This window comes from Trachemys scripta, chromosome 1, assembly GCF_013100865.1.
Source record: "Trachemys scripta elegans isolate TJP31775 chromosome 1, CAS_Tse_1.0, whole genome shotgun sequence".
Lineage (NCBI taxonomy): Eukaryota > Metazoa > Chordata > Testudines > Emydidae > Trachemys > Trachemys scripta.
In genome coordinates this window covers 153,247,151-153,384,896 of record NC_048298.1, presented here as the reverse complement: position 1 = coordinate 153,384,896, position 137,746 = coordinate 153,247,151, and the positions used below count along the sequence as shown (strand labels likewise).

Genomic DNA, 137,746 nt, shown 5'->3' with positions numbered 1-137,746 from the left:
AAACTCATCTGAAACTCTGACTGCAACTGACACTGAACACTTTTTGAAAATTTCGCCTTGTGAGAGAATTATAAAAGAGAACCACAGTGTGAGAACATTTAAGAGCCACCATCCTATTGTGTCGTCCTCACCATCCATTTCTTGTTGAAGTGACATTGTAAACAAGCACTTCTTTCTCCCCCCCCAAAAGCATTTTTATTATTAATTTCCACACATCCAGTTTTTTCCCCTGTAATAAGCATATTCAGCTTACAGTATGAAACCACACCAGAATAAACTGAGGGAAGCATTAACATTTGTTTTGTTGACAGTGCAGCACAACTTTGGAACACACTCTGACTGAACTGCAACGCCCTTAATAAAGTTAAACCAAAAAAAAAAAAAAGAGAGAGACAATAGAGAATAGAGATCACATTTTGAAAAGAAGAGTTGGCAAGATGTAGCAATACCAGGAAGCTGATGCAGAAAAGAAAGCTCTCACACCAACAATGAGGAAATGTGGAATGGGGCATAGAACAGGATATACATGTTGATTTAATCTGAAAAGAGGTTTATTTTTGTTCTCTATTTTAAAATCTAATTATTATTATATAGCAATGGAGTTGTACATAGAACTTTACACAAAATTAAAGATCCTTATTGTTATGTTTAAATCTTGTTAGATTCTCTTTAGGTTTGGTGTTAGATATTTAGCTAAGAGAGTTTAGGGGAAGATTTGACATGGATTTCACAGCAGATGAGGTGAGGAAGGATAAATCAGGGATGGGGCTAATGTGATAAGTCATCGACGATTCAACATGGAGAGACACGAAGGATCAATATTAAGCATCTTTCAAGCTGTGGCAGCTTTTGTAAGTTGTTTTACCCATTCAGCCTTTGGATACTAGACTGCCACTGTCAGAAGACTGGATACTGAGCTAGATGGACCTCTTGTTTGACCCAGTATGGCCATTCTTATGTTCTTATGACTTATTAAAGTCTATTATAACACTAAAGCACAATGCTTGCTATCACTATTACATCTTACTACCCAAATATCATTCCTGTAGCATTTATCAATTTATTCTAAACTGTCTACAATATTGGATTTATAGGAATGTATTTTTATATGTTTTTCCCCAAAAAATGTACATATAAAGAGTCTGTCTTGATGCCTAGTGAGGACGTAAGGTTAGAGAGCACAAACCTGTAACTATTATTCATGCAACTAGTCACTAGATTGTGAACATGTTAGGACAAGGCCTGTATTTTATGTATTTGTACAGATATGCTCAACAGAGCCTTGATCATAATTAGGGCTTTTTGATGCTACCTCATTACAAATAAATAAGTAATTGGGACAACTCATGTATGTAAGGATGCATGTTAACCTCCCCACCTCACACACATGTACACACTCTCCTATCTTTCCTTGCACAGATCCTGGCTTTGTGCAGGGTACCAATGGAAGTACTGACTCCCTTTCCCTGCACGCTATTTCATGAACAGAGGCTGATCCATGTAAAGGGAGCATATGATAGCAGGCTTGGCTTACCGCTGGTGTCCATTCCAGGGTGCAGTTCTGATTTTTTTTAAGTACAGGTTTTCCTGCCCCTGACAGCTTGCCCCCACACCTGCTGGCATGACCGTGCAAGTATGGGGCACACAGAGTCCTGCTTTGCCATTTTTCTCTACAAAGTGTTATCCTTCATGCAGCATGACCTGACACACACCTTACTTGTGAGGTAATGCCATGTGAAGGAAGCCATGTTGTTTCTATATAAGTGCTGAAATGGCAGTCCACCACATTCAGACCCCACTTCACCAGGTGCCTCTCTTCAGCAACTTCTCTGATAATGTGACAGCCAGCCTTTGGGTGGATGATGAATCAGCCCTCAGGCCAGATCACCAATTTGGTTCACCTCCTTCCAGGATAACAAAGTCCAAAGTGATAGGAAGAATCCCACATCCTCACAAGAGGAAGGGTCTGCAGCCCACCTCTGGACCCTGATGGGTGGCTCACCGTCAGGCTGGGGCTCTTGGTGTCTCTATCCTTTCCTCATTCCTCAGAGGAAGGGTGGAAAAGAGGGCCATTGTTCAGGAGCTCTTAGGAGATGTCTATCCTCCTATCCTGCCTCCACCTGGAGCACACTCGGGGGGGGGGGGGAGAAGAGCCACACGCTCTTCAGAAGTTAATATGCAGCTCCTTATATAGGCACCAACTCCGGGGCTGGAGCTACAGGTGCCAGCTTTCCAATGTGCCAGGGGGTGCTCACTGCCCAACTTCTGACTCTGCCACAGGCCCTGCCCCCACTCAACCCCCTTCCCACCCACTCCCCTGAGCCTGCTGTGTCCTCACTCCTCCCCCCCTCTCCCCCAGAGCTTCCTGCATGCCACGAAACAGCTGATCAGGAGGTGCAGGGCGGGAGGGAGAGGCACAGATCGGCGGGGATGCCGATAGGGGGGAGCTGATGGCGGGTTGCTGACATATTACTGTGGCTCTTTGGCAATGTACATTGGTAAATTCTGGTGCCTTCTCAGGCTCAGGTTGGCCACCTCTGCCCTGACGATTCACAAAATGTTACAGGGGGTTCTCAAGAAAAAATTCCCTAATGGCGGACAGAGCTGTCCATAGGGACCGCAGGCAGCATGGGACCAGCATCCCACAGCCTTGGGGACTTCCAAGAGATAAGCAGATCAAAGCAAGCATATCTATCACACTGAAGAGATTTAAACTTCAAGCCTCCTTTTACGAAATAGAAAGGGAGGCAGATATTTTTTGCTGTTTTTAAAATGAAATAGGCTGCTACTGTTGTTTTTAAATTATTATGAAGAACAAGTTTAAGCTTTGTTGTAACATGCATTGTTTGCCTGGACTGCTCAAGACCTGAATGCTTGTGTAGGAGGCAGGGCCGGCTCTGGCTTTTTTGCCGCCCGCGGTGGCCGGGGGGAGGGTGCCGGGCGGGAGGGCTGCCAGAGCGCCGGGGGGAGGGCGGCGAGCCCAGCCGTGGCCCCGCTCTCCCCGGGGGCCGGAGTACCGCGCCGCCCCCCTCCAGGTGCCGCCCCAAGCACAAGCCTGGTGGGCTGGTGCCTGAAGCTGGCTCCGGTAGGAGGAACTCTAAGTTGGCTTCTTAAATACCCTCATGCTGTTTCACATCTGATATTCCTTGATGAAACATAGGAGCCAGAGGTGCCAGTATACGGGGGGGGGGAGGGGAGGAATGAGGGTCATGTGCTGGCGGCGCACCCCTGCCCAGGTCCCTTCCCGTTTTTCCGTGGGCCCCCCCACTTTTCTGGCAGTGCCCCCCCAGGCTTCAGGGCTTTTGCCCCTGCTACCCTTTTTTCTACTGGCACCTCTGATAGGAGCCTTGTCTTATAACAGGCATAATAAAAAGTGATACAAGCTACAAAAGTGAGATATTGGAAGAGGGTTGGTGTTTTCATAATATAATAAAAATACTGTAATGATAAATAATAATTAATAGTGTGTAATAAGCATGTCATAAAAACAAAATTTTATATTGCCAAGATCACTGCTTTTATAATTTATGCTGAGGTAAGGGAGAAAATTCATGGAATATTTTAGTGAAAGGGCTTTGCGGGTTGTTAAAGTTTGGGAACCACTGCTAGAGAGGAAGGCCTATGAGAAGGAAATTTGCAACCTAGCTCTGGTTTCTGTTGATTTACCAAATATATAGAAAGCAGAAAAGTGAGACTTTGAAAAAGAAAAAACTACTGCTCTGTAGTAGTTTTTTCTTGGTAGAACGGGGGGGGGGGCGGGCGCAAGCCCGCCCACTTCTAAAGGCCCCTCCCCCAGCCTAGCATGAGGGACCACTGGACCCAGGAACCAACTAATCTCTTGGGACAACTAATGAAAAAAACAGGGAGTGGAGTGAAGGTCAAAGGTTCAAAATAAGGGTGCCGGACGGGGACACCGAGCAGAGAACCCCGGACAGCGCCCACTGCTCCTCAAAGGTGTCAAGGGAGCCAGCGGACGCTGCCCAGTGGAACTCTGCCCGGAGACGTGAGACCAGGGAGGTACGGAAATAGGCCCCGCAGTCGCAGAGCACCCCCTCGTCCAACATCCTCCTCCTGGTATTGTAGATGGTGACTGACTAAGGGCAGGAGGAGGTTGACGAGGAGGTCTCGCGACTTCGTGGGGCCATGGATAGGGTGTGCATAAATGAACAGGTGTGGGGAAAAGTGCAGCCAGAACCTCAACAATAGGTTCTGGAGGAGCCGGAACAGGGGCTGCAACCTGGCGCACTCGAGGTAGGTGTGCGCCAGGGTCTCCCTCACGCCGCAGAGGGGGCAGGCCTTGGGAATAGGGTGAAGCGTGCCAGGTACATGCCCGTGCTCACTGCTCCGTGAAGGAGCCACCAACCGATGTCCCCGGCAGGCCGTGGGACTAAGGTAGAATAAAGGCTGGCCCACCAGGGCTCCTCACCCTCCACAGGCAGTAAGTAGTCCCGCCACTTGGTATTGGGACGGGACGCGAGGGTGAGGAGATGCAGTGTGTGGAGCACGAGCATGTACAGGTGGTCTCTGTGCGCAGTTCGGAACCGGACCGGCTGCAGGGTGTGCAGCCGGTTCGGAGTACGGGAACGGGGAAGCCAGGTGGGCTCGCGGAACAGGGGCCCAATAAAAAGGTCCGGAGGGCCTGGGGTGAGGGGTGGGCGGGGAGCAGCGCCCATCTCCTGGAGTACACACAGGGGGGGTCGGAAGGGTGGAGAGCCCCATGCGCCGGCAGAGCGCACGGGGATCCACCCAGTTCTCCCGTCGTAGTCCAGGAGGTCGCCAACCCTGGTGGTTTCTGCCAGGACCAACCTCTGGCACACCGAGGGAGACTCCGCCACCTGCACACTGAGATCGGGGTTGTGTAGCAGGGGCTCCGCAAGGAGGTCTGCGCCCTTGGTGGCCACAATGGACGTGGTCCCTGAAAAAAGCTTCCAGGTCCGGAGGAGGTCTCGAGGAAGACCTCTCGGGTGAAGAAAAAGGAGCTGCCGGTCGTATCAGAGTCCTCGGAGGCGGCGAAGGAAGGCGTGTGCTAACGTGCGCCACGCCGGACTACCTGCACCATAAAGGAGTCTCTGCAGGGCCTGGAGGCGGAAGACATGGACCTGGCTACGAAGGCAGACCAGGCCCTATCCTCCCTCCTCCAGGGGAAGACTCAGAACCCCTGCAGAGACCCAGTGCAGTCCTGGCCAGAAAAACTCCAGGGCTATTCTCCGGAGCCTGGCCAGGATCCCCGGGGCCAGGCTCAGGGTGTTGAGCCAGTGCCAGAGCATGGACAGGACGAGCTGGTTCAGCACCAGTGCCCTCCCTCACAGGGAGAGACACCAGAGCAGTCCTGTCCATCTCTGCAGCCGCTCACCCACCCTGACCTCTAAATCCTGCCAGTTCTCCGGCGGAGAAGGATGCATGGCGGAAAGGTAAACCCCGAGATAGAGCAGCGGACCCACGCTCCACCAAATGGCTTGGAGTGCAGGTGGGAGGGAGCTCGCCTGCCACCCGTCCCCGACCACCAGGCCAAAGCTCTTGACCAAGTTGACCTGGGCAGAGGGGGCCGCTGAGTAAACGGCCTGGCAGGCCTCCACCCGCACCAGGTCGCCCGGGTCCTGGACCACGAGGAGCACATCGTCAGCATACACTGACAGGACCAGCTGCAGCTCCGGCTCCTGAAGCGCCAACTCTGCCATCCTCTGACGGAGGAGGCAGAGGAAGGGCTCGATTGCAGGAGCGTACAGCTGGCCTGAGAGGGGGCACCCCTGCCGTACTCCCCGCCCAAAGCTGACCAGCTCGGTCAGGGTCCAGTTGAGCCTGACCAGACACTCCACCTCAGAGTACAGCACCTGGAGAAAACCCACAAACTGGGGCCCAAAGCCGAATGCCCCCAGAGTGCCCAGGAGATACCCATGGTCCATCTTGCCGAACGCCTTCTCCTGGTCCAGGGACAGGAGGGCGAACGACAGACCATCCCTACGCCTGAGCACTAATAGATCCCGGACCAAGTACAGATTATTAAAGATGGTCCAGCCCGGGATGGTGTAGGTCTGGTCGGGATGGACCACATCCGCCAGCACGGACCCCAGCCGCAGTGAGATGGCCTTCGCTACGATCTTATAGTCCGTGCTGAGGAGCAAGACGGGATGCCAGTTCCATAAGTCGCCAAGGTCCCCCTTCTTCCGCAGCAGGATGAGCACGGCTCGCCTGCACGAGAGAGAGAGGACCCTGCTTTGCAAGGACTCGGCCTAGACGGTGACGAGGTCTGGGCCGAGGATGTCCCAGAACACGCGGTAGAACTCCACGGTCAGCCCGTCCATGCCCGGAGATTTGTTGGTGGGCATGAGACGGAGGGCTTCCAAGAACTCGGCCGGAGAGAGAGGCAGCTCCAGCTGGTCTCGGTCGCCCGCACTGACCGTCGGGAGCTCGGTCCAGAGTACCCTGCAGGCTTTGGCTTCAGTCGAGTCTGGGGAGAAAATATCAGCGTAGAAGGCCCTGGCCCTTCCACGCATCTCCTCCGGATCTGTGAGGGGGGCGCCATCCTCCGCCAGGAGGCAGCTGACATGCTTTTTGGCCCCCCTCTTTTTCTCCAGGGTGTAGAAGAAGCGGGAGCCGCGATCCATCTCCCGAAGGAGATGGATGCAGGATCGAACGAACGCACCCTGTGCCTGGTGGTCTTCCAGGGCCCGGAGCTCCTCCCGCTTCTCCTGGTACGCTGCGCAGAGGGGTGGATCCTCGGGGCCGGAGGCCTCTCTAGCTCTAAGACCTCCTGCTCCAACTGCCCTATCAGCGCATCCCTCTGCCGTCTGGCACCCCGGGTGTTGTCTCGGCAGAAGAGCCACGCGCGAACCTTCCCCACATCCCACCACCGCCGCGCTGAGGGAAAGGCGCACCACTGCCCCTGCCCCCGCCCCCCACTCCAGCCGCCAGCTAGTCTTGACGGCTGGAGCCGTGTGGGTCTCCTACAGAAAGATCAGAGAGTACCCCCCCTCCCGAAGGAAGGAGAGCACCTGGCTCCTGCGGAGACCCACCCTACAGCCCCGGGTGTTTAACGATGCAAAGATGGTAACTGTCATAGTGAGGGCTGGGGTGGATCCTCAAGGCCAGGGGATCGACGGCCTCCAGCGGGCCCCGCAAGAGGCCGGTCTCGACCCCAAAGATCAAGAGGGAGTTGCAGAATTTGCGGGCCCGCTGGTAGGCCGCGATGTCCTGCCTCCCAGTCCCTCTCCCCTCCCCTAAAAGAGCCTTTACGGCCCGGAGGACACGATGGAAGTCCCTCCAGCACTGGAGGACGAGCTGCACCTTGCTTGTAAGCCTCGGGTGTCCGTCAGGAAGAGGTGCAGCTCATCCCTCAGCACGGGGGGACGCAGCAGCCAATCCACTGCCATCCTCCAGTGGGACCCCTGAGAGATCCTCATGGTCCATGGAGACGGGCAAACAAGGGGCCAAGCCCCGGCGCCGCTGCACCGGGCAGCCCGTCCCCATCCCCGGCAAAGGAGGGGGCGGTGGAGGGAATAGTGAAGCCCCTACAGTAGTGGGAAGAGGAGACACAAAAACCGCCCTGAGGGTTGTCCGTGGGTAGTGGGACTGAGACAACCTCGGGGGCGGCAAGAGAACGGGAGGTGGAAGGGAAAGAGACAGGTGATGCTTCGGGGACGGGGGCAGGATCAAGGATAGGGACCGAGACGGGAGTTGAGACTGGGGCAGGAGAGGGGACATGGGCAGGATCGGGGCAGGGACTGGAATGGGAATGGGGACAGAAGTGGACTCATGCGGTTCCTCTCGACCAGGTGGACTCATTGCTGTCCGCCCTGACCCAGGGCCTGGGCTCATGGTGTTTAGTTCAGTTACCGCAAGGGCTGCCGAGGAAGACCCCTGTGGACAGACTAATTCCCCTGAACAACGACTGTATATAGTGAGCCGGTGGCTCCCCGCCGCCCCAGAGAGGGTCGAGCCCCGTTAACCCTTGTATATGCTCTCAGCAAGTTTGAACAGTTGATTGCTATCCACAACGATTACAACAGCTACTTTCGGCATGCAGTTAGTCATAGAATTGTCCCTCTGAAATAACCACACCTATGTTTTCCTGCTGTGTCTGAAGATTAAAATGTCACACTTCTATAAACATGAAAGTCAAAACATGGACATGGCTGATAGTGGAGCTGAGCAGCTGCAGTATTAAAGCCACATTACTTGTATTAAATATGGCATTCAAACTCACCCCATACACATTGTAAGAACCCAACAGGGGTTCCCAGCAAAGGCTTTAGGAATACTCATTTTTTCAGTATCAGGATTGACAAAAGGGTCAGGTCTCTGGTTGGTGTAAATTAGCAAAGCTCCATTGAAGCCCATTATGATTTAAAGAGTTTTGCAGCCAATGGAACTATGCCTATTTAGACCTGATAAGGATCTGGCCTAATTCCCCTGACTTCCCTCTGTCAAAGTTAGAATCAGGACTCACAATTTTGTCAAGACCACTCTGTTTATTAGCACAGCGCTCTGCTAATACAATCAGATAATGTGAGCCCCCATGCAAGATTCAAACAGTCTTATTTGTACAGATAAAAGGGTGCAAACTAAACAAAAGGACAGAGAGAGCAAAATTGTAAAATATGCATGGAGCACAATATGCATATCCTGCTTCCTTGTTAACTCTTATCGATCTAAGACTAATGCTTCACCAATTGCCCTTAAGTGGCAAGTTAAGCAGTTAATGTCTGCTTTCCTGCCCCCCTGGCTTGCAGCATTTCTAATTTCTACTTAAAGGTACATACAGCATTCTTTAATTCCTTCTATTTCTTTAGTATAATTCATTTCACTTTCACAATCCCTCCTTTTGGTCAAGCTTACGCAAAGACCAACAATTACTGGGTTCCACATATTAATAGTTCTTTATCTCTTCGTTCATCAGTGATATTTAACATCATTATATTAGCACTCTGTTTTGGGGTAGTCACCTGGGTGGCATACCTTACACAATTCTGGATACAACAGGAGATTAACTGAAAACATACAAAAATCATTAGGATTCCACACAGGATAGTCAGGGCTCCCTGAAACAACCAGTTTCCTATGCCAGAGAAATTGAATAGGTTACTTAGCCACTTCCATAAAGAACTTGGCTCTTCATGGGGAAGAGATGCAATTTGTTCTAAGTGACTAGCGCGATCTATTACCTCATTGGTGTCGTCAGGTATGAACACACAACATTATTTTCCAATGAGAGCACAGGTCCCTCCTTTGGCCGCCAGAACTATGTCCAGTGCCTGACGGTTTTGGAGGGCCATCTGTCGGATCGCCCCTGTTTCTTTGGCCAGGGTTTTTAAACTCTCTCCGGTTTCATTTGCCATTATTTCAACTACTGCTTGTAACCTTAAGAGCCTTTTTGCATGGTGTATTACTCCCCCAAGTGGGATAAGGGAACTGCCAATGGCCTCTTCCCAGGTCAAGGGGCTTATGTTATTTACATACCATTGGGCATTTGATAAGTCCCTTCTTCTTCGCCTGAAATTACGCAGGCGTTCTCGTGGGAAGGACCCCAGCACTCGGAATTGTGGGAAGAGTCGAGCGGGATAACAGATACCTGACCAGTTAGCTGGTAACACAGTATAAGCTTTGGTCCCACAAACCCAATGATGGCCTATTAAGGCTGGGAAGGGTCGGTTGCACCCATTTGTCACATAGGTGCCTACAAAGGAGGAGTAATATCCTCCGAAGGGCACAGGGTAATTCTCCTTACGAGGAGTGGTGTTATTTGCATGGCATTGGAAGATTGTATTGTTTCCACTAAGATTACTGTAGGGGGAACATGAAATTGATTTTTCTGTTTGATTCCAGGTTGAGAAAAAATTCATATCCCCATACCCGGCCCGCCACTCTTTAGTTTTGTTCGAATAATCCCATACACCATTTGCCACAATATGCTGAAGGCAATGACTTTTTCCCAGATCCAGCCCTGTCCCATTACACACCCAACACCAATGACCTTTTCCCTCCACCACACTTATCCATTTAGATACATTTATTCCCACTGCTTCCCAAGTGTCATTGCTGTTCCATATTTTGTTAAACGGACGAAGTCCTCCAGTGAGCTCTGGGGAATTGAGTGGGATTGCCAGGTCAGGAACACCAGCTTGAGAGTGAGCTGGGATGTGGCTGCAGACCCAGCAATTAGAAATATTAAGAGTCTGAGCTATCCACACTTGCTGCTGGATAAAAGAATTGTCATTGTGGGCTCCCCAGACGTTAAGACACCAGCTGCCAAGGAACAGGCGCCACCAGAGGTGCATGTTGGAGGCAAGGCCCTTCTGGTTCTGACAACCTTAACTGAGGGAACCGTAGTTACGGTTTTACGTCCACCGGGCAGCAGGCGCTAGGCTCACTACTGCTCCTTCTCGGGCCTTGCTTTAGGTCGTCGTCTGCTTCTGGCAACCCTTACGAGAGCGTAGATGGTAAGGTATTGCAGGCTGTTCCTCTACGTCTTCTTCCGGAGTCAAAATTGACTCTGCGCAGTTCTGAGGTGATGATTGGTTCACCGGGGAGGGTGTCTTCTTACACTGCGAAGCATGTATCCACGTTGCAATGCCAGATAGTTTAACAGCTGTCTGGGTAGTAAGCAGTACCTGATGAGGACCCTTCCACCGGGGTTCCAAGGCGTGTTTTCGATGATGGTGCCGTACGTAGACCCAGTCACCTGGCTCGAGGTCGTGGCAAGCGTCAGAGGTGGGTTCTGTTGGCCAGGTGGCTCGAACCTGTGAATGGAAGTGACTTACAGCTTGCATTAATCCCTTGCAATATTGAAGGAGCGTACTGTGAGTCAAGTTCAAGTCTGGGACTGGAGTAATGGTAGCCATAGCTCGCATGGGCCGTCCCATAACAATTTCAAAGGGACTCAATTTATGCCTTTGGGATGGAGTGGATCGCATTTCCATAAGGGCTAGTGGTAAAGCTGCTGGCCAGCTTAACCCAGTGGAGTCACAAATCTTAGCAAGCTTATTCTTAAGTACACTATTTCGCCTTTCCACAGCACCTGCACTTTGTGGATGGTAGGGACAGTGCAGCAGGTGTGTGATATGTAATATACGATCCAGGTGTTGAACAATTTGTCCGGTAAAATGTGTACCCCAGTCACTGGACAGAGTGGCAGGAATTCCCTTGGCAGGCATAATATGATTTAACAAACATTTAGCAACAGACAGTGAATCAGCCTTGCGACAAGGAAAGGCTTCAATCCAACCAGAAAATAAACATACCATAACCAAAATAAATTCATATCGTTGACACTTAGGCATTTGTACAAAATCAAGTTGCCAATGCAAGAATGGTGCCTGGGGCAGGCCCCGGAACCCCTGAGCCACTTTTACAGGTTTACCAATATTATGGCTTTGGCAAGTGGTACAGGCAGCACAGTGGCGGGCTGCAAAGGAGCTGAAATGCGGGGCCCACCATCCTGCCTTAGTTACAGCAGAGACCATCCCCTCCTTTCCGACATGCGAAACACCGTGTAGCAGGTCGGCCAGCGACGGATAGAGTGAAAAGGGGGCCACAAAGGCACCAGTAGGCGAACGCCAAAGGGAATCAGGATATAGAGAGCAACCCTGGGCAATCCAGGAGTCTTTTTCGACTTCTGGGGCAGAGTCTTGGAGCAGGGTGAGGTTAGTGAGGGACGGCGATGGTATAGAAACAGAAAGGGAACCTAGAAATGCATCTGGGGAAGGTTCTATGGCAGCAGCATGTTTAGCAGAGGTGTCAGCAAATGCGTTACCCTTAGCAACATCAGTATCTGCCATCGAGTGGCCAGGGCACTTAACAATAGCTAGGGCAGACGGAAGTAAAACTGCATACAAGAGGGCAGCGATGTAGGGGCCATTCTTAATAGGGGTACCGGCAGAAGTAAGGAAACCCCTAGCTTGTCAGAGGGTGCCAAAGTCATATACAACCCCAAAAGCATAGCGGGAGTCAGTGTAAATAGTGGCGGAGCGTCCCTCTGCCAAAAAGCAGGCACGGGTGAGGGCAACCAATTCGGCAACTTGTGCTGAGGTTACAGAAGGTAAAGGCGCAGCTTCTAGGGTCTCAGTGAGTGACACTACAGCGTACCCTGCAAGGAGACGACCTTGGTTGTCTCGAAAACAGGAACCATCAGTAAACAAAACAAGGTCAGAGTTAGGGAGAGGGGCATCAGAGAGGTCAGGGCGCGGGACGGTGACAGCAGAAACAGTTGCAAGGCAGTCGTGTGGATCACCGTCATCAGACAAAGGAAGGAGAGTGGCAGGGTTTAACTGAGAACAACGCTTCACAGTAATATACGAAGCTGACAGCAGTAAAAGTTCATACCTAGTAAGGCGAGCGGAGGAGAGGTGGCCTGTGTTACGTTGTAACAGCAGGGTTTCCACAGAGTGAGGGACCATGAGGGTAAGGGGAGAGCGAAGGACAAGGGATTCGGACATTTCAACTAGGCGCGCTGCGGCAGCCACAGCACGCAGACAGGGGGGTAAGCCTTGGGCCACAGGGTCCAAAGTGGCAGAGAAGTAAGCCACTGGGCGGTTCTTGCCTCCGTGCACCTGAGTGAGAACTCCAAGTGCACACCCAGATTGTTCATGGCAGAAAAGGGTAAAGGGCAGAGTAGTCAGGCAGCCCTAAAGCGGGGGCAGAAGCCAAACCCTGTTTGAGGGAAACAAAGGCAGAGTCTGCTTCAGGGGGCCATGGCATGGGGTCAGGCAGAGAGAGTCGAGTGAGTTCCTGGAGAGGTTTTGCAAGGGAGGCATACTGGGGAATCCATTGCCTGCAAAATCCAGCCATGCCCAAAAACTTTCGGACCTGGCGAGGGGAGCGGGGTCGGGGAAAGCTAAGGATAGCCTGGACGCGGGCAGGAGAAAGTGTACGGGAACCCTGGGAGAGGAGAAAACCAGGGTATGTGACAGAGGCTTGACAGAGCTGTAGTTTTGAGCGAGAAGCCTTGTGACCTTTTTTTGCTAGGGCAGTAAGGAGCACTAAAGAATCAGTTTTTGAGGCAGATAATGAGGGGAAACAGAGGAGTAGATCATCTACATATTGGACTAGAGTGGACCCGGATGGGAAAACAAGGTCAGCTAGGTCTCGGGCTAGTGCCTGGGAAAAGTAAGATGGGCTTTCAGTATACCCCTGGGGAAACGTAGTCCATGTATATTGCTGTCCCTTGTAAGAAAAGGCAGAGAGGTACTGGGAGTCAGGGTGAACTGGAACAGAAAAGAAAGCAGAGCACAAATCAACAACAGTAAAATGAGTTGCCTCTGGTGGGATAGAAGCCAGAATCGTTGCTGGGTTAGGGACAACAGGAAAGGCAGGTATGACAATACGATTAATGGCTCGAAGGTCCTGAACAAATCGCCATGATTTGCCATCAGCTTTTCGAACTGGGAGGATAGGGGTGTTACAGGGACTGGAGCAGGGAACAATAATGCCTTGCTCCCGCAGGGCGGTCATGACCGGAGCAATGCCAGCCTCGGCTTCGGGGTTTAAAGGGTATTGAGACAGGCGAGGCAGAGGTTTGGAGGAGTCAACAGTAATGCAGACGGGGTCAGTATTTAGGTGGCTCACCTCAGAGGGATGGGTTGGCCACAGAGAGGATGGGACCTGCGAAATTAGGTGTTCAAGGGACGGGACCAGTGTGCAACAAGGGACTGGGATGGAAAGGGAGGGCTCAGACAGCAGGGAGGCCACAGAATCACTCAGAGAGGACTGGGGAATTTGCAAATAGACACCATCCGGGGAACAGTATATGGTGCAGCCAAGTTTACATAACAGATCCCGACCCAAAAGGTTTACTGGAGTGGAGTCAGAGAGAAGGAAGGCATGATCTGCAGATAGGGGACCAACCTGGACCAGTAGAGGTTTTGAAAGGGGATAAGGGGTTGGGATTCCCGAAATGCCCACAGCAGACACAGTTTTTCCGGAGCAGGGAACCGCAGGCAGGTCAGTAGTACGAACTGCAGAGAGCGAAGCTCCCGTATCAACAAGGAAAGGGAGAGACAAATCATTGATAGTTAACACACACTCACCCGTGGGAGTGAGAGGTAGTAAAGGAGCTAAAATTTCCTGAGGTTCCCTGGCATCCCATCATTGCTGTGGGACAAAGTAAGGCTGGGGACTGACTGGCTGTGCCGGCAGGGGGTCTAGCTGGTTATTTACAGAGTTATTAGGCCTGCTTGGACATTCGTTCTTCCAATGTCCGGGCTGCTTACAGTAATTACAAACATCCCCATAACCCGAAAATCCAGTTCCTCGGCCCCTCCCTCGACCACGTCCCTGTCCCTGGTATTTTCCCCGTCCCTGGTACTGTTTGCCCTGCCCTGAATAATGCTGTATTTGCAGGGCCATTAACTGTTGAGCTGATTGTTCCTCCTTTCCTTTTAAAGTACGTTGGCAGTGCTCTGCCACTGTTTGCAATTTGTCCATGGTTTCGGTCTCCCACCCAACACTTATTCGTTTTAACATATTACCAACAGCAGGTAGGAGGCCATTAACAAATGCATTAGCCAGGGCGCCCTGTCCATTTTTATCCGGTTGCTGTATACCAGAATGTTGCAGAAAAATGTCAGTTAACGGGGAGCGATAGTCACCCGGGTTTTCTCCCTGTCGTTGCTTACAGCCGTTTATGGCCGTCCAGTTAGTTTTAGGAGTCCATACCCGAGGGATGGCTTCAAATAGATTTTTAGCTCGCTCCTTACACCTTTTCCGGTATTCAGCATTAGGACCAGTGTCTGGTAAAGTAGAGTGGCGGTCAGCTGCGAGCCAATTTGCTGCTGTGAGCCATTTTTCATGCTCACTAGGGGTAAGTAGCTTGCACAGCTGCAGGAGGTCTGCCTCAGAGGGTTCATAGGTGTCACATACTAACAAAAATTCCTCTGCGAATTTGGTAGGATTTTCCCGGGGCTTTGGAAAGCCTTTTACAACTGAAAGGAATTCTGTATGAGTCCAGGGTTTATAGCTCCAAGTGGGACCCCCGTCTTGGCCCCCAGTATGCAGGATTCGGAGGGGAGCCTGGATATTTTTAAGGCCCAAGCATAAGCTTTTACGGGGCAGAGCGGGATCAGAGGAATGGGCCTGGGTGGTATCGGACGATCCAGATGGGTCTGAACTGGAGATCTCTGGAAATTGTTCCTGAGCTGGGGAATCTGGTGACAGTTGTTCCTGAGCTGGGGAATCTGGTGACGGTCTATTGATCCGACGCAAGGCTGCCAAGCCAATTAATGCGTCTTCCTCATCATCATCCCCACAATCTAACAAGGAGTTTTCTTCATCTTTTTTTCACAGAGAGACAGGAGTATGAAGGGGGATCTGCTCGGAGAACGAGGAAAAGGGGAGCGCTCGGTCTGGTGGTGGGAGAGGAGGTTTTCAATAAAGCTTTTAACTTATCATTTGAATCTTTGAGAGAGGCGAGTTTCGATTCTGTCCACCTACGATTTGCCTCTTCCCACCACTGCATGAAACAATCAACCTCTCCTCTGGCCAATTTAGTTTTAGATTGGCCGAGTTTGTCTTTTAAGACGTCTACTCGGTCCTTGTCCCAAGATCCTAACAGTGGCCACTGAGTTTTGGGATCTCCCTGAGTTAGCCTAGACCATTTTTCCAGAAATTTACAGGAGTCCGGACCCTTCCTAAAATACATAAAATGAGCCGGCGTTCCTTTAGGGAACTGTCCCAACTTAGACGTCTGGTTACCCATACAGGAGGACTTTACACACACACCAATCAAACAAGAAGGAAATTCGGGTTCATCAGAGCAACACACAAAAGGAGCCCACAGGCTACTGCCTCAATCGCCCTTGCTTTCACACCAAGGGTTTTACCCACGGTGTGGTGCGGCTGCGATTGTGCAGATTTCACTCACTCAGACCGCAGGGACAGGAACCCCTTGGTCGGCCGATCCCCGGACGGAGATGGTACCCAGACTCAAACACTCCACAGGAGGACAGATAGACACAGAGACAGGACAGTCCTCAGTCCGGACAAAACACAGAAATAATTACCTGACCAGATTCCTGATGCCAGATCCTGGGATCCCTATCAGAACAGAGTGGGAATCAATAGGTTCAATGGCGTAGACCTCACTGTGGTTGTGTGCCCTTCCGTTCAGGAGGAGGACCGCTCGGGCCAAATGCCCAGGTGCCGGCTACCACGGTCGTCCTACAAAAACGGTCAGAAATCACACAGCCCCAGTGAAGACGGTTGCCATCTCGGTGGAACCTCCAAATTGTCAAAGTTAGAATCAGGACTCACAATTTTGTCAAGACCACTCTGTTTATTAGTACAGCGCTCTGCTAATACAATCAGATAATGTGAGCCTCCATGCAAGATTCAAACAGTCTTATTTATACAGATAAAAGGGTGCAAACTAAACAAAAGGACAGAGAGAGCAAAATTGTAAAATATGCATGGAGCACAATATGCATATCCTGCTTCCTTGTTAACTCTTATCGATCTAAGACTAATGCTTCACCAATTGCCCTTAAGTGGCAAGTTAAGCAGTTAATGTCTGCTTTCCTGCACACCTGGCTTGCAGCATTTCTAATTTCTACTTAAAGGTACATGCAGCATTCTTTAATTCCTTCTATTTCTTTAGTATAATTCATTTCACTTTCACACCTCCTATTCCCCAAAATAACTTGGTTAGGACACTTTCTACATAATCTCATTTTAAAAATGAAAACTAATTTCCTTACAAATGTTAATGTAAAATTCTCTCACTTTAATCTAAAGATCTAAATGTTTACCACTCAATGCTCTTTATTTTGTGAATCTCAGGCAGAACAGACAATAGAAATTAAACCAACCACTGTAATTTTACTTTCTAATCCATTTCACCTTCTGGCTCTTGTGCGCTAAGAAAAGGGCTGTGAGGTCAGGACTGAATTATTTTTCCTACAGGGTCTGCAAACAAAACAAAAACCTCACATTTTCACAAATATTTTTAATTACACTTTTTTATTTAACTGAGGTTTTGTAACAACCTGCAATTCTATATGGCTCTGCACAATCCTGAGCTGCTAGAATATTTTGAAGGAGGTGGGTTGGCTGGTTTGGTAAAATCTAAATGACCTTTAGAATTTTTTTTTTTTAATTGCATGGCAGCCACCTGGCAGTTCTACAGAATTAGAGGAGGATTAATTTACCCTGTAATTCTGTACCTCTTGATGATTTCCTGGCAGGATTCTTGTAAGGAGCTGGATTTTATAATGTACTATGAGAATTAATGTATGATTTTATTTCATCCTGCCAGCCACCCTTTTTGAATAGCAGAAAGGAATAACAGACCAGAACAATCCTTATGACTAATTATGGTCATCCTTTTGTTTTAGAGTAAGTTATAAAGCTACTATAGTTTCCTATATGTATTACAAATTAGGAAGTAAGAGACAGGATTCTCTATTGTGTCTATGTTAAGTAGATTAGAGGAACATTGAAGGCCTGGGTCTCAATGTAAATTGGCTTGGTTATTGATTGTAAAACTTAGCAAGGTTTAAGTTGCAATGTCCTTTTGCTCAATATAAAATACTACTGTTTGTATTCTCAATCTGTTTGTGTGAATGAGGAATGTATGCATTAGAAAAAGATAAGGTGTGAAGGCCATTGTTATAGCCAGAGTCAAGGAAGAAGGAGTGAAGAAACTTAAAGGACATCAAAGAATCATCAACACGCATCCATAAGGAAGGGGAGATTGACGACTGTGAGGTAAAGGCTGGCACCCCTAAAGACAATTGATTAAATCGGAACAAAGAACAGGATGACCCTCTCGGAGGTGTATTGGAATGTTTACACCAATTAAGAAGTAACCGGTCACAAAGTGACACAGCAGAATCCATAGGCTTCAACAGAGAAGAAATCCTATAAGAACAGGGTGCTTTGCCATAGAACTTTGGGTTCGTCTTGCCACACTCCAGGAGCATCGGATCGCGACCAATAGGACCCCGCTCCTCTCTGCGACCAATCTGGCTGGCCATTAGATTGATCCAGACTCTGGACTGGTAACTATAAACATCACTGCAGGACTGTGTGTGTGTGTGTGTGTGTGTGTGTGTGTGTGTGTGTATATATATATATATATATATATATATAAAAAGCATATGCTACTGTGGTATTCTCAATAAACGCTGTGTGTATTCCTTCCTCTATAAAGATCCCGTGTGCTTTGTATGAGCATAACATTTTTGGTGGAGAATTGCGAAAGGGGAAAAGTATATGTGCTGCAATTATTGACAATACTGCTAAGTGATCAATCATTCAGGTGTGCACACTCCCGGTCATAGAGATACCGGGCAGTAAAAAGGGAACCAGGTGTGGTTAATATTGTATTCACTGTTGGTATTTTATGAATTGAGAATTTGTTATAATTAAAAGGTATACACACTCTCGGTCGTAGCAGGGCTGAGAGACAGGAGAGAGATTTAGCATCCCTCTCTCCACCCCAGACTGCTGGGGGGAAATAATTGGAGGTGGGTATACCCCCGGTCGTAGAAGTGCCGGGCAATAGGGGCAGGATTAGAGTCCTCGCTCCGACCTGTCTGTCGGGGAAAACTAGAAAAATAACTATAGGTGTATACATCCTCGGCCGTAGCATGACTGAGCATAAGGGGAGAACTTAGGGTTTTTCACCCTGCCCCTGGGAGGGGTTTTTATTTTTGGTGTATGAACCCTCGGTGGTAGAAGGCCGAGCAATACAGAGGGAAGCTTAGCGTCTCTCCCTCTGGCCCAGAGTGGGTTAAAATCATAAGTCCCGGCACTGGCACGGGCAACAGGGTAAAGAAAGGAATTTGTAAGCCCGGCACTGGCAAGGGCAAACATAAGATACAGATCTTGTTCTGTTAAACCAAACTCTGAAGGATATAGGAGTTTGGGCAGCGTAGTCTTTTTTGTAAGTAATATTGTGGTAATTTCACAATTTTGAAGAAAATGTTTAAGGAACGGGACCAGGAAGGGTGGGGGCTAGTTAGAAAGCCCACCCTCCTTGGTCAATTAGTAGTGGAACAAGGCTTGTGCCCATGGAAAGGAAGTGTTTATTGGAAAAAGCAGGATTGGGCCCAAAGGTAACATAGTTCCAAGAAAAGACAAAAAGGCAATGTGGGAAACTGAACCATTCATTATTATACATGGAAATGGAAACATGTTAAGCATTGCCACTGCAGAAAGACATAACAGCTTACCATTGGCATGACGTATTTTCTGGATGGTCTCCCACAACTACTGGAATACTAAGGTTACTAACCCTAATTGTTTTTGGTTTTAAATTGTATGTGTTTAATTGAAATGTTTGGGATGTGCTGTTGGATAAAACAAATGTATCCAAAGCTAGAGCCACAGGCTCAAATCACCTCCCAGTATTTTCTATTACGTGGACTAAATAAGAAGTGGCGATTAATAATCTTAGTGTCAAAAGGGGGATATGTAGGAGATGGATTTTATAATGTACTATGAGAATTAATGTATGATTTGATTTCATCCTGTCAGCCACCCTTTTTGAATAGCAGAAAGAAATGACAGACCAGAACAATCCTTATGACTAATGATGGTTATCCTTTTGTTTTAGAATAAGTTATAAAGCTACTATGGTTTCCTATATGTATTACAAATTAGGAAGTAAGAGACAGGATTCTCTATTGTGTCTATGTTAAGTAGCTTAGAGGAACATTGAAGGCCTGGGTCTCAATGTAAATTGGCTTAGACTGCAGGTGTGTGTGTGTGTGCGCGTGTGTGTGTGCACGCGTGTGTGTGTGTGCGCGTGTGCGTGTGTGTGCGCATGCGTGTGCGTGCGCGTTTATATATATAAAAAGCATATGCTACTGTGGTATTCTCAATAAACGCTGTGTGTATTTACCTTCCTCTATAAAGATCCCGTGTGCTTTGTATGAGCATAACATTTTCATTCCTGGATCTTGTGCTTCCTAGCTCAAGGAGGACTGAAATCCCCAACTCTGAAGGTTCTTCGTCACTAAAGGCTGCAGTAGTGAATCAAGAGACACTTCTCTGCTAATGCTCCTGTGCCACCCAGAGTACAGCACTCTTAGAGCTTAGAAATGGTTCCTTAACTGCACTAAGTGAAAACTCCACATGGGAATTCTAATTTTTCAACTGCCAGTCTTGCTCGTCAACCTAGTCAGAGTTGATCTTGCTCCTTTTCATTAAATTTATTTCTAGAATGGTGGAAGGATGGACTTCAAAGAAATCTTGGCTGTGTACCCCAGGACTTTGGTTGGGCACTAACCACCCCAGTGCCCTTTGCCCTGTGCAATGGCCGTTTCACACCTTATATTCACTTTGTTTTTTTCAAAGCCTCATGTTGCTTCAACTCTTTGGCTCTCTGCACTTCTAAATTAATTCAGCTCAGCAGCTACTTGCGTTAAGCTCTCTGTTCTTTTTTTCCCTCAGGATGTCATCCATTGCCTTAGTCCTTTGGGAGGAAAGAAGACTGTGCAGGGGCATCAAGCAATATGTGAGGCAAAAGAAGATCTAAAAATGGAGGAGCAAATTTGTTGTATCGTCTGCCCCAAAATCACGGTTTTGTGCAGAACACCTCCAAGCCCTCTTAATCTGATCATAAGACAACCTGAAAAACAAAAAGAGTTTGAAACAGGGGACTGGGAGTCAGGACCTCAAAAATCATGACTCTCAACAACTTGATTCATAACTATAGGCAAGTCACTTAAGACCCAGTCCTGCTCCAGTTTTCATCAGTGGTAAGGTTGGCCCTTAACCTCTTTATCTCGCTGCATCCGAGCATAAAATCCAATACTTACCTTACTGACTATTATGACTTACTGATTTTCATATTTGTAAATCACTTGGAGAGCTTCAGATTAAAGGCACTACAGAAAACTTAACTGAAAGAAAGTGACTGTCAGACATATTTCTATAAACTTAGCACCAAGCTCAAGCATATCCAATAAGTGTACAAATAATTTATTTAAAAATCAAAACTCAGAGATACAAACTAAATATCAGAACCAATAAATTCGTAAGTATAAACAATCATAGAAAATATACGAATTGTACCAGTTTAACCACTCAACATTCTTCACAGAAAATAGTGAGAAGTATAAAGACAAATCAAGGCCTAATTGTTGTTTTTTAAGACTCTAGTTTAGAGGTAGAATACTACTGTGAAAGATTCAAACTTAACAAAATTGACTTCAGTGGAGTTACACTAAGGGTGAATTTAGCCCACTATATTTATAATGTAATGAAGCCATAAAGTGGTCTCCTATATAATTATTTACACCTATTAGTGCTGTAAGTTAAGATTTGGTATGGCACTTATTCACAGTTAAAGCACCTAACATTGTAAATACTATTAAATAGTTTATAAGAGTTAAATGTCTTGGGTTTTACTTTTTGCTGAAGTGACATCAACATTTAAGATAGCACAAGTCGTGGCCACAAAGACAAACCATGGGACCAGAAAGAATATGTTGTGTGAAATACTTCCTAGAAAGTTACAGTAGGAAAATGGTCTATTATTAAAAGGAGACTTTTTTTCTATTTATTTATTTTTTCTTGAGATTTGTGCCACTCAATTAAGTAAACTTAAAGTATAGTGAAGTCTTTCAAAAAGTCTCCTTTCCACTAGTTAAAAGCAGAGGAACTGATCAGCTTTATACTGCATTTTCATTCAAGGCATCCCCATTTCAAATTAGACATATTATACATTCAACTCAAATAAAATGAACCGAAGTAGACTCAGAGGAATACATCTTCCATTTCTTGAGTTTGGCCAGTTCTCCAAACAATCTGCCACAAGTGGAAATAAGTCTTGGAGTTCTATAGATATTATGTACAAAAAGGTCATAAAAATGTCAATATACTTTTAAAATAATATAATCATGAACAAACTCAATGGCATTCTACATTATTCCGAAAAACGAGCTTATTTACACACACACACACACAGATTGGCTGATAAGTACACTTTCTTATTAGGTGTAGCATGCATGTTAGGGGTCTCCTAGAAATAAATCTATAAAAGTTGTTACACTTGCACCAATTAACCTATCAAAGGCTTCCACAGCCATTTGTTCAGTGATATTTGTGTTTTAGAATGATCAAACCAAACTTGTAATTTTAATGTTTTCCCTGCACGGTGGGAAAAGCATTTCTGTAAAGATGGGATTTGCTAGAGCACTCAGTGTAAGCCTAACTCTGCTTCCTTTGAAGTGAATGGGAGCAGTATTAGACCACTGCTTCATGCTTTTGAAAAGCTCTCCCTCTTAGGCCTTGGCTACACTTGAGAATTCACAGCGCTGCCGTGGCAGTGCTGTGAAGCATGAGTGTAGTCGCGCCGCCAGCGCTGTGAGAGCTCTCTCGCAGCGCTGCAAGTACTCCACCGCTCCGAGGGGAATAGCTTGCAGGGCTGCAAGCGAGCGTGCAGCACTGCAGGCGCTGATTACACTGGCGCTTTACAGCGCTGCGCTTGGGGGAGGGCGTTTTCACACCCTTGAGCGCAGCAAGTTGCAGCGCTGTACAGCACCAGTGTAGCCAAGGCCTTAGAGCACTCATTCATTTTGTTTACCAAACAGAATAAAGGGGGAGGGAGGGTGTAGAGGACAGATGAGTCAGCACCCAAGTATCTAGAGCAACAGATTCTAAACTCCTTATATACTCACAACTCCCATTGACTTCAATGACAATTCTAGATACCTGAGGAATGCACTATAGTAATCATTACATAAGTTTCATACAAGAAAAGAGAAATGGTGATCTATCTGTCTTCTCCAATGGGGAATTTCCCCACTTTTCTTTCTAAGGAAGGAAAGAGAGTACTTAATACAATATATAAATCCATTGTTCTCTAAATAGATTTTGAAATGGTCTCCCTGTGAACATTCACAGTCTATCACTTATTACATGAAGAGGAAATTAAAATAAACTGTCTTCTTCGATCATAAAAATGTAGAAATAGTGTAAGGAAACCAAAACAACACAGACCACAACTAGGACTTGTGTACACATATCCCAGAATTGACCGAATTACTCTTTAAAATTTTATTCCCTCTAAGAAAAAGTCATTATTGAGCCATAAATTAAAGTATGACACAACTACAAAAATCGCTTATTGAGAATACGTGAGCTCAGCTAAGCCTATTTTAGCATACATCATGTTTTTATTTGCTATTTTTCTGCTTTATCTTTCGTTATCACTTTTCCTTTCCATATTTATGGTATTATTTAGCCTTTTATTTCATGCTGCTCCTCAACACAATACATTTTTGCTTATGTACAACTAATTACTTTTAATCCTGCAAAAGCTATTAATCCAAATCTCTCTCTCTCTCTAATGTTTATATATGCTAAATTTAGGCAATTTATTTTCTACACATGCAAGATATACCGCACAATAACAGAAGAGATATTTTGTGCTTCAAAGCTTTTGAAAAAGTAACAAGATACAGCTGAATATTATACGTTGGTATATATTTTGCTATAACTTCAGAAATGAAAGATTTTTGGATGTTATATAGAGAGTTGGATGTACAGGTTACAAGTAAAAGTTGATACAGATATTGGGTAAAATAAAAGTCTTCATGCATTTGTGTTTGCAAGTCCCACTACTACAGGGAATACTATGAACTTCTATGGCTTCCATGGAAAATTAGTTGTATGAAGGTATTACCTTTTGGCACTTACACAACATATGTTGACTCTTCTCAGCTTAGTTCCTGGCAGCAAATGAGGCACTTTTATATAAAATAGCAAAATTGAAGTCTTCAGTAATTGATACTGTTCTTATCCAAAGAAATTAAGAGAGCTCTAACTATTTTTCAATATATGATCTATTACACTGACATTCTGTCACTAGAGAGAGAACTTGACACTTCCACCCAGTCACCACTTAGTGATTTCTTTCAAGATTTGGCAACTGTTTCGTGTACAGGAGAGAAATCTTCTCACACTTAATGGTACACTCCAAGTCCCTTTAAAGAGAGACATGAGAGTTCCACACCAGATTGATACAAAAACAACCCCCCCAAGGGCCCGATCCTGAAAGAGGCAGAGATCTCCAACTGCCGTTGATTTCAATGGAAGTAAAGATCTCACATCTCCTTAGATCAACTAAATGCCAACCCAATTACACTACAGATATATTTTAACTAGCATGAGGAGGCAAGATGTATATTTAATATACTTCAACCTCAATTATCTAAATGTTCTCATTCAAAATAGAGTCAAGTGCCCTAGCTTCTTAATTACAACAAGAATTCCCAGATTACCCAGTACTTATATAACATCCCCCATGACTTTTGGAAAAAAAAAGAAGGTTGTACTATATATAAAGATAAGCTTTATTCTTTCAAGGTGAACTTCACACCTGTGCACAGGGCTGGTAAAAGGCCCATACACTACTTGAGTTCCACTTCAGCTCTATTTTGGGGACTCAAGTGGTTCACTGGCCTTCCGCTAGCTGTCTGCACAGGGGTAAATTCCATCCTCAGGACCTAATAGGGACCGGGAATGAAGGCCTTTAAAAATAATAATCTCCAGAATTTAACAGGGTGACATGTTTGGAAAAATCACTTTACATTTAAAAAAGCAATAACTGACCTTGTGAAAACTATCTTTGTTCATGTGATTAGTTGCCTTGACCTCAGAGAAATTCACACAAATAATTCAAAAAGCATCGATCTCTCATGCTGCAAAATGCAATACTAGTGATCTGGAGGTTCAGCCTTACAGTGCGTTTGCTGATTTTTTTTTTTATTTTACTGATGACCTTTCCCGATTACATGGCACAATAATTTTCTATTGCTACTTTTGTGCCATACTGAAGATTATTTTATTTCCCTGAACAAGGTATAACAGGCTAAAGTGGGGTCTGTATTATGCCTAACTGCCATTTATAATTTATCTGCTGTCACTGCTTCCCTGGAGTTTAAAAGGAAGGTGTAGCAAAACTAAATCAGCACATTCAGACACACACAGGTTTACAATTAATATTTAAAACCAATTAGTGTCAAATGTTTAATGCTCCTTTACATGGGGAAAAAAACAACAAAGGGGCAGAAAGCAGTTTCAACTCATGGAATTTCCTCCTAATATTTACACCTAAGATACCAGCAGATAACAGGGCCATCCTTGTGGAGGTTCAATACTTCTAATCAGGTCATCAAGCCTCCCACTTTAACCACACCAGTATGGCTCCCTCCAGAACTATGTTTTCATCTTGTTCCTACACACATTGCTGCAGTTCACTTGGCAGAGAGGGACACTGTATATGCTTATGTCACTAGGTCCTTTTGGAGCCCTTAGTCACGAAATACTGCCATTGACTCTAGCATGAGTCTTACCTGAGAAAGGACAGTACGATTGGGCCGTATGGGAGACAAGGGTCAAGACTTGTTTTAAAAATGCATCCCTAAAATTTGACTCTCCTAAGTCCATACTTAAGCTTCTAAATAAATGGCCTATTTTCAAAGGTGCAGAGCACTCAGGAGTTTCAATTGTCTTTAAAAAAGAAAACGTAAAAGAATCTTGTTTTTCTGCTGATGCAGCTGTCTCTGGCCTACTGCCCCATCACTTGCAACTTGTCCTGTCGGTAACTTGGGATTCTAGTTTTAGAGCACTTACTTTTGAAAATCTTGACAGATACCTAAGTTCAGGTCCACAGAAACTCTATTAAGGGATTCTGTTGTCCTTTTTCCTGTCAGTTTATACCGATACATGCACAGATAGTCTTCACTCTTCCTCTATTTCTATCTTTCCCCATGCTGTTTCCTTATTTTTACAGAACATAAACTCAAGCTCTGACTTTTAGGAAAAATAAAAACTTACTAAAACTTATCTACTTTAGCTGAATTGAGCCAATAGGAAAAGATCATAATCCTTTGAATTATATTTTATGAAAAACAGTTATTAAGATATAAGAGTCATTAAGAAATAAAGTGCGTAATGTCCACCAGAGAACTTTACTCATTTCAATTTAGCATAGTTAGCATCAACATTCAATTAGAAGATTTAGGAAGATGCTATTAAAAGTTAAGCCTTTCTGGTAACTTGGGTCTAGGAATCCAGAATAGAATATATGAAAAGAATACAAATTCTGTATAAATGGCAAAAAAAAAATTATGACTGTATTCCCTAATTTTCCATGGAGCTAAGCCTACTACACAGCTATGCCAACAGGCAGCACCTGAAATGAAGCATCACATTCTGTTTGCTTCCCTTCCACTACTCCTGAATTCAATTTGCAACTTTCTGGTGTCTGATTAATTTCATTTTGTGCAGGTGAAGGTACGTCTTGAGAGACATTTATAGAAACAGCATCAGACAAAGAATACGGTTTTTCTGCTGATGCAGCTGTCTGTGGCCTACTCCTTTCTGTCCCATCACTGCAACTTGTCCGGTCATCAGCCTCTTCTAGCTGCTGAACTGACATCAAGTATTGTTGGAGAAGACTACTGTCCTGCTCACTATTTGAGCTCTCTTTACTCCATTCCTCATGGTCTGCCTGGACATCCTCTGTATCTGAAATACATTCTGAGACAGGATCGCCACACTGTTTGACTGTTTCTATAGAATTCCCAATCAGAGAGCTTTCACTTCCTTCTGTGGAACTCTTTTCAGAGCCATGAGAGTCATTAACATGAGTGTGGTCAGTTATGGAGGAGTGAAAGCCAGAGTCTGGGAACTCAGGTAAAGTTTTCTCATGAAGAGCTTCAGTAGCTGAAACCAACCAGGTAGAACTACCAACAGGAGAGGTTTCTTGATTGAGCCCGGATGACTGGACAGATAGTTTGGATGGACACAAAGTACTTGATGCAGAAACACCATGCTGCCAAGTGCTAAGGTTTTGGTTCACTGAAAGTTGCCACTGCTGAAGGGATCTAACCTGTAAACCATAGGGAAAAAAAATCATGATTAAATAAGGGAAATAAAGGCACGTTGTTTCTTAGGAATGTTTTGTAAATTGGCCAGTCAATCTAATATTCAATGTAAGATACAAGGACTAAATAAAAAGTAAGTGCACTTTGTCTCAAAGAAGGGAAAGATTCATTTCCCACTGTTAAATAGAGGAGGGGAGAGAAGGGGAGGCGAGAAAAGGGAACGGGAAAAGAAAAAAGAAACGAAACCAAACCATTGAGGAAAATTTTAAGAAGGGACAACACATGTTTAAAAGAATATAAAGGCTTCACTGTCTTGGTACTACAACTACAGAAGTACTCAACTCTTTGAAAGAGGTCCACCTATAAGATGTAGCATCAACCTTTTAGCTTTAGAATTTAGTTAAAGAACAACGTGTAGCCTTCAGAACTAGTATGGTTTCATAATCTTCTCAAGTCATTCAGAGAATACTGTGGCAATAGCCAGTTATTCTTTCACTAAACTCACTGTGGGTTTCTACATACATTTTCAAACTGCTAGTGGCAGACAATATAGCCATTAACAGAACTTTCTAGTAAGTCATCCACCATGCCAAGTCAGTTTTGCTTCCCATTGACTCATTTACCTTCTCCTGTATTTTCTCCTTACTTTTATTCCAAACTGATTTTATTTTTAGTTATTAAAACATATTTAAGTTTCTAATTTTGCAGACAGCTCTGCGTACTTTTTCTAGAGTGATAATGGCAGGCATTATAGCCAATTAGCAGATAACCTTCTACTAATGCATCTAGTGTGCAAGGTCAGTTTTGCAAGAATGAGCTACACTTTGCATACTTAAAAAGAATATGTATTTAGAAGCATGCTTTTTAGTTAATCTGTAAAGAGGAAAATGAGAGAGAGAGAAAGAAAGAAGCTTACCTGGTTCCAAAGGTATCTGACAGCCTCCTCTTGTACAAGTTTTTGAATCCTCTCTTCTTCTCTTTCTTTTTTTAATCTACACACAAACCCAAGATACTTCGTTTTAAATATTGAAATAAAGCCGTGGTTTTTTTGGTTGACAATACCAGTACATTTGTATAAAAGCACAATTTTATATGAAGCTATTCTTGAAAGATACTACAGAGCAAACATTTAAATATTGCAACTTGACTTATCAGCATCTTTTAGCTGTTGAACAGACTTCAAATACTGTTGGAGAAAACTACTATCCTGCTCACTGTTAAAGCTTTTTGTACTCTATTCTCCATGGTCTACTGAACATCCTCTGTATCTGAAGGACATAGGGACCTCATGCTGTTTAACTGTTTACCTGTTTCTATAGAACTCCCCATCAGAGAGCTCTCTTCCTTCTGTGGAACTCTTTTCACAGATACATCTATTACTTTGGTCAATCATGGAAAAAAAGTGAAACCCACTGTGGGTTTTTACATACATTTTCAAATTGCTAGTGACAGACAAAACAGCTATTAGCCGACAACTTTCTAGTAAAGGATCTACCAGGCCAGGTCAATTTTGCTTCCCATCAGCTTTAAGATGTGGGTAATTACAAACAAATGACTGTGAAGTGTGGTTCTCTTCTGTAAAGTAACACTGTGAAAGTGGCATTATGAGGTTGTATTTTATTGTGTCTCATTGGTTTTGTATAAAATTTTCTCACTTTAGCCAATGCTTTTCTAACTTCTAGCTCCATTACTCAAACTGAGCTCCAAGAGCCAAGCTGAGATGTTTCCCTTTTCATGCATCAACATCAGTAATAAAGGTTCTGCATGCATCTGTTCAAACCCAACCATAGGTTAATGGATTGCACATATGTAACCAAAGGCATCATCCAAAAGCAATGGGATTTCACAGGTTTCACTGAGGGCTTAATTTGACTCTCAGAACCTTTATTACTTGTGATGAGATGGAATGATCCTAGAGCCTCACTCAGATCCCAGGTTGAGTTTACAGGGCTGACAGAAAATAATCTTGTAAACTGAGCAACTTTGAGATGAAATCATACAAACATAGACTCCTATAATGCCTTGTTACACAGTCACTTTTCAGAGAAAACCCTCATATTCAAAAGGAAAAAACCAAATACCCCCAACACTGATTTACTGTGATCTCAGCAAGGATCCTGGAACACCACCTTTCACACTCAGAACCATTCATGCTCTCGCTGAACTTTAAGAGAATATCTTATTTTGCTTGTATATTAGAGTCTATTGCCCTGAATGTGGGAGGATGAAGAAGAGAGAAAATTTCCCTTTAACTAAACACGTGTAGATAGAGCTATAGTGAAGAGAGAGGAGTTACATTCATGCTGATAAGGGAGACAGAAGAGAAAGCTGACTCCTGCTGTGATCATAGTAGTTCTGTGTTAGCATACCAAGAGCTACTGTGTATAGAGTTACAGTCATACAAATAGTTCCATAAGCCAAGATAAGTTTATACTCATTCTGAAATGCAATAGAACAAGTTATTTTTTCTGTTCTGATTACATTAATTCAATTTTGAGAAGAAGAACATAAAACTTTCTACTTACTTTCTTATTTCATCAGTTAAGAAAACAATATGCTCTTGCATTCTGCTTAGACGAATTTCATAACGCACTTCCTTGGCTCTGGGATGGTAGTTTCTGGTGTGGAATCCCCTCCAGCAGGCCTGAAGCATGGTGGCCGCTTTGTTCATTCTTTGAAGTTCAGCATCTTGGTCAACAGCAGTTGATGCATCAGTAGAATTTCTCTCTATAGTTTGGTCAATATAAAGATTTTTAATTAATGGTTCATCATCCGTTAATGATGGCTTGAGGTGGCTGCACAGAACTTGGTCAACAGAAGATGCTAAACAGTCATTAATACTAGCAGTTGGGTTAGCAGTGACTGTTGCTGGACTAGGGGAAGTCAATATTCCATCCTCATTATCTTCCTCTTGAGTTTCCATAGTTTCTGCTGCTTTGATGGAACACTCTTTTGTAATCCAAGAAGTATTTTCCTGCTTGTTATCATCCTCAACTTTATTGACCTCTTTCACAAATACAATCACCGTATTATCATCATCTTCTAGGTTCAAATTGATTCCATGTAGCCTTAATTCTGTAGTGGGAGATACTGGAGACAGTCCTGAAGCAACTGGCATAAAAGTAGACTCTGAGGACAGAAGGCTGCAGTTCAATTTGTCCTCGTCAGTCTGTATGTCCTCCAGGTACAGCTCCTTGCGACAGCTTCTTTCAGCTTGCACTGAAGCTGGAAAGACATTCTTAACTGCATAAGAATGGTCATCAGTGGAGCCTGGCCCAACCCAAGAATTCCTTTGGATAACAGGTTCTAGATGAACAGAGAGCCAAATTTAGATGACACAATATTTAAATATATAATTTATTTATTTAAATCAACCCAAGTATTTACTGAGCAGTAATAGGATCTGAAGTGCTAACAATGGCAATCATATGGTTATTTAACATAGATATTGCAGTAGCACCCAGGGAACCCCACTATATACCAAGGTGCTGTATACTATACAAAAACAGTAAGAAATTGTCCCTCACAAGAAGAAATGTCTAACTAGACAGAACAGTCAAAAAGTAGTAGGCACATAACAGAAGTAACAAGCGAATAGAAGGTATTACTTTGAGCTGTGGTCAAGTGAAAAATTCTCTGAGTTACTTATTAATCTCATTAGTGACTATTTTCAAGATCTGAATAAGTGATGAAAGTGGTATTAGAAAACAAAGTATACCAATGCCTGTATTACTTAAGTTAAAAACAATCCAAACAAATACAAAGATCTGAAGGATATGTTCCAGAGTAGGATTACATTGCTAATTGCACACAAATAACTTTGTGAAGGGAAAAACAGCTATTTTGTTAATTTCCACAGTGAACAGTAGCTCCCATCACCAACTCAGATTAGATAACAGTGGCAGATTTGGATCTTACCACTTTCAAGAATTATCTGGGGCCCTTGGATTGAACTGTTGTGTTCATATGTAGCAGGCACCACTTTGTTGGGAGTAGAGGATGTAGGCGGCCCTTCATTTTGGCTTTGGTACATCAACTGCTTCTGGTGGAGCCTAAACAGAAACAAAATCCAAGTAATTTTAAAAACTGTCTTTTAAAATAAGAATTAAACTAGTGGTGCATAAGGGAACTATAACTACCAGCTATTCTGTGGAAAAAACAATTGGTTAAACTATTCTAAAACAAGGGGCTGATTGTACAAATCCTTACTCATACAAGAAGTTTCACTGAAGCCACCTTACAACATTTAGGGCTTGCAGGACCTGGTTCTAAACTGTCAAACTTAATTAGGTTATCTTTAAAATCCCTCGGTTGAATAGAATAGCACTTACTAAGTGTCATCAATAATTCAAGCTAAAATGTTCTCACCTCTGCTTACTCAGTATTTTTTCCAGTTTGGCATCCTCTTCAGTCTGGAGACCAAATGTAGAGGTAAGAGGACAAACAGTGGCCAGATACTGGACTAACTGAACATGCTGGCCAGGTCGATATGATCGTCCTTTACCTTGACTGTAAAGCCATTCTGCTTTCAAACTGGGGGGAGAAAAAAACGCACAGTCATTGTCTTGGTATAAAATCATAGTTGTATACAAGTCATTTTCTTATTGCTAAGCTTTCTTCGTAACTTTTCTTTTACTGTGTGTCTTTGCTATATAAATGCAAATCATGGTCCCCTGCACAAAGGCCAGAGAAACTGAGATCTTCAGAGGAGCTGATGAAGAATCCCTCACAAAAAGGGGCTGTAAAGCAGAAGATCTATTCTGCAACTGATATTCTAGCCCATGGGCTGGCAATGCTCTTCACCCATCCAATCTCTGTTCATTTTTTTTAATGAATTTGCTTCACCTGTGTTCATGCCCCTTTTTTGTATTCTATAAACATATGAATGAATGAGTTTATTAGCAGAAAGGTTCACTGAAACAAACTTTATAAGCATATATTGCAGAATCTTTATAGAAAGTACACAGTGAATTTTAAATTGTGAGTATTCACACTGTAAACCTTAAGAGTTATGCTCCTCCAGTCAGGGAGCAGCAATATACTGAGCAGAAACATACCATGTCCAGAACAGCTTGTATTTTGTGCACTATCTATTCACAATGAAATGAATCATGACAAAGCATGAGTATTTTTTCCTCTACACTGAAACATATAGTAGCAAACAAACAAAGACAGAATGGATAAGTGCAGTTGATCTGGAGATACATTTCCACTTACGCAAAAATAAAATACTAATTCACTTCATCCAAACATATTAACCAATTTGAAAAGAGCAATTAAAAAAATTATTTCACCTCTCTTTCTGAGAAATCACATATCCATCCAGAACTTTAAGATTCAGACACCAGCTGACAATATATGGCCGATAGTCAAATCCAGGAATAGAAGGTGTGGCCATCACACAAGGGTTATTCATGATTGACAACTGCTCCAACTCAGGAAAGGAAGCCAAGAAAGAAATCTGTAACAAAGGACGTCTTTGTTGACAGAAGAGAACTACTGCATGTTTAGAAAACGTAATGTATTTCCATTGGTTAGACATCTTGGGCAGAGTACCAGCATTATAGATGCGATAACTTTTGCTTGCAACACATACACTACTTCAAAAAAGAAAGAAGTACTAACAATACTGTGAACACCACTGCCATCTAACCATCCACTTTCCTGTAACACAGCAACCCCCAAGGCCTTTAGAAAGAATCACCTCCTTTCAGTGCCCGGGTATGTATGGAGCGATTAGATATTTGTGTTATTCTGTATCAGCACAGGAGAGAAGAATGTCTTACCACTGTCAGGCCAATCAGTAGAAAAGATGGACTGTGACCATGTGATTCTAAGGAAAAGGACGGAGGAATGTACATCTGACCAAACTAAGGTGTCCCTCCACCACGAAGGCTACGCTGACAATTTGGCAGGAGCAACTACTTATTTTAAAATAAAATAAAATAAAAAAATAAATAATAAACAACTATAGCCAGAAATGGGCCATTTTCATTACCACTAGAAACAGTTATTTTTCTCTCCTGCTGACAACTGCTCACTTTAACTGATCACTCTACTTACCACGTGTAGGGTAACACCCATTGTGTGTGTGTGTGTGGGTGGGTGGGGGTGTGGGTGGGGGTGTCTTCCTTCGGTATTTTCCACTACATGCATCCGATGAAGTGAACTATAGCCCACGAAAGCTTATGCTACAATAAATTTGTTAGTCTCTAAGGTGCCACAAGTACTCCTATTCTTTTTGCGGATACAGACTAACACGGCTACTACTCTGAAATATAGCCAAAATATTTGCCATCTGTTTCATGGTAAAAGAACAGAACAGAGATGGGCCCAAACCAAAACTACAAATACAAACTTTAGGAAAGTTTGGGTCCAGGATGTGCACTTCAAACCTATCCTTTGAGAACAGAAATTGTTTGTTGGATTTCTCAGCTGTCAAAGCCAGCTGATCAGATTTGTTCTCATTCTGTAGATACAGGAAGAAAAACCAGGAGAAGTATTTTATCAATTCGTAGGCAACATCTGGCCCTTGGAGTGGACTTTGGGTATCGTTGAGCAATTAAACAAGGAAGGAGAAAAATGTCAGCTGAAAGTTAAAACTTCCATCCCAACACATTTCTTTTTGATTTTAAGGAAAACATCCAAACCAGAGGATCAGCTGGTTTGTGTAGTTGTTCACTGCATGAATCTTTACTACAGAAACAAATTAGTACAAACAAACCCCAATAGTCTAGTATATTTTGAGAAAGCAAAGCTGGTTTTACTTACATTCTTGATACTTTGCTCTCAAAAGAGCTATGCTTTTTTACTGTAAGTAAAAATTTGGGGATAAATATTCCACATTTCTTACCTCATTTAAGTCTCTGATTTCATTTTCTGCCAAAGAGAGAATAGTCAGACTTTGAGGTAGGCAAACAGGTGCCATACGAAGTGAGGTTATAATATTTCCATGCAGCAGCAGAGTCTATGAAACAAAAATATTGTAATTAAATGTATGCTTTTTTTGTCAAAACATGAATTTTGTGAACAGTGCAGAACACACACACAGTGAAATGACAATGTAAAGCTTTGCCAGTGTTTGCAAACAGATTATTGGTTGTTGTAGTCTGGGAATAGAGTAATACCTTGAAAGAGTCTCATATTTAAAAGCAAAATTTCCCTTTATAAAATGTATGGTTTTAAAGTTTCTAACTACCGATATTTTTAAAAGTACATTTGGAAACGTATCTTTTTCCTATGCAGATAGTTCAGTGCGAAAGAGGTAGCAGAAATTCCTTTGTCCTGATCCAGTACTTAAGAGGAGGAGGAGGAGTTTATTCTGAGGGCAGGTCTATACTACCGCGGGGATCGACGCTCTGAGATCAATCCACCGGCAGTCGATTTAGCAAGTCTAGTAAAGGCCTGCCAAATTGACTGCAGATTTTGCTCTCCAGTCGACCCCTGTACTCTACCCCTGACGAGAAGAGTAAGGTAAGTCGACGGGAGATTTTCTCCCGTTGACACCTCGCATTGTAGACCCCGCGGTAACTCGACCTAAGGTACATCAATTCCAGCTACATTATTTACGTAGCTGGAGTTGCGTAGCGAAGGTCGACTTACCGTGGTAGTGTAGACACAGTCTGAGAAGAGAACTAGGAGCCAGGAACTTAAGTTCTCATCGCTACACTCATACCAATTCACTATGTGGCCTGGGACAAAATTACAGATTGATCACAAGTGAATCACAAATTCTCTGCCTCCATCTCCTCATCTTTAAAATGGGATAATAATTTTTTACATATCTCCGTAGTACAGCGATTATGGTGATTAATTAAAATTCTTTTAAAAGTGAACGGATAATGACAAATGCTATCTGCTTAGAGTTACTATCACAACTGGTTTTTGCAAGAATATTCCAAAGACAGAAAGGTTAGGAAGCATTTACCTTTAGAGACAAAAGCTTGGAGAGATCTCCTATTTGAGGTATATTGTTGTCTGACAAATCAAGATGTTGAAGAGATGAGCAGCTATTGATCTGATCTATGGTCTACAACAAGAGAAATAATCATATTAATTACTCTAAGACTTTCTTTTTCTATTAAATAAAAGTTGATATCAACATTCTGCAATCTTTTATGAAGCTAATGAGACTGGACAAATTGTACCATTTCAAAACTATATTATTAATATAACTATATTAAAAACAAGATTAAGTTTAGTTTATGACCTGCATTTCAAAAGATTACCCCAAATCCCTTTATATTTTGGGATTCAGTTATTTATGTCAGTTTTACTAGGAGATCCCTTACACAAATACGGCCTTTCTCCACTTCAGAGACTGGAAAGACACAAATGATCCATTTTTGCTCCCATTAAAATCCCATTCACTTTAATGGGAACAGAATCAGACTATGTAGTGATGTTTTTTCAGTATTTTCCAATTTACCCACATTCTGAACTACAGATTTCAGAAAACTTACAAAGAATAAATATTTCACCTTAAGGTTATTTCCTGCCAGGTTTAGCCATTCCAAGTGCACCAGATCCTTCAGCCCCTCCACATAACCAATACTGTTGTGAGGCAAGTTTAGTACCCGGAGCTGAGTCAGTTTTGCCACACCCATCATCCTTACAAGCCGATTGTTGGCTACTGACAGCTGTAGGTTGAATATAAGAAACATTTTATTTTTACTATCAAAGTGTATGAACAACACAGCCTATCAGAGACCTTGCTCTGATTTAACAGCTAAATATCCAATCCAACAAAAATACCATCAATCTAGATTTTCCGTTTTCACACAAAGAATAACGTGGACAAGACAAACTGCAGAACTGTACAGACTCTTTCTTCATCAAACTCTTTTAAAATCTCATACAACAAACTTGGACAAATTCTCCTGGGCCGTTACCTGCTGAAACCAAAGGAACTGAAACCTGGAATGAATTTAGCAACTGGTAATCAGTATTTTAAATCAGCTTTGCAAAGTCACCATGAAAATGTACTATTCCAGGATAAAAATCTACTTGCTCATCCTCACCATAGTGGAGGATAAAAAAAAAATATTTTACACAACTGTCAAAAAACAGTTTTTATCCCCAGAAAGAGAGTAATTTTTAATTATGTTTTAAATACAGACTACTTATAACGGCAATTTTCTACTCTAAGAATTTGTCAGCACGGGTTAAGATCTAGGCAAATATTAATCCTACAATCAAGAACTCACAGAAAACTTTAATCCATATTGGAAATACACTTACTGCCCTTTAACCCTGGTGAAGCTACCGTGTACTGATACCAATATATGTTTTAATATGAAGCGTCATGAGAAACTGACCCCATCAGCTGTACATATTTTTGATATGTCAACACCAAGTAGTAAAATCGATAATGTCTTAGTTATAGTTACTCCGATACAACAGAACCTGTGGTTCAGCTGTGAAAAGGATTAACTACTCTGTTTTTCTACTATAATTTAACCTGAATTCAAATTTGCTTGTGTGAACTCACAGTGCATTTGTAGCTCCAAGCAAGTATAATAAATCTAAATACTAGTCCATCCCAAATGTAATGTATGGGCTTTAGGAATGATAAATTCCTACATAAATGGTCAAAGCACAAATTAAAACAATGTTATCCTAAGCCAATATTGTGAGCGCTGGGCTTGAAAAACTCCTTTCATATATTAGTTTAGATTCTCCTCTGGAAGCTAATAAGGGGACTCAAAAAGACTGTTATTCATGTCTGGCTGGAGGCACTTCCAATAATAGTTAATGATGGACTTGGACTTGTTAGAGATGTCCTGTGGAGACCAATGCCCTGATCCTACAAACACGTATGCATGTGTTTAACTTTACTACCATGAATAGCCCTATTCATTTCAATAGACTACTCCTGGGACTAAAGTTAAGCATGAACATTAGTATTTGCACAATCAGGGCCTAAGTGACTCATGGCATTAATGTCAGAATGTAAAGCCATTTAATTTTACAGTTAGCACTTTTACTTCTTGTATTTTATCCTGTTTTACATTTATTTTTTTCTTCACCTCTCCTTGTGTTAATAAATTTTTATATCATATTCCAGGGGTTATTTACCATTCAATTCATTTTAGCAGTTGTATATTTGTAACTTGGAAGTTTACATACATTAGCACAGGACTCACTTATGACTACAGTCTTACATTTTATGCTGCAAAGGCCTGGCTATTAGGTGGATTGCCCTAAAAGTGATATTGGCATTTGTGATCATTTATTTTCATGCCTTTATAACTACTGGTAGTATTTTTCTTTTTAAGCACCAATAAAACGTTTTTTGACAAAAGGGAACAACGAAGATGAATTATAGGTCAAACGGAGAAGGGTCCTGTTTAAAAGCGTGCAAATGAAAGGAGGACTGCATGGTCTGTGACAGGGCATAGCACTAACAGTCATGAGATAGGCATCTATATCTAGCTGTGCCATTGTGTGTGACCTTTTGAGTCACTTAACCTCCTAGCATCTCAGTTACACCACATGTAAAAAAAAGGATAATAGTTACTCTCTTTGTAAACAGCTCTGAAATCCAAGGATGGAAAGTGCTATATACATACTTATTTATTACACATGGAAAATCTATGTTAAAAGAACGTTATTATGGTTGAGTCAAGCACTCAAAAGAAAGGAAATACCAGAATTAAGATTACTTTTGACTTCATTTGGAACTGAGTTCACTCGATATCTGAGTACCAGGCACCAGCATTTTTTTTTTTTTAATAGACAGTGAAGTAAATTTTCTCTGAATTATATAGGAAACCAGGGAAACAATTTGTGCTACTATCAGCTGCAGATCTGCACTGGACTGCACTGAAAAATCTCCTTTTCCATTCAGAAATATAGGAAGTTGCATAGTTAGTTTACTATGAAAAAGGAACTTTTAGAACTCATTTAATTAATTGTTGTGATAGAAATATTTTAACAAGTACAGTGTGGTTAAGTTATTTCATGGCCAACTCGAATCATATAATACCGACCTGCATTAAGTTCCTGCATTTCTCCAGGTGTTCCAGTTTAATTATTTGGTTTTTATCCAGAATTAGAGTATGAATGTCAGCATCACAGGGTAATGTTGGATCCAACTTTTGCAACCCCTGGCCTGACCAATTAACTACTGAACCTTGGAGAAAAGGGGAAAAAAGAAGTATGAGCACGTGTGCTGCCAATTCGCAAGCAATATAAACAGACTTATATTCATGACTAGAGAGAAATAACTGAATTCTATCATTTGCATCTCTGAGACTATGTCAAATGAATATTTCAGACTGAATAAATGAGAAGGATGACCCAGTGATTAGGACACTACCTTGAGACTTGGGAGTCCATATTCCACCACAGACTTTCCTGTGTGACATTCGGCAAGTCACTTAGGTTCTATGCGTCTCAGTTCCCCTTCTAAAGCAGCAATAATTCTCTACCTCCCTTGTTATGTAGAGGTAGGTAAAACATTCAAGACTGTGATAATAAAGTAATGGGTGCCATATAAGTATCTCAGACTGACAGGTAGATATAATGACTCTACAAACAATATTATAATGCTTCAGCCTTGAAAAAATGCTGTGAAAATTTTCCATCCCAGTCACCAAATCTACTCACCATCCTTTACCATGATTCTGGTAATGAAAAATTTAATACATCCCTTGTCTTCCAAAAAATCTGATCACCTTTGTTGTAGTAGTCATAAGAGAAATACTGCAAAAAAGGGATCACTATATTTAGTGGGAATAGGAGCTAACAAAGACTTGTAATTCTTTCTCAGCGAGCAATCCCATTAATAGGAAGTCGAGGAGATTCATGACACTACTCTGAATAGCAGTAACAAAACAGACCAGAGTCTTATTATTTTCATTCTGCTGCTGCTTGGGAAAGCTATGAGCAGCAGAAGTACTGGGGCTGTCTGCACATTCAGGAAAATAACACTGCATTGTTTTTTATCTGGAAGGTTGTCTATTTACACCAACTTCTGGGAAGGAGTTTTTTCTTTTAAAAGGCTTAAGTACCAACACAGAGAAATCTTCCCATTTGTAGCTGGAAAGGTTTTCCTCACTCCCCACCCCCTAAACTGGGAGCATGTATACTAGACTGGTTGGGATTTTTTGACAACATCTTTTTTTTATTGTTTTTGAAAAATGCTGTTTCATCAAAGCTGTAATGTTTTGAGAGACACAGATTTCAACGAAGTTTCTGATGAATCTTTAGGAAACACTACAAAACCTTGTGTAATGTAGACAGAGGGAGGAAGGGGGAGAGGTGGGAATGTGGGGAGGGGTGAGACAGGACGGGCTTAGCTACAAACTGTATAAAAGATAAAGGCCGCTTATGTTGGTGTGCTTGATTTGAGACGTGCCACTCTCCTAGCACCGCTTTGGGATCCCAAATAAACTTTGATTGCTTCTTCACCCTGGTGTGTTTATTGGCGCGAAGCACACCGGGCAACGAACCCCGCTGTTGCTGTCCTCGGGCACTCTGTGCCAGCAACAGCATCAAACTAACTTTCCCATAAGGACCAAAAATGGGGAAATTCTAACTGATGGGCTAAATGTTCCAGATTCCAGCACTGCCTCTAGTGGAAAGCCTGAGCAAACAGTACACATTAAAAGTATCCAACGCTTAAGTGCAGATATATTTTGGGCAAGACAAAATTCTAAAGTTGAGACCCATCACTTAACTCTGGGGACAGAGTTAAAACATTCCAGACAAAAGCACTTGTTGTAACAGAGCTGAGAAGGAGGGGCAGTCTCCAATGATCTCTTTCAGATATTAGTCCAGCTTAGGAGGAGGTACTGACTGTATCCTATTTACAGCACATGTAAACCACTCTCCCATTCCTACCCACTGCTGGTTCCCCTCCCACCATCAGCTCAGTAGCAGACCACTGCCCTCTAGTGTAAAACTCTGTGGTAGTAGGAAACAATCAGTTCTGACAATCAATATGGGTTCTGTATGACTATATTCTTATACTCCTGCTGGAATCATGCTAAAGCTAAAAAGAGACTGTTGGTAAAGAACAGTCTTCAATCACTGAACTGATCAGCTAAATACAAAATTAACAGCTGGTCGCTTTCCCAAACAAAATCAGAATTAACCGCACATTACTTTTGTTAAGTTCACAGTTGTCCACAGAATTCTGAATAGCAGCAGTGGCAATGCTACTAAAAAAAGCTATGATAGCAATAGAGACATAAAAGCGGTCTGGAAACTCAGGGGGACAACATGGTATATCTCTTATTTATAAGGTTATCTTTGCAATAAGGCCTAATTTTTTTTAAATAAAACAACTTCTGTTTAAGCTCTCTCACTCACGAAGGAAAGCCCCTCCCTCCAACAGCGAACAGGATATTTTAGGACTGTTAGTTGTTATTTACATATACCTGTGGGACTGGATATCAGCTGCTTACTTGCAACAGAGCCGGTAACACCTCCCCCACACCCGAAACCCAGCCACATCTCGTGGGGTGATTTCAGCACCACTGGGCGAGGGCTACCCTGGCAACGGGAAGGTGGATGGCAACCAGTGCTATTGTCTCATGGTCTCTCTGTTTTGTGGGGGAGCGGAGGGGAGAAAAGGACAGGTAACCCCCCCCCCCCCGACATGTCCTGAATGGGGAAGGGACCAACTCGCCCAGACTCCCTTCACCTTCCCCCAGCTGCACCCCCATTAACCGGCTCCACGAGCGACTACAGCTCCCCACTCTCTTAGCTGATCCCTCTGCACCCCATTCACGAGCAGTGTTGAGTGGAGAGCGCAAAGCCCTCTGGGATTTGTAGTCCACTCCCTGAGCGAACAGCCAGGCTGTACCGCGGAAAAAAACAACATATCCCATGATGCACCGCGCGACCAACCTAATAAACGGTGGGAGAAAAGACACGCAATGAACCCCTGAGCCCTGCTACCCAGATTCCCCAGGAACCCTGTAACCCACCCGGCCGGTCCCCAGTGCCCCCGATACCTTCCCTGGCTCCCAGAGCCAACGGAGCCGCCTCGCTCCTTGCCGCCGCCATACTTCCCGCTTGCTACCGACACCAGGCAACCGGGCGCCGCGCGCGCTGATTGGCTGCTTTAAGCCGCGGGAAAAAATAATTTCTGGGTATTTTATCTGCGGACCCCCTAGACCAGAGGCCCCGCGTCGCCCCCAACGGCCATTTTTTAAGTGAGTTTTGTGGGGGGAGGGAGGGATTGGCCTTTTCGGACCGAAACCGGGGCGCTTCCTCCCGTGACGCACTGCGCGGCACGCGTTTCCCAGCGTGCTCTGCGCCGGGTATAGAAGGCAGTTTCCCATGATCCTCTCTTTCTCTTGGCCGCTGGAGTCGTTGGAGCTGCCGGCGCCATCATGAAGTAAGTGCCGCCGACCGGCGAGACCATCCGGCCCCATCCTCCAGGCCGAGCCCCCGCGCGGGGCCGGGCCGGGCTCCCCCGCGGCGCTAACCCGCTCTGCTTCCCCCCCCGCAGGGTCGAGCTGTGCAGCTTCAGCGGCTACAAGATCTACCCGGGTCACGGCCGCCGCTACGCCCGCACGGACGGCAAGGTGAGGGGCCGGGCTCGGAGCGGGGTCAAGCGCACTCCTACGCGGGATCGTGGCACCGGCTGAGCCGGCCTGCGAGCGGCGGCCCCCCCGCCCGGCTGCTGAATGGAAGCGGCGGGCGGCCCGAGGCCACTGGGTGAACGAGCCGGCCCCGGCTCCCCTCTCGGGTGGGGCTGCGCGCTGGGGCCTCGTAGCCCGGCCGCCCTGGCGAGGGGACTGTGGTGCGTCTGGGTCTGGCGGGCTGCGGGAGCAGGCAACGTCCTGCTGTCGCCTGAGGTTCTGAGGGCAAAGAGTAGCTCACTCGCGGTTGGGAGAGGGGTGGCTTTAAGCATCAGGTCTGAAATCACTAGGCCCTGTAGAAAGTTTTGAATCTCGGGTAGATTGATTCACCCGTTTGTGCGGCCAAAGCCAATACGCTGAGTGGGATGGAGTTCACTGTGCCTGGGTCACTAAGATTAAACTTCAGACAGATGCGCCTTTCTTGGAGACAGAAGCTCTTTTGTTCCCCTGAAAGCATTAAGGTTTGACTCCCCCTGAGTAGTAGTGTAGTGAATCTCAGCAAACATTGGCCTAAATGTCCTGACATTTTTTATCTTGGCATTATCTCCCCCCACCCACCCAGGTGGGGATGGCTTTTTTAAAAGCATAGATTGTACTACGCAATTGGTGCCACATTCGCTTGCCTACTGTTGAAAGCAAGGATTTACATGTGAACATTATGAGAGCTGGGATTTTGGTGAAATTTTGATGTCGGGCGCCCCTTATTGTGTGATCAGGGATCAAGCATTAATCATTGGTTTTATTGAAGAACTGCCTGTTTCCAGATCCTGTGTACTGGAAAATTGTTTGTACTCACTGGAGTAGTCAGACATTTAGCCTGATACACAGTATAACCATTGACTCAAGTCTTGAAATTTGTGTTTAAATGTTTATGCTTTCATTGGTCACCCAGATGGTTAGATGGAAAGCAGGAATATAAGTTGATGTTTGAATTTCTTTACTTTCAGATATCATGTAGCATTTTCTTGTTGTTTTTGCCTGAAAAGACTAGCATGCAGATTATTAAACATAAACCTAGAAATTAGTCTTAATTTGCACTAGGATGCTACGGTCCATAGAAGAATGTCTTTCTGTACTATAACACACCATTTTTCTTAATAACAATGTATAGTTTAATTTATTTTAATCTCAAAAGATGCTTTGAATATGATGTCATGTGGTACATGTATTTGAATTTTTCTTTAGAAGAGGCGGTACTTAAAAAAAAAATGAGTTTAAGGCTTCAATGCATCAGTGATGTGGAAAGGATACCTAACAACTACAATTATGTTTTCTGTTGGTATTTTACTAGCAACAAAGTTGCCTTAAAAATAAGTGTTCGACTTCCCAGGTTTTCCAGTTTTTGAATGCAAAATGCGAGTCTGCATTTCTTTCCAAGAGAAACCCCCGTCAGATCAACTGGACTGTTCTGTACAGGCGCAAACACAAGAAAGGGCAGTCTGTAAGTATACTTCATGTGTTGTGACTAACACTGCTTTGACTAAAAAACATTCTTCACTTGAAAGTTTAATCTAGTTTACCAAGCAGGTAAGTGAAAGGTTTCTCTGGACATCATAGGGAGCCGAAACTATTGAGTTCTGTAGAATGTAAACCTTCATGTTTGTAAAGAGGTTTTTCAAGCCCTCATGACTGTGAAGACATTCACACACACAGACACTATCTCCATGTAGTTCCAATGCTTAGACTCCCAGCTTTGCTAATGACCAGCACATTGAAATGAAGACTGGTTAATCTGATACCATGGTTGCAGTCTTGGGGAGATAGTATTATGTTGGTTCACATTTGAAAGGTGGCTATTTGTTGAGCACAAACTACTAATGTATGTTTCAGTAGTGCCTTGAGGCCTCAATCAGGGCCATGCTGGCCTAGGGACTGACAAACTGACTAACAGTTCATGACTTAAAAGTTGATCTGTAAACAGTGGGGTGCTTGGTTAATCCATAGGCGGTAACTTTGATTGTTTTGTTTTTCTAAAAGTGAAATTTTATAAATGCAATGCTTGTGGTGGTATGGTAAACTAGTTTTAGAATGTTATCTTTGCAAACAGCTGATATCAAAAATGCTCCCACCTGTATGAAAATTTTGGCTGTGAAGTTGAAATTTTATGAGATACAAAAGTATTTTAATCAGGACTACAGTGTGGCATTTCTTCTGTGGGTATTTCCAGTGGCCTTATTTATGTTCCAGGTATATGGGCTTTTAAAGATCTTAGTCATATAATGGAAAGTGTTCTGTAAAATCCTAGTAAGTTAGGAGGGTTTCTAGCATTTGGTTTGACTGGCACAGAGAACTATGGCTAGGGTATGTCTACACCCAGGGGTTATCAACCTCTTTCTTTCTGAGCCACTTCCTCTTCCCCCTCCCCTGCCAACATGCTTTAAAAAAAACGCCCGCCATGGCCCATCTGCCACAACTATTTTTCTGTGTATAAAAGCCAGGGCCAGCAAGCAGGACAACTGTCTGGTGCCCCGGTTAACCTGTAACAAGATGCACTTTTTATTTCAATTTTTTTCACTGAATGTCGGACAAGGAGGAAGAACAAAACTGTTATTTTATGGTTTTGTACAGCTGCTCTTCACTGTGATACCTGAGCATCTGCCACTTAAAATAGGCTGGCAGTGTTGAAGTCCCTTGCGGAGTCCAAACAGCCTCTCTGATTCTTCTTCCTTTTGGGGTTATAGAAAGTTGTTCTTGAATGTAGGACTTTGGAAAGAGGTCTGGAGGAGCAGTGTAGCTGATACTCTGGTTATGCAGGGAAAGCTTTTGTCAAAGAGGAAGGTTTTGTAGTGTTTCCTAAAGATTCATCGTATGTTTTGAAGTTCATTCCATGACCATTAGAATAAATAAGCTGGATATAGCTAATTGGCATTCTGTTTCTAGTCAGTCATAAGGAATTTATGTTTAAAAAGTTTAATTTTTAGGTAGCTATTTTCTATACATTGTAATGGTCTGTGAATTCAGTGACTATTACTGTTGGATTCATTTGTCTGCACATAAAGTAGAGATAGTCGTTACCATTAGTCAATATTCGCCAAGACAGAGTAATTTCCTTTTTGACGTATCTGAGATACTACAGTAATTCTGTATACTGTACGACTGTTTGATAGCTGCAGATAAATTTGGACTTCCCAGCAACCACTTTGCTAATTGCCCCTTGTGGGTTTTTTGTTTGTTTGTATTTTTATTTAATTTTTTGTAGCACTAATCTATTTTAAACCTCTCCCATTTTAGGAAGAAATACAAAAGAAGCGCACACGCCGTGCAGTCAAGTTCCAGAGGGCTATCACTGGTGCATCTTTGGCTGAAATAATGGCCAAGAGAAATCAGAAGCCTGAAGTGCGAAAGGCCCAGCGGGAACAAGCCATTAGGTGAGAATCTCTAGTCAGTTGCAGCAATCTCCTTAATTCCAAAATTATGGATTATGATTTCCTTTACAAATCCCTAAGCTGTGGAAGAGCTCTGTGCTTTGCATGCTGCAGGCTGTTGAAAACAAACTTAGAGAGATTCGCTACTAATTGCTTGGGACTGTAAAATACTAAATTACATAAAATTTGTTAATATTGCTTGAGCTTTTAAAAATTTAGCATTATCCCAATACTTGGGTATGATGTCAGGGTATCTTAACGAGACTTGCCATTTTACTAATATTTAATAAAAATTTGTGAGGAAATAGAGAGAGACAAGGTGGGTGAGGAAATAATTTCTGAAATACTGAGGAAATACAGTTCAGGACATGGGAAATGTAGTTTGTCATGATACTCGAGCGTCTTGTTATATAACTAATCTAAGGGCCTTGGTGAACTTTTTGGGATGCTTCATGTGGCTGAAGACAGGAGAGCCAACATATCTTATTTTTAAGTTTTAGTCTCATGGGGACTTTTTAATTACTTCACCTATTTTAATAGAACTTCCCTTTTGAAAGGGAGTGATCTGGGTGAGTGGGAGAAATAAATAGCTGTTAATTTGTTCATTATCGTTCTTGCTATAAATTAACAGGGCTGCCAAAGAAGCCAAGAAGGCTAAGCAGGCAACCAAGAAGTCTACATCCTCTACAACAAAGGTAACATCCATTCGGCAATGAATAGGTGCTGTCTAATTGCATCCTGAAATACGGTTGTATATGGTAGTGTAAAATGTTTTAACTGGAAACTTCAGCATTCTGTGTTATCGAAACCACATTGCCCAGGCTTTGTGTTAAAGCTTAACACAGGTTATTCAGGGTGAACAATATCTGAAAAAGTAATCTTATACTTAAAATACTGCTATCTTATCAGGATTCCTCAGTTGTGAACTGCCTCTGAGAGAACACTTTGGCTAGATAATTAGTTCAGTAGCCCCATAAGTGACTGTGTATTAATGTGTTGATGTATGCCTATTTTGGGAAGCACTAGCATCTACTTTGTCCTCCACGTAATTAGCAGCATGAATACTTGAGCTTAAACTGTGATAAGGCCATGCTGAAGTGAGTAATGGTAATACAGCATATATATAGTGACGACAATGTTATGCAGTGCCAGTCAGTTCTTTGGTGTCTTATCTCTAGTAGACTTGACATAAATGTTCTAATTAAATGATTATTTGGCAAAGCTTTTCAAAGCCAAAAATGGAAACATTTGTTTTGGAGAACTAAATTTCATCCCCTCAATCATCTTTAATGTCTCTTTACAGGCTCCCACAAAGGCTGCACCTAAACAAAAGATTATGAAACCAGTGAAAGTTTCTGCTCCTCGTGTTGGTGGAAAGCGCTAACTTGTCAAACAGTAGTTGGTTGCATTAAATAAACATGTGACTGACCTTCATGACTTGTGCAGTGTTTTATTAGGTTTAAATATATGGGCTCATTTAAAGAGTGATAAAGTCTGCTTTGGCTGACTAGGTAATGAAAATATGCCTACTCCCTGTACAAAAATTTACCTTCGCTATTGGAAGGCAACGGGATCAAATGTAACCACAATTACACACAGTAGTAACTGGCTGAGTTCAGGGTGTAACTGTTAACCATACGGGATTCCAATAAGGCACTTTTAGGGTGTGTCTAAACAGCAACTTGTCAACCACAGCTGGACCCTGTGAGGCAGGAGGGTTTCAGAGCTTGGGCTCCCAGTCTGAACCCAGAAGTCTACACAGCAATGAAACAGCCCCCCAGTTGGAGCCTCCTGAGCCTGAGAGAGCTGGCACAGGCCAGCCCTGGGTTTTTCTTTGCTGTGTGGACATATCCTTAGAAATTATACTTTGCTTTCTGTATTGGTGGTGGTTGCAGTTGCTGGAGGGATCTGCCCTACAGTACAAGCAGGGTCCTCTAGACTTTTAAATAGGATGCTATGTCTGCACTGTGAAGTGGTATGAGTAAAGCTGATTTCTTTCAGGAGACTGTCTGCTGGAGGGTCAAAATAGGACCACCCTAAGTATAAACCCCACTCAAATGGTGTAAGGTGAGTGGCATAAGAGAGACCTTTAAGTAGGGTCTAGGGCAGTGGTTCTCAAACTTTTGAACTGGTGACTCCTTTCACATGGAAAGCCTCTGAGTGTGACGCCTCCTTAAATATATAAAAAGTGTTTTTAAATTTATAACACCATTATAAATGCTGGAGGCAAAGTGGGGTTTGGGGTGGAGGCTGACACCTTGTGACCCCACATATAAGAACCTTGTGACCCCCTGAGGGGTCCCGACCCCAAGTTTGAGAACCCCTGGTCTAGGATTTAAAATAGGGCTGTCAAGTGATTTAAAAAATTGTGATTAATCGCACTGTTAATAATAGAATACCATTTATTTAAATATTTTGGATGTTTTCTACATTTTCAAATATATTGATTTCAGTTAAAGAATACAAAGTGTACAGTGCTCACTTCATATTTATCTTTATTACAAATATTTGCACTGTAAAAAACAAAAAGTGGTATCTTTCTAATGAATTAGAATAGAATTCTGTACAAAAAAAACTGCATTCAAAAACAAAACAATGTAAAACTTTAGAACTTACAAATCTACTCAGTCCTACTTCAGCCAGTCACTCAGACAAACAAGTTTGGTTACAAGTTGCAGAGCATGCTGCCCACATCTTGATTACAATGGCACCTGAAGGTAAGAACAGGCATTCACATGTCACTTTTGTAGCTGGCATCGGAAGATATTTACGTGCCAGATGTGCTAAAGATTCATATGTCCCTTCATGCTTCACCCACCATTACAAAATACATGCATCCAGGCTGATGATAGGTTCTGCTTGATAACAATCCAAAGCAGAACAGACCGACGCATGTTCATTTTCATATCTGATTCAGATGCCACCAGCAGAAGGTTGATTTTTTTCTTTTTTCGTGGTTTGGGTTCTGCATCGGAATGTTACTCTTTTAAGACATCTGAAAGCATTCACACCTTGTCCCTTTCAGATTTTAGAAGGCACTTCAGATTCTTAAACTTTGGGTCGAGTGCTGTAGCTATGCTTAGAAATCTCACATTGGTACCTTCTTTGTATTTCACAGCAGATTTGACAAAAATGTTCTTAAAATGAACATGTGCTGAGTCATCTGAGATTGCTATACGATGAAATATATGGCAGAATGCAGGTAAAAAAGGAGACACAATTCTTCCCCAAGGAGTTCAGTCACAAATTTAATTAACACATTTTTTTAACGAGCATCATCAGCATGGAAGCATGTCCTTCGGAATGGTGGCCAAAAATGAAGGGGCATACAAATGTTTAGCATATCTGGCACGTAAATACCTTGCAACGCTAGCTACAAAAGTGCCATGCTAACACCTATTCTCACTTTCGGGTGACATTGTAAATAAGCAGTCTGCAGTATCTCCCATAAATTTAAGCAAACTTGTTTGTCTGAGCAATTGGCTGAACAAGAAGTAGGATTGAGTAGACTTGTAGGCCCTAAAGTTTTTTATATTATTTTGTTTTTTGAGTACAGTTATGTAGCAAAAAATCTACATTTGTAAATTACACTTTGATGATAGAGATTGCACTAAGTACTTATGAGGTGAATTGAAAAATACTAATTTTATCATTTTTACAGTGCAAATATTTGTAATAAAAAATGTGAGCACTGTACACTTTGTATTCTGTTGTACTATCAATATTTTTTAAAATGTACAAAAACATATTTAATACATTTCAATTGTATTCTATTGTTTAACAGTGCGATTGTGATTTTTTTTTTTTTTTTAGTTAATCGCATGAGTTAACTGTGATTAATCGACAGCCCCAGTTTAAAATTTAAGACCTTCAGTCTCTATTTCCACCAATTACAAGATGTTTCCTGCAGGTATACAGAAAAGAAGATCAAAACACATATGCTATTGGGATTGAGTACTTAAAATTTAGTTGGCAACTTCAATTGCTAACTATTCCCAAACCAAAAGCTATATTAAGCTGTTTTTAAGGCTATGAATTCTCATTAAATGTTGTAGTATTAAAAATACAAAAGCCAGAAGTTATTTGTACTTAAAATGGAGAGTATGGAAATACAGGCTTAAGGACATAATTTGTGTTAAAAATAAACAGGGAAACATTACCAGAATAGCTGATGAGTAATGCAAAGATGGTATTTAGTTCACTTTCTGCCTTGTTTCCCATCATTTCAAACTGCACAGAGCACTTCTAATTACAGCACTGAATGGATTGAACTAATAACGAGCTGTGGGTACAACAGCTTGTCGGGCACAGTTTACTTCAAGTCTCACTGTATAATTTCAATGACTACCTCACCTTTATTTCAACATAATGCCTATATTAGTTGCTGAACTCTTGTGGATGACCAACATCTTTCCCCCCCTTTCTCCAAAGTACACTGTCTCTATCCTGCCATTGTTGCATGTAACTGAATCAGCATCTCTCCAAATATGTGTAATCATGGAATGATTTCCTTACCAATGATAAAGCAGCTGTGTGGTGTTGCCCAGAATCAGTGGCTTGACACCCTTAATGTCATTTAGTGAGAATAGTTCAGAGAAATCAGCATTCTTAATGTGTTGTGCACTTTTCTAGATATATATAGATAGATATAATATGCCACAATGATCCAGTGAGGCTTGCACCATGACAGTTTCAGTAGCTAATTATTACTTCCTGTTAATGTATAACTGGGCTTGTTTTGAGGGATGGGAGGAAAAAGCTGGAACCCTTGTGTTCATTCAATAACTCCAGCAGTAAAGGAGTTCCCATTCTTTAAATCCCTCAGTTACATACCTCTTTCATTTAGTATGTACTGCCATGCACTCCCTTCATAGCAACAGTGTCCATCATGAACTTGCCAGATTGCTCCCTGACTTTCACAGTAAGTAGATACTCCCCACACACCAGTTGAGTGGCAAAACTCAGCACAAATATGTGGGACCTGGTTATTCAGCCTCCTGTTCAGCCTAGACTGCAAGGTGTCATCCAACTAGTAAAAGCCCACATCAAGTTCTATGGGTTCTGCTGCTTTGAAGTGCATGGCCTTATATCAAAAATGCAGTAAACTATTGGTTTGGCTCTCAGCATATTTGCCACTTACGTGCAGTCATGTCAAGTGCTTTGGAAAAACACTAGCAGACCCCTTCCTTTCTGAGTAGAGTGAGAGTTGCGTGTTTATCTTGGCCTCCATTTTCAGGCAAGGATCCTTCACCAAAGTTTCACCTTTTTCCATAGTTCTTTTGGGCTTTCAGAAACCACTCTATCAAGGAAACGTTGATAGGTACCCAAATAACACTGCAATTTTATGTAGTCAATGCAAGTGTGAACAGGGGGGAAAACTGCAACCGAAACAACATAATTAGGGTGGACATTATTAGAACTTTACACCAGTGCTATCCTACTAGCTCAGTTCTCTGCTGTAGAAAGCCTCAGGTTTAACCTGCAGCTATAGACAGAAACTCAGAAATAACTCGGGTGTGCAGCAATTCTCCAAAAATGGCTATATTTTTGGAATTTAATATATATACACATCATTCAAAAGCTTATTTTATTTACATTTAGATGAGGTATGGGAGCTGTCAAGGGGGTAAGATGGTAAGCAAGGTGAAACAATGGTACCCAACATAAGTATCATTTTTTTTACAATGCAGCATGACTGGCTACACTTTTTACTGTTTAAATTAATTTCAACACCTTAATGTGTTTATTGGTCAAAGCTACCAAAAGACAATGTATTAAAAATTTTTTACTGGTTTTGCAAAGGCAAGTATACTAACATTAAATCTTTTCACATCGCATATTCTTAATTGTCAAAGTATCTCACGTTGTTATAACAGTTTTCTATATTTTCAACTGGACTTTGCTGACCAGATTAGTCTAGCACTGAAAGCTGTACACCAGTAGCAGTAGATTGCATGCCCACAGTTTGTACTAGATAGCAGATGGATATAAATGTATATTTGTTCTTAATGCATGCTTCTCCATTTGTAAGCTTTTGTACATATTATGTAGCATATAGTCTGTCTGGTAGAAGGTTTTATTTTGTAATTGCCTATATACATGCAGTACTAGCTTTTGAAATATTTAGAGAAACTAGTTTTTTAACAGTGATACTTATGCAGTGTTAGAAATGACAATACATAGCTTCATATTATAAATACACCTCTACCCCGCTATAACGTAACCCAATATAACATGAATTCAGATATAACGCGGTAAAGCAGCGCTCCTGTGGATCAAAGCAAGTTCAATATAGCGCGGTTTCACCTATAACACGGTAAAAAATTTTGGCTCCCAAGGACAGCGTTATAACAGGGTAGAGGAGTATGCAAAAGCTATGAGAGAAAGAAGCGCTTAGCAAGTAGTAGTGAAGACAAATGGGTCCCGAGCCTAGCGAGGGGTGTGTTTTGGTGGCTCCTATGATGGGAGATGACAGGATGAGTTAGGTTCAACAAGAATATCAGCTCCTACAGTGCTTCCAGGGTAAGCTTGTGGGATTTGTCACAAGGTTTTGAACCATATAGTGTCTCGGTATTTGGCATGAGACTTGGAGCCATGATAGGTACACAGTGCCACTTTCTGTTTTCTTGTTTCCAGAAGTCAACCCTCCCTCCCTCCTTTGTCTAGGTCGCCGCAAGCTATGCTAGTTGCCACTTAAGCTGGGAAGGAATTTTTTCCCATACCACCAGATTGGCGGTGGCTGGTTAGGTTTTTTGAGGGTTTTTTGCCTTCCTCACAGCAAAACCTAAGGGTCGGCTTTTGGTCAACTGGACAGCTGGGATTCTCCCTGTCCCAGAGGCCACAGTTGGACCTATGAGAGAATCATTTAGTTGTTGCAACTTTTGGCAGGTACCTAGTACAAGAACTCTGATTTAGGCTCCAGATCCAAAAAGGTAACGTACTGGGCATCCCAAGGGCACCTCCTTAAGAGATGGGGGCATCATGTCTAACCCCCTATTGGCAAATGCGATCCACAGTACTACCACAGGGGCACCACCCCACCAATGCACTTGATGGCAATACTAGCTGGGGGTTGAGTTCCCCTTTCAGGAGTTGAGATGAGAGGGGACGTGATGCTAGCAGGCAAATGGAGGCAGTCCGAGATCCTCCTAGTTTGATGGTTGGCTCCCCCTCCAGTGAGGGCCCCCAAGAACTGACACAGGATCAACGGAGTGCAAGTTACTGTGGGGGGGCTGTCCCCTGTCAGGAACTTTGGATGTAATTTGACTAATAAAAGTTATAGCCTGGCTGTACCACATGTCTTTGCCACCTTCCACACAATGTGCATAGCAAAGTTCATAAACAAGTTCTTGTCTCTGCACTGAAGAGGGATGAAGAGCATGTTACTGTTTTTACTAAACATGTCTTTAACAATATCATAAACCTATTTGACCCTGAATCAGGCCCAGGGGTACTTATCGATATATCTACTGCATGCAATGTCAGATGTACAAGAATCTCTACTGAAAATAGCAGATATTGGTGAAGAATAAATGGAGAGATTTGTGAAAAGTATATGCAATCCTGATAAAAGAGACAGCTTCTTCAGCCCACTCAAGAAATCTGATATCAAAACATTTGGTGACATAGCCAAGAAGACCAAGTTTAAGTCTGGCAAGGGAGGTCACAGCAGTTATCAGTCCAGAAACGGTTTTCTGTAGAGCCCTGTCCTTAGTAAGATGCAGAAATTATGTTTCAATAGAACCTGTGTCTATGTCCCTCTTCCATGCTGACAGAACAATGAGAAGAGTAGACAAAGCTGAATTGGGCATCAGCTGGAAGCTCAAGCTGAAAGATCCCATGAGCTCAAAGCATGCAACAAAGAAACCACAATTCATACAAATGATGGCTGGAGACAAATTCCACACATTTGATGAATTGGCTGCTGAGGACTTGAGTCAGGTCCTAAAAGGATTCAACAAAGCTAATTCTGTAACTAAAGTCTTTGACAGATACGAAAACAGTAACTCTGAAAATTACAAAAAGATTGCACCAGATAGGATCTAAGGTTGGATTAAAACAATTCCAGATGATTGGTGGATGCCCTGTGCCTCAAAAGGAAAAAGTTTCTAAATATGGGATCCAATGAGCAGTCACTTGTAAAACTTCTCTTTGAATATATGGTTTAAAATATTACACAAGCACTCCATGATGGAGGCTTTTCCCAGTGCGTAATTTGTAATGAAAGAGGTGCCAGGGCTCAAACTATTTTTTTACTTTCATAACTGAAGCAGCAAGTCCAGAGATGCCAGGGCTACGAACCTCCAAGTGTAGAGGTGCCGGGACTCAACCCTGGCACAAATTAAGCACTGAGGCTTGGTCTACACTACCCCCCTAATTCGAACTAAGGTACGCAACTTCAGCTACGTGAATAACGTAGCTGAAGTTCGAAGTACCTTAGTTCGAATTAGTTCGAACTTACCTTGGTCCACACGCGGCAGGCAGGCTCCCCCGTCGACTCCGCGGTACTCCTCTCGCCGAGCTGGAGTACCGCAGTCGACGGCAAGCACTTCCGGGTTCGACTTATCGCGTCCAGACTAGACGCGATAAGTCGAACTCAGAACTTCGATTTCCAGCTGTCGAACTAGCTGGTAAGTGTAGCCAAGGCCTGACTTTTCCAATTGTGCAGTAGTAAAGTCCATCACCAGCAGATGTGTGGAAGAAGCCCAAGACTTGTATAGTACTGAGAAGCGGACACAAAGATGCTTCTGGATGCTGTATGGACCAATATAGCTTTTGCATCTCAAAAAGACTCATAATAAGGTCACCTGATACAAATGTTTTGGTCCTTGCTGTTCACTCTTTTTCAAAAATGGAACACGTAGATAACATGTGGATTGAAACAGGCCCCATTACCAGAACAACTGACAAGCTTTGCTTCACACCTGTGCATGAAATTTGTGGCGTTCTCACTCCTGACTTCTGCAACATACATCCTGCTATATACGTGATGTGACTGTGTTTAATTTCAAAGCAAAGGGAGCTTACCACTTCAGAGATCTTGTCAAATTGGGGGAGAGTGAGGGGCAAGCCACAATATCTGCAGCAAGGAAGTTGGTAGCAGTACTGTATGACCACAGCGAGAAAGAAAAGGTGACCCTCTGCATGTGCCTCAATCAAGCCCTCAAAAAGGGCAAGTCACTGGCCAAACTCCCACCATGTGAGGACAGTTTTGAAGAGCATGTCAAAAGAGCATCTTGGCAAACAAAGATTTGGATGTTTTTACACAGAGGCAAACCAGATATTGGATCATCATTGCAACATGGATAGGAAAATGTGGATGATGAACTACTTCCTGTATTCTTCAAGGGCCCAATGGCATCTAATCTTCTATAAGACCTTATATGTGCCTGTACTATAGGGGTCACTGCACAATCAACTGTGGCTGTAGTCTATAGTCATAATAATCTTCCTTGAACAGAAATGGAGCAATATACAGACTTTCCTTCCTACTACAATAATTTGTTTATTAGATAGACATGCAACTCAAGAGTATATTTGTGAAGTTTATGCTGGGATGCCAGAATTTTCCTAGGAGAGGTCCTGCCATCATCACAAGGAGGAATATATAAGGGATATAGAGAACAGATGTTCCTTGAATGATTTAATTACATGACAATATGAAAATGATTTACATTATGTGTGATACTTTAAGGATCCAAAGATAGCCAAAGTCAGAGTTCCTCTCCCTAAGAACAGAAACTAAAATGGATAAATGAGGATATTGTTAATCAACTGGGCAAGAATCTCTCATAATTTGCATATAAATCAAACCTCTTTCTCCCTCCCAGTCTAGCTAAGGCCTTGGCTACACTCGGGACTTCCTAGCGCTGCCGTGGCAGCGCTGTGAAGCACGAGTGTAGTCGCGCCACCAGCTCTCTCGCAGCGCTGTATGTACTCCACGTCTCCGAGGGGAATAGCTTGCAGCGCTGTGAGCGAGTGTGCAGCGTTGCAGGCTCTGATTACACTGACGCTTTACAGCGCTGTACACGCTGCACTGGGGGGCGGGGGGGCGTTTTCACATCCCTGAGTGCAGCAAGTTGCAGCGCTGTACAGCGCCAATGTAGCCAAGGCCTAAAAAGAATTCCAAGTTACCAAGCAAAGGTAATACCCCGCTGCCTATACGGATCTTGAACATAAGAATGGCCAACTGGGTCAGACCCAAGGTCCATCCAGCCCAGTACCCTGTCTTCCGACAGGTGCCCCAGGGGGGGAATGAACAGAACAGGTAATCAGTCAAGTGATCCATCCCCTGTCGCTTATTCTCAACTTCTGGCAAACAGAGGCTAGGGACACCATACCTGCCCATCCTGGCTAATAGCCATTGATGGACCTATCCTCCATGATTTATCTAGTTCTTTTTTGAACCCTGTTATAGTCTTGGCCTTCACAACATCCTCTGGCAAGGAGTTCCACAGGTTGACTGTGTGTTGTGTGAAGAAATACTTCCTTTTATTTGTTTTAAACCTGCTGCCTATTAATTTCATTTGGTGACCCCTAGTTCTTCTGTTATGAGGAGTAAATAACACTTCTTTATTTACTTTCTCCACACCAGTCATGATTTTATAGACCTCAATCATATCCCCCCTTAGTCATCTCTTTTCCAAGCTGAAAAGTCCCAGTCTTAATCTCTCTTCATATGGAAGCCGATCTATACCCCTAATCATTTTTGTTGCCCTTTTCTGAATCTTTTCCAATTCCAATATATCTTTTTTTTTTTGAGATGGGGTGACCACATCTGCATGTAGTATTCAAGATGTGGGCGTACCATGGATTTATATAGAGGCAATATGATATTTTCTGTCTTATTATCTATCCCTTTCTTAATAATTCCCAACATTCTGTTTGCTTTCTTGACTGCTGCTGCACATTGAGTGGATGATTTGTAATTCGATCGACACACATGACATTTTATGGGAAGCGCTGTAGAGAACAGAGGATAGGCATGATATACTCACGGTAGCCTGTGTTGCGGAGGAGATGTACGGCAGCATTTTGTATTAGCTGGAGTTTCCTAAGTGCTGAAGATTTCATGTCCAGGTATCACATTGCTGTAGTACAGCAAAGAGATGATGAAAACATGAATAACTGAGTCCAGGTCTTGCATTACCTGCAACTGTTGCAATGTGAGAGCTCAGCGTCATTGAGGAATCCAAGAGCTCCCCTAGACTGTGGACTGAATTGACCAATTGTGGATGTGACCCTTGAATCAAAGAAGACTGCATCATGGCTGCAAATGCCTCAAAATACTTTCCTCTGCCCACCAGCAACACTTCTGTTTTGTTCAGTTTCAGCCAGTTGTTCTTCATCCATGAGCTGAACTCATTCAAAGACTGACCATCCTGGTGGTATTGATGTGGTGAAAGATAGGTAGAGCTGTGTGTCATCTGCATATTGCTGGCATTTGAGTATTTGTTGTCTGACCAGTTCATCTAGTGTTTACATATATGTTGAAAAGAACCAGAGAGAGAATTGATCCTTATGGACAGTGGTACTGGAACTGAGGATATTGGAGGTGCTGCTGCCCCCCTTGACTTGAAGTAGAAATAACAGGCACCAAATACATGGTTTCCATAATCAGCACCTCCACTATAAAAACTATTCTAGCACCCCTGCTTGTGGAACCTCACAAGTTAGGGGTCTAGTGGTAGAGGTGCAATTTCCCATCATTACTATTTTTGTACAGTTATTTGAGTCCTCCAGGAAGGACTCAAATAACTGTAGCACATTACCCTGGACTCCTGTTGCCGCTCTTAGGCAAGACAACAGTATCTCATTGTCAACAGTGTCAGAGATTACGGACTGGTCCAAGAGGATGACAATGGTAGTCTTTCCTCTACCATAGATGGGAGATCATCCATCAGTGCCACTAAAGCAGTTTCGGTTCTGTATCCTGGCCTAAATCCAGATTATGCCAGCTCTAGAATGTTGGCTTTAGTTAGATGAGCTTGTAGTCAACCTTTGACTAGCTTCTCTATGAGCTTGCTCAGGAATGACGGGTTTGACACTGGGAGATAGTTGGCTAGGACTAAAGTATCCAGGGTGGATTTCTTCAGTGTAGATTGGACTATTGCATATTCTGTGGCAGAAACACATTTAGTAAGATCCAGGCTTTAATTGCAGTACTGAAATGATGATGGTACTTTAAGACCTATAAGACTCCTTGGCTCCAGTCTGAATGCTGGAACCTGAAAAATATGGATATGTAAATTGGTCCTAAAATGTTTTTCCCAACATTTGGCTCATGAATTGTGATCAGTGCAATTAGACTGGATAACTGCAGAATAAGAACCAGTGTTAGCCAATCAGATTCCACTTCAAAACCTGTATTTTAAGCAGAGGAGATCTGCAGTCCAGAGCATACTATCACACTCAGGACAGAGTCAGCAGTAGACTTTTCATTTGGAGGATGGGTTAGCTTGAAAGTGAACAAGTTTAATGAGGAAATAGATTTTAAGATATTATACTTGGACCTATTATGTTACCTGCAGCAATTTTAAGTTAAAAAGTCCATGCTTCAAATGTTGTCATTGTACAGAGATCCACAGTTTCACATATTTCTATTGACATTGATCAGAACAATACTAATAGTTAAAGTGCTTTTCTACATGTTTTAATGAAAATATTATTTGACATTAAAGGATTCTTAAAGTGTTAGCATATATTCCTTTAAACACACGAAAATGATGGATATTTCAGAAATGCAGATAATAGTTTGATTGTAGCCTCCACTCAGCAAATAATTTCTCTTTCAAATCAATTTTTGGGAATGCAGAAAGGATTTATATTTGAATAAGTATCCCACCTGAATGGACAAACAACATCACTTGTCCCATAACCTCAGCCGTACAGAACGCAATGCCATCCACAGCCTCAGAAACAACTCTGACATTATCATCAAAGGGGCTGACAAAGGAGGTGCTGTAGTCATAATGAACAGGTCAGATTATGAACAGGAGGCTGCCAGGCAACTCTCCAAGACCACATTCTACAGGCCACTATCCTCTGATCCCACTGAGGAATACCAAAAGAAACTACACCATCTGCTCAAGAAACTCCCAGCTACAGTACGGGAACAAATCTACATGGACACACCTGCAGAACCCCGACCAGGGGTATTCTATCTGCTACCCAAGATCCATAAACCCGGAAACCCTGGACGCCCCATCATCTCAGGCATTGGCACTCTGACAGCAGGATTATCTGGCTATTTGGACTCTCTCCTCAGACCCTATGCTACCAACACTCCCAGCTATCTTCGAGACACCACCGACTTCCTGAGGAAACTACAATGCTTTGATGTTCTTCCTGAAAACACCATCCTGGCCACCATGGATGTAGAAGCACTTTACACCAATATTCCACATGAGGATGGACTACAAGCTGTCAGGAACAGTATCCCTGATGAGGCCACAGCAAGCCTGGTGGCTGAGCTTTGTGACTCTGTCCTCACCCACAACCATTTCAGATTTGGGGACAACTTATACCTTCAAGTCAGTGGCACTGCTATGGGTACTCGCATGGCCCCACAGTATGCCAACATTTTTATGGCTGACTTAGAACAACGCTTCCTCAGCTCTCGTCCCCTAATGCCCCTCCTCTACTTGCGCTATATTGATGACATCTTCATCATATGGACCCACGGAAAGGAGGCCCTTGAAGAATTCCACCTGGACTTCAACAATTTCCACCCCACCATCAACCTCAGCCTGGACCAGTCCACACAAGAGATCCACTTCCTGGACACTACAGTACAAATAATTGATGGTCACATAAACACCACCCTATACCGGAAACCTACTGACCGCTATACGTATCTACATGCCTCCAGCTTCCATCCAAGACACATCACACGATCCATTGTCTACAGCCAAGCCCTAAGATACAACCGAATTTGCTCCAACCCCTCAGACAGAGACAAACACCTACAAGATCTTTATCAAGCATTCGTAAAACTACAATACCCACCTGGGGAAGTGAGGAAACAGATTGACAGAGCAAGACGGGTACCCAGAAATCACCTACTGCAGGACAGGCCCAACAAGGACAATAACAGAACACCACTGGCCATCACATACAGCCCCCAGCTAAAACCTCTCCAGCGCATTATCCACGATCTACAACCTATCCTGGAAAATGATCCCTCACTCTCACAGACCTTGGGAGGCAGGCCAGTCCTCACTTACAGACAACCCCCCAACCTGAAGCAAATACTCACCAGCAACTACACACCACACCACAGAAACACCAACCCAGGAACCTATCCCTGTAGCAAACCTCGTTGCCTACTCTGTCCCCATATCTACTCTGGCAACAGCATCAGAGGACCCAACCACATCAGCCACACCATCAGGGGCTCATTCACCTGCACATCCACTAATGTCATATATGCCATCATGTGCCAGCAATGCCCCTCTGCCATGTACATTGGCCAAACCGGACAGTCCCTCCGCAAAAGAATAAATGGACACAAATCGGACATCAGGAATGGTAACATACATAAGCCAGTAAGTGAACACTTCAATCTCCCATGTCATTCTATTACAGATTTAAAAGTCACTATCATTGAACAAAAAAACTTCAGAAACAGACTTCAAAGAGAAACAGCAGAACTAAAATTCATTTGCAAATTCAACACCATTAATCTGGGCTTGAATAGGGACTGGGAGTGGCTGGCTCACTACAGAAGCAGCTTTTCCTCTCCTGGAATTGACACCTCCTCATCTATTATTGGGAGTGGACTACATCCACCCTGATTGAATTGGCCCTGTCAACACTGGTTCTCCACTTGTGAAGTAACTCCCTGCTCTCCATGTGTCAGTATATAATGCCTGCATCTGTAACTTTCACTCTATGCATCCGAAGAAGTGAGGTTTTTACTCACGAAAGCTTATGCCCAAATAAATCTGTTAGTCTTTAAGGTGCCACCAGATTCCTTGTTGTTTTTGTAGATACAGACTAACACGGCTACCCCCTGATACTTGCCACCTGAATGAGTTTCTTACAAAGATCTTGATTCTTTAGTTTGCATCCAGAATGCAGCAAAGATCAATTAATGCGGATCCAACTGAAAGATCAGGACCATATATACTGCCTGTATATTCTGCTTTCATAGATACAAATGATTTTAAGAAACTGGGCACTTTCCTTGTCTCCCTTGTTTTAATTTGCAGACTTTATTTTAGAATAGATAACCCCAGATAACATGAAAATAGTTGGTCTGCTAGTTACTGAGGCTACTGGTTCTCCTGCTGAAACCACCAAAACCCCACAGACAATTATGGAGTTCTACTGGACTTCTCATTACCAGTAACATAATTTGATAATATAAATCCCTTCATCCTGGTCAAGGATTGTAACCAATCCTTAATTCCGCTGGGATTATATTAGCAGAGCTGATCCTACAGTTTACAATTGTTCCTTTGTGGGATAATTATGGGTCCTGAAATCACTTTCAGAACAAACCAAAAAAAAAAAAGGGTTGTGGTGTGATGGTGAGCAGTGGGACCCAATGATGTGTTGGGATGGTATACACATTTGGCATCGTGCAATATTGCCAACTGTTATTACTTTAATATTTGGTGCTTTTAAGCTCCTGCTTGTGGAATCAAGAGACTGCATGAAAATCATAGGTTTCTTTAAAAAAGTGTCTAGCCCTTGCGGTTGCAAAGGCTCAGCAGCCAAAAGACAAATATAAAGAACACAATATGTATTTTCTAAAATCTCATGATTTTAAAGTCCGTTTTTTTCTGGGGCCCGACTCATGTTTTTGACTGCCTGGGGCTGACTGACAACACTCATTTAAGGTTAAAGTGCTGCTTGAACACAATAGGGGATGCTTTTAGGTGCGAGGTGAAGTTACTTGTGCCAAAATATTGCGTGGCTTCATGATCTCAACCGCAGCACATGATAACCGAGCAAAGCCGCAAGGCTGGGAGGAAATGAATTGCGCACAGCGATCCGCGAAGCGGGTCGCTCCCCTTACAAACAGGAGTCAGTGATGGACTCAGTGAGCCTATAAAGGGGAATTTAGTGTTTTGGCGGAATTAGCTTTGCCCTATTTCAAGATGGCGGCTCCCTTAATTTAAGCCTCTCAGACTAAGGGAGTTTTGCCCTACTTCAAGATGGCGGCGGGCCGACGCCAGTTCGGCGCTTTTAGTTGTGTTCCAAGGCAGTAGCAACTGGAACTCAACAGTGCACTCCTTGCCCTGTTTTAAGATGGCGACGTCCCGACCTCAGCCCTTTACGCTGTCGACCGATTCCAAGATGGCGCCCCGCAATAGACGTTGCGCTCTCGAAGCTCCCCGCCCCAGCTACCTCCCTGAGCCCCTCCCCGGCGCTCGGGCTTCTGACCTCACTTCCGCTTGTGCAGCAGCCATTTTGTCTTTCCGTTGCTGCTGCCCGAGCTTCTCCCTCCCTCCCGCCGCCGCTGGCTGGGAAACTCCAGTTCCCCCCCCCGGGCCCAGCTCCCTCCGGACCCGCTGCCCAGGGGGGCCGCTGCCTTCAGCCTCCCTCCTCCTGCCCAACCGCTGGCCAGGTTGCCGCGGATCGGCGTCTCTCGCCCCCTCCCCCCAGCGGCGCATGCTCCGCCGGGCCCCCGGCCGCGCGGACACCCGGTAGCCCCTCCCGCCCTAGGGGCGCCCCTCAGTGCCTGGCCACGGGATCCCCCAGCTCTTGGGGCGACGCCCCAGCCCCCCTCCCCACGCTGAGCGCCCGAGACGCCCCACAGCTCCCCAGGGGCTGGGTGCGGAGGGGGCGCCGGGTCCCAGCTGCCCCTACCGGGCTGAGCGGCTGAGACGCCCCGCGAAGGAAAGCGGGGGACTGGCTCGGCAGGGGCCCCGCCGCCCCCGGCAGCCGCGGAGCCGGTCCCGCCCCGCCCGGCGGCGCCATGTCCAGCGAGGAGAGCTACCTGGCCATCCTGCGCTACCTGACCAACGAGCGGGAGCCCTACGCGCCCGGCACGGAGGGTAACGCCAAGCGCAAGATCCGCAAGGCGGCCGCCTGCTACGTGGTGCGCGACGGGATCCTCTACTACCAGCGGCGGCAGCGGGACCAGCAGCGCTTCGCCGAGCTCGAGGTGGTGCTGCAGGCCGAGCGCCGCGCCCGCCTCATCCGCGCCGCCCACCTCGGCCCGGACGGCGCCCACCGCACCCGCCTGCAGACCTGGCAGGGACTCTCGCAGCGATACTGGTGGAGAGGTGAGGCGGGGCCCTGGCCGGGAGAGGCCGCCCGGGGAGAGCGGCGGGGCTCAGCCGCAGCAGGAGGCGGGGAGCGGGGTCGCGTGGTGGGAGGCGCCCGGACGGCGCGCTGAGCCCGCTCGGGGATAACGGGCAGGCGAGACGAGCACCTGCGGACTGTCCTGAGCGGCTCTCTCGCTGCCGCCGCACGTGGAGCCCGCCCAGTGGGGTAGGTGGGGCGCGACATGCAGCTGCCTGCGGGAGCCAGCCAGCGTGTCTGGGCGGGGCTCCGGTCGGGAGCTCGCCAATCCCTGGAGGGTGTGCGGACCCCAGTGGTGCTCCCCAGCCCACGTAGCTTAGCGCCCTGGTGAGCTGTGTGTCACAGAGCCTGGGGCATCTGTCAGGCAGGGGGCCCAGGAATTGGCTACACCTTTACCAGCATGTTAAGTACATCTAGAAGCAGGATTGTTGTCAAACAGTCAGTGGGGCCAATGGATGATGAGGTATTAAAGGGGCACTCAAGAAAGACAAGGCCTTTGCTGAAAAGCAAAACACATTTTTGCATTGGATTTCACTGCAGTGGATGTGAGAGAGATTCCCATGACTGCGTCATTCTCTTTAGGTGGCTGGTCTGAGGAATTGACCTAGAATTAAGGTGTCAATAAAGAAGGTTTTAGAACAAATTGGTAAATAGTAATAGGTCCCGAACCCGATAGTGTTCAATAAAGAGTTCTGAAGGAACTCACATATGAAATTGCAGAACAATTAACTGTGGTATATAAGCTATTACTTAAATCAGCCTCTGCACCCGATGACCTGAGACTAGGTAATGTAACACCAATTTTTTTAAATGTTCTAGAGGTGATCCTGGCAATTACAGGCCAGTAAGCTTAACTTCAGTACACGGCTAATTGGTTGAAACTATAATGAATAATAGAATTATCAGACACATAGATGAACATGATACATTGGGGAAGAGTCAAAAAAGCTTTTGTGAGGGGAGATCATGCCTCACCGATCTCTTAGAATTCTTTGAGGGGGGTCAGCAAATCTGAACAAGGGGGAATCCACTGGATATAGTGTACCTGGACTTTCTGAAGGCTTTTGACAAAGTCCCTCACCAAAAGCTCTTAAGCAAACAGACAGTGATAAATAATCTGGAAAAAGGGGTAAATCGTGATGGTGGCAAAGTTTGTAGACAATACCAAATTATTCAAGATAGCTAAATCCAAAGCTGACTGTGAAGAGTTACAAAGGGATCTTATAAAACTGGGTGACTAAGCAACAAAACAGCAAATGAAATTCAGTATGGATAAATGCAGAGTAATGCACATTAGAAAACATAATCCCAACTGTACATACAAAATGATGGAGTCTACATTTGCTGTTACCACTCTAGAAACACATTTTGGAATAGGAGCGCCGGAGCGGACCGAGCCATGTGGTGCAGCCCCCAATCCCGCTCCCGAGTGGGAGCTCACTTGCCGGCTTAAAACGGCTCGTGAGCCGTAGTTTGTCCACCCCTGGGTTAGAGAGTAGCATAGTCAGCCACCACTAATATGTATTTATTTCCCATTTGGATCACGCAAGGTCCCACAATGTCCATGGACACCCTCTTACATATTTCTTCATTTATAGGTAGCAGCATCAGGGGTGGTTTATAATCCTTCCCTCAAGACTAAACTTGCCCAGTTTTTTAACCTTTCTTCATAGGTCAGGTTTTCTAAATCTTTTATCATTTTTGTTGCTCTTCTCTGGACTCTCCAGTTTGTCCACTTCTTTCCTAAGTTGTGACACCCAGAACCAGACAGTATTCCAAACTGAGACTTCACCAATGCTGAGGAGATCAGGACAGATACCTGCCGTGTCTTACATACAACACTCCTCTAAATACACCTAGAATATAAGCCTTTTTTGCAACTGCAGCACATTGACTCGTATTCAATTTGTGATCCACTGTAATCCCCCGATTCTTTTCAGCAGTACTACAACCTAGCTATTTATTCCCCATTTTGTATTTACACATTTGATTTTTCCTTCTTAAGTAAACTACTTTGCACTTGTCTTATTGAATTTCCTCTTGTTGAATTCAGACCAGTTCTCCAGTTTGTCAAGGTTGTTTTGAATTCTAATCCTGTCCTCCAAAGTGGTTGTAACCTCTCCCAGTTTGGTATCATCCACAGATTTTATAGGCATACTCTCCACATCATTAAAGAAAACATTGAATGGTACCAGATCCAGGACTGACCACGGTGGAACACCACTATATATGCCTATCCAGTTTGACAGTGAACCATTGATAAATACTGTTTGAGTAGTCTTTCAATTAGATGGCGTTTGCCTAGTTTGCTTATGAGAGTATCATATATGTTTAAAACATTAGTAAAATTAAGATATGTCATGTCTACTGCTTCCCTTCCCTTCTCTCGCCCCCCACCCCCTTTCAGTAGGCCAGGAAGGAAAGACCTAGAAAGAAATTAGTTTGGTTGGCATGATTTGTTCTTGACAAATCCATGTTGGCTCTTCCTTATAACCCTATTATCGTCTAGATGCTTACAAAGTGGTTGTTTGATAACTTGTTCCAGTATCTTTTTAGGTGTGAAAGTTAGGCTGACTCATCTATAATTCCTCAGGTCCTCTTTGTTCCCCTTTTTAAAGATGGATATTATGTTTGTCTTTGGGACCTCACCCTTCCTCCGTGAGTTCTTGAAGTTCATTGCTAACGGTTCCAAGATTGCTTCAACTACTTCCTTAAGTACTCTGGGATGAATTTCATCTAGCCCTTCTGACTTAAATATATCCAACTTCTCTAAATAGTTTTTAACCTGTTCTTTCCCAATTTTGGCTTACATCCGTTGTTATTAATATTAATTGTGTTGAATATCTGGTCACCGTTAACCCTTGGTCCATCTATTTTTCTGTGTTTGTACAGTGCCTAGCACAATGGGGTTTTGGTCCATGACTAGGTCTCCTAGGTAGTACTACCATAGAAATAATGATGTTTAGTCATTCCTCGTATCTGTTTATTATGGGACAGCTTTGGATGAAGCATTCTTACAGTTAATTTCCAGTGGCTATTGCTAACTCTTGAGGGGCAGGGTTGGGATGCGCCTTAAGTCTGTATTTTCTGGTTCACAGGCTTAAGTGTACTTACATTTGACATTCTGGAAGGGTATGAGGGATTGCCCATCAACCCTAACTCTGAGTTACCCAAGTTTTGGGCCTGTGATAAACAGTTGGGTTTGGCATCATGATCTTCTGAAGGTCAGCAGGCACAGGTTCTCCTTTTGCACAAGCAGGAGAAATTAATTTGAATTGAAGACTGAGACTATGTTTACACTACGAGTGCTACAGTGGCACAACTGCATAGTAGATCCATCCCCTCTAAAGGCAGTGGCTAGGTCGACAGAAGAGTCCATCTGTCAACCTAGCTGCATCTAGAGTGGGGGGCTAAGTCAACCTAACTATGTCACACAGGGCACAACATTTTTCAGAGCCTTGAGCGATGTAGCTAGGTCAACTTAAGTAATGAGAATGCCTTGGGAGCTGCCCTAAGACATTTAAATCTAAGTATTGTTAATTCAGGTGCCTAATCTCAGCTGCAGATGTTGAAGTATTGGGAATATTTTACACCCAGACCCCCTAAACTCACATGGAGCCCCATTAATTTCAACAAGTCTCCATGCATGGGTCCACATGCATAGAGCCAGTTGCAGGATCAGTGTCATAGTTTGTAAAGCTAGGTTCCTTTGGAATTAAATGCTACATAAATGTAAGATTGGAAGAAGCAGTCATGCACAAGTCCTTCTGGAATGATGTTTGACCTAATAAGTCTAACAATCTTCAGTATTTCCATCAAGAATGAGCTGTTAATAATCAGTTGATTAAATGAAAAGAACATCCACTCACTCAAGCCTTTAAAAACAATGAAAATGGCCACTTACATAGTTATCCTTTTTTAACATGCCTTGAACCTCGCACATCACATTCATCATTTCACTGAACATCTCCACTTCTAAATAAATCCCATATACCTTCAACATTTTGACAGTTATACAATTCAGGTGCTATATTCTTTACCCTCACACTGTAATAAAACCTTAACTTTGACATCAGCAACATACATGTCTGTGAGGCATCAGCATACTTGTGAACTATCTAATGTGGTGTTTTATCTTTGGGATCTATGATGAATAGTGAGTTGCAGACAGGTGAAAGTATAATCCAGGAATCTTTGAATGCTAGTGTGCTGTTCTAACCAATGGACATTCTTTCTTTAAATTAATCTGACATAAAGGCTACAAAAGCTAGGGTTCTGAAGAAGTATCTAAGACTGTTCTTGTCCCAGTGAAAACTATGTGAGGTAGGGAGTAAAAGTCTTTACATATGGTTTGTGATATTTTATTACAGCTGGCTGAAATTTTGCAATTTCAATTTTGATGTAAAATTGCAACCAAAAAAAAATGACAAAATTTTCATGAATCCCAATCCCCACCTCTTTCAATTTTTAGGCCAACTCTATATATTTTCCCTTGGGGAAAGTTGAATTTAAATGACTTGTAGATTACAAAAATAATTGTTTTTTTGATTCTTGGGTTATTTCTGGTTTTACAAACTGGGTTGAGCTGAAGGTGACAGCTAGTGGCGTTCTGTTATTTTCTTTGGTGGGCCTGTCCTGTAATAGGTGACTTCTGGGTACTCTTCTGGCTCTGTCAATCTGTTTTTTCACTTCACCAGGTGGGTATTGTAGTTTTAAGAATGCTTGCTAGAGATCTTGTAGGTGTTTGTCTCTGTCTGAGGGATTGGAGCAAATGCGGTTGTATCTTAGATCTTGGCTGTAGACAATGGATCGTGTGGTGTGTCCTGGATGGAAGCTGGAGCCATGTAGGTAAGTATAGCAATCAGTAGGTTTCCGGTATAGGGTGGTGTTTATGTGACCATCGCTTATTAGCACAGTAGTGTCTAGGAAATGTGTGTGGATTGCTTGGCTGTGTGGATTGGTCTAGGCTGAGGTTGATGGTGGGATGGATCATCTCGATTATTACGTCAGACGTTTTTTTCTCCTGCTGATGGTAGCTCATCTCAATTGATTGGCCTCTTACAGTTGGCATGGCTACTTCCACCTTTTCATGTTCTCTGTATATATAAATATCTTCTTTCTGTGTGTTCCATTCTGTGCATCCGATGAAGTGGGCTGTAGCCCATGAAAGCTTATGCTCAAATAAATTTTAGTCTCTAAAGTGCCACAAATACTCCTGTTATTTTTGCGGATACAGACTAACACGGCTGCTACTCTGAATACTATGGATGTAATACATCAGTAAAATGACAGATTCCCCTTTCTCATGTGTGTTATGTAAAATAGATGACTAACATAAACTAATGACGCTTTCATTAATACTTTTCCTTAGGTGTTCTTAAGCAAGTTAAAGATTACATTAAAGAATGTAGCAAGTGCCAGGAAAAGCTAGATCGTTCTAGATCCCTGTCAGATCCTTCTGAAATGCTGGAGGAGCTAGGACTGGACACAAGATCTCATGAAGACAGTAATGAAACAGATGATGAATTAAGTAACACTGCATCAGTCCCAGCTGCATCACCAAAACCTGTGAAAAAGAAACCAATAGCAAAACATGAGCTTGTATTTGTAAGTAGCATTTTATCTATTTGTAAAATTATAAGATGTTAATTTAACACTTAGTCAAATTATTTATCATCGCTCTTACTAGTGTAGTATGATCTGATACTAAATTTCACTGAATGTTCAAGTAGAATAGAGCATATTGCAATGTTTAGAAACTGGATCAAATGAGTGTCTAAATATCTGTTTTTTCTGTCACCCTACTCTTCATTTTTGTTTCACAAATAATTGTCTCTGTAGGAATTAAAAAAAAAAAAAAAAGTTCTACAGGTTTTTGATTTCTATATATTTTTTTTTTCTCTCTCGTTTTGTCTGTTTTTGCATTGTGCGAGTATAATTTTAAATGTCTAAAAGGGACAGTGGTAGCAAATTGAAACAATTCATTAAAAGTCTTGTTTTTTCAGATGAGCTGATCTTTTTTTCAGGGTGGACTCGATTTTTATCATAAAAGTGCATTCCTAATACAGTAACTCCTCACTTAATGTTGTAGTTATGTTCCTGAAAAATGCAACTTTAAGTGAAACACTGTTAAATCCAATTTTCCCAGAAGATTTAATGTAAATACGGGGGATTAGGTTCCAACAAAAAAATTTTGGGGCAGAGAAAAGACTTTATATACTGTACAGTACTGTACTGTGGTTGGGAGGTGCCCCTGGCTTACCGCACACAGGCACAGCCCGCTACAGGCAAGGACGCTAGGAAGCACTTTGCGCAGCAGCAGCGGCAGCTTCCCCCCAGAAGTACAGGCGCTGACTTTGCTGGGGGATGCTCCAGGCCCGCCTCTTCCCGTCCCCGCTCCACTCCAGGCCCACCTCTTCCCACCCTCACGCCACCTCCTTTCCAGAGCACACCGTGTCCCCGCTCTTCCCCCTCCCTCCCAGAAAGTCCTAAGCACTGCCAAACAGCTGTTCGGCAGCGGGGGAAGCGCTGGGAAGGAGGGAGAGGAGGCGGAGAGGAGGAACTTGTGCAATACTCCCTTGTAAAGTCACTACTCTTCCAAGCACTGGACAGATCAGGCAGCCAAACGACGTTATAAGGGAGCATTACACAACTTTAAACGAACATGTTCCCTAATGGAGCAGCAACGTAACTTTGAAACAACATTAAACTGGAGGACGTTAAGTGAGGAGTTACTGTACGTATTCGTCACAACTCAGATAGATGTAGGTTTCATTTTTAGAAGGTACACACTATATGTTTTTAAACAGTGATTTATTTTGAAAGCTTTTCAGATTAGTTTTACAGCTATATCAGAAAACGAATGATTGTTTGGTTATTTCATTTACCAAAGGTAATTGAAGCAGTTATTTATGAAGTCATTGAAAGGTGAACCATCTCCAGTTTAACAGGTTAATCATTAATATTTGGAGGATTTTCTTGCCATGCTGTATTAGGAGGAGAACATCACCAGATAGACATTTAAATTGTTTTATTTAACTAAAACAACAATGTTAAGTATTCTGGATTTTTTTTTCTTCAGCAGCAAACATATGCTTTTTTTGTTAAAATATTATATGTTCCTTGCTTCTCACATTTATCTCCAGACTTCTTCTCCTTGTCCAGATCTATTCCGCCCCCAACAATCTTCTATTCTATTAATTGAAGTTTTTGAAACTTTGTACTTTTAGAGAGAGGTAAGGGATTGTCTCTGTGAACACAAATTTGCAGAGGGACAATAGAGTTGACGTCTGTTATTTCTCACCTCTATATATTATTTATTTATTTAAAAACATTTTTGCTGTTAACAAGCATGTTCTTTCTGGAGAGACAAATCCAGAGTTTGAGAACTGCAAAACTAAGCATCTCTGATGGTATCTTCTAGATTGAGTATTGAGTCCCATTGGGTAGATAAGATAGAAAGATTAACCTAAATAATCTGTACAGAAGCCTGTGGAACCCCATAAGATTGGGTCCCTAACCCGTGAACTATTGAACTCATTTACAAAACTTTTCTTAAACATTACATGACTATTGTCTCATACGATAGAGTTAGAATTTATAATCCCTATTCCATGATGAGATATCTTTGAGCTGTAATGTATCTTAATTAAAACTACCTTTAGATATGTGTTTTCCTCAAAAAGCATTTTATCAAAAAAATCTGATTTAAATTAAAAAAATATGATTTTTTTTATTTAAAAAAAAAACATTGATTTTTATCCACCCTGTCTTTTTTCCAGAAAAGAAGAAATGTCTAGTGCTCAGTATGAATGCTTAAAAAGATAAATGTAAAGCAGCTCTTTGTAATGGATTTGTTTATGGCAGGTTGATAGTAAAGGCCTTGTGAAGCAGTCTTCTTCAAAACATTCTCTGTCAGTTTTAAACCAACTGAACCAGCAAAGGCTTTCCAATCAGTTCTGTGATGTTACTCTGTTGATTGAAGGAGAAGAGTACAAAGCGCACAAATCTGTCTTGGCAGCCAACAGTGAGTACTTCCGGGAGCTTTTCATCGAAAAGGGTGCTGTCTCCAGTCATGAAGCAGTAGTGGATCTTTCAGGTAAATAGGCTCCAATTTCAAAAGATTTTAAGCAGAAAATGTTAAGTAAGGCTTAGTGAATGTGGTGTAGTAGCTTCTGAATATGTAAGGAGACTGAGCATTTGAGCTCACTTCTTGATTTAGAAATGTGGGGTTTTTGGATTTTATGCTAGAAGAAACCATTGTGATCATATAGTCTGACCTTATGCATAGCACAGGCCATAGAATATCAGCCAGTAATTTTTGTGTAGCCTTTGAATAACTATTTTTTAATCTGCTTAGTTGTGTTCATGCTTCGTATTGGTTTATTGACTTTAAAAGCAGGCAAATGCCTGAATATATAAAGGAATGTTCGTATCTTCTGGAAGAGTTCTTTTGCCTGAGCAAACACTTTTGGTCAAGTGGCATGTTATACAACTATAGGCAACAGAAATCTTGACCTTTCAAGTCTTTTGAAGCCAGGAGAATATTAATCAAGCTTCAAAAACTGTGTTTTCATGACAGAAGTTATTGTACATAGCACATGGGTGAATGCTTGGTATGTTGGTCTACTAGTACTGGCCTTTCTTCTTGTTTCCTCTCCAATTCCTATCCTTCTGTAGTTTAGATGGATGAACAAATTGACTTTTAGCATGATAGTCCAGAAGCTGCCCAAAGGTAAGTTTCAGTGGTTCTCATAATTGTGGGTAGAAAAATAGATATTTTAGATTGTTATTCAGTATAAGTCTCTTGAACCCCTGTCACTTTTTCCTCTCTCTTTTCTCTCCTCTTTCTCTCATCCTCTATCAGTTTTAATCCTACTCCTCTTACACTTTTTCCTTAATGCAAGAGAAGCAAAAAGATACCAATTAATGTAGGGCCAGGATTTCTATTTCAGAAAGGATAGCAGTACCAAGCTTTTTTTAGAAGCAGTTTAATAAAAAACTTGGTTGTATTTAATATTGTGATCCTAGTGTGTTTGAATCTGCAGGCTTCCATGCTGGGAGAACACGTCTGCTCATGAGTGAGATACTAATTAAAACCATATGCAGCTGCTGCGTCAGCTAGCTGATAGACATTAGTCTAAAGCAGAGACCCATCCAAATTAAGGTGGGGGGGGAAAGAGATTATGGATTAGCTTGGAACAATTTGGTGATTGCTATTTGTTTTCTATAATCTCACTTCTTGTATTACTCTATACAGGTTTTTGCAAGACAAGTTTCCTCCCTTTACTGGAATTTGCGTATACCTCAGTGTTAACTTTTGACTTCTGTAGCATGGCAGAAGTTGCCATGCTAGCACGGCATCTCTTCATGTCAGAGGTCTTGGAAATCTGTGAAAATGTGCACAAACAGATGGAAGACAAACAAATCACAGTGTACCAAAAGGGGGATATTCACACTGTAGAGTCTACACAGAGTTTACCGGAGCAGAATGCAGTTGAAACACAGCCTGTGGATAGTGTTGAACAGTCTTTACCTACAGAAGCGGTAAACAGTGAAGTAGTAGGAACTATGAATGGAACATCTCCCAGTACTGGACAAGAGGAGGCAATAGCACTGCAGTCTGACCCTCACACTTCAGAGCCTACAGGGGATATAACTGATAGTCTTTCAGAGCCTACAGTACAGTCTGTTTATAGTGAAACAACTGGAAATGAAATAAAAATAGAAATGGTACAGAGCATTGCAAATAACATTGTTTCTGTCATGCAGTCTGAGCCTCCAGTGGCAGAGGACATGGAAACACGCTCTCCGACAGAAGTTGAGGCCGATCAAAATGAGAGCAGCACAGCAAATGCAGAAATCACTTCCGAAGAGTCTTTAGAAGCACTTAAGCAAAAACGTGGTGGGCCATGTAATGCAGAGGAAACTTCAGTGTCACAACCTGAGAGCATCGTCTGCAGCCAAGATGATACTTATAAAAGCAAACTTCGTCAGCGTTCTGTTACTGAGGGTGGATATATCAGATTGCACAGGGGAATTGAGAAAAAGCTACAGAATAGGAAGACAAACCCCAAATCAGCAATACAGCAGGTATGAGAAATATCTTTGCTTAGTATCATCATCTAGTTTTCAGCGGAAGAAAATCTCCTTTGTTTTCAAAATAATGTAAAAAGACCACTTTCATTTCACTTCTAAGCAACACCTTGGACAGATAAATATTAATGTTAATACAACATTAGTACAGATAAAAATAATTGCTAGTACATGTGACAGATATTTGTGTGAAAACAACCAATATCCAAATTTCTTGCAGTATGGTGATTTTAGTCAGCGTTTCTCAACGCTGGTTTTTTTTTTTTTTTTTTTTTTGCGGCCACAGCCTCCTGGGCAGTGATTGATGGGGAGGAGGGCAAAGCATTCACCCCTTCCCTGGGCCACCAGCAGGGGTTGGGCCCTGCCCCCCTCTGGAGCCACGAACACCAGAGGAGCGGGCAGCCAGTGTGAGTTTCCCCCCTTTCCCAGAAGCAATGGGGCTTGGGCTTTTGGCTTTAGCCCTGGGGCATTGGGCGGTAGGCTTTGGGTTCCAGCCATGGGGCTTTGGGCTCCATCTCCGAGCCGTGGGGCTTCAGGCTCCGGCCCTGTGCTCACCCTCCACCCCCTATCACCCATGGCCCCTTGCTTCCTCCCTACACACCTCTCCCGTCAGAGCTTAATTTGTCCCCTGGCTTGCCAGGGCTGATTAAGTCTGCTGTGAAAAGCAATATTAACAAACCTACAAATATCAGTTTTCACAGGAGCAGACTTACTAGCTAGCAAGTCTAAAAACAAAAGAAACAACAACAAAAAAGAGAAAAATGTTCAAAGAATCTTATTTTGTTTCTATTCTGTTTAGGTCCAGTAAAGAATAGACAATTGTACATTATTTTTATTATTGAGTCTGAAAAAACCCCATCATAAATAAAATACAATGATTTGGACATGGATATGTGTATATTTATTTGTTTTTCCTAAAGTTAATTAAATGTTTTAGGAAAAATTGTCAGAGCAGCCACCAGCAAGAGTTGGTGGCTGCACTCTAAGGCCACCAAAAAATTTCTTGTGAGAATCCCTGTCTTAGATTTACTGTTGCTCCAGCACATAGATATTTTATATGCTAAAAATATTCAGCTCAGTTTGAGTAATTTTTTATGCCTTTTTATGCTATAATTGAAGATGTATGTGCTCCCCTAAAAGTTTCAAAACTGAGATTATTTTTAGATGGGGTGTGTATGTATGGGTGGGGAAACCCAGCCAGTTAAATATATCTGACCATTTTACCAACAAGTATCCAGCTTGAAAATGAAGTATATTTTACGAAGTCTGAGACTGTTAGTTACATCACTGTATATAGTTCCTTAAATGTGGCCCTAAATTAGAGCATTGCCAACCTCACTATTAAGATTGCAGATTGAGACAATTCTACTTATAGATTACATAAGAATTTGAGTGAAGAACATCTGAAGTTGCAAAGTTGAGCACTCATATTAGGAAATGACAAAGTTAAGGTTGTTTGAGCAACCTTAATTCAGCCCCTTTGTGTGTATGTATTTTGATAGTCTTTAATTACATAGTCACATGCATTTTTTTCCCACAGGACCCACTGCCTCTCTTTAAGAGCACAGGATGGACAGCTTTCACTGAATGCAATATTTCTTTTAATAAAATTTGCATCCCAGTATCTTATTTACTACACACCATCTAAATGCTGCATTGGATACAGAATTAATAATTTCCCTTGGGGCTCCTTTATAGAAGCTCTCACTTTAGTATCTAAGTGTTTCACAAACACTAATAAATTTATCTTCACATCTCTGGAAGTGGTGGTATTATTCCCATATAACAGTTGAGGAATTAAGGCACAGAGGTTAAAGCCTACACAATCAAGTGTCCTCTAATTTTGAATGCCTTGAGACACTTGGGGACTGATTTTTTTTTTATTTATTTATTTTTTTCTTCTTCAGACTTTTCAGTTTTCAAGTGTAGTTCCCACATAATTCAGTTGCAATTGTGAGTGCTAAGCTTTTTTGCAAATCTGGCCCAATTTGTGTTAAGCACCCAGAAAATGAGACAGTGAAAACCTGACACATTTGATTTAAGTGACTTACCTAGCATCACATAGAAACTGTAGTAGAAGCAGGGGTAGATTCCAATTCTCCTGGGCAACATTCAGTTGCCTTAATCATAAGACCATCCTCTCTCTTCCTTCAGTCCCATGCCACGTTCACTATTCAACCCTTCCAACTTCTCAGGGCCGGTTCCAGGCACCAGCCCAGCAAACAGGTGCGTGGGGCGGCCAAGGGGAAAGGCGGCACGTTGGGCTCTTCAGCGGCAATTTGGCGGCGGGTCCCTCTCGGAGGGAAGCACTTGCTGCCGAATTCCCGCGAAGAAGAAAGCGGCGCGGTGGAACTGCTGCCAGAGTGCCGCCAATCACGCCCCCCCCCCCCCACTGCTTGGGGCAGCAAAAACCATGGAGCCGGTCCTGCAACTTGTGCAACAAATGGGGAGTCATACAGACAACAGTTTCGTTCACTACACAGCTCTGATTCTCTTTCTGAGCAGTCCTGTGCTCTGAATGAGACCGGGGTCTTGTGAAAAAAATAGTATGCGATCATGTAATTAATTAAATACTATCAAAAATGCATATGCACAAGGCGCCAACTTAAGATTGTATGTGCAACCTTAATTCTGGTATTTCCTAACTTGAGTGTTCTAATTTGCATCTTTTTAAACATACTTTTAATATAGACTTTTTTGTACATGAGTGCCTAAGTGTTTAAGAAGAGCAAACTGGAAAAAAAAATTCCATCAGATGGAACCATAGTCTACCCCCCATGAGTCATCAATAGGATTGAAACCTTAAGATCCACAGCCCAGTCCTCTGCCACTTGAGCTAGTAGAATAACTGTGGTGGTAGCAGTAGGAGGTTGTTAACCTTGTGCAGCAGCCATATTTTGCTAGTGGGTTTCACAGATATTTACTGACAGCAGGGGAAATCTGCATTTTGGCAGATCTGCAACTAAAGTGTTCTTAAAATGAACAACATGTGCTGGGTCATCATCCAAGACTGCTATAACATGAAATAAATGGCAGAATGAAGGTAAAATAGAACAGGAGACACAATTCAGGAGTTCAGGACCCAAATTTAATTAATGCATTATTTTTTTAACGAGTGTCATCAGCATGGAAGTGTCCTCTGGAATGGTGGCCAAAGCATGAAGGGACATACGAATGTTTAGCATATCTGGCACGTAAATACCTTGCAACGCCGGCTACAAGAGTGCAATGCAAACACCTGTTCTCACTTTCAGGTGACATTGTAAATAAGAAATGGGCAGCATTATCTCCTGTAAATATAAACAAACTTGTTTTGTCTTAGCAAATGGCTGAACAAGAGGTAGGACTGAGTGGACTTGTAGGGTCTAAAGTTTTACATTTGTTTTTGAGTTATGTAACAAAAAAAAAATCTACATTTGTAAGTTCCACCTTCACGATAAAGAGAACTCATACAGGTACTGAAATGCAGTGAATTGAAAAATACTATTTCATTTTTGCAGTGCAAATATTTGTAATAAAAATAATGTGAGCACTGTACACTTTTTATTCTGTGTTGTAATTGAAATCAATGTATTTGAAAATATAGAAAAACTCCAAAATATTTAATAAATTTTAATTGATATTCTATTGTCTAACAATGCAATTAAAACTGTGATTAATTGCAATTAATTTTTTTGTTAATCACATGAGTTAATGGTGATTAATTGACAGTACTAGTTTCTCCACCCACCTCGCTCCAGTCTGCTCTATCCTCACTACTCAAAATACATTTGTCATGGACTACAGACTGTCTTCGTACACCTGACCTACTGACTTGTGAACCATCACATAGCAAGCATAGACTCAACTTCTTCCATTCCACATGTCTCTTGCTGTCCGGAGATTATCAGCATATTGCCTTGCCATATTTTTAATTCATTCTGACCCTCTGACAGTCCATGCATCCACTATGGTCCAGCAGTTTATGCATTTGAGTTTTTTAAAGTGCCTGTTCTATTATACTAGGCATTCTTAATAAGTATTAAACATATATTTCATATAACTATTTGTGAATCAAGCAATCTGTCCTCACCCAAAAACTAACCAGCTGAAAAACTTGTAGAGGTTCTACCTTTGTCACACTGCTGTTCTCCTTCTCAAAAGCCGGAGGCAATACATAGACTTGAATCACACTTTCTCTTAAGACACAGCCTGTGCAGGAGTTTCATTCCTGAGACTTGTCTACAGAATGTAATAGTCCCTGTTTAGCAATTGGTAGCTAGTATTTAGTGTAGCTGCACTGGGCTGACTCCTAAAGTATAGACATGGACATGAAGGGGTTTGCACCATTGAGATAACTGTGCTAATCTGCTTCAGGCTGAAATTGAACTGGGAGGATAGATGCTCTCAACCCTGGAATGTGCCCCATATTTAGGTAGGGATGTGGATTTGCACAGACAGCAAAGAGTTCAGGAAAAGAAACTGGAGCACAGTCTGTCCGGAGACAGTCTCTCAGCTTGTTATACTTACCTAGACTTGATACTTTACTACTACTTGGAGGGTGAGAGTAAGAATAATTTCAGGGGCTGTCCTGTATATCTTACTGTCTCTCAAACTGAGAGCTTTTCTTTAAGTGAATGGTAAAAATAAACTAGCCCATCTGGTTTAGCTGGCTGTATTTTTAGAAAAGAAAACAAAAAACTCTGAGAAGGGAACATGAGTGAAGAACATAATTTAGCTGACTCAGTCTGAAACAGGAGACGGTGGTCACTTGAAGAAGTGGAGGAAGCTGTGTTCTCTGTCACTTAGTTTTCCTAAAACAAAACATCTGCGATTTGTAATAATCACTGCTTCAAAGCAGGCATATGCACTAAAAACTCAGATATTGATCCTTCAATGTAGATGCTACTAAGGTGGCATCCAGTTTATGGTAAAACGTTGTTCTTAACATATGATCTGCAGTGTCATTGTGGGTTCAGTTTTCTTTTAAACGGTTACTAGAAACTTAGTGCAATTTGTTAACACTAAAGTAATTACTGACAATGTAATAATATCTAGCTCTTGTATAGTAATATTAAAAGTAAAATAGTAATGAAGGTTGATGCTTAAAAGCAAGCATAAGACAGAACATAGTACTTTTTATTAGAAACCATCATTGTTTTCCAATTAGGTTGCCATGAAGTTAGTGCAAAGAGGGAAGAAGATGAAGCAGCCCAAAAGAGATACCACAGAGAACAATGAGGTGGAAGCTCAGATCAAATGCACTGAATGTGGGATGGTTTTTCAGAGGCGTTATTCACTTATAATGCATACACTGAAACATGAAAGAACTAAAGATTACAAATGCCCGGTATGTCTGTCTTTTTAAATTTTTCAAAAATTCCTCTGAGTTGGTAATTGCTATATGTGCTAACAGCAACCTTAACATTTATTTTTGTCTTATGGATTTAGAAAAGTCTGGAAGTGAATGTTATTGGGAACTGATCCAATGCAAAGCTGTTTCTGCCAGTAGTTGCCTCTGCCACTATTTTAATATTTACAACTAATAAATTAAGAACCTTACCTGAAAGTTGAGATGTAATGCATATTTATAGTTTTAATAGCTCGATTTATAGAGTAGTTAATCATATTACTGTGATTTCATGTTTATTTACAAATGTGAAGCTTTTATGCAAAGGTTTCTTAAAACAAGATAATTCAACAATTTTGAAATAATTTAAGAAAATAATGTACTTTATAGCTCCATGTATTTTCTTTCCTAGCTATGTAAAAAAGAGTTCCAGTATGGTGCCTCTCTACGTGCCCACCTTGTTCGACATACCCGAAAAAATGAAGTGAGCGCTGCAACTGCTAGTATAGAAGAGACGGGAGCATCAGTAGTGAAAGGCAGAACTAAGCGGGAGTTTATATGTGATATATGTGGAAGAACTCTACCCAAGCTCTACGCTCTCAGAATACATATGCTCAAACATACAGGTGTAAAGCCACATGCATGCAAGGTAAAGAAAATAGATCCTTTCCTGATGTCTTAGAAATTTGTAATGACTTCTTGATTGACTAGTAACTACCCTGCACCTTACAACCTAGGTTAATCTTAATCATTTCACAGTGCTTGTGTGAAAAATAACTAATGTAAGAACTTTGATTTAAATATAATTTGGGATTGAAGGGGAATTAGAGGGAATGTAATTTCCCAAACTGGAATTTGGCTGGAACACTAGAGTTAATGCCCCTTCTCCCAAGATGTCTTGGGATTTTTCATTACAAATGGCCAGGAGCTCTGTTTTTATGATGTATCCAAAGATGACATCTCTAGCAGCATAATGCCCTGCAACCCCAGGCTCAGGAGTTGGTTCTGTGTTGATTCAAATGGAGGCGTGCCCATCCAATGATTTACTAGCACTAGCCTTGTTCTCCTTTTGATACGCTAACCCAGCCTGACTGCTTAGATGGAACAGCATGCCATGTTACAAACATGTCATATGGTGTGATGGTGGTTTGAATGACAACTACCTCAGTGTTCCATACTTATCTGGGAAAGTGTCCTTTGTCCAAATATGCTTATTGCTACCTCTGCAACAAGAAATAAGGCAAAATAACCAGAATGTTAAAGGCAGAATTTTTTTTTGCAGTTTGTACAGTGTTTTCCTGCTGACACGAAGCCACAAGCGTGATCAGCTAGGTTTCCCAAGTAGCGTACTTTTTTTTACATTACATTTGAAGAGAAGGTAACATTTATGCTTTGAAAAATCTGTGATGAGATGCAATACTGTCTTTGTCTCAATGACTTGTAAATTTTAAGATTTATTTAATCTTATATACTTTATCCAATTGAGGTTTTTCTTCATAGGTCTGTGGAAAGGCATTTACCTACAAGCATGGATTAAAAATGCACCTGGCTCTCCACGAGACACAGAAGCAATTCAAATGTGACTTGTGTGAAAAGTCTTTTGTCACAAAACGGAGTCTTCAGGAACATATGAGCATTCACACAGGTAAACAGTGGGCAAGAGTGGGAGTAATGAGAACCACGGTATGTTGATAAATACTTTGGGGAATATAAAAGTTAATCCATTAATTCTGTTGACTTCTGTAGATAGGGTCATAAGAACATAAGAATGGCTATACTGGGTCAGACCAAGGGTCCATCCAGCCCATCATCCTGGCTGCCGACAGTGGCCAATGCCAGGTGCCCCAGAGGGAATGAACCCAACAGGCAATGATCAAGTGATCTCTCTCCTGCCATCCATCTCCACCCTCTGCCAAACAGAGGCTAGGGACACCATTCTTTACCCATCCTGGCCAATAGCCATTAATAGACTTAACCTCCATGAATTTATCTAGTTCTCTTTTAAACCCTGTTATAGTCCTAGCCTTCACAACCTCCTCAGGCAAGGAGTTCCACAGGTTGATTGTATGCTGTGTGAAGACGAACTTCCTTTTATTTGTTTTAAACCTGCTGCCCATTAATTTCATTTGGTGGCCCCTAGTTCTTATATTATGGGAACAAGTAAATAACTTTTCCTTATTCACTTTCTCCACACCACTCATGATTTTATATACCTCTATCATATCCCCCCTTAGTCTCCTCTTTTCCAAGCTGAAAAGTCCTAGTCTCTTTAATCTCTCCTCATATGGGACCCATTCCAAACCTCTAATCATTTTAGTTGCCCTTCTCTGAACCTTTTCTAATGCCAGTATATCTTTTTTGAGATGAGGAGTCCACATCTGTGTGCAGTATTCAAGATGTCGGTGTACTATAGATTTATATGAGGGCAATAAAATACTCTCCGTCTTATTCTCTATCCCCTTTTTAATGATTCCTAACATCCTGTTTGCTTTTTTGACTGCCACTGCACGCTGCGTGGACGTCTTCAGAGAACTATCCACGATGACTCCAAGATCTTCTAGCCAAAGTAGCCCCCATCATATTGTATACATAGTTGGGGTTATTTTTTCCAATGTGAATTACTTTACATTTATCCACATTAAATTTCATTTGCCATTTTGTTGCCCAATCATTTAGTTTTGTGAGATCTTTTTGAAGTTCTTCACAGTCTGCTTTGATCTTAACCATCTTGAGCAGTTTAGTATCTCTGCAAACTTTGCCTCTTCACTGTTTACCCCTTTTTCCAGATCATTTATGAATAAATTTAATAGGATTGGTCCTAGGACTGACCCTTGGGGAGCACCACTAGTTACCCCTCTCCATTCTGAAAATTTACCATTTATTCCTACCCTTTGTTCCCTGTCTTTTAACCAGTTCTCAATCCATGAAAGGATCTTCTCTATTATCCCATGACAGCTTAATTTACCTAAGAGCCTTTGGTGAGGGACCTTGTCAAAGGCTTTCTGGAAATCTAAGTAAACTATGTCCACTTGATCCCCCTGGTCCACATGTTTGTTGACCCTTTCAAAGAACTCTGATAGATTAGTAAGACATGATTTCCCTTTACAGAAACCATGTTGACTTTTGCCCAACAATTTATGTTCTTCTATGTGTCTGACAATTTTATTCTTTACTATTGTTTCAACTAATTTGCCCGGTACTGACGATAGACTTACCGGTCTGTAATTGCCGGGATCACAGTTTGAGCCCTTTTTAAATATTGGCATTACATTAGCTATCTTCCAGTCATTGGGTACAGAAGCTGATTTAAAGGACAGCTTACAAACCATAGTTAATAGTTCCGCAATTTCACATTTGAGTTTTTTCAGAACTCTTGGGTGAATGCCATCTGGTCCCAGTGACTTGTTACTGTTAAGTTTATCAATTAATTCTAAAACCTCTTCTAATTACACTTCAATCTGTGACAATTCCTCAGATTTGTCACCTACAAAGGAAAGCTCATGTTTGGGAATCTCCCTAACATCCTCAGCCAAGAAGACTGAAGCAAAGAATTCGTTTAGTTTTTCCGCAATGACTTTATTGTCTTTAAGCGCTCCTTTTGTATCTCGATCGTCCAGGGGCCACACTGGTTGTTTAGCAAGCTTCCTGCTTCTGATGTACTTAAAAAACATTTTGTTGTTACCTTTTGAGTTTTTGGCTAGCTGTTCTTCAAACGCCTTTTTGGCTTTTCTTATTACATTTTTACACTTAATTTGGAAGTGTTTATGCTCCTTTCTATTTACCTCACTAGGATTTGACTTCCACTTTTTAAAAGATGCCTTTTTATCTCTCACTGCTTCTTTTATGTGATTGTTAAGCCACGGTGGCTCTTTTTTAGTTCTTTTACTGTGTTTTTTAATTTGGGGTATACATTTAAGTTAGGCCTCTTTTATGGTGTCTTTGAAAAGTGTCCATGCAGCTTGCAGGGATTTCACTCCAAGGAATTTGTAAAAATGTTTTTATGTTCATTGGATACCCTTTCAAGAAAGACATTCATTTTACATTTCTGTTTGGACTCTAAGACAGAATAATAAATCTACAGATTTATTATTTTTATTTTTGATGCCCTCTTTACAGACATAGAATAAAACAGGTCCTTGCCTTGAACTACCCATCTAAATATAAGTAGACATGGTCAGTCCACTTTTTGTATTTATACCTGTAGCTTTTGCATATCAGAAATGGGGAAGTTTCTGGAAAGCCTGGGAAGAGGATGGAATAGGCTTTACACTTACTATTTATCCTTTTGAGGGAGAAAACTAAGTTGAATCTCCTGCCTCTTGGATTTCAAGCATTCTAGATTTAGATTTGTTGTAACTGTAAAAGTGCTTTGTAGCTGCACTAATTAGGTTGCTATTTGTGTAGAAAGATGTTCTATTTTTCTTAAATGCATTCATTTGATGTGATTCAGTGGCTTAATTGAAGTGTAAATTATTTTCTAGCACTTCACGCTTTAATCATTGTGATTTCCACTAGTTTCCCCAATGTTCCGATACTGTTTCAGTCTGCATGTGACTTTATGCTTATGATCTGGGAGTTGCGTGGCTTTTCAAAAAAGCCATCTTCATTCCACTGGAGTTCTGAGGCTCTTGCCCCAATTTAAATGTTCTCTCCAGCCTCACTTCACAGGGAGCCGCCACATTGCAATAGCCATCCCCTTAACCGAGGAACAGAGGACTTGTATAAGAACTTGTGAAATTAATGAGTTCTCAGATATAAGGAACTGATAGGAAAGCTTGAGGGTGAAAAGAGAATGTGAGATATGACAGTATAATAGTTTAGTGTGAACTTTAGGTATTTTAAGGTAGCTTAATATATTGAAGTCCTGTGTATTTTATTTCTTGGAGTGTGATGTACACCTCTACCCCTATATAACGCTGTCCTCGGGAGCCAGAAAATCTTACCACATTATAGGTAAAACCGTGTTATATTGAACTTGCTTTGATCCGCTGGAGTGCGCAGCCCTACCCCCCCCAACCCCCCCCCCCACCGGAGCACTGCTTTACCACGTTATATCTGACTTCGTGTTATATCGTGTCGCATTAGATCGGGGTAGAAGTGTATCAAGAATTGGGTACAAAAAATTGTTTTCCTTTACAATGCAGTTTTAAGTTCCAGAAAATAGAACGGTTTCTACATACCCTCTTACAAATATCCTTTTGGCAGTCTAGTATTCAAGAACAGCCTTTATAGGATCTGGAAACTTCCTGTTAAGGTAGCCTCCCATAGATCCAAGGTCTGATTTCTCTTCCCATGCCCCCCATTCATGTATGCTGAACTATTACTAAAGTTGCTGCAGATGCTGTGCTCTGACTATTTGCAATCTATTTCTTCAGCAGTAAATTGTTTGTTTTTTTGTTTTTTAAGATTGTTCAGGGTTAAGATAAGAACAAATTATAATTAAAGGCTATGAGATTTTTTTTCTGAACTTTTTAAGTAACTTATGATACAATAGTTTAAAGTTGCTACTCAGATTCTTCTTCTTCAAATATATACAGCAATATTATCCAAGATTATACCAGCATGTACAGAATATTCTTGAAAATTCCAACTAGATTCCAAGTGTATATAATTAAACTTCCCTCTTCCTGTAGTAATAAAGCTCTGAGTACTTCAGATGAATTCTGTAAAAATTATATACTCCCTTTAATGCACTGCAGGGAGTTGGGGCTCAGAAGGGAGACCTGGCCTTGTAAAGTATTTTTGTTGTTGTTGTTCTGTTTATAGGAGAATCCAAGTATCTTTGCTCCATTTGTGGGAAGTCTTTTCATAGAGCCTCAGGACTTAGTAAGCACATAAAGAAACACCAGCCAAAGCCTGAAATTCGTGGATATCAGTGTACTCAGTGAGTATAAATTGACCTTTAAGTCCCTGGGATTATTAAAGACAGTTTCACTTGTCTCTCATGCTATAGTTGGTCACATGGAATTATTTAGAATAAAATATGTTAAACACTGGGGTGAAAAATGCACTTGTGAAGTTCATATAAGGACAAATGTAAAGTACTCCTCTTAGGAAGGAATAATCAGTTTGCACACATGCAAAATGGGAAATGACGGTCTAGGAAGGAACACTGCAGAAAGGTGTCTGGGGTCATAATAGATCACAAGCTAAATATGAGTAAATAGTGTACCACTGTTGCAAAAAAAGCAAACCTCATTCTGGGATGTAGTAACAAGAGTGTTGTAAGTAAGGCAGGAGAAGAAGTGTGGGAGGGATAGCTCTGGTTTGAGCATTGGCCTGCTAAACCCAGGGTTGTGAGTTCAATCCTTGAGGGGGCCACTTGGGGATCTGGGACAAAATCAGTACTTGGTCCTGCTAGTGAAGGCAGGGGGCTGGACTCGACCTTTCAAGGTCCCTTACAGTTCTAGGAGATAGGATATCTCCATTCATTCTTTTTTTTTTTTTTTTACTCTGCACCGATAATACCTCTTCTGGAGTATTGTGTCCATTTCTGGGAGCTGAGGGCCCATGGCCAGCAGCTAGGGGCCGGGAGCACGTGGTTGGGGCCCAAGCTAGGGGCAGGGTTGGAGCAGAGCTGGGGGCAGAGCGGGGCTGGATGGGGCTCCCTCTCTGCTCTGCGCTGGGACTGGCCCGGGCCCTGCTGCGATCCCCTAGTGGAGTGTCTCCCACAGTTTGGGGACCGCTGACATAAAAGTTACAAGGGAGAGAGAGAAAAAATGTTCTCTTTAACCTCTGAGGATAAGACAAGAAGCAATGAGCTAAAATTGCAGAAAGGGCAGTTTAAGTTGGACATTAGGAAAAACTTCCTAATTCTCATATTGGTTAAGCACTGGAATAAATTGTCTAGGTAGGTTGTGGAATCTCCATTATTGGAGATTTTTAAGAGCAGGTTAGACAAATGCTTGCCAGGGGTGGTCTAGATAATACTTAGTTCTGCCACGAGGTCCCTTCCAGTCCTATGATTCTATATATTGGAGATGAAAGGCTGGATTAATATTACCTTGAACATGCTTGTGCCCACCCCAGATTCGATTTAGATAAGGTTGTTTGGGGTTTTTGTTTTTTTTGTCCCCGTGGGTGTGTTACACTTTTCTCTAACAGTTTCAAAAGCAGTTTTAAAACTGTATTGGGTAGAGCTTGGGAGAGTGGTAAGCTCTTCAGCAACGAAGGGTCTTTTGCCTGCTTCTGGTCTCATTTTACTATGTAACTAATCTCAGTTAAATTGGCACATGACTTTACATAATGTAGAATAATAGTATACATGGTAATAGCCTCATACAGTACAGAGTACACTGTGCTTAGCATATAGTCAACAATTATAATGATTAAATGGAAAAACATTTCATTAACTCAAATTTAAGGCTGCCTGGTGATAGCTTGTGTCTTTCCTGAAGGTTGAGTTCAGCAAAACAGAAATTTCCAAAAGAGTTAAGGTAAACACCTATGTAACCTTAACTCTTCCTCCTTGAACTTGCAATAGCTACTGGGAATGATCTGTATGCATTCCAACTTCATTCTCTGTGTTGTGTAGGTGTATTGAATGGTGGAGGAATAAGTTGGAATGGCTTGCAAGATCCATGATTGTGATGTGAGGAGATCTTGGGATTAGTTTGAGGAGCATACTTCAGTTATGATTGTAATCTGAGTAGATATGGGTCTGAGTCCACTCAACATCCCCTCTCCATGTGTGTTGTCAAAGGAAGGAGGTGCCTTCCTCAAGGTATCTTGAGGTTCTAATGTGCATAATTTCAATACAGAATTGTGTAGACTATATCAGTAGTAGAGCACTGAGGTCTTCTTGCCATGGATATTGTCAGTAGTGAGGTGGGATCTGAGAGTAGCCTGTGGATTTAATGATGTGTAGGGAAAGTATATGTTAGATATCTTGTGTACAAGTGTGAAGGGGTTATAAAAGGGTATGAAGTGGTTATTAAATTTTATAAGCGTGGGGGGGAGTAAGCTCAGTATTTGAGCGTACGGCAAGTGCAGGTAGTGCCTGTCCATTACAATGAAAAGGCAGGGTGGGAGTGTGTGTGTTATGGATGTTTACCTTAACTCTGAATTTCCTGGGTTTCAGACATTTCAGTTTTACTGAGCTCAATATTCTGTCAGGACACGAGTTATCACTGGGCAACCATAACTCTGTGTTAACAGTTTTTTGCCATTTAATTTTCTAGGTTTTTAAACAAAGACGAATGTTTGTTAGTAGGAGTTAGTGTTCATTTAGACTGTTCTAGTTCTCACTAGATTTGATATGCTACTTCGGCTAGATAATAGTCAAAAGACTTAGCTTGTATATAGTGCTTTTCATCAGTTGATCTCAAATAACTTTTATATCAGTAGCCCCATTTTACAGATAGGAAACTGAGTCTCAGAGGGGTGAAGTTATTTATCCAAGGTCATCCAGGAGGCTAGTGGCAGAGCTAGGAATAGTCCCAGCCCAGTGGTCTTTCCATTAAGTCTCACGGTTGCTTTGAGATTTGTCAGTGCTCCTCCCCCCCTTTGTACATTTTGTTATAGTGGAGTGGGGATAATTGTCACTTTGAAATGTTTGCAGTGAAGAAGACTCGGTATAACCCCAAAAGCTTATGTCTCTCACAAACAGAAGTAGGTCCAATGAAAGATATTTCCTTGCACACCTTGTGTCTCTAGCTGATAACAAGGCTCATGAGAAAAATCTCATCCATGGTCTGTGACCCAGATCCTTGACAGTTTTATTACATGGTAGCTACAGTAACTTTAAGCATGTGAAAGAAAGTGTGTGTGTGTGTGTGTGTGTGTCCTTGTCCACCCAGTTTCCATCCCATTAAGCCATTAGTCGGCACTGTAGAAGGCATAAACATGTAAGAAGTTGCTCTATATTATATCCTGCCCTATGTTGCTGTGTACACATATCACAGGCTAGCAGTTTACTGGAGGACCATACGCTACCTTGGTTATGTATCCCGAGCTGCACGCTGATCTGGGCTCTTCACTACCACTATTCACCCCCAGCTGGTGTTTAAATTGGTTACCTTCATTCCCTTCACCCCAGATCCCTGCCCACATGAAAGGGCAGGAAAGAGGCCAGATCCCTGCAGAGGTCCCAGCACATACACAGAAGGGGATCATTCAGAGCTGACAGGTGCCTCCCGGCCCTTGCAGCCACAACTTCCTTTGCTACCCTTGCATAGCTGAGAGTTGCATTGACCTAACTTGGAAATAGACAAATGCAGTCACTTGAAAATACCGTTCCCTTAATACATTTAGGTTCACAGGTATATTTAAATTTCTGGTGCGTTAGAACAAACGATTGAAAATCTCCCCCAAACAAAAAGATTTTGTTTTGAGGAGATTCTTTCAAATTTATTTTAAAAAGCACAAATGACAATTGGCACCTAATTGCAGTTTATGCCTTTGAAAATCTTCCCTTTATTATATACACATGCAAAATTATTTACTACTTACATTGCAGACATGGTTTTAATGAGAATTAATATGTATTTGTAACACTTTTTGAAGTGTCTAACGTTGTGCTATCATTGTATATTAATAAGCATATAAGTTTTTCCTAACTGTAGACAAGAACTCACTTTAACTCCATGGCATTGTATTGGTTTTTTAATAGCTTGTAACATTGACAGAAATTGATTTTTTTTTTCCTTTGGGTTTCCAAAGGGGGACTATACATTGACTAATTAAATATATTGGAGGGGAGAAAATAAGTATTTTTGGAGGGGAAATAATTGAAACCAGTTTATATTCTCTCAGCCATGACTATACTGCACTATCTAGATTAGGTGATTGGGAAACATGTAGCTATCCCAAGTCCTTCAGAATTGGTACAATGGTTCGTCCTCCACAATGAAGACCTCTACTAAGCGTGTGTGAGGGGATGGTATAATTCATGTTTATCATAAAAGAATTGATCTTGACCAACTAAAGCTGACAGTCATCAGCATTTTGTCACAAACGTCTGTTCTTCTTTGGCTCTGTAGCTCGGCTCAGTTCCTCAGATCTCCATCCAGCCTCTCTTCTGAGCTTTTGTCTTAGTCAGGCAAACCTTTACACATCTGGGGATCCTCTCTGGTACACCCTAGGAGGTTTGCCAGATGAAGAAGGCATCTTCTCCCTAGAAGATTGTCTTCTCTGACAACTTTGCCTAAGAGCTTCTCTCTTTTCTATATATTCCCTGTTGTTAAGTGACTTGGATAATGGGGCATTATGTCAGGGAGAGGTAGAGGCTTTCTGGCAAAGATGGCTGAGAAGCAGAGTTTATTGATCTGCTGTAGAAGCACCTTCTTGATCATGCATATTCCTGTGGCTTGCTAAAGAGGAGCTGGTGAACTGTGGCCTCCCATGGAGCTGTTATGGGAGGGCATGGATGTGGGAGGGGATTAGGGAAATTTGGGTTGAGGGATTGGCGGGGGGAGTGTCTTTGAGAAGCAGAGCTAGCAGTTGTGTTGAATGTGCTTGAGCAAGCTGAACAGTAAAGCAATTTAATGTCTGCTTTATAATAATAATTAATAGAGTTATCCCATCTCCTAGAACTGGAAGGGACCTTGAAAGGTCATCGAGTCCAGCCCCCTGCCTTCACTAGCAGGACCAAGTACTGATTTTGCCCCAGATCCCCAAGTGGCCCCCTCAAGGATTAAACTCACAACCCTGGGTTTAGCACTGAGCTATCCCTCCCCCCCAGTATATGGAGATATACGTATCTCATAGAACTGAAAGGGACCTTTAAAGGTCATCAAATCCAGTCCCCTGCCTTCACTAGCAGGACCAAGTACTGTCCCTGACTGTTTTTTTCCTTTGCCCTGATCCCTAAATGGCCCCTCTCAAGGATTGAATTCTCAATCCTGGGTTTAGTAGGCCAATGCTCAAACCACTGAGCTATCCCCCACCCCCTTTCTGAGTTAATCCTCCATGGTTCCAGAAAAAGAGATGCCAGTTCCTTCATAAGCATAGTTCTTCTAGCTTATAGAACAACACTTTGTGTAGTGTAACATGTGATGTCCTATCTCTCCATAACTCTTTTTTTGGGTACTGGATAGGACTTATACAAACCTTTTTTCCCAATAACAGAACAATTAAAGGAAATCAGCTTTCCATAACCGATAAAGGGAAAATATGCCTGAAGCCCATAATATAAATTTCAGATCTTTAAATTAGCTGCTATTCCTTTTAATCTCCCTTAGTGTAGAAGAGGATTACATAGCTAATATAATTGTTGATACTGTAAACCTTGTCTACTTCATGAAGTCTTCCAGTCTTTTAAAATTACCAATATATACTGGGCTTTAGGCAACATGTAAATGATAAAGTACAGTTTTTTTGTGCCATTGAAATCGTGGTCCAGGATCCTCATTTTTGAACAATCCTTCCTCCATAGTTATCTTCATCTCATTATGATCCTGTCTTATGTGGGAGTCTGAAACCTTTATTGTTACAGATGTGAAAAAAGTTTCTATGAAGCTCGGGATCTCCGGCAGCACATGAACAAGCATCTTGGTGTGAAGCCGTTCCAGTGTGAGTTCTGTGGGAAGTGTTACAGTTGGAAGAAAGATTGGTATTCCCATGTGAAGTCGCATTCTGTCACAGATCCTTACAGGTGAGTGAGGGTCAGTTCACAACTAATGTAAGCTGAGCACACTAAGGTGTTGCAGACCCACAGCTCTAATTAGACCAATGAGGATCTGTTTCCAAATGACATTGCCAAGAGCTATCCATAGTTACAAGGATGTAGCTTTCAGCAACAGATATAAAAGAATAACTACATATGATGATCTCAATTGAAGAAGAGGATCTTGAATGTTTATGGATCAGTGTCCTAACAGATAAAGCACAAGATGGGATGCTAGTTGGTGTCTACTACAGACCACCAAATCACACTAGAGAAAAGGATTACTGGCTCCTTAATATATGGTGGCGGGGGGGCGAAGCTGCGTGATCTTGAGGGACTTCAATCTGAGTGACATGCTGGAGCTCCTAGGCTGCCAGTAGTAAAATGTCTTTGGAATTTCTATAACTGGTAAAGGACAATTTCCCAATTCAGCAAATGTTGCTTCCAACATGGGGGAGAATTCAATATTAGACCTCATCTTGATAGATAAAGGTATTGATCACACAACTGAAAATTAGTGGTTGCTGCATTATACAAGTGATCATGACTTGATTACATTTGTTGTGTGCAAACCAGTAATACATACACACAGACATACACTTGGTGCTTTAAAAGAGCTAATTTCATAAAGCTGAAAACAATTATGAGTCAAATTAGCCAGGAGAGAGTGTTTTTGCCCCAAAACCAACAATCCCAGAATTCACAGAGAGAGGTTAGTTGGCTTAAAAAAAACAGTGTGGCGTAGAGGGGAAGTGAAAGCAGATTGCGCGCTCTCACTCTCTCTTGTGTAAGAAAGCTAGCTTTCTCTCTCAGTTGCGGAATTGTTTCTTTTTGAGCAGAATTCCTTTCCCCAGCTGATTTGACTTATTGTTTATCAGCTTTGTGAAAATGGTACTTTTAAAGCTGTGTGTGTGTGTTACTGGCTTGAACTTTATTCTGTTTATTCTGTTTGCATACAACAAATGTAGTCAAGTCATGATCATTTGTGTCACTAAGCAACCATTAAATTTCAGTTGTGTGATCAATATATATGCAGGGGGCGGGAGCAGGAGGCTTGGAAAGAATGAATGTAGTGACACATATCTGGTTTCACTTGCCCTCTAAGACATTTACTGATTTAAAAAAAAAAGTAATCCTTCCAAGCCTAAATATAAATTAGAAGCGATCAACTTCCCCTTTTTTCTGTTGGTTTTGTGTGTTGTGTGTGTCTCTCTCGTTGAATGATTAAATTTTTATCAGTATATGTTGGTAAATGTTAATTTCACTGTACACACAAAAAACTGATAAAAATATTTCTATTGATGGTAATCAAAATGTACAGATAGGCAAAGTAAGAAAAATGCTGCTTGAGATCTTACTAGAGTCAAAATTCAGTGATTTAGACTTTTGAATTAGACTTGTGACAGACTAGTGAATTAATAGTATAAACAGGTGTGATTTGGAGTTTAAGGATCTTTACAGTCAACATGACAGGTCAAAATATACAGTTTGTGTTTTAATGGTTTGTAAAGCTTTAATTGCCTGACCACTCTCCAATAATTTCCCGCGACTGGGAACATTTAAATAGATAAAAATCTAAAACGATGCTTAAAAATAAACATCAATATCTGTTGAAATTCTGGAAAAAAAGTCAAATTCTGCAAAGCCTATTTATATTAATTGCTAGAAATTGTAGAAAATTGATAAGAGAAGCAAAAGTCACAAGGAAAACTCAATAGCCAGCAAAATTAAGGACAATAAGGAGTTTTTTAAATATGTGAGGAACAAAAGGAATCCTAACAATGGTATTGGTCCATTGCTAGACAGAAATGATACAGTTTTCAATAATAATGCAGAAAAGGCAGTGTTCAATAAATATCTTCTGTGTTTGGGAAAAGGTCAGATGATTTCATAATCAAAAATCACAGGAGAGTGGTATAATGCCAATCAAAATGGATTTATGGAAAATAGATCCTGTCAAACTAACTTCATCTTTTTCTGATGGGATTAGATTCTAAGGCCAGAAGAGACCACTGTGATCATCTAGTCTGACCTGCATAACACAGGCCATAGAACTACTCCAGAATAATTCATGTTCTTGAAAAAATCCACTTTTGATTTAGAAATCCACCACAACCTTTGGCAAATTGTTCCGATTGTTGATTACCCTCACTGTTAAAAATGTATGCCTTATTTCCAGTGAGAAATTGTCTAGCTTCAGCTTCCAACCACTGGACCTTGTTATACCTTTCTCTCCTAGATTGAAGAGCTTGTTATCAAATATTTACTCCCACGTTAAGAACTTGTAGACTGTGTTCAAGTCACCCCTTAACCTTCACTTTAAGCTAAATAAAGCAAGCTCCTCGAGTCTGTGGCCTGGTCTACATTTAAAAATTAGATCAACGAAGTTGTGTTGCTCAGGGCTGTCAAAAAAATTTGCTCCCTGAGCACAGTAGTTAGGTTGACCTAACCCCCACTGTCAACCAGCTACCACATCTTGGAGAGGTGTATTAACTACATTGATAGAAACACCCTTTCTGTCAGTGTAGAAGTATCTGCACTACAGCGGCATAGCTGCAGCTTTTCTGCTATAGCGCTTGTAGTGTAAATGTAGCCTATCACTATACGGCATGCTGTCTAATCCTTTAATCGTTCTCGTGGCTCTTCCAATCCTTTTCCAATTTATCAACATCCTTCTTGAATTGTGGACAACAGAACTGGAGACAGTATTCCAGCAGCAGTCACACGAGTAACAAATACAGAGGTAAAATAACCTCTTTATTCCTACAAGTTTTGATTTATGAAGATACTAATGTTGATGTAATGTACTTAAACTTCTGTAAGGAATTTGGCATAGTGCTGCACAATATTTTGATTAAGAAACTAGAACTATACAAAATTAATATGGGACACATTAAATGTGCTAACTGATATGTCTCAAAATGTAATTGTAAATGGGAAATGATCATCGAGCAGATGTTTGCAGACAACACAGATTCAGAGAGCGGTAAGTAATGAAGAGGATGGATCACTGAAACAGATGGATTTGGAACTACATCCAGTTCCCTTCAGTATCTTTAGGGAAAACTGAAGGCTGATAAAGTTCCCCATGGAATGCTTTCAGGAAACAAAATGGGGATACATCAGAATTACTGGGCATCACTAGCATTCACTTCGGGTCCTGAGCCCCATCTGTTCATCGGTAAACTTTGTTTAGGTTTTTATGAAAGATGCAGCACATGGTTAGCATTTTAGTCCATGTCCATTAGGCCTTTCCTGTGGGTGGCAAATTAATAATTGTACATGGAGGAGTTATGGTTATGTTCATTGGTTGAATACTTGCATTTCTTAAAACATATTTTCCCCTAATGTGCAAATAGCACAAACTAGATCACTAAGGCCAGAAGCAAACTTATTAGTACGAAGAATATATGCTATATTATGTCAAAACATTTTCTTTGCATTAATAATGTACGAATAAAAGTGTTTGACTTAGCCAGAACTTCCAAATTCAAATATCATCTAGAAAATAGCATTGAGAGGATCCTGTAGGCTATTCCCTAAAGTGAATGAGGGAAGATGGGTAATACAACAAACTTAGTTACTTGGGGTACCTTACTTCTGCCCTCACACCTCCATCGTTTTCCACATATGCCTGCATAGTATGCATCCTCAAAGATAACAATATGAGCTACAAGTATTAATGCATGTGAAACTTTAGGGGGATTAGTATATCTTGGGCACAGTTAGAAAAGTTTCAGAGGGGTAGCCGTGTTAGTCTGAATCTGTAAAAAGCAACAGAGGGTCCTGTGTTAGTCTCAAAGGTGCCACAGGACCCTCTGTTGCTTTTTAGAAAAGTTTGGTTATTAATCTGTGTGGTTTTGCTAATGTGGAACGGTGAGTGGAAGCTTGCGTCCAGGATTAAGAAAGCATGTGGGTGTAGTCTCATGGCACAATAATATTTTAAAATCTGAAACCATTTCTCTTACATTGGAGCATCAAAATCTAACATCTTTAATTATAAAACTGGCATCCCTTTAAATGCATTTAAATGCATTTCCCTATTTGAGTTAAAAGGCATTTTAAAAGCTTAACCTAAAGTAGGCATGGGATAATGGTTTCAAGCATGTTTTCTGTATCTAACAGGTATTCTTTTCACATTTTAGATGTAATGTGTGTGGCAAAGAATTCTACGAGAAAGCTTTGTATAGAAGACATGTAAAGAAAGCCACTCATGGGAAGAAAGGGAGAGCAAAGCAAAATCTGGAACGTGTGTGTGAGCACTGTGGAAGAAAATTCACCCAACTGCGAGAATACAGACGACACATGAATAATCATGAGGGTACGCAGAAAATAAGTGTTTGTATCCTTTCTGTAAAAATACTAGTATTTTAACAAATAATATGTTTAGGGTCCCCATGAGTGGGGGCCACAGGGAAGTAGTTATGGATCATCAAGTCAACAGAAAGTAGATTTACACTCATCCTGTTGTTTAACGTGTTTCTAGAGACTTCCAAAAGTAGACAGAATCTTTCTAAAACCTTATAGCACTGGTCATGCAAATGGACACAAAAGGTGTATTCTCAGTACTCTGAAAGGTTGTAATAAAAACACATTTTCAGGAGTTTCTGTGAGACTACGTTAAAGTTTTGTGTGTGGGGCAAGGAATTAATATTGTGTAAAAATTATAAAAAAATATTCGACTTCTAAATATTTTATCTCACCTCTTCCCTCCCCCCCAAAAAAGAGCGAGAGAGCAAGAGTGTGAGTGATTGGTTTCAAACACTTATAAACTCTTAAAAATATTGTTTCCTTTTTTTGGACTGAAATTTGTCAGTTCATTAGTTTACAGTGGAGACTAAAACCTTTAAGCATTTTGGGGACAATATGAACAGGACAGGTGTAATTAAAAAGTTTCCAATAGATGCATAAGCATTTCATAAGGAAGCTCAGCATGTGACTTGGAATAATTGAATAGTCTGACTATGTACTTCTACACACAAGTTGCTATGTTGTGGCAAAAATCACTTTTTCTAAACATCTTACCCATAAAGAACTGTTGTTAATAAGTCTAAAATCTCATTAACTGCTGGGGTAGAAATTTAAGTGTTTACATTAAAAAAAGAAGCAACTATAATGTCCCATAATTTTCTGCCATAAATCTGTAGCAATATAGGAAGTTAGCGCTGAGATTGTTTCTTTTGTACGTCAGTGCAAATAGTGATCATATATACATTATATATAATAGTGTGTGTGTGTGTCTATATATACAATTTATAATTGTGTATATATAATAATAATTTTGCTATACACAGTCTGGAGGAAGAAATTATTTGTGGCCAATATCAAACTAGGGATTTCAGGCTCAGTGGAAGATGGACACACAACTGTGCAGAAATTAACAAAAATCAGTGGAGTAGGATTTGGTTTAGCAAGATGCCAGGCAGTACATTTGGAGGAGAGATGGTACCAAATGGAAAGGCAGAATGGGAGATATGGATGTGACAGTGAGACTCTGTGCCTCAGGCACTCCTAAGGCTACATACACAATATGGAGATATGTTCCATATAAGAGCCCATGTAAAGTTTCAGGGCTTTTTCTATGCCTGCACAGATCCCCATTAACTGTCTGTTGCATCTCTATGAATAGCGATTGTAGCCTCTCCAGACCCATTTCATTACCTTTGATACCCCTCTACTAGTTAACCCAACCTGTTACTTCTACCTCACAGATTTAAATGAAAATTATAGTTAGACGAAATATGGTTTTAAGAAATAGAAGCACTATAAACACAGAGAGAAGCTTTAAAACCTGATCTGGTGGCATTTCAGAATGATATATAATGGCATGAAATAAAAAGAAACTTTGTAACTATATCAGAAAACATTTTCTGAAATCAAATAACTTGGTTAGGAGATGGTTTGTTGGAGATGTTCAAAAGCAGACTTAGAAGCAAGATTCTTTTAAGGGAAAATCCTGTCCAGCAATGGAATAGTTTAGATGGGCCACGAGGTTTTTGTCAAGCCTCTCCTCTTCTGATGTTCCGTAACTTACAGGCAAAGCACAATTTAGTAATGATTATGTTGTAACTCTTGACCTCTATCTATGAGGTTCAGCTATACTTCTAGGATGGGATTTCCTAACCCACTCAGCATTGACCTTCAAAGAACAAGGCCATGCTGAGTGCTTCTGAAAATAGCCCCTGTAATGTATTATTCATTTGTATTACAATAGGACCCAAAGGCCCCAGTGCACTACAAACATATAGTAGGAGGCTCTTCCCTCCAAGAGCTCAGTCTGGATTAACGTATCTGATACAGTTGTGTATTCTTCCCTCTAGTAGACTCTTGCTCTGGGCTGAGGGGTTTTGCAGCACTCTTCAAATATTATATAATGCACTCAACATTTGTAAATAAGATTTTATTCACGTCTCTTTTGCTCTGTGATATGCGAATAGCAATTGTACCTCATGGTTACCTATGAGAACAGTGGTTTTCAACCTTTTTTCATTGGCGAATGCCTAAAAAATTTCAAATGGAGGTGCGGACCCCTTTGGAAATCTTAGGCATAGTCTGTGGACTCCTAGGGGTCCACGGACCATAGGTTAGAAACCTACTGTTCTATAGTAACAACAACCCGTCGCTGACTCCTTAGACATAGTCTGTGGACCCCCAGGAGTCCACCGACCACAGTTTGAAAACCACTGTATTAGAATATTACCTTTTGTGCCTGGAATTTCTCATTCTCATTTACACAGATTTACAAAAACTAATAATCTTCCTTCTCTTGTTTTGGTGATCAGGTGTTAAGCCTTTTGAATGTCTGACTTGCGGAGTAGCCTGGGCTGATGCACGTTCCTTGAAGCGTCATGTGAGGACACATACTGGAGAACGACCATATGTCTGTCCAGTATGCAATGAAGCTTACATAGATGCCCGGACGCTACGGAAGCATATGACCAAGTTCCACAGGGATTATGTACCTTGCAAAATTATGCTGGAAAAGGACACCCTTCAGTTTCATAACCAGGGGACGCAGGTGGAACATGCCATCAGTATTTTAACAGCAGACATGCAAGAACAAGAAACAGAGATTAGCATCGGCAGTGAGGAGATTGAGACTGTGGTAGTGACAGGAGAAACAATTGAAGCTGTTGCAGCTACTGAGGAATGTACATCAGTATCCACTCTTTCTGACCAAAGCATCATGCAGGTGGTGAATTACGTATTGGCACAACAGCAAGGACAGAAAATAGCTGAAGTTACACAAGCCATTGAAACTGTAAAAGTAGAAGTGGCCCACATTTCAGAAACAGAGTGAACACCATCTCTAACAGAGAGCAAGAAGAGTGTAGTATTGTCATGTTACAAGCTAAGTATTAACTGTGAGTATTTGAGGCTTACAGTAATACTGACTTTCAGATACTGAATCTCCTATATTGAGTTTCTTGGCTGCAGAATGATATCGCACAATGCACTGGTTTAAAAAAAAAAAAAGGTAAAAGTGCAGATACTTCAGTACTGAGCAAGAGTTTGGAAGACTGATTTCTGCATCAGTCATAATCAATTAGTACAGAAAGGTCTAAAAATAAAACATTTCCTGTGTAATGGCAGTAAGTATCATGTTGTAAATTTTTTTATGAACTTTTACAAAGAAGCTGTGCTAGAATTGTACAGCTGTTTCAGTAGAATTTTGCCTTTGTTTTAATATGTATTTCATCAGGGTCAGTGAATGAAGTTTAAGTGATGGGTTCTGTCCTCTTTTCTTTCACTCCCCAAATCAGGGGATGTTGGACTGCTGTGGAGTGTGTGTTGCCTTGTGAGGGGCTGGAAACCTGTGGAATGGGGTCTTTTGCCTTTAGGTAGACGTGCTAATTGTGTATAAATCTACAAAGTGTGCTCCAGAAATTTTGCAAAATTAGCTTAAACTCCTCAGGACTGTGTGGCAGGTCAGTACACTTAAGGATTCCGCAAACCGTTGTAAAATGACTTGCATAACCATGTAACTGTAACCAAATTTACTCAGTGAGGTCCATTGGAATCTAGGGGGGGGGAACTCTGTCACTGGCGAGCAGTTACTTCCATAAGTACAATGGGATCAATAGGGCTACGCAAATAAGTAACCGCTCTTCAGTGTGAATAAGGGGTTTAGTCTGGCCCTATATGTGCAACCCTGTTTAATTTATTTTGCTAATTGTCAATTGTGTAAACAAAGCTTTACACTGCTTCGTTGTACTTACCCAAGGCAGGCAAACTAATGATGGATGTAGAACTCTTCTAATTTTATATTAAATTTATGTGGAAATTTCCACACGAAAAAAGTTAAGTGTAATTGGGTGCAGTTCTTTGGGAATGGGACACTGTAGAAATCATCATGGAGAATTGTAATTGAGAAGGGGGGATGGTGGGAGTTGTTAATTCCAAAAGGGACAGGCAGCAGCATTAGGATTGAATAATATGAATGTCATAATATCATGTTAAAAACTAAATTTGTGATAAATATGCTGGAAATCTCCAAAGGCTTATTACACCACAGCTACATGAAAACACGTGTAAGGCAGGCTGTTAACCCTGTTGCATCTCCTCATCTTTGTGGAAGAACTTTCAGTCTCTGTAGGTTAATGTGTTAAAATAAAATGAAGTGGAAATATTTGTTTTAATATTAAAGAAATCCTATGCAATGAAGTTGCTAGTATCTTTTTCAGTGACTATATAATTCCCCTGGCTTTTGCTGGAAGCAGAAGCCCTATCTCTGTCTCTCCCAGCCCTGCCAATCTCTCATACTTGATAAAATCATTGTATCATGGCCATACTGTTGTGGATGTATTGAGAGACCTGCCAATCCACTTTCATGTGTATTAAAACAACATATATGTTTGGCATATTTGTAATTCATTATCTTTCTGTAAGATACAGCTCCAGATTGAAGGCAATAGACCTATAGCAATGAATGAGACAGTGTCATCCAATCCTATATGCACAACAGGCGAAAAATGAACGACTTAAGCATGTACGTACATGAGGATAGCTGAGACCACCTTTGAATTAGTATCCTTACATTAGTTTCAGCCTTTGTGGTGATTAATCTACTCTCATTCTGTAATATGCATACTGAGAGTGTTTAGTTCAGGGACTAAAACAGAAGATGTAGATGTAGTTTTGAGTTCATGTTCTGAAATGATATAGCATAAAAGCTTGTACTGCAAAAGTATTCAATGGGGGTAAGACCACTGGTCCCTGCTAGATAAACTTAACAAATTTGGTTATATTACAATTTTCTTCTGCAGCCTGTGAAACTGGCTTGCCTTACACATTAACAAAATATGGGGCAAAATCCCTGACAAGGTGTCTAACTCATTTGAATTAACAGTTCCATCACTTAGCTGAAATATCTCAATTTAGTAGGCTGTAAAACAGACCACTTCTGTGTATTTTGCATGCATGTAAATAAGCTGTTGAAAATCTTACTTTTTAAAAAGCAATAACTAATGCAATTACATTGAGTTACTGCCTTGGGTCTGAACTGAGCTGTAGGTTACTGTATTCCAAAGATCAAAATGTCTTCTGTGAGAACCAACATGATGGTGATTTCATATTATTCACATATACCTTGTAACCTCTTATAATTGTGCTAGTCTCTAAATATTGCAATGGAGTAAAATTGCACAAAACATACACTTGAAAAAATAGTGCTAGTTGTTTTTTCCTGAACACTTGTATACCCAAAAACATTATGGACAAGCACCCTGGAAAGATCAGTCCATCATAATATAAACTAAAAACAGAGGTAAGTGTAACAGTTCTTACAGCCATTATAATGTGAAAAGATTTTAATAGATTGTTAGGTAAATTTCCAAATTTTCTGAGTACTAGTAATTTATGCGTAAGTATATATTGATCAAGTTGTGAGGAAACATGTTCAGGATAACTATTTGTAAATATTGTTTAGAACTTCAATTGTATATTCAGTGTACTACCTTACAACACAATACTTGTTAGCATCTTAATTAATCCTTGGGCACTTTTATTTATCCATTCCTCTGGAGACAAAGGAGTCAGTTGAATTTAAAAGAAAAAAAGTATAATGCCTTCTGTAAGAAGGAAAATATTTGTTTTAATTGGCTTTATGACCTGCCACTCAATAAAATTACAGAAAAGTTGTTACATAAACAAAAAATCAAGCCAAGAATATGAAAGTTAAAGGCTACGGCACCTCTTCCTTAATGCATACAGTTGTGCCTTAATTTTTTTCAGAATGGCATGCGGTAAGTAGGGGAGTATCATTTAGCCTTGCTGTTCCTGGATTTGTGAGGTCGCCTTTATTTATTTATTTTTAAATACACCTCTTAAATTACTAGTTTGAGAGGTTACTACCCTACCACAATTTGTGTGAAATCAGGCCATAAACATGAGCATTTGATTGTTGAAGCTAGATTTTTTGTTTATAAAAACTCATGAAACTCAGTCTATTTCTGAAGTATTCCTACTAAATTCCTGGACATAGTGAATTAAACGTCTTTGGTTTGTACATTCTGCTGTTTTGTTTGGTGTTAGATGTATAAAGTTCTGGTTATTTCTGTCATTAAATAAACTGATCTTTGCCATTAATTATTCTTTTAAGCAACTTTCTTTTCAGAAAAGCTCACTCCAGAATTATATTTTTTGTGGTATGTAGCCATGGAATTCATGCTTAATTGCAAACTACTGAAGGGACTCAGTTACCGGATTGCAGTGAACAGTTCCAGTTTTACAATTCTGGATGGCCAGATTAACTCCTTCCTAGAGAGTTAGATGTGAAGAACATTAATCATAGCAATTTATCATGCATTTGCATTAAAGTCTCATGAGACCTTGAGATTACTGGCTTTTTACTATGATGGGTGGTCCCTTTCAAATGAAGGGTGGGGGCAGTAAGGGGACTGCTTTATGTTCAAGACCTATGCATATTTTACTTAATTCCAGGCTTTCTGCTATATAATTTGAGGCAGGACCACGGGCTGCTCTCTCATATCCAGTTGATTTCCCAGTTTCTTATGTATGTTGATACGCATTCAGTGTGTTGATCATTTTTGTTTTGACCAGTAACTGAAATTGTAGAAGTTGTCTGGGTAAAAGCTGGAAGTTTCCACAGTTGGTAACTGGCCCCCCAGAAAAGATGCAATAATGGCAGTGAATTTTGCTATCCAGCAAGCACTCGAGGGCTTGGGTACTGAGGCAGAGAGGAGCAATCTGTTAGGCAGCTGCAGAGATTACTTCTGATTTGGAATGTGCTGGGGAGGGAAGTGTGTGAATGGAGGTTTGAATCTTTTGTTCCATGCCCTGTTAACCCTTGACCCCAATTAGCTGCACACTCCCTCTCACCCTGATATGCTAGTATGTCCAACAATAGTGAACAGTTGTATCATTTTGTTAAAATGATCAGTGTTGAACTAGTTAAGATTGACACTTTAAATTATCACCTACAGAGCAAACACCCGATTCAGATCCCACTTCCCTGTTGCATTATTTGTTTTCCTGCAGGCTCAGGCAGACATTGCTGCATCAGTTTATGTGCAATTCATATTTTGGTTTTCTTTGCACTCACAGTTGCTATAGACTTGCATTCTTTTATGGTTTGTCCATTATTATTATTAATGAACGTTTATATTGCAGTAGCATTTAGAGATCAATGTGTAGTTTGTTCGTTGAGTAGCAGAACACTGAGTTACAGATTACAATCAATATTACTTGCTAGTTTTACAATTACCTTAACACGAGGATGCCAGTAGCCTTTTCATACAACTGTTTGCACAACAGCAGTTGAAAGAACATCTACAGTGGGATTTGATTACACATGGATATTAAATGCACTACACAAAGCAAGGTACAGACTCTTTGCAAATGAAACAGCCCCTTTGTTCCCCTACCTATTTAGCTGATCCCCTCCTAAGCAAACCCATCCAGAATAAATTTAAAAATTGTGGAACTAACATGATGTTTACCACCATTACATTGTTCACTCTGCTTGTGTATTTTATGCCTTCTCTCCTCCGGGGTCTGTCTTGTCTATTTAGACAATATTGTCACATTGTGAGAATAATCACTGGAATGACTTACCAAGGGTCATGGTGAATTCTCCATCACTGACCATTTTTAAATAAAATTGGATGTTTTTCTAAAAGATACACTCTAGGAATTATTTATGGGGATGTCTACAGCCTGAGTTATACAGGAGATCAGATTAGATGACCACAATGGTCTCTTCTGGCCTTGGGACTATATGAAATTATGAATTGTTTCCTTGTACTGATGTCTCCTGTCTTAGACTGTAAGCTTTTTGAGGCAGGGACTGTCTATCTGTGATGTATGTTCAGCAACTAGCACAATGGGGTTGAGGTCAATGACTGGGGCTCCTAAGTGCTACAGTAATACAAAGAATCCAGCCTTATCTTCCTTATGATATTGTTATCCAGGGGCAGGATAGGAGGAAATGCATAGAGAAGTATTTGAGATCAGGAAAGGAGCCAAGAATCCTGGGCAAGTGCCTGCTTTGGGGCAAAATAGAGTAGGCATGCGGTGGTGTCAAACAAACCAATCATGGGGTAACCGCATCTGCAGAATTTAGGCATGAGAATGAAGTTCTTAACTCATGGATGGCTAACTACTGTCAGCTGAGGAAATCTGCTCAATGAGGGATTCTCAACCTGGGGGTCTTTCTAGGAAGCCAGGACGATCCAGGCCAAATTTGAGTGAAAGGGGCATTGCAAGTTGGCACTATTGTAGAAGGGTGGATCCAATTTTTTTTTTAAAGCAACTTAAGTGAGGTATAATTCAAAAAAAGGTTGAGAACCTCTCTGCTAGATAATTTTGTTCCTAGTAGGTGAAGGGCCATGGGAGTTACACCAAGAAGATGGCACCATTTCAACAATCAATTTTGATTCCTTCCTGACCGGGGTGGGGGAGAGGCACCCTTTGCCTCTTGATAGAATATAGTGCAGCGCTGTACTTTGTGAGGACCTGGACTGTGGCTCCTTCCACAAGTCCAAAGGAATGAAATGAGCACTGCGGATAAGGTACTGGCAATGTCCTTGGGAGATTCCCCTCTCAGAAGCCATTCATCTAATTGCAGGTAAATACATATTCCTTACCATCTCAGGTGGGCAGCTGCTACTGCCAGGCACTTTGTGAAATGCCTGGCAGTAGACAAGCTGAAAGGGTACTCTGTATGGGTATTGGTTGTAGTTGTAAATGTGTCCTGAAGATTGAGAGCTGCAGATAAATGCTAAACTTTTAAAGAATTGATGGAGGCTAGTGTTGCTAATCAATTTGAATTGGTACATGAACTTCAGTCATCTCAAGTCCAGTAAACTAATTTCCTCTTTCTCTTTGGGATATAAGGAATTAGCAAGCTTAGGAACCTCTCCCTCTGAAGTCCTGAGGTGGTAAAACTGTGGTTCTTAATTGACATAAGAAATCCATTTCTTCCCTCAGTTGTTTCATGACATGGATCTGTGAAGAGGGACAGTGAAGTGGGGTGGGGAGCAAGAAATGGACTTGTATAGAGCAGGTTCTGGTAATAAAATCTCCATTGCCCATCGTTCTGAGGTAATCGTAGCCTGTGGCTGAAAAAAATGGGATTGGGAGAAGGATGGTGGGATTGGCACACAGCTCTTGATTTGAATATCAAACCTTGTGATGGTAGAGAGGGATGGGGCTCTCTTGCAGAAGCAGCAAGACTTCTTAGATGAGTAATCAACAGGTGTCTTTTGCTGACAGGAGGAAGTTCTGTCAGAAATGGCCTTGATATCTAAATGGCTTTCTCCTCCTGGGAAGTGTATCAATACCCAGCACCCCCACTGTTGCCTATGCTCAAGTTATATAATAGTTCATCTGTGCAAGAGCTCCATAGATCTGGCCCTTGGAAGGGTGATCTTCAGTGGTTGTTCGACTGAACAGATGTAACAAAGCTGCCCCCCTCATGATGATGGATGTGGCTATTCAATAGACTGCTGTATCAGAAGTTTCCAAGGATGGTTTGAGGGAAGTTCTAGCTTCTTACTAGTCCTGCCAAAATGACTGCTTTCAGGCCAACTCTCACTTCCTCTGGAAGCTTGTCAATGAATGGGGATATTCTATCCAAGCTCAGTCATATTTAGTAAATACAGCTTGATCGTTAGCTATGTGCAGTTTAAGAGACACCTAGAAATAGTCCCTTCTGCCTAAGAGGTCAAGGATCTTGTCTTTTGAGTAGCTTTAGGGGGTCCTGTTCATTTGGAAATCCTTTTTGAGGGAGTTGGTATCTTTTGTTAGTGTTGAAGATAGAGGCTGTAGACTGCAGCCTCTGGTACTCCACTTATCAGTACCATCAATCTGCCTGGGAGACTGGAATGCAGAATGTTCAATTGTATGTACTTTCTCTTCTATCACCAATAATCCAGTGTCCATAATGTCTACCTTTCCTTGTAAGTCCTGAAAAGAGGCTATTAGGAGGAAGTTGTAGTAGAGAGGATGCCACTGCCTCCTCCAGTGAGGATGAAGAATAAATGCTTAGTAGTTAGCTGAAAAGAGGTTAAGAAGAATTTCCTGTGGCCCATGACATCCTTTGATCTCTTCCACGCAGGGAAAAGGCTCAGTGGTACAAGTTGCTCTTAGAGCAGAGTTGGTAGGTGCCGGTCTCAATGTAGTACTGCGATTCAGGGCCATGCTCCCATTCAGTGCCGAACTCAGTCTGAAGACTGGGGATAGCTGCCTGAGTACTAATGACAGGAACTTTGATTAGAGTCTTTATTTACAGAGCTGCTAAAAGAGCAGGATCTCTTGCAAGAGACACGCTGCTGCGTGAAATGAACATCTTTCTGAATCTGACATACCTCTTGTGGATTGCTCTAGGAGGTAGAGCTTTAGGCAAGTACCTCTGCAGTATCAGACAAAGCAGTGGGATGCACCCCTATCTTTGGGGTGACTGTTCCTATTATTTCAGCTAGTGGTTCTATGAAAGAGCTCAATTTCTTTTCACATTTAGCCTGAGGGAAGATCAGTTGTTACACCCAGCACCCTCTACTAACTAGCCAATTTCCCTCTAATAAGAAACTTTTCACACCAGAAGACTGTTTATCTGCTGTATTTAATCACAGATTTCTTACGTAATGTGAAACAAGGGGTTTAACTGCCTCCTCCTTGACCCTTTTCTAGAGTGAGGTTGCTTCAGACAAATCTGCCATGGAAATTATACAGAGACTCAAGCTACAGTAGGAGGATGAAAGTCTATACTAACAAATCCATATGTGCCAAGTTAGTGTAAATGTCAGTTTTCTTTAGGATGTGAAAATAAGATTTTACTGAAGTAGTGGAAGCTATTAGGCAGAACAGATGGAATTCAACTGGGCCTGTCTTGTATCCACTAGTACCAAATTGTGAAGGGTTGTTGATAAAGTAAACTACCTCCATTAAAATCCACAAGCTGATAGCAGCCTTTTTCGTGCTTTTAAATTTTTTTAGCTGCCCTTGCAAGGTCTGACCCCCCAGCTCCATCCCCTTTCTCTAACAACTTTGAACACTACCTGATCAATTCTAAAATGTCAAGAAATGGTCTAGGCATCAGTGACCATAACCCTATTGATTTTGGGGGACAACTGCACCCTCAAAAGCTGGAAATGAGGGACACATGGAGCTGCTGTCTTCTGTTGATGGCACCTATTAACACCTTGCACTATTACATGTTGATACCTTACATCAAAGAAGAAAAAACTGCTTTCTCTGCTGGGAGTTGAGTAGAGAGGTTGCTTCCATGTCAAACCCTGCTCCAGGTGGGGGAAGATAGGGCACTATCCATCCCACTTTTCAAAGTAGGGCTCAGGTGGAGAAAGGTACTTGGGGGCGCAGGGGGCAGAGAAAGCTGCTCTAGGGGAAAGGAGCATGGTAGGAAGAATAGAGCAAGGGGAAAGAGAAACCTTTGCCATGAAGGGGGTGGGGGAAGAAGAGAGAATAGAGGGATGCAAGAAAATCCTGGTGTGCACAATAAGCTCTATCTACAGAAGCTATTAAGTATACACCTTCTTTAATTTCTTGTGACTACTACTCAGTGCCAACATACACTGTGGCCTAGAGACTGAACCTAAACCCTAAGTTTGAGTCACCCCTATTATGAAACACCTTCCACTAACTGACAGACACAAGCAACAGCCTTTCTGGTTGAGTATAAGCCACAAGCAAGTCCAGATAGGAATCTGAGCTATGAAGGCCAAGAGATTTGAGGAGAGGACTGAATGGAAATATAGGAAGCTAGGAATTGTTTGAGGAAGCAGCAGAAGGAAGTCTAGAGACAGGCAGAAGAACTTCCATGATGCTAGGGGAAAGCGCTAGCTGGAAAGAGGCTTGCAACCATGAGCAAAGGAAGTGTCTCCTCCCATGTTCAGGGAAACAGGATTTTATATACATTCTTTGTAAACAAATAGGATTGCACCAAAGTAGCAGCTGACACCATCAATTTCTCCTAACAGACAATGCACAAAACCCCAAATATTGACTAACCACGCAGGTCAAAAGGGGTAACAACATTAAGGTGGTAGCAGTTCTATGCACATTTCCATTGCTTTAGCAGGGGAGTTATTCTAGACAGGTATAACCATGCATTAAATCTATTAAAAGGATAAAGTAGGTGGTACAATTAAATGTCCCATTATGTCTCCACTGCAGTCAACAAGAGTTTGTCACTAACTTCAATGAGGGGTAAGAGGCAAAAATAGTTTAGAAGCATTTTTTTTTTTTAAGTCCTTACATTCAGCCTTCAATGAGTTTTATAAAACAATTTTTGCTATGAAAAAAGTATACTTTTTATGTTACATTTATAACAAAGCTTTTCAAGAAAATAATAGATACATGTATTCAATTGCATCAGACTTTAAATGAAAAGACTACACAATACAAAAAATTTAGAACTTAAAAACTCAGGAGTCTAATTGGTCAGTGCTTTTCTAACCTATAAAGATGCACTTTCCTCTCCACCAACTATACTCAACTTTAGCATATGGAAAGGATTTAAGGGGAAGAGTAGTTAAGGTGGATTCTGTTCACGAATATTCAATAATAGACAAGTTTTACCAATCAATTGCAAACAAGAAGAATAACTTTACTAGCAGACACTATCAGGTAGTTTAGGCTCCAAAAAAATGCAGTATTTTTAGATTTTTTTTTTTTTTTTTAAAGACAAATGTTCTCAATTTTTTAAATTAAATGAAAATAGCTTAATGGAATTTAGACAACCCTCACCCTGTTTGAAATCCTAACAGAGCACTGTACTAGTATATTAAATCCTGAAAATGAAGCTGACCAATTACTAATGTCATTGCTCAAACTAGGTGCAAAAAATTAACAGCCTAGTGAAAAAAAAAATATATATATTTTTTTATAAAAACTTAGTCAGAAATATTAGTAGTGCAGGTAACAAAAATGTTTTAAGCCTGATAGTGATCTTTGAAGCCACAACATATTTTAGCATCTAGAGGAGTACTTAAAAATGTCAAAATAAAAAGTGCATCTTACTGTTAAGTACAAAAACTAAGTTTCTGAATTTTTGGTGTGGCTTTTATTCCTTTTAGGTATAATAAAGGAAGATGTTTAAACCAAATATGTTTAAATAAATTACATACTTTCATCTTTTTGGTGGTGGCTTTTCTATATTGATAATTACTTTAATATTTGCTTATTCATTTAATTCACAAGGAAATGCTAACAAGCACTACTTGTACTACTGACTAAGGAGCACGCTGTAGTGAATATTCTTTAGAGATTGTATCTAAGATCCCTTCCTTAGGATGAACTAGACCACAGACAGACTATTACACACTTTTTGCAAAGTTTCAAAGGAAGATTAGAGCTAAAGCTACCATAGCACTCAGAGCAACACAATTCTTAGTTTGTGAAGAACAAAAAGTGACCAGAGAGGGAGGAAAAATATTCCGGTTGTTAAGATTTCTACTCTGTATAAATTTATGTTCAAATGAATAGCCCAATAACACTTCTAGCACAAGGCACTGCTCCCTCTCTGTAACAGTGATCTTAGGATCCAAATGTTTCATCTGATATAAAGAGGGAGCTAGAAGCCAGAGTGCAGTAGCATTCAACATTAACCTGATTAAAGAGACAGTAACCTTTTTTTATCCACCTTGTTGTATGAGTTGCTGTGACCCCAAAAAAATTAAAAAAGTACCACTTCCAATTTCTTTATTATTTGTAACCTTTTGAAACTAATCACATAGAACTACAAAATTAGCAAATGCGTTGAAATCTGTATACAAAACATAAATTACCTCTAATTTCAAACTCAGTTATTATTGTACCACTCAATCTTTAGAAAAAGTGGCTCCAAAGGTAAATCTCAGACCATTCTTAAAAAAGGAAACTGTTCCTTTAATGTCACACCCTGCCCTCCCCCCCACACCCAAATCTCCACAGATATCATTTAGTCATCCTCCTCAGGGACATTTCCAAGATGAGATTTTATGTTCCGTTCCCACAACTTCTGGTTGTCAGAAAACCCATGCTTTCCTTTGTTGAAAGAATTTGGTCCTGCTGAGGTTGGTGTATCTCTGAAAAATAACAATTAGATGTTGAGATTAGTTTAATAAAATAGTTGGGAGAACTGGATGTGTGACTCGAGTGTTTCAGCTTCACTTTGCTGTTTCACATCCAGCTTGCGTCAGGAGTGGCCAAAAGTTACAACTGTTGGTATGACTCTTCAGGGGCGTCTTATGTGAAATGAGTTTAATTGCCTCAGTTTGGTTTCCAGTGACTAGGTGTCTGTCACAAGAAGTTGTCACAAGTGGCAGTGTTGTCACCTGTTCCCAGAACTGATCCCTCCAAAATCAATCAGTCAGACACCCAGGCAAAGGGGGTGGGGGGGGGGGGGGGGGGGGGGGGAAGAGGGACAGAAGGAGAGGTAAGCTACACTGCTGCTGCCTGTGAATACTGGCTTTATGGATAAAAAAAGAAGAACACAGGATCCAGGCCTGTCAATTTTGCATCTTTCAATAATAAGCCTACAGACACTATTTTTTTTAAAAAAGAGAATAAAAGCAGTTTAACATTTTAAAAGTCTGAGACCCAAACTCAGCCCTCATTTCTGGGGGAAACTTCACTGAAGACACCTATGTTTATATTAGAGCCTAACTTGGCCCTCACACACACACTCAAAGTTGTAGCAGCCAGAAAAATAAGTTTACAGTTATGTCCAGAGAATGTAAAAATCCATTATACACTCATATTATTCTCAGTAAGAGTTAAGTCCCAATATGGAGAGATTATGCTGGTGTCTTAACGATAGCATACCAAACTACTTCTTATGGGGCAAAATTAATTAAAAAAAAAAAAACCAAGCACACCCTCAATTTAACCCAAGCCCTTTTTTCCATATGCAGAGATTCAAGTTCTGAACAGACTACCCAGTCTAGGAATATTTATGCTGTGAAGGGTAAAACCAGACAGTTTGGGGCTGGGAAAATCTGGAGTTTGATAGTAAAAAAAAAACAGGAAGAGCGGAAGTAGTTTGCTTCTTGTTTTAGTAACAACCACAAACTGCACCCAAATTTCCATTCTATGTGAGGAAGTAGAACCTCTCTCTTCCAACTCTGGCAAAGCTAAGAGGGTATTTAAATGGGAGCATATCTGCAGGCCTGCATTTAGCCACAGCTGAAACATGAGAGGAATTCCATTTGTAATGTCTCATTTCTACAGAAAGAAACACTAAAGCTACACTAACCTGTTTGCCCTTCCTACATTTCTGGACCATATGCAGGACTCAATCTGAGCTGTAGAAGGTCCATCATCCTCACCCATTCAACTCCCTCCCACCCCTCCTTTGGAAGAATGAGGTTAAAGCTGATCTACCTTCCAATATTCTTCATGCGCATCTTTGCTTCTGGAGGCATTTCTTCTGGTTCACTCTAGTTAAAAAGAAAGAACATGGATGTTGGGCACAGTTAAATATTTTATTCTTCTCTGTTGAACATTCAGAAGCCAGACATGAATGGAGATAATCTCTCAGGAAAGTAATACGTTTTAGAGCACACACTGCCTCTAGTCTATAAAGCCATGAATACAAGTAAAGAAGTTTGCATGTGATAAGTGGATCCACACTGTAGAGAAAGGTTTCAGAGTGGTAGCCATGTTTGTATCAGCAAAAACGAGGAGTCCTTGTGGCACCTTAGAGACTGACAAATTTATTTGGGCATAAGCTTTGTCGAAAGCTTATGCCCAAATAAATTTGTTAGTCTCTAAGGTGCCACAAGGACTCCTCGTTGTTTTCACTGACATTTATATTTATATTCAAATTCAGTAAGATGCCAGTAAACATGCAGTATGACTTATCAGTAGCTACCGTTTTGGTAGCATGAGTTAATCACCTTCAGCCATTTGCCTTCTAGGGCAGACTTGCCCATTGTATCATAATATGTTGCAATGATACCCCAGAAGCTGTCTCATGACCTTTTAACATTCTGTAAGCATAGGGCTCCAACAAATGGTAATACCACACTATCATCAGGAAAATCTTGGGAGAGAAATGGTACTGATGTCAACCCTAAGGACTTCTTTCCTGTGTGTCTCCTCTTCTACCTCCACCCTATCAGTTTTCCTTCCCTTTTCCTGTCTCCTTTGTGCTCATGAGGTCTGCAGCAATCACAGCCACTACCACATCATATTCATCCAAGGTTTTTCTATACCATCACATTAGCAATCTAAGTATTAAACAGGTTATTTAGCATTTCACACATGGAAGAGGGCTTGATGGGAAATGGACTGGCAATTGAAAAGCACTTTTGCAATGTGTGCAGAAATAAACTACTTAGTTTCTTCATTAATCTCTTTACAAGCCAAGCCAACTTTTGTATCCAGCTCTATGTATAAAATGGTATTTTGTGACAGAGAAGCATGGCAGATGCAACTGAATCAGAAGTGTGGTAGTCAGGCTTATTGATGGTAGTCACTCAAGCAAAATATTAGGTATACTAGGGTTTGCCTCAAAGGAATACATGGCCATGGTATAGATCAGTGAAGAACTGTACCATCAAGTATTCTAAATTACCCATCTTTTATTAAACTTAAAATGGAACACATTAAATAAAGTATTACGTGTCACTCACTACACTGTAGATGTAGCCCACACCTGAATGTCTCAGCAGTATTTGGATTCAGTACACAACAGGAGGAAGACAATTACACTAAAACCACAAAAAGAGGGAGCATCTATTTGCCTTTCTCCTCCCTCTCACTCCAAGGAACATTGACAGCACTTGGTGAGTTACAGAAAACAAGTGTTGAGGAGTCAGAACCTCCTGAACAGTCAGCTCTAACGCAACCACATTGCCCTGTCTGTCTGCTTAACTCCATTTTAACATCTTAATTTGTGTGACCAATATGCCTGTTCAAATGTGTCCCCTACCCCCTCTTCCTTAATACACTACAGAAACCCATTGGTCCTGCTGAGGAATGGAAACTCTTTTTGCATCTCACAATTGAAGTCTTGTGTTTCTGCCAACACAGCTAAGGGCAAACCTCTCCATGCCCTTTCCCAATTAGCTGAATTGTTTACCACCATATTATTGTACTTCACTAGAGGGAGCATCATTTATTTTCAGTTACTCTAGCCCCCCCATTATCAAACCCACAGACAAAGCAGCACTGAGAATTTGAACTGGTTTCTGGCAGGGCAATCTGGAGAGCTGGGCTCAAGTTCCATAAGTGAAAATGAGATTACTGGTCTCCTTTCTAGTGAAATTTTATTAACATTTCCAATTATCACAGATATTGACCTTTGTCAGTTAACTGCTCATATTCTTATGTATATGCTTTGCAGTTTGTGTAAAGTGTGGGTGGTTAAGCAGTTGTGGAAAAGCCTTGAAAGAATGTGGTTTAATTGGTCCTGAAAGGTAACTTATAAAAGTCTGAAGAAAAGACCCCAATTATCAGGAATGGTGCTAACTGGTTTTAGCATGGAGCAGTGCTAAAGTCATGTAGGTTCTGATAAATAATGTAATTAAAAAGATAAATTATTAATTTCATTGCTAGTATCTGCTGTCTGGTGTTGGAGCCAGCCAAGAACCCTAGGCCTAGTCCTGTTGTAAGTATCTGACCAGTGCTTATAACTGCATGTTACTATATGGATGTGATGACTGCTTAGGCGTTTAAGGCCTATTTGAAGTGTCCCTATAAATACCATTCAACCTTTAGATTTAATAAAGGAATTTATGGTTGAAATTGGTTTTGTGGTGGTATTCTGTATTACTGATGATAAAATAAATAAATAAATAAATAATAAATTCTAACAATGCGTTTAAGGGAAACACTGGATCAGTTCTAAATTATAGCGCATTGGCATTTTTGTGGAGAAGCTTACAGAGTACCTACTCATGCTGCCTAACTCTAACCAGGACTAACTGTTCCCCTCTTTAGTGAGTGCCAGCCATCAAGTGGTATTTACTTACATCATCATCTTCATTGAAAACTGCTGCTACAGAAAGGGTTTTTGGAGCAAGGGTGGGAGCAGGCTCTTTAGGTTTCTGAAATAGATTGAAAACACACCAAATGAAATCAGACAAACCTGCTTACTTGACTAGGATCCATTTAACCTTTAAAGACTTTTTTAAAAATGGAATTCATTCAACATCTTCACTGAAATTGAAGCAATCTTTTTAAATTGATTTCTAACTGGCTAAACTAAAAGTCAAGATAGTTCTCTGAACCAGACAGAAAATAGTTTTCCAGTAAAGGTCAAGGGAGCATCTGTCCATTTGGGCAAGATGTTTTCTGATGAACTAGTCCGATCCTCCCAGGTTTCAATTCCCTACAAGCAAGTATTAGTTTCTTCCAAACAAGCACATTACAGGGGCATGTGGTTACTGGTGAATGACATGGGAAATTAAATCAGAATCTGAGCAGCTTGTGACAACTATGTCTCAAAAATAACACACAGGATTTGACCATATCCCCATCTGTTCTTTATTCTTGAGGCTGCACTGGAGTATTTAAGTCTATCAACCACAAGAGGCTGAGCATGTTTGTCTTTTTGTACTTTAATAGGTCTTAGTATTTTTCTTGATTGAACAATCCAATGCTTTTTAACAAATGTTTCCAATTCAGAAGCAAAAGGTAACATCAGACTGTTTCACACGGAGTCTGTGTTGGCAAAAGTTCAATTTACACTTCCCAACAGACACCTCTATTCAAAGCATATCCAGCTATCAAAATCTGAGACTTTTTTTACTCTGTGTAATGCAAAAGGAATCAAAATTAATTACTGCAAAGAAAAATAAGATGAGAAAATTTAAACTGCTGGTAATAACTTTGATTTACATAGAATCATCCTACTCTGGTGCACAATGCTTCCTCACTTCTGTAGTCTTATGGAGACATTCTGCGTACGTTTACACTCTGTAGTCATACATACAGTACTGGGGAGGGACAGGATTAGGTTCAGTGTGTAGATGCATCCACATCTATTCATTATCCTACCTGTAAGGAACAATTGCTGCTAAGAAGTTTGTTTTCCCTAGAGGCATCAGCACAGACCACTAGGATAGGCCAGAGGGCAGGTAAAAAATAATGATCCCAAACTGAATGCCAACGTAGTTGAATCAGTGAACTAGAAATCCTATGAGCCAATTGAACTTGCTAGTGGCTCAAAAGGCATCGTTGTCAATTTTTCAAGGACTGAGTTTACCCTATTGTGTATGTTCTAAAATGTTTTTTTGTTTGTTTTGTTTTTCTGGTTTGAAAGCAACATGCTCTTAGAAAAATATCCTACTGAGCAATCTATTTACCTTCTGCTGGTTTGTAAAGTGCTGACGTTGCACCTACAGAGTTCTTGAGGAATAGAGATTGAACTGAACCTATTTAACAGATTTATAATGCACATTTCACTGTGGTATTTAAGAACTGTGTAAAAATTACATTTATAAACAAGCAGATGCTTGCCTGTCCCAGAATAGTGAACAATGAAGCAGGTTGGTCAATGGGAAAAGTAAAGATCCATTTGATTGGTAAACTGGAAACCTCTTCAATTTAATTTAATACATCCACATGAAACAAGCAGGAGAGGGAATTATCAAATCTGGCCTGCACAACAGAGGATTAGGATTCTTGGAAATGTAGCATGGCAACGAGCCCCTTTCCTGTACATTCTGCAGATACTGATCTAAGCACGTATTACATTCTAGTATCTTTAAATCAAGCCGCTGAAGAGGCATTTGTATAAATTAGACTAACTGGCCTTGTGATAGAAGAAGCAAAAATGAAAGATACATTTTCCAATGCACAAGTAATATCTTAGAAGTTAAAGATGACAAAGAATTACTAGTCCACCCACAGGTGTCAGTGCAAGATATAGTGCTTTTTCCCTGCATCTAGTTATAAAAGTCCTGAGCACTGAAGCTTCCAGCACTCCTTCAGGAAGCTATTCCAGGCTTAGATCTTATTAGAGAATTATTTCATATATTCAAGGACAATTTAGAGTTAATTTTGTCCCATTATTCTTGCTCTCTCTTGGACAACGCTAAACAATTCTCATTGGTGTTATACCCTTAAAATACTTACTAGAACAAAAGGATAGGCCCTACAACGCTTCCCCACGTCAACCTCAATATTTTTAGTCAACCTACCAACATTAAGTTTCATTAGCTTTTTCTCCAAGTCAGTCCCTCAAAAACAAAATACTCTCTTGATCTTATGTTTCCTTTAAAAATAAACCAAATGTTCAAACAACTTACATTTGCTCCAAGTTTGATGGATATCACAGGTGCCTTCTTTGTTGTCTGACTGCCTATGCCAAATCCAAACTTGGACATTTTGGCAGGAGCAGGCTTTGTGGTGAAATCTTCAGCTTCTTCATCAGCTACTCGTTTCTCTGCGCTTCGACTCGAACTTTCCCCTCCATTACTGGAAGAAACAGTCTTAGTTTTCACAGGTTTTTCTGCCTCTTCTTCAGGTCCTGGTGAAGTCGAAACAACTTACCAAGATGAGCTATTTTTACTGAGCAGATTGTTGGGAGCAGCAACCTCATAAAGCATTGTTATGGGGAGGGTAGTTACAGTGCCAGCAGTCTCCGCCACTGCTGCATATACAGTAGACAGCACGTAAAGACCAACAGTGAAAGAAACTGCAAGCACTTAACTAAAGTAGTACAAAAAAGTCTTTATATACACAAAAGTCTGAAAAAGCATTGAAGCATCAGATCACTATTAATATGGGACTGAAAGTTTATCTAGACAGTTACATTTAATTTTATAAACAGTCTTCTTGGGTCTAGGTTGCACAAGTTAACATTTCACATTTGGAGTCCCAGTTTCAAACCTAGTGTACACAATTTAAGATTACATACATTAGATTTATTTACATAAAAATGCCCATGTCAGTCTATAAGCTCCCTAGGCAGATCATTAAAACCATACAAGTGGTTGAGACTGGTAGTCTTAACCTAACTGCTAATCACTGCTTGTCTACATCCCTCAATTCAATACAACTGACAGATTCTGTTTCGGGGGAGATCAGCACCAGACTCACTAACTGAAGCAAAGTGCTTTTGAGAAGCTTGCATCACGCCTGGGTTTGCACAAACATATGGGAAATGCCCTTTTCCTGTGAAAATGACCCACCTAGCAAAACACTCCCATCACACCTGTGCTCATATACAGAGCTCCCTCAGCTACACCAAATGAAAAAATGGTCCTTGGAAGTTTCACTATGCTCCTGGAACAGTACACACATGGACACAGCTTGCTCCTCTGCTGCTGCAAGAGCAGGAGGAATAGGAAAAAACAATGGAGAATGGACAGAAAAGAAGGGAGTTCACATCAGTGATCTGAGGACAATATTATAATGTTTGGGATCCAACTAGGTCCCTTGCTACAAGGCAAAGCAGGGGATGGGAGCACCACACAGGCAGCAAATTCAGACCCTGAGTGAAGGGACTGCCTTGCACTGCTCACTAGCAACCGCCAGCAACCATGTGGAAAAAACAGCAGTTCAAAACTGGGGATGATTACCAAGATTGTAACCTTAGGGGAAAGAGAAAAAATTTGGAGAAACAGAGGGGCTAGGGAAACAGGGAAATCTCTGAAAGGGGAAGTCATACTGTGTTTTAGCATAAAAGAAGTCTTTAAATACATATTTAGATCTTAAATATGATGCCTCCATAATACAGCACCACTATTTTTCCTAAGTGCTCATCCATGGTGCCCTCTCTACCCATCCTCATCCTCCATCTACAGTAACTCCTCACTTAACGTTGTAGTTATGCTCCTGAAAAATGCAACTTTAAGCGAAACGATGTTAAATGAATCCAATTTCCCCATAAGAATTAATATAAATAGGGAGGGGTTAGGTTCCAGGGAAATATTTTTCACCAGACAAAAGACTATCTATCTATATATATATCTATATATATATACACACACACACACACAGTACAAGTTAAACAATTTAATACTAAACACAGCAATGATGATTGTGAAGCTTGGTTGAGGTGGTGAAGTTAGAGGATGGAAAAGGGAGGGATATTTCCCATGGAATGCCTTACTGCTAAATGATGAACTAGCACTCGGCTGAGCCCTCAAGGGTTAACACATTGTTGTTAAAGTAGCCTCACACTCTACAAGGCAGCACAAATAGAGGGAGGGGAGACAACAAGGCAGACAGAGAGAGAGAGAGAGAGAGAGAGAGAGACACACACACCTCATGTGAGAGAGAGACACATTGCCCCTTTAAGTACGCTGACCCCACTTTAAGTACATTGCCTTTTTAATTAGATCTGCAAGTTGAGACAGCAGCTGCTCCCAGCAAACTCCCTCTGCCCTGAGTCCTGTCATGCCCCCCCATAGAGATGGGGTAAGCGGGGGGAGGGGGCAGGAGTAGGGGGGAGGGGGACACCCTGACATTAGCCTCCCTCTTACCCCCCTTACCTCCACCCTCCACACAGCAAGCAGGAGGCTCCGGGGAGTAGCTCCAAGGCAGAGAGCGGGAGCAGCACATGGCAATTGATAGCTTGCTGGGTGGCTGCTGCACAGGGAACTTAGGGGAGCGGGGAACTGATGGGGGGGGCGCTGCTGGTCCACCTTGGTTCCAAGCCCCCACCAGCTAGCTACAACCGGCTGCTCTTTCTGCAAGCAGTGGACAAAGCAGGCAGCTGCCAAACAACATTATATGGGAGCATTGTGCAACTTTAAACGAGCATGTTCTCTAATTAATCAGCAATGTAACAATGAAACAATGTTAACCAGGATGACTAAGTGAGGAGTTACTGTACCTATAATTTCCTGCCATGTTTTCCAAGTCATACAAACAGCCTGTCCATGATGTTTCTTAACTGGGGAGCAAAATATACTGTTAGCTCACTGTTTCAGTCAGCAAAACAACAATAACTAGATGCAAGCAACTTAAAACAGTTATTTACCCTTGGGAGCATAACAGACAGTAAAACTGACTAGGAGCTCAATGCTAATTCGTTTCACTATCCAGGAGCAATGCTAGTCTGTGTTGCTACCCAACTTGAGGTAGGAAGAGAGAAATAAAAATGTGGTGGAGGGAGGATGAGGAAAGAATAAAGTTACAGACAAGTGAGACAGAATCAAGAGGAAGAAGGATACATGAAAAAGTTACTTAGAAACAGCAATGTTCCTAGTTCTAATGCTAGTATTCCATCTGACATTTCTGAATGCACATTACAGAGCAATTTTTCTAAGTGTGCCTTAAAGCAGCTCTAAGTGCAAGATTAGTCTTATATGTAATCAACCAAAGTTTTCAATCTTAACTTTAGAAAATGGTAGTTTAGGATAGGACATATTTAATCAAAAATGTTTCAGGCAGAGAAACACCATTGTATTTGGAATATGTTGTCTTGCCAATGGATCATAAACAACCCTTTCTTAAAATGCTGAAAGAAATAACTTAGAGAATTTTTCACTTGACCAGAGCTCAGAGAGCTCTCTAATAATGATCACAGCAACAAGATGATCTTGTCACAAAGTTTACTATACAGCTCCACTGTCTAATTAAGCTTAAGTTCAATCAGTAAAGTGTGGAAGTTCAGAAGCCAGTTTTAGCAACTACACTCAGCTGTCCAAACTGAACTGGAAGGAAGGGAAGGCCTGGGAATCTCAAAAGAAACTCAAAAATGGGTTCTTCTGGAGAGAAAACCCTTGCTGGCTTGCAAGCTAGAGAATCACAAAGGAAAGGAATGAGTGCAATGAGCCAGCAGGATTTTATATTATTGCTTTTTTAAAAAAAGACATTTTCCCAGTCAGCAGTCTGGCCAACTCATTCTCTACTTCGTGGTATTTTATTTTCTTCTCTTTCATTCCTCATTTTGGATTTTTTTTTGCTTTATCTAAAGGAACAGAAACTGAAGCAGTGTGTTTATTGCTGGCAGGTTGTAAATTTTGACTACAGGAGCAAAACAGAATGATGTGTGTATTCATGGAAGAGTCTGAGGAATAACTGAAGAGTGATTATGCAGATCAGACACCCTCAATAAGAGTGCTGGGAAGCACACAGCTAAGAAAAAAAACATGTAGTTATGCATCAGTGAGTACAACATGCCTGCACTCAGACTGGCTGAGAATTTAATTTCTGGCAATTATGTATTTGAATTGATAATGCAGTATTTAAGTAGTTGGCCAATGTCAGACTATAGTTTTATTAATATTTCAAGATTAACCAAAAATTAATTACCTGAACTGGAAGTTTAGCCAAGACTGACAAGCCTTCTCTGAATTTATTCCTGGAATAGTATAGATTGTTCATTGGCAAGGAAATTACAAGTGAACTGGAATCTCAACCATTTCAAGAGACCTTCTCACAGGTGCCCATATGTAACAAGTTTCAGGTAAATATAAATAGGACAAGTAGAGATGGGTTTAGAGCTTAGTTCCTGTTCTTAAATTGTGTGCACCTCCCTTTGTTAAGCTTTTGTATGTTACCATTCCTGATTCTACTGAAAATCTTGCAGAAATCAGAAGATAAGCTTGCATAACCATGCAAAGTAATCAATTTTTCCAAGAGATGCAGCAGTATGTGCTGAATATTAGAGGAACAAGATAAAGCCCTTTATATGTAAGTGCTGCACTGAAATTCTATATGCAGTGAGGGTAGACAATAAACGGATCTCAAGCTTAGAACCACTATAACATTACACACGTGATGCATAACATTAGTATTGAATAGGAAAAGTGTATGATGATTTTCTGGACTCTAAAGCTCCTATTCTTTCTCCCACCCTTCTCCTTCTGACAATCACTAGCCTCTCTCACCACCATTCTTTGTACTTCACTCCCCTGCCACTCTGAGCTAATCAAGATTATATTTTTAAAGAAATTAACATTTCTTCCTATAGAAGCCCAGATGTATTGCATTTCTGAAGTCTTCCTTCTGCAAGAATTTCTAAGCACTTCCCTATTAAGCCATAGAAAGCCAAATTATCTATTTTAAAGACTAAATTTAAACCTTTCTAGGTCTCCAAACACTATAAGAAGAAAGTATAATACAAAGACAGGGAAAGCCCTTAGTAGGAACATGTTTAATCAGTTATGCCTTTCTAGAGTACGATTTTTACAAAGGTAGATGAGCTTACTCATTCAAAAGGGCAAAAAAAGAGACTCTACCCAGACCAGATATTTGCTTTTATGGAACAACTAAATCATTATCTTTAAAAACCATTAAATAAATGTCAACTATCAGGGGGTAGCTGTGTTAGTCTGTATCTACAAAAACAACAAGGAGTCTGGTGGCACCTTAAAGACTAACAGATTTATTTGGGCATAAGCTTTCCTGGGTAAAAACCTCACTTCTTCAGATGCACAGAGTGAAAGTTACAGATCCAGGCATTGTTATACTGACACATGGAGAGCAGGGAGTTACTCTGCAAGTGAAGAACCAGTGTTGACAGGGCCAATTCAATCAGGGTGGCTGTAGTCCACTCCCAATAATAGATGAGGAGGTGTCAATTCCAGGAGAGGAAAAGCTGCTTCTGTAATGAGCCAGCCACTCCCAGTCCCTATTCAAGCCCAGATTAATGGTGTTAAATTTGCAAATGAATTTTAGTTCTGCTGTTTCTCTTTGAAGTCTGTTTCTGAAGTGGGTTTTTTTTGTTTGTTTGTTTTTTGGGGTTTTTTTTGTTGTTGTTGTTGTTCAATGATAGTGACTTTTAAATCTGTAATAGAATGACCAGGGAGATTGAAGTGTTCACTTACTGGCTTTTGTATGTTACCATTCCTGATGTCCGATTTGTGTCCATTTATTCTTTTGCGGAGGGACTGTCCGGTTTGGCCAATGTACATGGCAGAGGGGCATTGCTGGCACATGATGGCATATATAACATTAGTAGATGTGCAGGTGAATGAGCCCTTGATGGTGTGGCTGATGCGGTTGGGTCCTCTGATGGTGTCTCCAGAGTAGATATGGGGACAGAGTAGGCAACTAGGTTTGCTACAGGGATTGGTTCCTGGATTGGTGTTTCTGTGGTGTGGTGTGTAGTTGCTGGTGAGTATTTGCTTCAGGTTGGGGGGTTGTCTGTAAGCGAGGACTGGCTTGCCTCCCAAGGTCTGTGAGACTGAGGGATCATTTTCCAGGATAGGTTGTAGATCATGGATAATGCGCTGGAGAGGTTTTAGCTGGGGGTTGTATGTGAAGGCCAGTGGTATTCTGTTATTGTCCTTGTTGGGCGTGTCCTGTAGTAGATGATGTCTGGGTACCCGTCTTGCTCTGTCAATCTGTTTCCTCACTTCCCCAGGTGAGTACTGTAGTTTTAAGAAGGCTTGATAAAGATCTTGTAGGTGTTTGTCTCTGTCTGAGGGGTTGGAGCAAATTCGGTTGTATCTTAGGGCTTGGCTGTAGACAATGGATCGTGTGATGTGTCTTGGATGGAAACTGAAGACATGTAGGTACGTATAGCGGTCAGCAGGTTTCCGGTATAGGGTGGTGTTTATGTGACCATCACTTATTTGCACTGTGGTGTCCAGGAAGTGGATCCTGTGTGTACTGGTCTAGGCTGAGGTTGATGGTGGGGTGGAAATTGTTGAAGTCCAAGTGGAATTCTTCAAGGGCCTCCTTTCCGTGGGTCCATATGATGAAGATGTCATCAATGTAGTGCAAGTAGAGGAGGGGCATTAGGGGACGAGAGCTGAGGAAGCGTTGTTCTAAGTCAGCCATAAAAATGTTGGCATACTGTGGGGCCATGCGGGTACCCATAGCAGTGCCACTGACCTGAAGGTATAAGTTGTCCCCAAATCTGAAGTGGTTGTGGGTGAGGACAAAGTCACAAAGCTCAGCCACCAGGCGTGCTGTGGCCTCATCAGGGATACTGTTCCTGACAGCTTGTAGTCCATCCTCATGTGGAGTATTGGTGTAAAGTGCTTCTACATCCATGGTGGGCAGGATGGTGTTTTCAGGAAGAACACCGATGCATTGAAGTTTCCTCAGGAAGTCGGTGGTGTCTCGAAGATAGCTGGGAGTGCTGGTAGCGTAGGGTCTGAGAAGAGAGTCCAAATAGCCAGATAATCTTGCTGTAAGAGTGCCAATGCCTGAGATGATGGGGCGTCCAGGGTTTCCGGGTTTATGGATCTTGGGTAGCAGATAGAATACTCCTGGTCGGGGTTCTGGGGGTGTGTCCATGTAGATTTGATCCCAAACTGAAGCTGGGAATTTCTTGAGCAGATGGTGTAGTTTCTTTTGGTATTCCACAGTGGGATCAGAGGATAGTAGCCTGTAGAATGTGGTCTTGGGGAGTTGCCTGGCAGCCTCCTGTTCATAATCCAACCTAATAATCTACTAATGTTATATATGCCATTATGTGCCAGCAATGCCCCTCTGCCATGTACATTGGCCAAACCGGACAGTCCCTCCGCAAAAGAATAAATGGACACAAATCGGACATCAGGAATGGTAACATACAAAAGCCAGTAAGTGAACACTTCAATCTCCCTGGTCATTCTATTACAGATTTAAAAGTCACTATCATTGAACAACAACAACAACAAAAAAAACCCCAAAAAACAAACAAACAAAAAAAACCCACTTCAGAAACAGACTTCAAAGAGAAACAGCAGAACTAAAATTCATTTGCAAATTTAACACCATTAATCTGGGCTTGAATAGGGACTGGGAGTGGCTGGCTCATTACAGAAGCAGCTTTTCCTCTCCTGGAATTGACACCTCTTCATCTATTATTGGGAGTGGACTACATCCACCCTGATTGAATTGGCCCTGTCAACACTGGTTCTTCACTTGCAAAGTAACTCCCTGCTCTCCATGTGTCAGTATAATAATGCCTGGATCTGTAACTTTCACTCTATGCATCCGAAGAAGTGAGGTTTTTACCCACGAAAGCTTATGCCCAAATAAATCTGTTAGTCTTTAAGGTGCCACCAGATAATTTGATACTGAGTCTTCTCTTTCCCAAAATTGGCTTCCAGGACAGCCTGTTGAGGTGGTGTGAACGCTACTTCTATTAGCTACATTTAAGACCAGTAGTGGATTGCTAGCTGCAAGAGCTTCCCTATAGAAAGGCCACTTGCATGATGAGCTGCAAAATGTTTAAAGCAGCCCAGTGAAAATTTCCCTTAAGTACTCTGTTTCTGTAGGTAACATAAGAAATCTAGATACTAGTCTTCTTCTTGCAAAGCTATTCTTGAAGTAGGTTTACCAACCATTCTCTAAGCCCCACAGTGCATTTGGGTTTTTGTGCTTTCATATTCTTTTTTCTAATGTCAGCCAGATCATATTCCACCTCTCTTTTCTACCTCCCACAAGCATCACTGCTATTTCCGTAACTACCCAGACCTGTGCTCTGTATTTAGGTCATAGCTAGAGGAATGTTACTTCAAGGAAGAATTACTCACTTTCAAGTCAACAAAGACATATAAGTGAGCAGTTTTCACTTTCTTTTCTGTGTAGGTTGTGCATCTGAAACTGGACTGGCAACAATGCTAATTTTATAGCTTTCTCAAGTTTCTTCATTGCTCATCCAATAGATCTCTTGCCTCTGGGCAAGGTTGAGAGTTCCGGACCACAGTATAGGACTATTAAGAGTCACAACAGAACAAGAGCACTTCCCACCTATATTCATTTTGGAAGGCCTTCCAACTCAGGAAAAAATTGAAGATTTCACATCAGTTTCCAAAGAGCAAGAAATAACTCCAGTGTCTTGGCCAACCTTCCACTTCTAATTAAAATAATGTTCTACTGTCCAAGGTTGTTTGTGGGCCATTGAAGACTGCATGTCTGCAAAACTATTCGGTCACTGAATTACTAGCATCTAATTTACTGTTTCGTAAAGCAATGAGGTTTAAGGAGCTACACAAAACCAAATGTTTTTGTACAGATAACGATCTTTAGAGAGGCCTAAAATGACAATATTTATGTGCCTATCTGAAGTCATTCTCACTTGTGAAGTCTGTTTTAATTAGTTTAAAGCCTTCATTTAATTGCCAAAGAGTGGCCCCATCTGAAGTCCCAATGAGTTATGTTTAAACAAAAAGGGGGAGAGGGATCAGCCTTTGGCTTGGCAAAGATACCATTACCACCAGGTGGAAGATGGGGGGAGAGGGAGGAGAACACTCAGCTTTCCAAGAAAACGGACAATAAATGATATGCTGGTAGATGCTAATACCAGACTCAAGTAACATTAACCTCATTTTCACTATAAATAAATAAAAAAACAAATCTTGTGAACTGCTACCCAAAAAAAAAAAAAAAGGAGTATAATATCTGAAGTAGTGTAGTAGTGTATAAGGAAAATGATAGTTTACTGAGAACTGTATGCACCATATAACTTATTTTTTTAAATAAGCTGATCCTTAAGAGGTAGCGGTATTATAGCGCCAAAGAAGCTACAATACACATTATTTCCTTCAATATATGGTACAGCTGCTCATTGGGCAGTTTGGTAACAAAATATATGTATTTGTTTATGCAAATTAGTCTACTGGATACCTTATGTAAAACTTTTTTTTTTTTAAATCTATTTTTTTAAAAACATTTCTAATCAGGGAATATGACAAAAAATGACATTCCTTGACAATACTAAGCCCAATCCTGCAGTCTTCATTCAGGCAAGATCCCCAGTGAACAACAGGAGCGTTACCTAACTAAGCACAGCAGGATCAGGTCCATTAACTTTAAAGATCAAGTTTAACTACTAGGTACAATCCAGTAAGAGCAGACCACACAGGGTTAATGACTAGACTGCCATTTTCCCTCTGATTCAAGTAGCAAAAAAGCCCCAAAAGCCAATGCCATGAGACATAATTTCAAAGATGTGGGTACCAAATTTACTGAGATCAAGATCTCCACCAGACTGGTCTAGTGGTCTTAACACATCAAAGGAGGACGCCCCCTCCCCCTGGTAACCCTCCCCAGCATAGGTGCTAGAACAAGGGGCACGGGGGGGGGCGAGCACCCCCGATTTGAAATGGTTCCCATCACATACAGGATTTACGGTGGGGTTCAATAGGTCTCAGTATCCCCACTATAAAATGTCCCAGGTCCCCTGCCGTACAGCCCCAAGCGTCAGCGGGTCGGTCCCGGTCAACGCTGGTGACACCCCCACGCTGCCGCTGCAGCCCAGGGACCGCCACGCCCCGGCCCGGATCCGCCTTGCTGGGGATGAAACCATCCAGCCAGGGCGGGCCCGTGACTCACCCCAAGCGGCCAATCGCCCGCGGGCCGCCGCACTGAAGCCACCCGGAGCCAGAGGCTGCTCCCCGGCTCACCCCCGGGCTGGGCGCCCAGCAGCGGGGCAAGCGGCCGGGCTCTGAGCAGCCGGAGACCGCGCCCCGGGCCCTTTCCCCCGACACACACCGGGCCCGCCACCCCCAGGGGACCCCACCCGGGTCCCTCCCGCTGCCCGCCCTCGGGTCCCTCGTGCGCGGGAAGGGAGGCTATGGGGTGAGCGGCGCTGCGTGTTCACCTCCGTCTGCCTGCGGCTGCTTCGGCTTCTCTTCTCCCTCTTTGCTGTCCGCCATTTTCCCCCACCGCCTCCCCCCGGGTTCTGAGCATGCGCGGTAGCCTCCTTTAGTTCTCCCGCTCCCTCCCTGCCAGAGAGGGGAGGCGGCCCCAGAACCTCTAGAAAGAACTCGCCCCCTGTGGCTGGGGGTGACGAAGGCGGAAACGGTCAGCGCGTCACATGTCTCAGGGCAGCAGCGCTTCCGATTAAACAGCTAGATGCTCACAGACTCAGGGCAACCTGACTTCCGCTGCGTATGCCAGCGCCACAGCGGAAGAAAGATGGCAATAAGCCGCTCTCTGATTGGTCAGGAGGAATGGCTCCGTCCTAACCAATCAGAGTGCCACTTGGGCATGGTTGGGGATCAGCAGTGGACATTTAAAGAGCCAGGACAGGAGTTGATCTCTCATCCTCCTCAACATAAGTTTTCCTGCCCCAATGGGCTGGGAGGTGGGGCACAGACAGAGAGTGACACACAGGGTGCCCCACATAATGGCAGGAGAATGTGGAGCAAATACATGTCATATGGGAGCCTGGCTGCTGCACCATCATCAGCCCTCAATTCAAGGCTGATCTCTACCACAGATTTACATATGGGTCCTGAGAGATCTCTGGAGTCCATTCCTGGCTCCACAGATCCACCTGTACTTGGTACAGACACAGGTCAGGCTGGGCCTGGCCTGAGCAGCCACTGCTCCAGAGTGAGCAGACTCAAAGCCCAGTGAAGTCAATGGACAGACTTTGGTTTGAGATTCATAGATTCTAGGACTGGAAGGGACCTCAAGAGGTCATCGAGTCCAGTCCCCTGCCCGCATGGCAGGACCAAATATTGTCTAGACCATCCCTGATAGACATTTATCTAAGAAAATTTAATGGAGATATCCCATCTCCTAGAACTGGAAGGGACCTTGAAAGGTCATTGAGTCCAGCCCCCTGCCTTCACTAGCAGGACCAAGTACTGATTTTGCCCCAGATCCCCAAGTGGCCCCCTCAAGGATTGAACTCACAACCCTGAGTTTAGCAGGCCAATGCTCAAACCACTGAGCTATCCCCCCCAGGAGATCAGGCCCACCATCTGATGCTGAACCTCTGAGCCCTGAGAGAGGAGAGTCCTTTCGCTCAGACAGATAGGAACAGCTCACGGCTTTAAAACCAGATGTCCCAGGTTCAGTCTCTGCTACTAACGACACAGCCAGGATCACACTGTAACAAGGGACGGCAAACAGGAGGAACTGAACTATAGTTGGGTGTTGTAGCTACATTGGTCCCAGGATATTACAGAGACAATCTTCATATTACCTCATTCACCTTGACTCTCTATGAATCTTTGAAGCTTGGGACAAGCTTCCATCCCCACTCCACCCAGACCCCAGTGCTGGTGGTGGACCCAGATATACAGTTTAATGAGCTATCTGACAACTGAATCTTTTAGCTCAGGCAGAAGGTCCACAATCCAGAGGTCCCAGCTTTGATTCCTGCTGATGCCATCCTAGGGCCAGTTGAAGCATTTCTTCTTGTATATATTCTATTCCTGTTTTCATTTTTAAATATGGAGCTAAACTAAAAGGACTATCACCTTCAAATCTAGTCAGTTTTAAGAGCTTTAAAAACTAGTTTGTGGTTCCACACTTAGCCTAGTCACCCCACCAACATTTATGGTTTTAAAATCATATTTTCCTATTTTTTAAAAAATGGTTTTCTTTCTTCTGTTAGTGTATAAAAGATAAGCAAGGGAATAGATAATAGTAAAGGTGAGGTTGATTGTACACCAAATGCTCTCCTGCACACAGTAAAGTCACTGAAAACAAAATGGAAGTTATTGTAACTGGAAAAGATGAATCAAATGATCTTACATTATTTGTAAAAATACACTTTTAGATACAAGTGCACTTAAGTTGATGTTTGCAGTATTGTAGTTGTGTTGGTCACAGGATATTAAAGAGACAAGGTAGGTGAGATATCTTTTATTGGACCAACTTCTTGTTGGTGAAAGAAACAAGCTTTCAAGCTTACACACGGCTCTTTTGCGGGAGAGGGGAGGGTAAAATTTGAAAGGATTTCAAAAAGGATCTCCCACTGCTTTCTAGCCCAATGACTGTTCTGCTGTGGATAAATACTTAGTCCTTGGGCCAGAGAAAGAAAAAGAAAATAATTGTGTAGTCCAGTGATTAGGGCACCCATGTTGGAGACCCTTGGGCATCCCCCTGCTCTAATCACTCTTTCATTATTTATTCAGAGTGCAATAGCTTCAATAGGAGAGACTGAGGGTACCTCACATCTGAATATCCCATAGCTCAGTTGTTAGTATTTGTAGGAGGGAATTCTTTCTCCGCTGCTGGCAGAGAGGTGGGGAAATGAACTTCGGTTTCTCGCATCCCAAGCAAGTGATCTACCTACTTGGTAGACCACCCTCAGCCTGTGCCTAACTCATTCCCTCAAGAAGCAGTTTAGGTGCCTCTGCCACATACCTCCAGGCAGTAAATTTCTGTTTGTGGATTGCTAAACTGACACGCGTGCCTCTCTGAGAGAGTGGTGGGGCTTAGCATACACCACTCTAGTCTGCATCTCCCACTGGCTAGATTCGGTGGGTCCTCCCTTAGCCTGTTGCAGATTGCTCTCTCCCTTCATTGTATAGGGAGCCTAGATGCTCAACTTAGCTTTAGGGAGCACAGGATTGTTCTTGTGATTTTCTAGGTGCCTAAGATGGGCACCATGGTACTCAGCATTGCAACACTTAGAACACTTCATAGATTCCATCCTAAGTAGCTTCTCAAAAGGAAGACATTCTAATTTGTATTTTTAAAGATACAGTGACCAATGAGATGTTAGATTCTTTTGATCAGCAATATTTTTTTCAGTCACATCTAGCAAGATATCCTGTTTAAAATATGAAGGTAAACTGGTCTACATTTAACTTTTCACCTTGATGCTCTGTAAAAAGTCTAGTTGGCCCCCCATTAAAGTCATAACATTTCTGTTTAAATTTTTGTGGGCAAGATAGGGAAATTGTCCCATTCTCACTGCTCTTAGGCAGAGGGTAACTAGAACTGTGACATGTAAAGGCTTTTTCAAAGGTGGGGGGAAAAACTATTCTACAGCTTAAACAGTCATTTCCACCTACATCAGTAATTTAAACTCAGTGCATATCTGAGAAGTGTTGTGTATTTTCAGTACAGTACTGCCACATTTAAAGAGACTCTCTGCCCCTAGGAGTATTACAAGCATCAGTGTTTATTATTTTCAAAAGCTGTAGAGGATTAGAAAATCCATATGATAAAGGGACAAAAACATATTAAAAAAAAAAGTCTTACATTGGCCCACCTCTTCCACAAGGTGAGTAAATTTTAGAACCACAGGTCTGATTGTTTTGGTTACTTTCACAAGGCATCACATCAGATACTAAAATACTTTGAATGAATAAATCATGCAGCATCATAATGAGATCTTTCTAAAAACAAACAAAGAAAACCCTAGGAAAACAAAACCACAACTTATTCACTGGGGTACGAGCCAGTGGGCAAATCAGCTACATTCTAAGATCAGTATTCAAGACATTATTAGAGTTGTAAATTGATAGAAAGGCTAAGATTTGCAAATATTTACTGAGGCAGTTGCATTACATTCATTACATTACTGATATCCAACTAGCCTCTTACAATTCCTATATTTACCATATTTCAGTCCATGAACTAATCAAGTGCATTACTGCATTTGGTGTTGAACAAGTAAGGATTTAAATGAAGTTATATCCACCACAGTTTTATTAAATTTAATTACATTCTTTCTTATGGTGCTATTTGTAGATTTGATTATCACAGCTTTTCTTCATATGGATTCCCCTCTCCCACCCCCCGGTTAAGTTTCTGCAATACAAAGGTTATAAAAAAACCCGTATCAGGCAGCAGTTCTAGTTACTCTTTTACCCTTCAGTTTTTCCATCAAATTCTCACAGAAGTCAATGGAAATTTAAGCCTATTAACAGTATAATCTGCCCTTAAGATTCTTCAGCTACCCACCATTTTTTCTGTGTTTGCTTCCTGAAGGAATTCTCTACAAAGGACTTCTTTACCTTTTCCTGACTATTGCTAAATTCAGACACCTTTATTCTTCGCCCTGTATCAGTTTTACGCTTTGAATATAAAGATGTATCTACAAAAGCTTCGTATTTTCTTTTTGGAACAAATTTCAGCGCCTCCATCCAATCTCCAGTGTCTTTTACAGTTAATAAAATACGAATCATTTGGTCCAATGTGAGATTTTTGGCACCACGTTCCCACTTCAAGTACCTCTCGAGTGGAAGACGTTGAGTTGTTAATTTCAAGCGTTTTGCATGTGCAAGAGAGAGTCCAGTCTGTATATGCCTGTCAACCATTGATCCAACTATATAAATTTTATCATGCTCAAATGTCTTCATTACATTGGGAGAGTCAGCAGTTAAGTAGATGAGCTTGTCTCTTGGAAAGACATCTGTGTGAGACTGTTCTGTCACAGTCACAAGTAAGTTGTTCCATGCCTCTCCATAGCGCTTAGCAAATTCTTTATGATATGGGCCATCTACTTTGAGATTACAGAAATGTAAGTGAAAAGGATCCATAGCTCTTCGATTCCACCCTTCGGTCTCCATTAGCTGATTCACTGTGTTCTCCATTTCTCTATGTGACATGTAATTTTCGTAAGCCATGTCAAATACTAGAGGCTGGCCAAAGATCATAGCCTGAGCAGTCCTCCAGTTATATATCTTATCCATAGACTTGGACCAAAACTGCAATAAGAAAGTATTCTTCAGCTCACCAGTATCATTTTCTTTAGCCTTTTCCAGCCTTTCCTCCTTTGCTTCCTTTCGCTTTTCCTGCTTTACTTTACTAGCTTTCTTCACTTTTTCTTTGACAGCTAAGTATTTTAAATACTTCTTTTTGGATGCCTTAGTGGAACACTCCATAAGGGTCTTTAACTCTTCTTCACTGATATTTTCTGGAACAGTTTTGCCAGCTAGCCTCCACATCTCCACAAGTTCCCTTATGGCAGCTAAAGTGGAATCCTCCTCACTCTCAGATGTCTCACTGACTTCCTCTTGCCTTCCAGATCTCATGACATTTTTCCACCCATCCAAATCTAGCTTCTCAGTGGGGCTGGATGAAATCTGCTTCTTCAAGGCAGGAGACAAAATCATTGTTCTACATGGAAATGACCCCTGGGGAGTTGTTAAAAACAAATCTTTTTTGGTCCCATTTCGCATAGCAAACGGAAAAACAGGATGTCTCACAATGCTTCTCAGAACAATATTAAAAAACTTCATATTTAGGAGAGTGTTGTGTCCAAGCAGTTATCTGCAAAAATGGTAACAAGACAAAAGAAAAACAAAATCAGTAGTCACAGATGTGAGAAAAACTCAATCTGCTTCTAACCTTAACTCCTCAGATGAACAGGAAGTTACTTCTTAGCACTTGATATCAACATTCTAATTGGATTTTTACTGTCTCTAAAAGAAAAAGTTGATGTTGCTACTAGAGGAAACAACAGTTAGCACTGTTGCTTAAATCAGCTGTGTGTATAATTCCATGTCAAGTCAAACAATACTTAAATATGTTTCAACCCTCCCACTTCAATCACTCATGTATGTCATTTGTAGATAGGAAGCTTTGTGATGGAAGCATGCCATTGCACACAGATGACATGAATGCTTTCATAGATGCAGACCACAGAAGCACAACTCATTCTACTTGTGGGGTGACAATGTGGGTGATGATTTATTTTTGAGTAGTTTTTCCAGAAAATTTTCACATCACTAATGCTTATCTTTTTGAAATGTAACAATTAAGCAGGGAAGCGCCCTTGGCAAACTCCTGCAGGCTTATGAGCTTAATTTTATGATGTCACTGAAGCTAATGGGACTACTCACAATATGTAAAGTCATGCATGTGAATAAATCTAAGCCTAAAGCCTCAATCCTATAAACACAAAAGCACATATATAGCTTTACTCCTATGAGTAGTCCCATTAATTTCAACAGGACTCATCACACAAGTAAAGTTAAACAAACAAGCTTAAGTGTTTGCAGAACTGGGCCTAAAACAGAAGTAACTATGCTGTTTTTTCTTATCTTTTCTCCCCATGGCCAACCCTAAGTAGAGCCAATGAACAAATTATTATTTTTAAACTGAACTCTGTAAACAAATTAAAAGCAAAAATAAGTTACATATTAAAAAAAATTATGCTATAATTTTATTTACTATGCCACCTGGAACAAAAAGTGTCCTTATTTGAAAAAGAACAAGTTAAACCTAGTTTCTTTAATTAAAAAAAAAAGTATAAACAGGCAACAGATTAATAAAACAAAATATTCTGTAAATATGCCATTGTTTTGAGATGCTATGACTGCAGCAAAAGTTAATTGACTAATGTAATGAAAAAGACTGTATAAAGTTGATGGACAACTCACAATAAAAATTGTTAACATGAATTATCAACATTGAAACAAAAGAGAATACAATTTACAGGACAGTGAAATAAAAATGTTCCATTCTGTGGAACAGGACAAAAACAAACCACTGAGACTTTAACAAATTATATACTTCAAATATGCAAGCAGGTCTGTGATGAGGTGATCATTTGAGTAAAAGAACTTGCTTGTCCCTTCTACTGAAAACTGCAGAAGTAGATGCTTTTAAAACAATCTTAAAATTAACCCGTAATGCTTAGCCAGTACATATACATTTTAAAGCACTTTTCATACATTATCGTTCAGTCTCCAGTGAACATTATTAGCACTACTGCACAAATGGGTGGGTGGCGTGCACGCACACGGGGCTCAGTGATCCGGACAGGGACTTCCCCCGCCCCACGCGTGACACCGGGACCGGTATCAGGAGCAACTGCTTTACAGGCCACCCCGCAGCAGACGAAAGGCCAGGTCGGTGTCTACCCTCCCCCCACTGCCATGGCCCTGGGCTACCACCCCGGCGGCGCCTGGGGACCCCAATGAAGAGGGGCCTCCCGCTGCAGGACCCTGGGGAGTCAGGGGCCCCCTCCCTCCCCCGGGGCGGCTCCGGCTGTGCGGGAAACTCGGCGTCCTGTGCCCGCCCCGAACACGCACCTGCAGGGCACCGCTCCCCACGCGCCTTTCGCCGCGACCTACCCAGTCCCACATCGAGAACCCTCCGACTCGCTGCGCTTCCACTTCCAGCCGGAGGGTTCTCGGTGCCGGACCCCCCTCCTCACTCGGAAGGGGAAAAAGCTCCAGCAGCCGCGCCGCTGGGCTGGCCTGCTTTTCACCCCTCTGATTGGCTTCGGTTTGTGGCCAATCAGAGGGTAGGATCTGCGCGTGCGTGCTGAGTGGTTCTGTCCGACAGACTGGCGTGGCGGTTCGATCCTTGGTCCGATGCCTCCATTTCCCCCCAGGTGCGCGGTGTCCTCTCGTCCTGGTCCTCAGGGTTCTGCAGCTGCAAATCCAGGTTCCCACCTTCCCCCAGGGTCCTACTGCCCTGCCTGCATCCGGGGTTCTGCCGCCGGGCAGGGGGCAGCTGGAGATCGGGGCAGGTTCCAGGGCTCACACTGGGACGAGACCGGGGAGCCCAGTGGTGGCGGGGGATGGGCAGGAGTTTGCAATGGCATATGGCGGCCAGAAGAAGTCCGTGTGATTGAGGGAGGCTGCAGATGCAGGGGTCTCATGTCCCCAGGTGGGGGAAGGGTGTTAGTTATCAGATCCTCTTTCTATGGCTCCGCGGAGCCCCTAGGCTCAGTTCTCTCCTCAAAAGGCTTCATGCTCCACAGGGCAATGGACACAGCACCTTTCTCTGCGGTGTCTGCAGCTGGGCTATCAGTCCATCCGTTGCTCTGTCCATCCGTTGTCCATCATTGACAACTTGGAAGGAGTTCAGAGCAGGGTAACAGAAATTATCTGGAAAGCCTGACATGAGGAAAAGGTTAAAGGAGCAAAATATTAGAGCTTGGCTAGATGAAGACTAGGGAGGAAGTTGAAGAAGATGCAATAACAGTAAAGAAATATTGACCGGTGTAAACAAATGTGATGTAGAGGGATTACATAGTGTGGTATATGGGGATATAATAATGTGATAAATAAAGAAAAAGAAATTTTGAGCTGATTATCCGGGGAAATAACTTCCTGGGAGAGTGAGCTGTACTGTGGTGTAGAACAGTCTCCCAAAGGAAGTGATTGCAACTCCATTGCATAAGTTATTTTAGACTAGACAAAGTGCTAGAAAATGTGCTGAAGGAGGCAGTCCTTCTTTGGCAGGGAGCTGTACTGAGTGATCTAATAGGTCTCTCTTAAATCTCAAACATTTTATTTGGTGGCTCGTACAGCTGAGGTATCAATCTGGTGAAAGTTGACAGCCTCCCATAAAGATTGGGGACCACTGATTTAGGCTGTGCATGTAAAGTGCACATAGGGTGACCAGATAACAAGGGTGAAAAATTGAGACACTTTTTTGGTGGTGTGGGTGGTAATAGTTGCCCATATAAAACATAGCCCCTAATATCGGGACATCTGGTCACCCTAAGTGGATATGCTGTGGCATAGAAGACCTGGTTTTCTGAGTGCATCATATCTTATATTTACTGTCAACAATGTATGTTCTTCAGCGGGTCTTCTGTTGTACCAGGAATCGGCAACCTCTGGCACGCGGCTTGCCACGGTAAGCACCCTGGCGGGCCGGGCTGTTTTTTTTACCTGCCGCGTCCGCAGGTTCAGCCAATCGTGGCTCCAACTGGCTGCGGTTCACTGTCCCAGGCCAATGGGGGTGGCGAGAAGCGGCGCAGGCCGAGGGATGTGCTGGCCACCGCACCCATTGGCCTGGAGCGGTGAACCGCGGCCAATGGGAGCTGCGATCGGCCAAACCTGTGGACACGGCAGGTAAACAAACCGGCCTGGCCTGCCAGGGTGCCTACCCTGGTGGGCCATGTGCCAAAGGTTGCCAATCCCTGTGTTATACCCTTCCAGACCTTTTTGATATAACTGAACTAACTAGATAGAACTGTAGTGGCTGGACAACCTAGTGTTTGTACAAAATGTAAATTGATAGCTTCCCCCTTGTCTTTAGGGATCTACTTTTTCTCCAGCTGCTCACAACACTATCCTTTTTTTCCTCTCACATCTTTATATCCCATATATCACCTTCTTTGACAAAAGCCCCATATTTAAATAATTCACACAGCCTTTTTTAAATGTTGTTTTTAAAATTGATAATCTTTAAGTCTGTGTGCAACTCTCTCTGAAGCCCAACAGACAGGTATGTAAGTAAGCTGTTGTTTCTTCTGCAGAATGCTGCACTGTGTAGTAATATTTAATTTTTAGTATTTGGAGCAGTATGTTTTTCTCTTGCCCCTTAGAAAAAGAAATCCTAATAGATTAGACTGCCTTGAGGAAACACTTAAAGTTGGGTTCATTATCTAATCAACTACTTTTTTGGTGTGTGGTATGGAGGCAGGTTTACTAATTTTGACAGTGTCTCTTTTAATAATTAGATACAGTGTTTGATATCTGGAGCCATTTTCAATCAAGATGAGCTTCCTGCTGCCCAAACTGACCAGTAAAAAGGAAGTGGATCAGGCAATAAAAAGTGTAGCAGAGAAAGTTTTGGTTCTTCGATTTGGGAAAGATGATGATCCTGTTTGTCTGCAATTGGATGATATTGTAAGAGCAATTTTTAAAAACCTTTTATTGATGCTATGCCAATCATTACATACACATTTAGTGCAACAGAATTAAATGACATGTGATACTATCACATAATATAGAAGGAGCCAGGTTACTATTAAGTTATTAGTGTACTGGGAATGAAATGTAAAGTGGAGTAATTAGAGAATACTTCACTCCCTTCGTAAGAGTGTGGTGAAAATTAATCATTGTTAGGGCTCCATGTCTGTCACAGAGGTCACGGATTCCATGACTTTCCGTGACTTCTGCATGGGCCAGTGGGGTTAACCCCAGGGCCGCCCAAGCAGCTGGCTCCAGGGCCAGCTACTGCAGTCCGAGACCCTGAGCAGCAGTCCCTGGCTGGCAAGCCGGAGCAGCCGCCGTCCTGGGCACTGGTCCCAACCAGCTGGCCGGAGTGTCCACAACCCCGGGCAAGAGTCCTTGGACAACTGGCTGGAGCAGCTGTAGTCTGTGGCCCCTGGCAGCTGGAGCCGCTGGCCCCAGACACCCTCCCCAGCAGCACCCCCCCCCCCGCCATGCGCCCTCCAGCAGCAGCCCCCACCCCACATACACACAGCATGCCCCTCCCCCATTTAAACACAGGTATTTTTAGTATAAGTCATGGACAGGTCCCATACAGGCTGTGAATTTTTGTTTATTGTGTCTGACTTGTCCATAACTTTTACTAAAAATAGCCTTAATCATTGTTTGCAAAGAACTTTGAAAAGTTCTATATAAACTTTACTTTATAGCATTTGTATATAGTACAATTAGGGATGCAGGCCACCTCACAGAGAGAATAAAGACATGGAGTTATATCCTAGTCCCACTGAAGTCAGTGGGAGTTTTGCCATTGACTTCAGTGGAGCCAGGATTTCTTCCTGATTCTTTCACCTGAGCAGTTAGACTACACAGTAATAAAAACAGCTGTACCCTTTCTACAATACAGCTTCCACCATTGCTGTCAATGGTGGAAGTGCACTCGTGGAAAATTACAGGATTGATTTTTTCCCCCAGTCTGAATGCACACAAAGGGAAGTTAAATATTTGGCCTGGGCCATCCAGTAAATGGTAGAAGCGGTCTTACAAATCAGGCATTTCTGTTTCCAGGTCTCATGCTACTATCACTAGTCCATGCTGCTTATGTTTGAAACAAGATGGACTAATATTTATATTTAAAATTCAGTAATGTTAAAATATCCATGATATCTTCTCATAAGACAAACATTTCTCCATCTGATAATTAATTGCCATGAGAGAGGTCTTTGCTTCCTTATGCTTGCACAACTGATTCTTTACAGTGACCAAAACATGATATTGGAAAAAAGCATGTGCTCAAAGCAGCAACCCGATTATGAATTAATTATAAAATAAATTTGTTAAAGATAAAGATCCGTCTTTCACTACTTCTGACTCTCCCTTATTTAAAAAACAAGGTTAGCAATTACAGCTGTGCTTTTAAACTTGGCATGTTTTGCCTACTCATGTTAGAATCTGTTTTGATCATGTCTTTCTCAATTTCTAAAGCTTGCAAAGACATCTCATGACTTAAGTAAAATGGCAGCCATTTACTTGGTGGATGTGAACAAGGTGCCAGTGTACACCCAGTATTTTGACATCAGTTATATTCCATCTACTGTCTTTTTCTTCAATGGACAGCACATGAAAGTGGATTATGGGTACGTCAGTTTGCATGAGGTTCTCTTCTGTTTACCATAATTAGCATAGTCTCTGCCTATGTTATCTTATGAGCTGGCTTGAGAAAACTGTACTTTCCTTTGTCAGTAGTTGCATGAATATTGAAAGAGAGAAGGCCAAGTAATGAATGGGCAGAGATGCTGAACTACGCCTTCCATTTTGAAATTTAGTTAAATTTACCCTCTCATTTAGTACTGTGTAAAAAAACTCTTTGATACATTTCACAGATGATGTGCAGTATATTGTTACACTTGACTCTGTTCTCCATGTTAAATTCTTGGTCATACCACCCAATTTTTCTAGGTTTTTGAAGTCTGGTCACAATAATTCCTATATTGCCTTGTCTCTTTACTTCATGTATTCCATACCAGAGTAGTTCAAGCCATAAGAATGACTAAATCGAAATTCTCCTTTCTGTTGTATAAGTTTTCATGTCTTTAAAAAGTTTGTTTCATACACTTTAACAGGCATTTACATTTCTACTGTCTTTATCTGCTCCATAGGTCTCCAGATCACACTAAATTTGTGGGAAGCTTTAAAACAAAGCAAGACTTCATAGATTTGATTGAAGTGATTTATCGTGGAGCAATGCGTGGAAAGCTCATCGTACAAAGTCCTATTGATCCAAAAAATGTTCCCAAATATGACCTTCTCTATCAAGGAATTTAAAATATTGATTTGAGATGAGCAAAACTTGTGTATTCGTCTTGAAGATCATATTGGTCACCCTTTGAAGACAGACATTCTGCCATTTTCTTATAAATAAAGGTACATGTTTACTTGTATGAGTCACATAAATTATTCTCTGAGATGCACACTATCTAATGGTTATGAAATGGTGCTTTGAGGGTGAAAGTATCTCTGATGTGGCATCGGTGAGTGAACAAATCACATTAAAGCATGAGCGTGTACTGCTTTGTGATCATTTAATACTATTCTCAATAGGAACAGTATGCAAACAATTGACCGTTTTTTCATTTTTGTATTAAAATAACCCTTCCATTTTGCATATTTCACCAATTACTGCCTTCCTATGTAAGTAAATAATTCTGTCCCTTATTGCTAGCAGCGGAGTGGGAATTCCTAGAAGCAGCAGCAGAGCGTGGTTAAGTCTACCAGTGAGCAAGAAGTTAGAGGCAAACTATTACTCATTCTTCAGGCACAACCATACCCTCAAAAGATCCTGGCCAAAATGGAAACTGAGGCCACAACTAAACATTAACGTTCTGACATCTTTTAAGGCTCAATCTTGCAAGGACTTGAGCATCCTTAACTCCCACTGATGCGAATAGGAGCCAAGAATAGCCATTTTGTTTCCATTTACTATACAAATAATGGGGTGTTATTTTACTTTCCAGCATGCTGCAATCATTCAGTCTGAAAAGGAGTTAAATGAGGCCAAATTAATTACTAGAGTAATCTCACTAGTTTCATTGGAATGACACTGATAATAAATTTGGTCCACTGTATATTATGTTTAGACTATCTCATTTCTCTGACTGGAGAGGAAGGTGGTAATGTATGGTTCAGTGAAGAATCTTTAGATGACAGACTAGTGTCCAAAGGGAAGAATCTTTAGATGACAGACTAGAAACCCCCGTGCTTGAGACATCCAAAACAAGACTGGAAAAAATATTAGAGAATATTTAAGGAACCGCTGGGCACTGCCAGGTGAGTGGATAGGCTAATGTTAGATTTATAGGGTCTTTAGCATTAATTTCATATGCCAAATTGCCCTTTACAGTGAAATTTACGGATTTTTTGCTGACAAAATCTACTTAGCTCAGATATGCACAAACTTCACAACATAAGCTTCCAGAATCAACACAGGTAAACTCTGGCTCATCTTAACACCGTTATGTACCATTTTAAAGTGCAGGAATAACAGCAGAGCTCAAGTTTAAAGCTCCCATGAATTATTTTTTTGAAACTGCAATAATTAGCTTCCAAAAAGAAAAGACCAAACTTTTCTAATGTTTGGTAATAACTTTATTTGTTCTCGCAATTAGTTTTTCAACAACAATAAAAATCAGAAACCCAATATCACCTTTATGGCTATAAATCACTCTGCAATGCAAGGAAACTAACATGGCAGCTTCAGTTTCAAGCTTCCAAGGAGTGGTTTTAAAGAGGGAGAAGAGTCCTGAAAAATACTTCAGTATGTATTGCCTCTCTTCTTATTTTTGCTGCTCCTTGTTACAATAGGAGAACGAGATAAAGCTACTGTGTTCTTAGCTTTCAGTGTGCTCTTCAGGTACTTGAAAATGGCCTGTAAGGTGGAGGATGGTGCTAAACTGTATTTTTCAGTCCCAGCAGAGACTGTAGGACAGTCCACTTTCACAAGGGAACCTGTGGGTCTATCTAGAGGTTTAC

At 41.8% G+C, this 137,746-nt stretch overlaps 7 protein-coding genes across 17 annotated transcripts in view; 3 read left to right on the top strand and 4 right to left on the bottom strand.

The window, feature by feature from the left end:
• Positions 1–22,426: 22,426 nt before the first annotated feature.
• Positions 22,427–40,932, bottom strand: CEP97 (centrosomal protein 97). Of its 3 annotated transcripts, none has more exons than XM_034790304.1 (11): positions 40,796–40,932; positions 37,823–37,965; positions 35,312–35,470; positions 34,759–34,860; positions 33,685–33,798; positions 32,126–32,292; positions 31,200–31,364; positions 30,750–30,883; positions 29,357–30,137; positions 27,748–27,823; positions 22,427–26,836 (listed from the first exon to the last, which is right to left on the bottom strand). In XM_034790304.1, the coding sequence occupies exons 1-11, from the start codon at positions 40,845–40,847 to the stop codon at positions 26,111–26,113; spliced, it is 2,619 nt and encodes an 872-aa protein (XP_034646195.1). In that variant the 5' UTR covers positions 40,848–40,932; the 3' UTR covers positions 22,427–26,110. The 3 variants fall into 3 exon arrangements, with proteins under 3 accessions (XP_034646195.1, XP_034646203.1, XP_034646212.1); XM_034790312.1 differs by having other exon boundaries at positions 32,126–32,265; XM_034790321.1 differs by having other exon boundaries at positions 40,217–40,895.
• Positions 40,933–41,038: 106 nt separating this feature from the next.
• On the top strand, positions 41,039–46,227 carry RPL24 (ribosomal protein L24). Its single transcript, XM_034790335.1, has 6 exons — positions 41,039–41,181; positions 41,296–41,371; positions 42,759–42,869; positions 44,660–44,796; positions 45,425–45,488; positions 46,097–46,227. The coding sequence occupies exons 1-6, from the start codon at positions 41,177–41,179 to the stop codon at positions 46,175–46,177; spliced, it is 474 nt and encodes a 157-aa protein (XP_034646226.1). The 5' UTR covers positions 41,039–41,176; the 3' UTR covers positions 46,178–46,227.
• Positions 46,228–61,204: 14,977 nt separating this feature from the next.
• ZBTB11 (zinc finger and BTB domain containing 11) lies at positions 61,205–97,742 on the top strand. 2 transcript variants are annotated; one of them, XM_034790291.1, is made up of 11 exons: positions 61,205–62,030; positions 67,421–67,656; positions 69,916–70,147; positions 71,309–72,141; positions 77,294–77,473; positions 77,886–78,122; positions 78,974–79,118; positions 83,240–83,357; positions 88,908–89,066; positions 91,773–91,821; positions 93,224–93,322. In XM_034790291.1, the coding sequence occupies exons 1-11, from the start codon at positions 61,721–61,723 to the stop codon at positions 93,227–93,229; spliced, it is 2,505 nt and encodes an 834-aa protein (XP_034646182.1). In that variant the 5' UTR covers positions 61,205–61,720; the 3' UTR covers positions 93,230–93,322. The 2 variants fall into 2 exon arrangements, with proteins under 2 accessions (XP_034646182.1, XP_034646172.1); XM_034790281.1 differs by lacking the exon at positions 91,773–91,821 and adding an exon at positions 95,861–97,742 and having other exon boundaries at positions 61,206–62,030; positions 93,224–93,399.
• Positions 97,743–106,220: 8,478 nt separating this feature from the next.
• PCNP (PEST proteolytic signal containing nuclear protein) lies at positions 106,221–124,184 on the bottom strand. Of its 4 annotated transcripts, none has more exons than XM_034790252.1 (6): positions 123,985–124,162; positions 116,329–116,388; positions 113,795–114,015; positions 111,515–111,589; positions 108,921–108,976; positions 106,221–107,623 (listed from the first exon to the last, which is right to left on the bottom strand). In XM_034790252.1, exons 1-6 carry the CDS (start codon positions 124,037–124,039, stop codon positions 107,497–107,499), a joined length of 594 nt encoding a protein of 197 aa, XP_034646143.1. In that variant the 5' UTR covers positions 124,040–124,162; the 3' UTR covers positions 106,221–107,496. The 4 variants fall into 4 exon arrangements, with proteins under 4 accessions (XP_034646143.1, XP_034646163.1, XP_034646156.1 ...); XM_034790272.1 differs by having other exon boundaries at positions 113,795–113,963; positions 123,985–124,138; XM_034790265.1 differs by lacking the exon at positions 116,329–116,388 and having other exon boundaries at positions 113,795–113,963; positions 123,985–124,184.
• Positions 124,185–127,231: 3,047 nt separating this feature from the next.
• On the bottom strand, positions 127,232–131,253 carry TRMT10C (tRNA methyltransferase 10C, mitochondrial RNase P subunit). Of its 3 annotated transcripts, none has more exons than XM_034790207.1 (2): positions 131,114–131,253; positions 127,232–129,347 (listed from the first exon to the last, which is right to left on the bottom strand). In XM_034790207.1, exon 2 carries the CDS (start codon positions 129,314–129,316, stop codon positions 128,015–128,017), a length of 1,302 nt encoding a protein of 433 aa, XP_034646098.1. In that variant the 5' UTR covers positions 129,317–129,347; positions 131,114–131,253; the 3' UTR covers positions 127,232–128,014. The 3 variants fall into 3 exon arrangements, with proteins under 3 accessions (XP_034646098.1, XP_034646104.1, XP_034646109.1); XM_034790213.1 differs by having other exon boundaries at positions 131,156–131,234; XM_034790218.1 differs by lacking the exon at positions 131,114–131,253 and adding an exon at positions 130,754–131,095.
• Positions 131,254–131,270: 17 nt separating this feature from the next.
• Positions 131,271–136,158, top strand: TXNL4B (thioredoxin like 4B). 3 transcript variants are annotated; one of them, XM_034790227.1, is made up of 4 exons: positions 131,271–131,418; positions 133,504–133,672; positions 135,203–135,354; positions 135,877–136,158. In XM_034790227.1, the coding sequence occupies exons 2-4, from the start codon at positions 133,541–133,543 to the stop codon at positions 136,040–136,042; spliced, it is 450 nt and encodes a 149-aa protein (XP_034646118.1). In that variant the 5' UTR covers positions 131,271–131,418; positions 133,504–133,540; the 3' UTR covers positions 136,043–136,158. The 3 variants fall into 3 exon arrangements, with proteins under 3 accessions (XP_034646118.1, XP_034646124.1, XP_034646132.1); XM_034790233.1 differs by having other exon boundaries at positions 131,361–131,471; XM_034790241.1 differs by lacking the exon at positions 131,271–131,418 and adding an exon at positions 131,518–131,696.
• A 1,196-nt stretch (positions 136,159–137,354) lies between these two features.
• The window catches only part of LOC117876159 (putative protein FAM172B), a gene marked incomplete at its 5' end in the record, with an annotated part of 3,543 nt that continues 3,151 nt past the window's right edge, over positions 137,355–137,746 (bottom strand). Inside the window, one exon of the mRNA XM_034768053.1 lies at positions 137,355–137,746. This exon is cut by the window's right edge and continues 841 nt beyond it. Within this exon, the coding sequence (XP_034623944.1) occupies positions 137,529–137,746 (218 nt within the window).

Bases quoted from the DNA above. Each gene is read 5' to 3' on its own strand.
- TXNL4B (XM_034790227.1), top strand. From the start codon at position 133,541: ATGAGCTTCCTGCTGCCCAAACTGACCAGTAAAAAGGAAGTGGATCAG. The intron at 133,673-135,202 runs GTAAGAGCAATT...CAATTTCTAAAG, and splicing joins GTCTGCAATTGGATGATATT to CTTGCAAAGACATCTCATGA. The intron at 135,355-135,876 runs GTACGTCAGTTT...TCTGCTCCATAG, and splicing joins CACATGAAAGTGGATTATGG to GTCTCCAGATCACACTAAAT.
- PCNP (XM_034790252.1), bottom strand. From the start codon at position 124,039: ATGGCGGACAGCAAAGAGGGAGAAGAGAAGCCGAAGCAGCCGCAGGCA. The intron at 114,016-116,328 runs GTACAGTAACTC...CGACTTCACCAG, and splicing joins AACATGGCAGGAAATTATAG to GACCTGAAGAAGAGGCAGAA. The intron at 107,624-108,920 runs GTAGATCAGCTT...GTTATTTTTCAG, and splicing joins CGCATGAAGAATATTGGAAG to AGATACACCAACCTCAGCAG.
- TRMT10C (XM_034790207.1), bottom strand. From the start codon at position 129,316: ATGAAGTTTTTTAATATTGTTCTGAGAAGCATTGTGAGACATCCTGTT.
- CEP97 (XM_034790321.1), bottom strand. From the start codon at position 40,292: ATGTGGCTGGGTTTCGGGTGTGGGGGAGGTGTTACCGGCTCTGTTGCA. The intron at 35,471-37,822 runs GTCGGTATTATA...TTCAACCTACAG, and splicing joins AATGCAGGAACTTAATGCAG to CTGTCAGTAGCCAACAATCG. The intron at 30,138-30,749 runs GTAAGATCCAAA...CTGTTCATCTAG, and splicing joins CCAGATAATTCTTGAAAGTG to AACCTGTTATCCAAAGGAAT.
- RPL24 (XM_034790335.1), top strand. The intron at 41,372-42,758 runs GTGAGGGGCCGG...TCGACTTCCCAG, and splicing joins ACGCCCGCACGGACGGCAAG to GTTTTCCAGTTTTTGAATGC. The intron at 44,797-45,424 runs GTGAGAATCTCT...ATAAATTAACAG, and splicing joins CAGCGGGAACAAGCCATTAG to GGCTGCCAAAGAAGCCAAGA.
- ZBTB11 (XM_034790281.1), top strand. From the start codon at position 61,721: ATGTCCAGCGAGGAGAGCTACCTGGCCATCCTGCGCTACCTGACCAAC. The intron at 72,142-77,293 runs GTATGAGAAATA...TTTTCCAATTAG, and splicing joins CCAAATCAGCAATACAGCAG to GTTGCCATGAAGTTAGTGCA. The intron at 83,358-88,907 runs GTGAGTATAAAT...TTATTGTTACAG, and splicing joins CGTGGATATCAGTGTACTCA to ATGTGAAAAAAGTTTCTATG.